Below are 144,179 nucleotides of genomic sequence, written 5' to 3'. Positions count from 1 at the left end.
GTAGGGCAGCCAGAACATGCTCCTCAAACAATGTTTGATGTGTGGAGTGAAATAAGTGTTATATTTATTTCTCAGCTGCTCATATTAAGCACATGCTCTGCTATAAAACCCAAGTAGTCTTCAAAACAGACCTGCGGGAAAGCATGCAGCCTCCATTCACTATTGGAGTGCATACAGATTAGAGGTCGACCGATTATGATTTTAAAGTTCTCAAATAACTCAAAATCTAGAATATAGGACTCGTTTCAAATGATCACTATTATGCTCAACATAGCTACTTCATACGCGAACACACTCTAATGGGATTTCCCCCCCCAGCTAAGTTCAATTATACTGGTCTTACTATAAAATCATATAAAATAAAAAGGCATATATTGTCAGCTGAAAGCTAAATTAACAAGCCTATGGCATGGAGCTTAGCCAGATAACATAGGCCTACAGTAGCCCAACTCAAATTCTATTCTTCTGAAATACATTTTCTTCAAATCAAAATGTTTTAGACCTGACTAAAATACCCAATTTATTGTGATGGTGTACTTATTATATATTGACGTTCCAAAGGTGCACATGTTTACGTTAATTAACGGTCTAATTCCTTGAGACCGGCAGACTTCTGCAAAATTTCATGACTGCTACAGCCCAAATTGGTGGTAAAGTAATCTGATCCTAGATTAGTGTCTACGGGAGTAACTAGGTTTGCTTCAACCACAGAGGGAGTGAGGGGTGAAAGGTCACCGGTATCCGATGCGTCGTGTGAAATGGAGACAGGCCTCCTCCAAATGGGAATGAAAGGCTGGCTGCTTGGCCACACCCCCACACTCTGGGCAGACGTAGGGGGGGCGGGGGTTGTGGATGCGAGCGTGAGCAGAGGCACTGCAGCCGTTAGGAAGGAGCATGGGAGGAGAACACTCCGTACAGGACTGGAGGGAGAGAGAGATGGGAAAAGGAGGGTGCACAGGTCAGTAAGGCAGGTACTCCTAAAACCATGAAACAAGCTATTGCATACAATGTCTAGACTGAAAAAGTCCTGTGTATTTTTGAACACACACTGCTCTACTCACAGTGTTAAGGGCTGGTTTGACCTCTTGGAAGTGGGCAGCCACCTCAGCCTTGCTGCAGAACTGCACCTTACACTCAGGACACTTGTTATTGGTGTACAGCACCGGCTCTGTCGCCTTCTTACTGATGATTGGCTGCTGCAGCTGGGGGGCGGGGCTCAGGGTTGCCGGGGTCACTGCTGAAGTCACAGCCGGAGCAGAGGACGCTGGGATAGAGGAAGTGGAGAGGGAGGGAGAGAGCATGCCTGAAGGAGGCATAGAGAGAGACGGGGAGATAGATAGGGGATTATAGGGGAAGGGGAGTGAAAGGTAAAGAGGAAAAAAGGAGTGAGAGGTAAAGAGAGAGGTGGGGTAGATAGGTGCTGATAAACAGCGCTGCACTAGTATTCATAAAGCGTCTCAGAGTAGGAGTACTGATCTACGATCAGGTTCCCCCGTTTATATTCATTATGATCTCAAAGTCAAGTCTGATCCTAGATCAGCACTACTACTCTGAGATGCTTTACAGTGCATTTGGAAAGTATCCAGACCCCTTGACTATCTCCACATTTTGTTACGTTACAGCCTTATTCTAAAATGTATTACATTATCTTTTTCCACTCATCAATCTACACACAATACCCCATAATGATGAGGTGTAAAAAGGTTTTTAGAAATAATTGCAAATGTATAAAAAAATGTAAAACCTAAATACCTTATTTACATAAGTATTCAGACCCTTTGCTATCAGACTCCAAATTGAACTCAGGTGCATCCAGTTTCCAATGATCATCCTTGAGATGTTTCTACAACTTGATAGGAGTCCACCTGTGGTATATTAAAATGATTGAACATGATTTGGAAAGGCACACACCTGTCTATATAAAGGTCCCACAGTTGACAGTGCATGTCAGAGCAAAAACCAAGACATGAGATAGAAGGAATGGTCCGTAAAGCTCAGAGAGAGTATTGTGTCGAGGCATAGACCTGGGGAAGGGTACCAAAAAATGAACAGTGGCCTCTATCATTCTTAAATGGAAGAAGTTTGGAACCACCAAGACTCTTCCTAGAGCTGGCCGCTCGGCCAAACTGAACAATCGGGGGAGAAGGGTCTTGGTTAGGGAAGTGATGGAGAACCAGATGGTCACTCTGACAGAGCTCTAGAGTTCCTCTGTGGAGATGGGAGAACCTTCCAGAAGGACAACCATCTCTGCAGCAATCCACCAATCAGGCCTTTATTGTAGAGTGGCCAGACAGAAGCCTCTCCTCAGTAAAAGGCACATGACAGCCCACTTGGAGTTTGCCAAAAGGCACCTGAAGGACTTTCAGACCATGAATGCCAAGCGTCATGTCTGACGGAAACCTGGCACCATCCCTATGGTGAAGCACGGTGGTGGCAGCCTCATGCTGTGGGGATGTTTTCCAGCGGCAGGGACTGGGAGACTAGTCAGGATCGAGGGAAAGTTGAACAGAGCAAGTACATTGATCTCCTTGACGAAAACCTGCTCCAGAGCACACAGGACCTCAGACTGGGGCGAAGGTTCACCTTCCAACAGGACAACAACCCTAAGCACACAGCCATGACAACACAAGAGTGGCTTCGGGACAAGTCTCTGAATGTCCTTGAGTGACCCTACCAGAACCCAGACTTGAAGCCGATTGAACAGCTCTGGAGGGAACTGAAAAAAGCTGTGCAGCGACACTCCCCACTCAACCTAACAGAGCTCGAGAGGATCTGCAGAGAAGAATGGGAGAAACTCCTCAAATACAGGTGTGCCAAGCTTGTAGTGTCATACCCAAGACTCAAGGCTGTAATCACTGCCAAAGGTGCTTCGGCAAAGTAAAGGGTCTGAAAACTAATGTAAATTTGATTTTTTAGACATTTGCAAACATTTCTAAAAACCTGATTTTACTTTGTCATTATGGGGTATTGTGTGTAGATTGAGGGGGAAAAACAACTTAATCCATTTTAGAACAAGGCTGTAAACTAAAAAAAAATGTGAAAAAAAGTCAAGGGGTCTGAATACTTCCCGAATGCACTGTATGTATACAGTCCTAGGTGAGATATGAAGGTAGTAGCACACAGTCTCTCTCACCGATGGGAGTGGTGTCCTGTTGGCCTATCATCTGCTCTACACTGACAGGTCTCATGACCAGGTGGGAACACTGCATGACCAGTCCCCTCTCCTTGTGTTCCCTGGCGTGGAGCAGCAGGCTGCACTTGTTAAAGAATGCCAGCCGCTTGGCACAGTGATTACAAGTCACCTCAATCCTCAGGGACCGCCGGTCGTAGTGGCGGGCCAGGCTGCGCTCCAGGGCAAACGCATCGCCACACTCCAGACAGCGGTAGCCCTGCGACGCAAAGGAAGAACAACATGAATACAATACCTATGTCGATGACATGTCTCTAGATAAAATGCATATTCATTGGTCTTGTATGTATTGGCTGGCGCAATCAAATGTCCCCTTTGGGGATTAATATGTGCCCTTGAGCGAGGCACTTAACCCTAATTTGCTCCAGGGGTGCTGTAGTACTATGGCTGACCCTGTAAAACAACACATTTCACTGCACCTATCTGGTGTGTGATCATAAAAAAAAAACACAACATCAACAAGAGCGATTTATTGATATACAGAACACAAGGTCTAACAGAAATTGGACATGCGCTTTTATCCCAACCACTACTAGTGCAATATTGAATCCAAGCTGATATAGACCCATTAACCTTAACTCTGGACCTCAAAGCCAGTTCCACTGTGTTTTTTCATTGTTCCCATCTAATCAAGGACCGATTTAGACCTGGGACACCAGGTGGGTGCAATTCATTATCAGGTAGAACAGAAAAGCAGCAGGCTCCGGACCTCATGGTGTAAGAGTTGAATACCCCTGTTTGATCGTAGCTAGCCAGCTACATAGCCGTCTTTGTATCTAAGACAATTGTGTAGTCTAGAGCGATTTTCTAGGTTAGCTGGCCAGCTATTGTCGTTCTTTTAACGTAGCTAGCCAGCTAGCCCCCGAATAGCAGCACTGTAGTAACTATTACAGTACAACGGTTTGTTTTGTTTGATCGTAGCTAGCTAGCTACATAGCCGTCTTTGTATCTAAGACAATTGTGTAGCCTAGAGCGATTTTCTAGGTTAGCTAGCCAGCTATTGTCGTTCTTTTAACGTAACGTAACGCAATCAACCTGCTAGCTAGCCAGCTAGCCCCCGAATAGCAGCACTGTAGAAACTATTACACTCGACGGAACGACTTGATTAGTGTAGTGTCAACATCGCAGCCACTACCAGCTAGCCTACTCCAGCAGTACTGTATCATTTCAATCATTTTAGTCAATAAGATTCTTGCTACGTAAGCTTAACTTTCTGAACATTCGAGACGTGTAGTCCACTTGTCATTCCAATCTCCTTTGCATTAGCGTAGCCTCTTCTGTAGCCTGTCAACTATGTGTCTATCTATCCCTGTTCTCTCCTCTCTGCACAGACCATACAAACGCTCCACACCGCGTGGCCGCGGCCACCCTAATCTGGTGGTCCCAGCGCGCACGACCCACGTGGAGTTCCTGGTCTCCGGTAGCCTCTGGAACTGCCGATCTGTGGCCAACAAGGCAGAGTTCATCTCAGCCTATGCCTCCCTCCAGTCCCTCGACTTCCTGGCACTGACGGAAACATGGATCACCACAGATAACACTGCTAATCCTACTGCTCTCTCTTCGTCCGCCCACGTGTTCTCGCACACCCCGAGAGCTTCTGGTCAGTGGGGTGGTGGCACCGGGATCCTCATCTCTCCCAAGTGGTCATTCTCTCTCTCTCCCCTTACCCATCTGTCTATCGCCTCCTTTGAATTCCATGCTGTCACAGTTACCAGCCCTTTCAAGCTTAACATCCTTATCATTTATCGCCCTCCAGGTTCCCTCGGAGAGTTCATCAATGAGCTTGATGCCTTGATAAGCTCCTTTCCTGAGGACGGCTCACCTCTCACAGTCCTGGGCGACTTTAACCTCCCCACGTCTACCTTTGACTCATTCCTCTCTGCCGCCTCCTTTCCACTCCTCTCCTCTTTGACCTCACCCTCTCACCTTCCCCCTACTCACAAGGCAGGCAATACGCTCGACCTCATCTTTACTAGATGCTGTTCTTCCACTAACCTCATTGCAACTCCCCTCCAAGTCTCCGACCACTACCTTGTATCCTTTTCCCTCTCGCTCTCATCCAACACTTCCCACACTGCCCCTACTCGGATGGTATCGCGCCGTCCCAACCTTCGCTCTCTCTCCCCCGCTACTCTCTCCTCTTCCATCCTATCATCTCTTCCCTCTGCTCATACCTTCTCCAACCTTTCTCCTGATTCTGCCTCCTCAACCCTCCTCTCTTCCCTTTCTGCATCCTTTGACTCTCTATGTCCCCTATCCTCCAGGCCGGCTCGGTCCTCCCCTCCCGCTCCGTGGCTCGATGACTCATTGCGAGCTCACAGAACAGAGCTCCGGGCAGCCGAGCGGAAATGGAGGAAAACTCGCCTCCCTGCGGACCTGGCATCCTTTCACTCCCTCCTCTCTACATTTTCCTCCTCTGTCTCTGCTGCTAAAGCCACTTTCTACCACTCTAAATTCCAAGCATCTGCCTCTAACCCTAGGAAGCTCTTTGCCACCTTCTCCTCCCTCCTGAATCCTCCTCCCCCTCCCCCCTCCTCCCTCTCTGCAGATGACTTCGTCAACCATTTTGAAAAGAAGGTCGACGACATCCGATCCTCGTTTGCTAAGTCAAACGACACCGCTGGTTCTGCTCACACTGCCCTACCCTGTGCTCTGACCTCTTTCTCCCCTCTCTCTCCAGATGAAATCTCGCTTCTTGTGACGGCCGGCCGCCCAACAACCTGCCCGCTTGACCCTATCCCCTCCTCTCTTCTCCAGACCATTTCCGGAGACCTTCTCCCTTACCTCACCTCGCTCATCAACTCATCCCTGACCGCTGGCTACGTCCCTTCCGTCTTCAAGAGAGCGAGAGTTGCACCCCTTCTGAAAAAACCTACACTCGATCCCTCCGATGTCAACAACTACAGACCAGTATCCCTTCTTTCTTTTCTCTCCAAAACTCTTGAACGTGCCGTCCTTGGCCAGCTCTCCCGCTATCTCTCTCAGAATGACCTTCTTGATCCAAATCAGTCAGGTTTCAAGACTAGTCATTCAACTGAGACTGCTCTTCTCTGTATCACGGAGGCGCTCCGCACTGCTAAAGCTAACTCTCTCTCCTCTGCTCTCATCCTTCTAGACCTATCGGCTGCCTTCGATACTGTGAACCATCAGATCCTCCTCTCCACCCTCTCCGAGTTGGGCATCTCCGGCGCGGCCCACGCTTGGATTGCGTCCTACCTGACAGGTCGCTCCTACCAGGTGGCGTGGCGAGAATCTGTCTCCTCGCCACGCGCTCTCACCACTGGTGTCCCCCAGGGCTCTGTTCTAGGCCCTCTCCTATTCTCGCTATACACCAAGTCACTTGGCTCTGTCATAACCTCACATGGTCTCTCCTATCATTACTATGCAGACGACACACAATTAATCTTCTCCTTTCCCCTTCTGATGACCAGGTGGCGAATCGCATCTCTGCATGTCTGGCAGACATATCAGTGTGGATGACGGATCACCACCTCAAGCTGAACCTCGGCAAGACGGAGCTGCTCTTCCTCCCGGGGAAGGACTGCCCGTTCCATGATCTCGCCATCACGGTTGACAACTCCATTGTGTCCTCCTCCCAGAGCGCTAAGAACCTTGGCGTGATCCTGGACAACACCCTGTCGTTCTCAACCAACATCATGGCGGTGGCCCGTTCCTGTAGGTTCATGCTCTACAACATCCGCAGAGTACGACCCTGCCTCACACAGGAAGCGGCGCAGGTCCTAATCCAGGCACTTGTCATCTCCCGTCTGGATTACTGCAACTCGCTGTTGGCTGGGCTCCCTGCCTGTGCCATTAAACCCCTACAACTCATCCAGAACGCCGCAGCCCGTCTGGTGTTCAACCTTCCCAAGTTCTCTCACGTCACCCCGCTCCTCCGCTCTCTCCACTGGCTTCCAGTTGAAGCTCGCATCCGCTACAAGACCATGGTGCTTGCCTACGGAGCTGTGAGGGGAACGGCACCGCAGTACCTCCAGGCTCTGATCAGGCCCTACACCCAAGCAAGGGCACTGCGTTCATCCACCTCTGGCCTGCTCGCCTCCCTACCATTGAGGAAGTACAGTTCCCGCTCAGCCCAGTCAAAACTGTTCGCTGCTCTGGCCCCCCAATGGTGGAACAAACTCCCTCACGACGCCAGGACAGCGGAGTCAATCACCACCTTCCGGAGACACCTGAAACCCCACCTCTTCAAGGAATACCTAGGATAGGATAAGTAATCCTTCTCACCACCCCCCTTAATGATTTAGATGCACTATTGTAAAGTGGCTGTTCCACTGGATGTCAGAAGGTGAATTCACCAATTTGTAAGTCGCTCTGGATAAGAGCGTCTGCTAAATGACTTAAATGTAAATGTAAATATAGACCTAGGTCTGTTACCTGTGCAGGCAGAGGCAGGTCCCACTCCGGTGGTAGTGGTGTACAGAGGTCTGGTCTGTAGCTGGGCAGCAGGTTCTTGCTGTTGAGGATCTTGTTGAAGGCCTCCACCAGACTGGACTGGCTCCTGGAGATAATGGCTCCTGTACTGTTTACTATGGAGGCTGGTCTACTGCCCCCCTGAGGGGTGAGGAGGGGGGAGGGGGACACAGACACACCCCCATTCAGGGTCTTCTGTCCTAGGCTGCGCACGCCAGCCCCCCCTGGACTGAATCTGGGGGAGGCGGAAGAGACAGAGGGGAGGGCTGCTGACTTGGTGATGCTAACAGCCGTCGCCGACACTTTGGGCTTGTTGCTGTCGGCAGCCATCTTGTTTTGGGCCTTGCTGGCGGCCATCAACATGGCAGTACTTGCATCCTGGAGTGTAGACACAGGCAGGAGGCTGCCACCCTTTGACTTCTGCTGCGGAGGCTGCTGAGATGCCACCCTCTTGGGCCGGCTGAGGACCTTACGACCCCCCGGGGAGGGTTTGGAACCATCTGCGCCTTTTGAGGGGGTCCCCCCTGCTCCTTTGGATGCTACTCGTGTCACTGTCCTGGTGATGCTGCCTGTAGGGGTCTTGACTGTTTTGATTCGGACTTTGAGTGGGCGAACGGGGGCTGTTGGTGTTGTCGTAGAATTGGCCGGAGCCGTCTCCGTGTCTCCTGTTTGTCTTCCATCCACAACCTCCATCTTCTCACTGTTGTCTGACCTGCACCCCAGGCTAGGCTCACTCTCCATGGGCTCCTCTCCCTCTCTAGCCCCCTGTGGAGTTGATGCTGAGGTTGGTGCAGGGCTGGAGCTCCTCTTGGACACAGTGGACATAGCAGAACCTGTCTGGTCAGGCGGGGGGCTCTCTGGTGAGTCCCTCTCCTCGATCACATGTTCCGGGTTTCTTTCCTCCATCACAGGGCTAGAGATGGGTCTGGGGTTACTGAGGGCGGCAGCCAGCCAGGACTGACGGGCCTGGGGCTGGGCAGGAGGAGGGGAGGGAGACCTGGGGGTGGAGGGTACTTCATCTGGAGCGGGTGGTTTAGAGCTGGAAGATGTCTGAGAGATGGAGGGAGGGGGTTTGGAGGAGAGAGGAGGAGGACAAGAGAGGAGAGGAGGAGAGGGGGGAGTTGGGGAGCTGAACAGCTCTGAAGAGGACACTTGGCGGTGTCTGCGTGGGAATTTGGGAGGGGAGCACATGGGAGAATCTGGGCTCTCTTGGATCACTAGCGGGCTTCCCAAATCCGGTTCAGAGTCGCCCTCATCCGAGTCCATGATGCGCCTCACCCCCACTCTCAGGCTTCCGTTGGAGGGAGGGGGAGGAAAGAGGCCCGGGAGGGCACAGAGTGTCCTCACTCAGGATGGAGGGAGGAGAGAGGTGTGGGTTGACAGAGAGTGAGGATGACAATGATGATGAGGAGGATGTGGAGGTTATAGGACCGGCAGAGGTATACGAGGGGAGAGGTTTCCGTCTGTTGAGAATATTAACTGTATGTTTGGTTGTGCAGGCCGACCCCCCTACACCTCCAATGCTGCCCCCTCCTTCACTCGCAGTGGGAGGGGAGCAGGTTGACCAGAGCTCCCCGTTGGCCTGGCCCAACGCCTGGTCCAGCCCCTGGTCTCTCACACTGGGCTCCAGCATGACTGTGGACCCCTCAAACCCATTCTGGAGGAGAGGTTCTGAGGAGACCAAACCAGGCATCCTAGGAGCCAGTTGTGAATTCAGCAGGCCCCCCTTGACTCCCATCCCAGTCTCCACCTCAGGGTCTGTCCCACTGCCCCCAGGGCTGTCCCCATCCTCTTCACCTGACCCCTCAGTCTCTTCATAGGAGTCAGGCCTCACCCTGTTCTTAACAATCACACTGACCACTGGAGGCTCACTTTGGGAGTTGGGAGGGGAGTCAGTGGGGCTGGAAGGTCTTGGCGAGGGCCCCCCGGCCACCGACACGCTGCCCCCGACCTTCCCTGACCCCTCCCCACCCTCTTCTGGCACAGACTGGATGGCCTCTTTGGCATCGATGTCTGGAATGTCGAAGGCTGCCAACAAGTCGTCGAAATCTGGGGTTTTCATGTCCCCCATTCCCGGATTACAAAACCTGCAGAACGGACACAGTGAGAAATAAACACTGTTGTCCCCAACCCAACCAAAGCCTGAGGCAGGACCGAATACTGTGAATCTTGATAATTCATGATAAACGTAGATGTGACTTCCTGTTTTGAACGTGCATCATCATAATGTTGAATAGTCTATATTTCAGGTAGCTATGTAAGTTAATTACTAGAACCCAATAAACCCCACGCCTGGCAAACTTGTTGAATGAGTTAGCAGTTAGAAGGAACCACTTTATTTGGAAGTCAGAAACTTATTTGAAAGTTCGAGTTCCCCTACTGCCCTCGTGTGAACTGGCTACTGCGCTGATGTTAGCAAGTTAGTACAGCAAAGGCAGCAAGAAAGACCGATAGCTAGGCCTAATTTTCAGACAGCGTTTTTTCCCCTTGTTGCACATGTTTCATGCAGTGCAGCTGTACTAGCTAGCTATTCTCGCTGAGTTTGCGAGAACACAAAATGTGGATATTTTATCCAGAATGTGTATTTAGCTATGTAACTAGCTACCACACTGAGCTGTCAACCACCTCAGCACACATACACTAACTAGTTACGTTCCCTTCTAGCATTCCTCCGACCAGCTAGCGTAGCTAATATTACTTAGCTAGCTAGAATTTTCTACGTCGTCGTCAAAGCAATGAAGCCTTTTAACGCCTGCTTTTCAGGTATTTAAACCTTACAATTGGAAATTATTTAAGAACATTCATTTGAATACGTGGTTTATACGGGTATATGTGACAAGCAGAAATGTATATCTAGTTTTAAATGTGAAGGAAATGGTTTGTTTACCTGGCTCTTCGGTTCCCGACTTTCCTTTTTGACGCATGAGTTGTTCGTCACCAGAAACGACGGGGGAGATAGGTCCTGCCAGGTTCATAACGTGCCAACTTTGGAAGCTGTATATGCAATTTGACACACTCCTGACGTACATACGTGTTTTATTGTAATGCATTGTTCTTGATCTGGCGAGTGTTGGCTATCATTTCCTGAAAATGGCAGTGGTATAATCAAATAACCTTTATGGCACAATGTCCTCCAAAGCCAAGGGCATGCTTTTGTTGCAGGGACAACATTTAGACAATGTATCTTATGTGTTTCACAAAGCATGGCTTTTCAGAAAGACCTAGTTACACAGGGATAGTTTGCAATATAACCAATGTTTATCTGACATTTTTATACTAAAAGTCATGTTCATATTCCACCACATTTGTTGTGTCATCATCAATCCCCTCTTTGGAAGGAGTGTGTACAGCATGTCAACTTTGGAACAAAACTCCACAACAACCAGCCGAGGTGTTCCCTTGAATTATGTAAATGTATTTATTATTATCAGCACATAAAATGTACACTTACCGAATGTGCTTGGGTTGATATAAGGTCCCACTTTAGTACAAACTTTTATTTTTTAAAGGCAACATGCATCATTAACCTTGACACAACAAAGATAAAGAAAGCCCTATTCAACTGTTTGAGTATGGCGATACAAAAAAAAACCTAGAGGTCATCTGAGGTTACAGTTTGCACAACTATTATATTAAAGGAGCCATTGTCAACAGGTCAACGCCAGGGTATCTATTATGTTTACTGTGTAAATGTTCATTTCTTCTTCTCATCGTCTTTGTCTTTCTTGCTGTCAGGTTTGGATCCTGTCTGTGAGGCCAGCGAGCCCATGGCATTCCGGATGGCCTCGTTGTTGGGGTCGACACCCGGTAGGTTCTCCAGGACGCTCTGGAGGAACTCTGGGTCCTGCATCACATCATAGTCCTCCTCATCCTGCAGAGAGAGATTAACATACGCTAGAAAAACAAGAGCATTTGAGCATGTGTAACAGGCGGGATATGTCCGCTACACATGTACACTTTCATCTCAGTGGTGTGAGAGACTTGGCCATACCTTAACACCCTCTGAGTCTACAGGGGCTCCTGTGTCCATGTCCATTGACTCTGCACCAAACTCTGCTGGGTAGGATAGGACAGATGTTACAGACTGACTGTGCCATGTTATAACTGGTTATAACAGGTGTATGTCACTGACCTCCACCCTGCATGGACATCTGTAGAGCGTAGGCAATCTGCTCGTCCTCCGTCATGCGGCTGAAGTCGGGCATAGCGGGCGTGGCCGTGTCAGCCTGGGGGACTGACATCTTCAGCAGAGCTTCGTCTGACTCTAGAACAGGAGGTGGTTAACAGTTTAGCCCCCCATATGCAGTGCCTCCCTCCAGGGAAGATCCAAGTACAGAGAGGGGAGAGACATAATGGGCATTGGTTGGTTGCCAGTTATAGATGAGTGATTAGTTTGTAGGTAGAGGTTTATAGTTATGTGTAGATGGAGAGTTGTGCATTTGTCTCACCGTCAGCGGTAGGCGAGGGAACCCCGGCCTCAGTAGCAGACACCACTGCTGCCCTGCGAGTCTCATCCTCCTGCCTCTGTCTCTGCTCCTCCATAGACACCCTCAGAGCCTGGAGAAGGCACCGAGTGCAGAAAAAGTTCAAAGGGGGAAGATTGTAGCATAAGATAATAACCATCCAAAAAAGAGGCAATGAGAGCGAGAAAGAACTAGAAAGTGTAAAAACAAGAGTGAGAGAGGATGATCAACCCATCTAGTCCTCCCCTCTCACCAGTGCCAGCTCTGGGTCTGCACTGGGGTCCACTCCAAACTCAAAGTCACTGGACCCCAGGCCCAGCATGGCTCCTCCCTCCCCAGCAAGGATAGGAGAGGACAGCAGGGCATCAGCCAGACTGGGGCCTGGAGGCACTGTCACAAGATGGGACCCTGCTCCTTCCTTCCCATTCAGAGTGTTGATGAAGGCCGTCAGCTTTTCTGTGTTCACCTCCTGGAGACCAAAAGAAGGTTATATAAGGGAGACAGTGATGGCTATAAAGAAATAATGAGACCAGATAAATATTAGGTAAGATATTTGGTACCTCCTCTCCAAAGTTAATGATGTCCACACTGACTTTCTCTTTCTTTAGACGCTTTGCCATTTTCACCAGCTAGAGAGAATGTGACAGGAAATTATGTCAGAGGGGACATGCATGCAGCTATCAACACACTGCATTGATAGAGCACTCACATCCTTCTCGTTGTCCTCCACTGGGCTACCCACAAAGGCAATTATACGCATCTTGTGGTTCTTCCCCTGTCTGTGCTTCAGAGCCAACTGGGAGAAGAGAGGACACAGGGTTCAGTGTCGTTACGAACAATAAGATGAAGTTGTATTGTATTATTGTGTAGTATACATACATGTGCCACTCTGATGCCTGTGCAGAAGCTGATGTTTCCACGGGGCTGGACAGCGTGCAGTTTAGACAGTATCCTCCCTGCGTCTGCAGTCAAGGTGGTCAGCACCTCACAGTTACTGCGCAGAGAACAATAGTTACTACACATTTCTTACACTCAATCACTAAAAATAATCACAAGTATCCAGGCATCCTGTAATATCTAAATGATGAATGTTTAAAATTTTTGTTGCGACCATAGGACAAGCACAAAGTCATCTCACACACACAGCTCCTTACTTGGCCATGGTGATGAGTCCCACATTGTTCTCAGGGTTGCTGCGCGTCTTGGAATGGCACACAATGTTGACAGCATCTTGCTGGGCCTGAAGTCTGGTGGGGAGGAAGTCTCCATTCCTCATATACTCACTGTTGTCCACACTGAGGCGCACGGACAACACAGTACATACATACGTTACACAGTGTAGCATGTCGGCCAGGGAGGGGCAAATCCAGTCCTCAGGGGCCAGAGTTGTGTCACACCTTTCCCCCCATCCCTACAGCTTATTTAGAGCTCATGATTAGTTGATTATTGGAGTCAGACGTGTTAGCTGGAGCAAAAGTGTGACACCAACTAGGCTCCCGAGGACTGGACTTGCCCATCCCCGATAAAGGCCCACGAGAGCAGGGTTTCCCAAACTCGGTCCTGGGGCCCCTCCTTGGGTGCACATTTAGTTTTTTGCCCTAACACTACACAGCTGATTCAAACCACCAAAGCTTGATGAGTTAATTTGAATCAGCTGTGTAGTGCTAGGACAAAAAAAAACAACGTGCACCAGGGCTGAGTTTGGGAAACCCTGTATTAGAGCACAGTGACAAGGTGGCTGGTATTATATCTATATTTAGAATAGGGTTGCATAAATTAGTTAATGCTGCCATTTGTACGTTTTTGGGCCCACCGACCAAATTCAGATAGAAATGCGAGTTATGTAATTATCATTGAAATAAAGTATTTTACGTTTGGTTTTGTACACCAGCTTCAAAACAGCTGAAAATACAATGTGTGGTTATGGAAAATATATTTCGCAGTGGTTTAGATGGTACAGTGATACTCTACACTATACTTACTTTTGTCAAACTAATTATAACTATTAGAATTTTAGCAACCAGGAAATGTAACGTGCATCTTAGTGTCACCTTTAACTGGCAACAGTAACATTCTGCCAACCGTTTTCCCCAACCAGGACTCGCCATTTTACCCCCTTCTCCCGGACTACTGCTAATCCCTAGACAGACTGATGGTAAGGGATATATTCAAGTGCCTAGCTAGCGAATGTTGTCGATGTTGACATAGGAAGCTTTTATCCAGAACAACTTACAGTAGGCAGAAACAAAGACTGAGGTAATCGTTTACCGAACCTTATGTTTAAACTACTGCCTTGTTCACCAAATAACAAAGAATACTAGCTAGCTAATGATAAGTTTCGGGATGAAATGCTTGCTACATTGGCAAAATCCATCACGACCTTACTGGAAACAACTTCTCGGAGTACATCTTGCTAACTAAACTGCTCTAAATTCTCAAAATTATTTTATTGTAATCATAACCGTTGCATGTCATAGCGAAGTTAGCATTAGCAAGCCAAAAATGACTCAGGAAAATGGCTAGGATTGCTGGCCTGACGTGTTTACATAACTAATGTTAACGGAAATTTCATGATAAAAAAAAGACGCACGTTCACATTAAACTAAACAAACTCTTCCTCTTACTTAGTTTAAAGAATAAAACATATGACAATTTTTTTTTCTTTCCCTTACCAGACCATAGTACTTTCGAGCCCCATCTTGGAATATTTTTGTTGCTACGTCACCAGAACTGATGGTCGATGGGAAATGCAGCTCGGCCCAAAAATACCTGCGCATATATTTGTTGACAACGACTTACACGTACACCACAGGGGGTTGGTGGCACCTTACTTGGGGAGGACGGGCTGATGGGAATGGCTCGAGCATAATTAGTGGAATGGTATCAAATACATCAAACCATGTAGTAATTCAGTAATTAGTGTAAATAACTCATTGTGGAACCAATACCACACTCTGTGCCCTTCCTTCCCAGCCATTATGAGCAGCCTCCACTAACATGCATTATGGACCAAGAGAGACTGTATTCCATATTTTGGTTTGGTTTACTGAGCAGGGAAGCTGGGCAGGGTTATCAGGGTCAAAACATTCAAAAGAGCACAACTTTTGAGGGCCATGGTTGGAAATAGCATTAACAAGGAATATATTGAGCTTTTTACAAAGAAGGTGGGTTAGGGAGGAAAAGTAGTGAACGCAAGAACACCTAATATTACATTTTTGGGGCCCTGCTTAAGGCCTTCTTTGCCTCTCCTGCAAACAAAAACCTAAGTCAACATACTGTAAAATGCCATGTCAATGACAGACTCCCCCACTCACAAATAAAGTGATGTGAGTTTGTGGATCTACTGTAGTGTAGACCTACCCTTCCATTCCCTAAACAGTTGTATCATGTTCAGGAATAAGGACAAGAACCAACATTTAGAAAATAAGTTTATTCTAAAATCAGAGCCAATATGAAAAACATTACATCAATGAAAGATGGTAGAAGGAACAGGCAGCATGAGAAGGCATTTCCGTGACTACTATATACATATACAAATTTTATACAGGCAGAGTAAAAATAGAGTAATTGAAGCATAGACGGTAACCAGCAACATTGGCTCGGAGGCTGTGTGAAACATTCAACGTAAAAAAGCATGGGACATCCTTGCCCCAGAACAATGGAGAATATATCACTATCAAAATCAAACATGAAATATAAAAATTGTCAAATAATCCCCTCCCATATGCAATACACTACTTAAGTCGCTGACATTTCCTGTCAGAAGAATACATTATTATATGTACAATCATCTAAGATACATGTACAACTTATGAATCATTTCAGGCTACAAGGTCATAATACAAATACAATAAATACGATTTTTGAAACTTTAAGATGGCAGACTTGTTCATGTTGCATTAGTTCATATGTTCTGTAGTGTCTGTGTTGCAAGTGTACCGCCCTTTGGGCACCAAAGGGTGAGGTGTCTGTTGTGCTATGGTCCAGACAAGTCACCAGACACTGCAACGGGTTTAATCCAGCATCTACACAGAAGCACACAGGCTTTAAAACAACATTGTTCTGACTGTCAGATGTTAGTGTATGCTTAACTTTACAAACTAAAAGTCATGATCGGTGTTCATGGAGTCAAATCCAGACCCTGTTGTCACACTAAGGCCCTTGTTATAATAAGACACAATACCATCTATTGAAAATGTGATTCAAAACTTGGGAACATGGGGCTTGGAGAGTTCTTTGGTGGACAACTGTTCTCAAACAAAAAGCACAAGACTGAACTGAGCTCTTTGAAATGATGGGGAAGCGGAGCAGGGTTATCAGGGTCAAAGGTCAAAACATTCAAAAGAGCACAACTTTTAATTGAGGGCCATGTTTGGAAATTATTTAACCAGGAATACCATATGAGCTTTTTACAAAGAGGGTGGGTTCGCCAGGAAAAGTAGACGCAAGAACTTGAAATCAAACCCTGTAGTAGGTTATTTGTGTAAATCACTAATTTGGAACCAATTCCACCCTCTCTGGTGCCCTTCCTTCCCGTGTGCTTTAAAATACGTATAGTTATCATGCAGGACAGCTCCTCTCAAACGGTGAGTGCTGAAACGGTTTGAAGGCTCATTCAACTCAGATCTGTTAGGAAAACATCAAGTTAATCAAAACTCAAGTTCTGAAGCATAAGTTTCCATATGCAGTGAGTTCATCCATGTTCAAGCCTTCCCAATTTGTCATGACAGTTGATCAGAAAGAGCTCCACTTCCAGCCTCTAGTTTCTTCAGGGCATTGCTGTGTTATTGTACTCACCCATTCCCTTTAAACATCCCTATTGTCTCACGGTGCATCAATGAACATTAATCATTTCCACCAAAGGCTGATATCCCCCAGTTTGTCAGTCTGTCCATCTCTCCCTCTCTGCTTTCAACCACATGTGCACTCCCATCTACTTAGAAATGTGTCCTCACAATCAGGCCATTGTGGCCCTTTAAAATCACACTGTGTTGGTGTGAAATACAAGATCTAGCATAACCAGTAGGTAGTGATATGTATCCCTGTGTCTGAAATATCCTACTACAGGATAAATAGTATGAGCTACCACCCAGAGCTTGTGTTAGTATTCTACACAGTGACTGAGCAAATGGGGAAAAAAACAACAAACCCATGTTTATATAAACGTTAATGTACAAGAGGTGTACTACAGAGACGCAAACAAAGTCATTCACACAATGTGGTGAGTCTCAAACTCAGTGGGGTGAAGCAGCCATTTCTGTAGCCAGCAGAAATCCCTTGTTGCTTATTAATGAAAGTCAGGTCAGTTAACAGTATCAAAGTGCTTGAATGACGGTGGTAGAATTACCATTGCTTGAAGAACACGTATAATCTTTGTGCACAAAACAGTCTAAATGGCTGGGTGTGAATGAATGTGATGAAACTGAACTGCCATACGAAGACAGAAAAAGGCATGTGTAGAGTGTGTGTTAAACGCTCGCTCTGAATTTTGATTGACTCATTCCTTTCAACCCTGCCGGTTGATTGGTCAATTTTCTTTCAAAGATACTTTTGATTGGTAGTGAGAATATAAAAACAACAGACAAACAAGAGTTTGAATGTATGTGTAACGGGACATTAAAGAAACAAAAATATGAGAGAGAGAGACAGCTCAGCAAGACTAGCACCAGACAGACACACAGGCACAGCTATAAAAAGGAAGCCCGTAAGTGACAGGAAGCTAGCGATAGTGTGGTCAGGTCACTGTCCTGTCCTTCTGTTACTGCTCCTCTTTGTCTCTTCTCTGGTGTGGTGAACCTCCATTCGAAGGATCACCAACTAGATTCAGCCGTGGGGTGATTTATTTTTCTTGAGCGGATGGTCAGGGGGCCGGAACATAATTACAAATCATTTGTAGACTGCAATTTGACCGCAAAAAAGCCCAAACAGATCATATTTGACAAACAATTTCAAACCTTGCTTACAAATCATTTTGCATAGGAATACTTTAGAACAGATTTCTTAAATTGAAATCATTTAGAGCGGATTTGCTGGCGTTTACCTTTTTTGTCCACCAATAAAAATTTTTGCATCCGCACGTCTCCAGTTGGGGAACCCCGCTCAAATCTAAAGGTATGGAGGTGGCGGCCATTACTATGTTCTTGCTCTGGTCTCTCACTCCTAGATCAATATAGCACATGTGGTCTCATCAGAGAGGAAGATTCCAGGATAACCATGGAGACAGACAGAGCCTTCCCATCAGCCGGTAACACTGTGTATAGCAGTGGAGGCTGTTGAGGGGAGGACGGCTCATAATAATGACTGGAACAGTGCAAATGGAATGACATTAAACCATGTGTTTGATGTATTTTATACCATTCCACTTAAGACATTACCACGAGCCCGTCCTCCCCAATTAAGGTGCCACCAACCTCCTGTGGTGTATAGCCTACCCATACTGCCCTACCAAGAAAAAAGGCAGTAACTGCTCATTTGGTCAAAAATGAGTTAGCATGTATTTAATGTAGCAAAAATGACTTAATCATGAGGGCAAGTCTCCTGCCTCGTATTGTGTTTGAGAAAATGGGGTTGATATTAGCAGTAACTCCACTAGGTAACTGTGAAACTAAGGTAAATAAAAGCCATTTTTCTCAGTTCCACACTATGAGCAGTTACTGCCTTTTTGCTTGGTAGGGCAGAATAGCTCTGGTCTGTACATTCCTGCTCCCAACTCCTGTCAGTCAGCTACTGTATACATCCATAATCTAAAAGAATAGAAGGTCTGTGTGATGAAGTCATATGATCTGTCCACAGCAGTAAAAGTGTGGTCATAATAAAAAAGACACTACATATAGAGATGATTCTCCTGTCCGTCCCATCTCCTGGCTGTGTGGAGGGAGAAAGGTGTGGACAGATGTAGAATGATAACATTTGAGATATTATGATTGGAGTAACTGAAAACGGAACCCAAATACTGTCCACAAGAAGGAATGCACAAAGTAACAGAACCGAGAGTGATATAGAGCATGGGGTTCCACCTCCACACTGTTGATGCAGGGGTGTCTAAGCCCACATCGCTCTCCCCTTCAGGCTTTGTGATAGGTGGGACAGTGTATGTGGGTTTCATGACACAGAGACTCCTGTAACTTAGTTGGAGAAAGGTTTCTAGCAGCATACCCATGTGTCTGTCTGGCTGACCAAGCCTTCAGACAGCCCCCACCTCCTCACACATATATACACCTCTCTCCCTCTTTGTTCCTCTCTCTGGCACCCAGTCACACTCTCCCTCTCTTTCACTTCACCACCCCCCCATGCCGTTCAGTCAGCCTGAAGTATGTTCCAAACCTCCCCCGCAGAAAAGGAGTAATGGATCGACAGAGTGAGAATGGAGGATGCAAGACTACTCTCCCCCTCTCACTCTTCCACCCACCTCCTTGGTTCCAGAATCACCTTTTCCTCAGATGACTCCAGATCAGTTGTTACTGTGGGGGACACACAGGGAGGGAGGCCAGTGAGCCATGGGAAACACCATAGTGAAGATCTTAAGAAGAGGAGGAAAAGGATTGGGCCAGACTTACAAAGCAGATGTTAGTCTCTGGGATGATGTCTGATAGTGAGATGGCATCTTCATTACCCGACTGATCTCCCGACGCTTCCACTTCCGCACCCATACTGAGAGACACAGAGAGAAGACTGATAAGGGTGTGTGTGTGTTCACGTAAGTGGGAATACATGAATCAGTGGTGTAATTCATTTGTGTACCTGTGGGAGACACCGTGGCCTTGGTCTGTGCTTGTTACTGCTCTATGTACCTCAACCCCTACTGACCTAGAGAGAGAGCGAGAGAGAGAGGGCGAGAAACACATGAGAAATGGATGACTTGAAGAGGAGGACTGACTTTGTGGATGAGAGGGGATGGAGGGTTGTGTTACTGTAGCGGAGGAGAGGAGGAGGTGAGTCCTGTGCTTCCTAATGAGGACGTGGAAAAGTTGGCCTCTGCATCCCCTGACCCTCCCGCCAGGGGAGGGGTCCTTGGCACCAGGTCTGGCCTGCCCGACTGCATGCCTGAACAGAAAGAGGGAGTAAAGAGGGGAACTAATGGCACAATTCCAAGTCCACCCCTAATCCCTTGTCCATACGCACTTCATGTAGCTCTGGTCCACCTTAACCTCTGATCAAACATACAATCAATGTTTGTGTTAACTGTTCACTCACCACTGTCTCCATCTGCGTCAGCCTTGTTGAAGTGTGATTGGTAGACGAGTCGGGAGTCCACCACAGACTGTCCAGCAGCGTGGGAGAGGGGGGTGGGGCCTCCCAGAGTAGGAGCTCTCCTCAGACCCCCCGGACCCCCACCACGAGACTTCTTGGATGGGGAGAGCTTCACTGAGGGGTGGGGAAAACAAAATAACGACAGCACGTTATATCATAAAAGTAGATATTGAAACAGAAGACACACACACACACAGCAGTCTTACATGGGATCTTCTTAAACACTGTGTTACACATGAATTGTTGGAAGCGCTCAGCGTAGAAGCCTGGTCTGTGCACCGACACTGTATCCTACAGAGGAAAAGGAATAAACCAGTTACAACCTGACATAGGCCTGACATAAGCAGTGGCAGATCTGACACATGCATCTGTGGCATCGTTCATAATGTACTACAGGTAATGTGTCTGTGTGTAGGATCTTACCCCATCATGGACGAGGGCCTTCCACGAGTGTTCCAACTTCTTGATGAACCTGAAAAACAGTCTTAGTGAACGTAGCTCAGTTGGTAAAGCATGGCGCCAGGATAGTGAGTTTGACTCCCGGGACCATCCATATGTAAAATATAAGCACGCATGACGAAGTCGCTTTGGATAAAAGCATCTGCTAAATGGTATATACAGTGAGCTCCAAAAGTATTGGGACAGTGACACATTTGTTGTTGTTTTGGCTCTGTACCCCAGCACTTCTTGGATTTAAAATGATACAATGACTATGAGGTTAAAGTGCAGACTGTCAAGCTTTGATTTGAGTGTATCCATACCAGGTCAGTGTATCATTTCAAATCCAAAATGCTGGGGTAAAACAAAAAATGTGTCACTTTCCCAATACTTTGAGTACTGTGTCATTATATTACCATGTGAAATTGTATGAAGTCTGTACACAAGAACGCACACACACAAAGAAACACAAGCACCTACCTGTAGGACTGCAGAATGTCGATGATGCCGATAAAGACCAGCAACCTCTCTCCTTTAGAGTTCCTGGCTGGGATCCCGCCCATACTGAAATGACATATGCCACACCAACCAATCACCATCAACAAATCCTGATTTACGTGACAGTTTGCATATTTTCCCAAGGTAATATTGTGTGATGTATTGATTGACTCACTGGTCCTCAGACTCCAGGGCTCCCTTCCCGCGGGCCTCTCCCTGTATAGACTCCATGGCTGTGCAGTACAGACTTTTCTGGGCCTGGGGTCGGCGCTGGTCTGGGGTTACTGCCCCCTCTGACACCCCACTGTCCCCCATCTGCCCCCCACCTCGCTCCCTCTCTCTACTAGCCTGCTCCAGGTTATGGATCCCCACCAGTAGACTGTAGTCCATGATTTTAAAACTCTGCAGGAGCTGGAGCACACACACAAACACATAAGAGTTACTATACAGTAGACCCAAACAGCACACACAGAACACACACACCCTCCCTCCCTCACCAGGCAGTCTCTCTGGATGGTCTTGCTTAGGGCGTTGTAGTTGTCCGTCTCCAGCAGTAGTCCATCAGGCAGGTCCTGGATGAAGTCCAGGTCTTTAAAGGTGGGAAAAGTCTTGTCCCTCTCCTTGGCTGAGGCCCGTCTCTTATAGGTGGAACCCTTCATGTCGTACTTATGGTGCATGTGGACCACGCGGGGCAGCAGGTTGTTCATCACCACCAGGCGGATGTTCTTCCCTCCCGCCTGGATGCAGTACAGACCGTAGAACTTAGGGAGCAGGGTCCGTTTGTTCTGATTCAGGTTCTATAGAGAGGGAAGGGACGGGTAGAAAGGAGAGAAGGAGAGTGAAAAAGACGAGGCCACCGCAGACAGCTAGGTATTATATAAACACTAAAACACAGGCCACCACAGACAGCTAGGTATTATATAAACACTAAAACACAGGCCACCGCAGACAGCTTGGTATTATATAAACACTAAAACACAGGCCACCGCAGACAGCTAGGTATTATATAAACACTAAAACACAGGCCATCGCAGACAGCTAGGTATTATATAAACACTAAAACACAGGCCATCGCAGACAGCTTGGTATTATATAAACACTAAAACACACAGGCCACCGCAGACAGCTAGGTATTATATAAACACTAAAACACAGGCCATCGCAGACAGCTAGGTATTATATAAACACTAAAACACAGGCCACCGCAGACAGCTAGGTATTACATAAACACTAAAACACAGGCCACCGCAGACAGCTAGGTATTATATAAACACTAAAACACAGGCCATCGCAGACAGCTAGGTATTATATAAACACTAAAACACAGGCCACCGCAGACAGCTAGGTATTACATAAACACTAAAACACAGGCCACCGCAGACAGCTAGGTATTATATAAGCACTAAAACACAGGCCACCACAGACAGCTAGGTATTACATAAACACTAAAACACAGGCCACCACAGACAGCTAGATATTATATAAGCACTAAAACACACAGGCCACCACAGACAGCTAGGTATTATATAAGCACTAAAACACACAGGCCACTGCAGACAGCTAGGTATTATATAAGCACTAAAACACAGGCCACCGCAGACAGCTAGGTATTATATAAACACTAAAACACACAGGCCACCACAGACAGCTAGGTATTATATAAACACTAAAACACACAGGCCACCACAGACAGCTAGGTATTATATAAACACAGGCCACCACAGACAGCTAGGTATTATATAAACACTAAAACACAGGCCACCACAGACAGCTTGGTATTATATAAACACTAAAACACAGGCCACCACAGACAGCTAGGTATTATATAAACACTAAAACACACAGGCCACCGAAGAATATCCCCCCACCACCTCCTTCAATATCTCGCTATGAAATCCCCCCCCCCTCCTCCTCCTTCAACATCTCACCATGAAGGATCTCCTCCTTCAACATCTCTCCATTAAGTACCTCCTTCAACATCTCACCATGAAGGATCTCCTCCTCCAACATCTCACCATGAAGGATCTCACCTTCCAACTCAGTGCCTCTTTGCTTGACATCATGTGAAAATCAAAAGAAATCAGCCAAGACCTCAGAAAAATATTGTAGACATCCGCAAGTCTGTTTCATCCTTGGGAGCAATTTCCAAACACCTGAAGGTACCACGTTCATCTGTACAAACAATAGTATGCAAGTATAAACACCACGGGACCATGCAGCCATCACACCGCTCAGGAAGGAGACGTGTCCTGTCTCCGAGAGATGAACGTACTTTGGTGCGAAAAGTGAAAATCAATCCCAGAACAGCAGCAAAAGACCTTGTGAAGATACTGGAGGAAACAGCTACAAAAGTATCTATATCCACAGTAAAACGAGTCCTATATCGACTTAACCTGAAAGGCCACTCAGCAAGGAAGAAGCCACTGCTCCAAAACCACCATAAAAAAGCCAGACTACGGTTTGCAACAGCACATGGGGACAAAGATCGTACTTTTTGGAGAAATGGAGAAATAAACCTCCCATGCCACTCTGTCAACATCACGGCAAATCTCATGTGAGTGCATCCCATCTATTGGCACAATGGACAGTTTTTAACATCTCGTCCCGTGTTTTATGATTCTCTGGTCTGATTAAACAAAAATAAAACTGTTTGGCTGTAATGACCATCGTTATGTTTGGAGGAAAAAGGCGGAGGCTTGCAAACCGAAGACACCATCCCAACCGTGAAGCACGGGGGTGGCAGCATCATGTTGTGGGGGTGCTTTGCTGCAGGAGGGACTGGTGCACTTCACAAAATAGATGGCATTATGAGGAAGGAAAATTACGTGGATATATTGAAGCAACATCTAAAGACATCAGTCAGGTGATGTTAAAGCTTGGTCACAAATGGGTCTTCCAAATGGACAAAGACCCCAAGCATACTTCCAAAGTTGTGACAAAATGGCTTAAGGACAACAAAGTCAAGTTATTGGAGTGGCCATCACAAAGCCCTGACCTCAATCCTATAGAACATTTGGGGGCAGAACTGAAAAAGCGTGTGCGAGCAAGGAGGCCAACAAACCTGACTCAGTTACACCAGCTCTGTCAGGAGGAATAGGCCAAAATTCACCCAACTTATTGTGGGATGCTTGTGGATGGCTACCCAAAATATTTGACCCAATTAAACAATATAAAGGCAATGCTACCAAATACTAATTGAGTGTATGTAAACTTCTGACCCACTGGGAATGTGATGAAATAAATAAAAGCTGAAATAATTCTCTCTACTATTATTCTCTCTACTATTATTCTGACATTTCACATTCTTAAAATAAAAGTGGTGATCCTAACTGACCTTAAACAGGGAATTTTTACTAGGATTAAATGTCAGGAATTGTGAAAAACTAAGTTTAAATGTTTTTGGCTGAGGTGTATGTAAACTTACGACTTCAACTGTATCTCTCCATGAAGTCTCCCCCCTCCTCCTTCAATATCTCTCCATGAAGTCTCCTCCCTCCTCCTCCAATGTATCTCCATGAAGTACCCCCCCTTCAATATCTCACCATGAAGTATCCTGGCAGTAGCTTCTGGAGAAACTCAGCCTCTTTGTGCTGCACCGTCTTGATAATGAACTCATCATCACTGGACACGTAGAAGAGAGAGCCGCTGGCGCCGGAGTTAGACAGCTCTATCAGGCCATCGTTACACAGAGAGTACTGTAGGAGAGGAGTTAGGTAGCATCCTGACCACAGAACTACAACCAGACACAACCAATCAACCATAGAGAACTACAGCCAATCAACCAGATTCAATTAAGTGAATTTTTGTAGTCTACTGACCAGGTAGTCATCTGGCCGGATGCCAAAGAGTTCTCTGAAGTAGCGGAAGGCGATGGGGGCGTAGGTCTTAAACCTGAAATCACTGTAGTGGTGGGCAGGGGTCAGGTTACTGCCCTCACTGAGACAGAGAGAAGGGTGTTAATGAGTGCTGAATACAGGAAGACTTCTCTCAAGCATAAATGCAAGATGGGCACAGACCAGTGGTGTAGCACAGTTCAGGAAAAAATGGTTTCCTAGCTAATCTCATGCTATTTTACACATTTGCCATGAGGCTGAAAGAACGTGTTTCAGTTTTAAAGCCAATTTCCTGTAATTATAAACAATTCCTTCATAGTTTATGACATGTTCATATAGTATCTGGGGGGCCCAACTTATATTTTAGGGGGAGTCGGGGGGCCCCCATACCTCATGCAGGTGCTCCGGGGTAGTGTGCTACGTGTGACACAAACACGTCTAACACACACACAGTGACACACACACACACGTCTAACCTGGGGAAGAAGATGCTCTCGACCACCACAAAGTCCTGCATGAGAACATCTCTCTCAGCCTTCTGACTCAGGCTGCCCACAGTGTGAGTGATGCCCAGCTGAATTGCTCCTTTCAGGGCTGACGACGTGGTCTGGAGGGGGAAGTGGAAGAGAGAAATGGAGAAATGGAGGCTTGTCAAGAGAAATTGATAAATTCATTGGTTCCGAGGAATTCACATGTTATAATTAATCTATGATTCTCAAATGCTTGTGTACATTACATTCTGCGAGTCATCATTGGCTGTGGACGAGGAAGGGTTTCAGGCTACGGTAATTTTAGCACACGTGTGTGTGTGTGTGTGTTGACCCCATGCTGACCTTCTTATAGGTGGTCTCTCCAGTGTTCGTCTCAACTCCTCTGTGTCCAATGGTCTTCTTCATACTCTGACTGGATCCAGGAATCTGAGACACAGAGAGAGAGAAAGACAGGATGAAAGAGAAAGAGGGAGAGAGAGATGGAAGAGAAAGAGGGAGAGAGAGATGGAAGAGAGAGCATGGGAAGAAATAAAAGGTATTAAGAAACTAAAGAAATGCACTGTAGAGTTGTGTGTTTGACTCCATTAAAACAAGTTTCAGCGTCACCCTGTTCTCTCCATTGTTTGGTTTTATGACACACGGCTTAAAGGTAAACATCAGCCATTGACACACAGAAACCATCAAAACCAGTTCCCCCTCCCTTTCCACATATCCTGTGTCTTCTCCCTAGACAGAGAGGTGATACACAACACATCTTCACCAGGGTCTATAAATGTTGCGTAAATACACACACTGTTCCCTAAACCTAAAGGTAGTGGAAAACACAGTTTCATCAACAGTGCTCCAGCATCATCAGCAGAGTGCTGTAATTAGTGGATTTATGAGTCAGGGGTGGTGTCTGTCTTACCTCTGGAGATGCCACTTTCCGAGATGCACTGGACCCTTGAGAGAGAGAGAGAGGGGGAGAAAAAAGGAAAACATATTAGAGAGTATAGTGATGGGACTATTTTTGTTATTTTTGTTAGGCTCCTCCATGTTCCATGCTCAACTCAGTCCTCTTAGAATCTAATATTTACCAACAGAACCTAGCTAATAATCACAGAGCCAATTGTGCAAGTTCTCCCACATAAAAAGATGAGAGGCCTGTAATTTTCATCATATGTACACTTCAACTATGACAGACAAAATGAGAAGAAGGAAAATCCAGAAAATCACATTGTAGGATTTTTTATGAATTTATTTGCAAATTATGGTGGAAAATAAGTATTTGGTCACATACAAACAAGCAAGATTTCTGGCTCTCACAGACCTGTAACTTCTTCTTTAAGAGGCTCCTCTGTCCTCCACTCGTTACCTGTATTAATGGCACCTGTTTGAAGTCGTTATCAGTGTAAAAGACACCTGTCCACAACCTCAAACAGTCACACTCCAAACTCCACTATGGCCAAGACCAAAGAGCTGTCAAAGGACACCAGAAACAAAATTGTAGACCTGCACCAGGCTGGGAAGACTGAATCTGCAATAGGTAAGCAGCTTGGTTTGAAGAAATCAACTGTGGGAGCAATTATTAGGGAATGGAAGACATACAAGACCACTGATAATCTCCCTCGATATGGGGCTCCACGCAAGATCTCACCCCGTGAGGTCAAAATGATCACAAGAACGGTGAGCAAAAATCCCAGAACCACACAGGGGTACCTAGTGAATGACCTGCAGAGAGCTGGGACCAGTACATGTCCAGGCCCGTCTGAAGTTTTCTAGAGAGCATTTGGATGATCCAGAAGAAGATTGGGAGAATGTCATATGGTCAGATGAAACCAAAATAGAACTTTTTGGTAAAAACTCAACTCGTCGTGTTTGGAGGACAAAGAATGCTGAGTTGCATCCAAAGAACACCATACCTACTGTGAAGCATGGGGGTGGAAACAACATGCTTTGGGGCTGTTTTTCTGCAAAGGGACCAGGACGACTGATCTGTGTAAAGGAAAGAATGAATGGGGCCATGTATCGTGAGATTGAGTGAAAACCTCCTTCCATCAGCAAGGGCATTGAAGATGAAACGTGGCTGGGTCTTTCAGCATGACAATGATCCTAAAGACACCGCCCGGGCAACGAAGGAGTGGCTTCGCAAGAAGCATTTCAAGGTCCTGGAGTGGCCTAGCCAGTCTCCAGATCTCAACCCTATAGAAAATGTTTGGAGGGAGTTGAAAGTCTGTGTTGCCCAGCAACAGCCCCAAAACATCACTGCTCTAGAGGAGATCTGCATGGGGGAATGGGCCAAAATACCAGCAACAGTGTGTGAAAACCTTGTGAAGACTTACAGAAAACATTTGACCTCTGTCATTGCCAACAAAGGGTATATAACAGTATTGAGATAAACTTTTGTTATTGACCAAATACTTATTTTCCACCATAATTTGCATAATTTGCAATACATTAAAAATCCTACAATGTGATTTTCTGGATTTTTTTCTCATTTTGTCTGTCATAGTTGAAGTGTACCTATGATGAAAATTACAGGCCTCATCTTTTTAAGTGGGAGAACTTGCACAATTGGTGGCTGATTAAATGCTTTTTTGCCCCACTGTATGTTAAACTATCGTTTGACATCGAGATGTCATCATCAATGATGCGATCGTACAATCGCCCAACCCTAGTGTCCGAATTGCGTCATTGCATTCTTTCCACTCCATGCACAAAACCTAAAACTTCAACGTAATTTTGACTTGAGAAGAAATTTGTCACAGTAAATGCTTGACAACCACTCTAGTTAATTACAAAAACAGCCAGCAAATGTGTAATTTTCCACAGATGCCGAGCCATGGTTAGACCTACACAGCCACGGGAATGGATAGGCCTAGGCTAACTGCTGCTCCCATTCACATTGTGCTCTAGATTTACACCACTTTTCCCTCTAATGTTGCTTCCATGTCAGCCTGCCCTGGATGCTGTTGTGGTTGGGCCTTTGCCTCAAGCCTAAAACAATCCAGGAACCCTTGTACTTCAGTCACTGCTCAGGATGCATTGCATTTGTATGACGCTTTTCGCTAAATTCTAAAAAACCAAATGTTGTAGCTTGTAGTTACTACCCTTACTGACTGCCTATCTGTTACTTAGTGCCTCTCCATCTCCAGACAGTATAGTATTACAGCAGAAATCCCCTCTCATACGGTCTACCACAGAGCAGACACTGTGAGAGAGAGCATAGAGCAGCGGAAGGGCAACAAGTTAACTGTCCACTCGCTGCATAACACACCACGCACACACACAGAAATAGAGAGCGATGAGTGGACATAGCCTGGTATAAGGTTTAAAGGGGAACACCGGATACAGGCAAAGATCAGGATTAGAGGTTGGCCGATTAATCGGAATGGCCGCCTTCAAGTTTTCATAACAATCGGAAATCTGTATTTTTGGGCACTTATTTTTTTTCTTTTCATTTTTCATTTTTTTATACCTTTATTTAACTAGGCAAGTCAGTTAAGAACACATTCTTATTTTCAATGACGGCCTAGGAACGGTGGGGTGGGTTAACTGCCTCGTTCAGGGGCAGAACAGATTTTCACCCTGTCAGCTTCTGGGGTCTAATCTTGCAACTTTACAGTTAACTAGTCCAACACTAACCACCTGCCTCTCATTGCACTCTACGAGGAGCCTGCCTGTTATGCGAATGCAGTAGAAGCCAAGGTAAGTTGCTAGCTAGCATTAAACTTATCTTATAAAAAACAATTAATCATAATCACTAGTTATAACTACACATGGTTGATGATATTATTTGTTTATCTAGCGTGTCCTGCGTTGCATATAATCGATGCAATGCTGGGGGATGATTTAACAAAAGCGCATTTGCGAAAAAAGCACAATCGTTGGACGACTGTACCTAACCATAAACACCAATGCCTTTCTTAAAATCAATACACAGAAGTATAAATGTTTAAACCTGCATATTTAGCTAAAAGAAATCCAGGTTAGCAGGCAATATTAACCAGGTGAAATTGTGTCATTTCTCTTGCGTTCACTGCACGCAGAGTCAGTGTATATGCAACAATTTGGGCAGCCTGGCTCATTGCAAACTAAATTGCCAGAATTTTACGTAATTATGACATAAAATTGAAGGTTGTGCAATGCAACAACAATATTTAGACTTAGAGATGCCACCCGTTAGATAAAATACAGAACGGTTCCGTATTTCACTGAAAAAATAAATGATTTGTTTTCGAAATGATAGTTTCCGGATTCGACCATATTAATGACCAAAGGCTCGTATTTCTGTGTGTTATTATGTTATAATTAAGTCTATGATTTGATTGAGCAGTCTGACTGAGCGATGGTAGACATCAGCAGGCTCTTAAGCATTCATTAAAACAGCACTTACGTGCGTTTTGCCAGCAGCTTTTCGTAAGCACAGCTGGTGTAACCGATGTGAAATGGCTAGCTAGTTAGCTGGGTGTGCGCTAATAGCGTTTCAAGCGTCACTCGCTCTGAGACTTTTTATTTTATTTTTTACCTTTATTTAACTAGGCAAGACAGTTAAGAACAAATTCTTATTTTCAATGACGGCCTAGGAACAGTGGGTTAACTGCCTGTTCATGGGCAGAACGACAGATTTGTACCTTGTCAGCTCGGGGGTTTGAACTTGTAACCTTCCAGTTACTAGTCCGCCGCTCTAACCACTAGGCTACCCTGCCGCTTGCTCTGCAAGGGCCGCGGCCTTTGTGGAGCGATGGGTAACGCTGCTTTGAGTGTGGCTGTGGTCGATGTGTTCCTGGTTCGAGCCCAGATAGGGGCGAGGAGAGAGACGGAAGCTATACTCTTACACTGGCAATACTATAGTGCCTATAAGAACATCCAATAGTAGAGAAATAGTCCTATAAATCCTATATTAAGTACAACCTAAAACCTCTTACCTTGGAATATTGAAGTCTCATGTTAAAAGGAACCACCAACTTTCATATGTTCTGAGCAAGGAACTCAAACGTTAGCTTTTTTACATGGCATATATTGCACTTTTACTTCTCCAACACTTTGTTTTTGCATTATTTAAACCAAATTGAACATGTTTCATTATTTATTTGAAGCTAAATAGATTTTTATTGATGTATTATATTAAGTTAAAATAAGTGTTCATTCAGAATTGTTGTAATTGTCATTATTACAAATAAATACATTTTTTTTTTTAAATCAGCCGATTAAATCGGTATCTGCTTTTTTGGTCCGTCAATAATCAGTATCGGCGTTGAAAAATCATAAACGGTCGACCTCTAATCAGGATGGTGGGAGGAAATTACGAGAACTCTTGGCATCGACAGAGGGACATACGCCAGTCTCTGCAAAACATAACCCCAGTCTGATACTGTCCCTAGACCACTGGGTCCTCTACCACAGGTCTCTGGCAGACATAACCCCAGTCTGATACTGTCCCTAGACCCCTGGGTCCTCTACCACAGGTCTCTGGCAGATATAACCCCAGTCTGATACTGTGTCTAGACCCCTGGGTCCTCTATCACAGGTCTCTGGCAGATATAACCCCAGTCTGATACTGTGTCTAGACCACTGGGTCCTCTACCACTGTGTCTAGACCACTGGGTCCTCTACCACAGGTCTCTGGCAGACATAACCCCAGTCTGATACTGTCCCTAGACCCCTGGGTCCTCTATCACAGGTCTCTGGCAGATATAACTCCAGTCTGATACTGTGTCTAGACCACTGGGTCCTCTACCACAGGTCTCTGGCAGATATAACCCCAGTCTGATACTGTCCCTAGACCCCTGGGTCCTCTACCACAGGTCTCTGGCAGACATAACCCCAGTCTGATACTGTCCCTAGACCCCTGGGTCCTCTACCACAGGTCTCTGGCAGATATAACCCCAGTCTGATACTGTGTCTAGACCCCTGGGTCCTCTATCACAGGTCTCTGGCAGATATAACCCCAGTCTGATACTGTGTCTAGACCACTGGGTCCTCTACCACTGTGTCTAGACCACTGGGTCCTCTACCACAGGTCTCTGGCAGACATAACCCCAGTCTGATACTGTCCCTAGACCCCTGGGTCCTCTATCACAGGTCTCTGGCAGATATAACTCCAGTCTGATACTGTCCCTAGACCACTGGGTCCTCTACCACAGGTCTCTGGCAGATATAACCCCAGTCTGATACTGTGTCTAGACCACTGGGTCCTCTACCACTGTGTCTAGACCACTGGGTCCTCTACCACAGGTCTCTGGCAGACATAACCCCAGTCTGATACTGTCCCTAGACCCCTGGGTCCTCTATCACAGGTCTCTGGCAGATATAACTCCAGTCTGATACTGTCCCTAGACCACTGGGTCCTCTACCACAGGTCTCTGGCAGATATAACCCCAGTCTGATACTGTCCCTAGACCACTGGGTCCTCTACCACAGGTCTCTGGCAGACATAACCCCAGTCTGATACTGTCCCTAGACCACTGGGTCCTCTACCACAGGTCTCTGGCAGATATAACCCCAGTCTGATACTGTCCCTAGACCACTGGGTCCTCTATCACAGGTCTCTGGCAGATATAACTCCAGTCTGATACTGTCCCTAGACCACTGGGTCCTCTACCACAGGTCTCTGGCAGACATAACCCCAGTCTGATACTGTCCCTAGACCCCTGGGTCCTCTACCACAGGTCTCTGGCAGATATAACCCCAGTCTGATACTGTGTCTAGACCACTGGGTCCTCTACCACAGGTCTCTGGCAGACATAACCCCAGTCTGATACTGTCCCTAGACCCCTGGGTCCTCTACCACAGGTCTCTGGCAGACATAACTCCAGTCTGATACTGTCCCTAGACCACTGGGTCCTCTACCACAGGTCTCTGGCAGATATAACCCCAGTCTGATACTGTCCCTAGACCACTGGGTCCTCTACCACAGGTCTCTGGCAGATATAACCCCAGTCTGATACTGTCCCTAGACCACTGGGTCCTCTACCACAGGTCTCTGGCAGACATAACTCCAGTCTGATACTGTGTCGAGACCACTGGGTCCTCTACCACAGGTCTCTGGCAGACATAACCCCAGTCTGATACTGTCCCTAGACCACTGGGTCCTCTACCACAGGTCTCTGGCAGATATAACCCCAGTCTGATACTGTGTCTAGACCACTGGGTCCTCTACCACAGGTCTCTGGCAGATATAACCCCAGTCTGATACTGTGTCGAGACCACTGGGTCCTCTACCACAGGTCTCTGGCAGACATAACTCCAGTCTGATACTGTGTCTAGACCACTGGGTCCTCTACCACAGGTCTCTGGCAGACATAACCCCAGTCTGATACTGTGTCTAGGACCCCTGGGTCCTCTACCACAGGTCTCTGGCAGACATAACCCCAGTCTGATACTGTGTCTAGGACCCCTGGGTCCTCTACCACAGGTCTCTGGCAGACATAACCCCAGTCTGATACTGTGTCGAGACCACTGGGCCCTCTACCACAGGTCTCTGGCAGACATAACTCCAGTCTGATACTGTGTCGAGACCACTGGGTCCTCTACCACAGGTCTCTGGCAGATATAACTCCAGTCTGATACTGTCCCTAGACCCCTGGGTCCTCTATCACAGGTCTCTGGCAGATATAACTCCAGTCTGATACTGTCCCTAGACCACTGGGTCCTCTACCACAGGTCTCTGGCAGATATAACCCCAGTCTGATACTGTCCCTAGACCACTGGGTCCTCTACCACAGGTCTCTGGCAGATATAACCCCAGTCTGATACTGTCCCTAGACCACTGGGTCCTCTACCACAGGTCTCTGGCAGACATAACTCCAGTCTGATACTGTGTCGAGACCACTGGGTCCTCTACCACAGGTCTCTGGCAGACATAACCCCAGTCTGATACTGTCCCTAGACCACTGGGTCCTCTACCACAGGTCTCTGGCAGATATAACCCCAGTCTGATACTGTGTCTAGACCACTGGGTCCTCTACCACAGGTCTCTGGCAGATATAACCCCAGTCTGATACTGTGTCGAGACCACTGGGTCCTCTACCACAGGTCTCTGGCAGACATAACTCCAGTCTGATACTGTGTCTAGACCACTGGGTCCTCTACCACAGGTCTCTGGCAGATATAACCCCAGTCTGATACTGTCCCTAGACCACTGGGTCCTCTACCACAGGTCTCTGGCAGATATAACCCCAGTCTGATACTGTGTCTAGACCACTGGGTCCTCTACCACAGGTCTCTGGCAGATATAACCCCAGTCTGATACTGTGTCGAGACCACTGGGTCCTCTACCACAGGTCTCTGGCAGACATAACTCCAGTCTGATACTGTGTCTAGGACCCCTGGGTCCTCTACCACAGGTCTCTGGCAGACATAACCCCAGTCTGATACTGTGTCTAGGACCCCTGGGTCCTCTACCACAGGTCTCTGGCAGACATAACCCCAGTCTGATACTGTGTCGAGACCACTGGGCCCTCTACCACAGGTCTCTGGCAGACATAACTCCAGTCTGATACTGTGTCGAGACCAATGGGTCCTCTACCACAGGTCTCTGGCAGATATAACCCCAGTCTGATACTGTCCCTAGACCCCTGGGTCCTCTACCACAGGTCTCTGGCAGACATAACCCCAGTCTGATACTGTCCCTAGACCCCTGGGTCCTCTACCACAGGTCTCTGGCAGATATAACCCCAGTCTGATACTGTGTCTAGACCCCTGGGTCCTCTATCACAGGTCTCTGGCAGATATAACCCCAGTCTGATACTGTGTCTAGACCACTGGGTCCTCTACCACTGTGTCTAGACCACTGGGTCCTCTACCACAGGTCTCTGGCAGACATAACCCCAGTCTGATACTGTCCCTAGACCCCTGGGTCCTCTATCACAGGTCTCTGGCAGATATAACTCCAGTCTGATACTGTCCCTAGACCACTGGGTCCTCTACCACAGGTCTCTGGCAGATATAACCCCAGTCTGATACTGTGTCTAGACCACTGGGTCCTCTACCACTGTGTCTAGACCACTGGGTCCTCTACCACAGGTCTCTGGCAGACATAACCCCAGTCTGATACTGTCCCTAGACCCCTGGGTCCTCTATCACAGGTCTCTGGCAGATATAACTCCAGTCTGATACTGTCCCTAGACCACTGGGTCCTCTACCACAGGTCTCTGGCAGATATAACCCCAGTCTGATACTGTCCCTAGACCACTGGGTCCTCTACCACAGGTCTCTGGCAGACATAACCCCAGTCTGATACTGTCCCTAGACCACTGGGTCCTCTACCACAGGTCTCTGGCAGATATAACCCCAGTCTGATACTGTCCCTAGACCACTGGGTCCTCTATCACAGGTCTCTGGCAGATATAACTCCAGTCTGATACTGTCCCTAGACCACTGGGTCCTCTACCACAGGTCTCTGGCAGACATAACCCCAGTCTGATACTGTCCCTAGACCCCTGGGTCCTCTACCACAGGTCTCTGGCAGATATAACCCCAGTCTGATACTGTGTCTAGACCACTGGGTCCTCTACCACAGGTCTCTGGCAGACATAACCCCAGTCTGATACTGTCCCTAGACCCCTGGGTCCTCTACCACAGGTCTCTGGCAGACATAACTCCAGTCTGATACTGTCCCTAGACCACTGGGTCCTCTACCACAGGTCTCTGGCAGATATAACCCCAGTCTGATACTGTCCCTAGACCACTGGGTCCTCTACCACAGGTCTCTGGCAGATATAACCCCAGTCTGATACTGTCCCTAGACCACTGGGTCCTCTACCACAGGTCTCTGGCAGACATAACTCCAGTCTGATACTGTGTCGAGACCACTGGGTCCTCTACCACAGGTCTCTGGCAGACATAACCCCAGTCTGATACTGTCCCTAGACCACTGGGTCCTCTACCACAGGTCTCTGGCAGATATAACCCCAGTCTGATACTGTGTCTAGACCACTGGGTCCTCTACCACAGGTCTCTGGCAGATATAACCCCAGTCTGATACTGTGTCGAGACCACTGGGTCCTCTACCACAGGTCTCTGGCAGACATAACTCCAGTCTGATACTGTGTCTAGACCACTGGGTCCTCTACCACAGGTCTCTGGCAGATATAACCCCAGTCTGATACTGTCCCTAGACCACTGGGTCCTCTACCACAGGTCTCTGGCAGATATAACCCCAGTCTGATACTGTGTCTAGACCACTGGGTCCTCTACCACAGGTCTCTGGCAGATATAACCCCAGTCTGATACTGTGTCGAGACCACTGGGTCCTCTACCACAGGTCTCTGGCAGACATAACTCCAGTCTGATACTGTGTCTAGGACCCCTGGGTCCTCTACCACAGGTCTCTGGCAGACATAACCCCAGTCTGATACTGTGTCTAGGACCCCTGGGTCCTCTACCACAGGTCTCTGGCAGACATAACCCCAGTCTGATACTGTGTCGAGACCACTGGGCCCTCTACCACAGGTCTCTGGCAGACATAACTCCAGTCTGATACTGTGTCGAGACCACTGGGTCCTCTACCACAGGTCTCTGGCAGATATAACTCCAGTCTGATACTGTCCCTAGACCCCTGGGTCCTCTATCACAGGTCTCTGGCAGATATAACTCCAGTCTGATACTGTCCCTAGACCACTGGGTCCTCTACCACAGGTCTCTGGCAGATATAACCCCAGTCTGATACTGTCCCTAGACCACTGGGTCCTCTACCACAGGTCTCTGGCAGATATAACCCCAGTCTGATACTGTCCCTAGACCACTGGGTCCTCTACCACAGGTCTCTGGCAGACATAACTCCAGTCTGATACTGTGTCGAGACCACTGGGTCCTCTACCACAGGTCTCTGGCAGACATAACCCCAGTCTGATACTGTCCCTAGACCACTGGGTCCTCTACCACAGGTCTCTGGCAGATATAACCCCAGTCTGATACTGTGTCTAGACCACTGGGTCCTCTACCACAGGTCTCTGGCAGATATAACCCCAGTCTGATACTGTGTCGAGACCACTGGGTCCTCTACCACAGGTCTCTGGCAGACATAACTCCAGTCTGATACTGTGTCTAGACCACTGGGTCCTCTACCACAGGTCTCTGGCAGATATAACCCCAGTCTGATACTGTCCCTAGACCACTGGGTCCTCTACCACAGGTCTCTGGCAGATATAACCCCAGTCTGATACTGTGTCTAGACCACTGGGTCCTCTACCACAGGTCTCTGGCAGATATAACCCCAGTCTGATACTGTGTCGAGACCACTGGGTCCTCTACCACAGGTCTCTGGCAGACATAACTCCAGTCTGATACTGTGTCTAGGACCCCTGGGTCCTCTACCACAGGTCTCTGGCAGACATAACCCCAGTCTGATACTGTGTCTAGGACCCCTGGGTCCTCTACCACAGGTCTCTGGCAGACATAACCCCAGTCTGATACTGTGTCGAGACCACTGGGCCCTCTACCACAGGTCTCTGGCAGACATAACTCCAGTCTGATACTGTGTCGAGACCAATGGGTCCTCTACCACAGGTCTCTGGCAGATATAACTCCAGTCTGATACTGTGTCTAGAACACGGGGTCCTCTACCACAGGTCTCTGGCAGACATAACCCCAGTCTGATACTGTGTCTAGACCACTGGGTCCGCTTCCACAGGTCTCTGGCAGACATAACCCCAGTCTGATACTGTGTCTAGACCACTGGGTCCTCTACCACAGGTCTCTGGCAGATATAACCCCAGTCTGATACTGTGTCTAGACCACTGGGTACTCTACCACAGGTCTCTGGCAGACATAACTCCAGTCTGATACTGTGTCTAGACCCCTGGGTCCTCTACCACAGGTCTCTGGCAGATATAACCCCAGTCTGATACTGTGTCGAGACCACTGGGTCCTCTACCACAGGTCTCTGGCAGACATAACTCCAGTCTGATACTGTGTCTAGACCACTGGGTCCTCTACCACAGGTCTCTGGCAGACATAACCCCAGTCTGATACTGTGTCTAGGACCCCTGGGTCCTCTACCACAGGTCTCTGGCAGACATAACCCCAGTCTGATACTGTGTCTAGGACCCCTGGGTCCTCTACCACAGGTCTCTGGCAGACATAACCCCAGTCTGATACTGTGTCGAGACCACTGGGCCCTCTACCACAGGTCTCTGGCAGATATAACCCCAGTCTGATACTGTGTCGAGACCACTGGGTCCTCTACCACAGGTCTCTGGCAGATATAACCCCAGTCTGATACTGTCCCTAGACCACTGGGTCCTCTACCACAGGTCTCTGGCAGACATAACCCCAGTCTGATACTGTGTCGAGACCACTGGGTCCTCTACCACAGGTCTCTGGCAGACATAACTCCAGTCTGATACTGTGTCGAGACCACTGGGTCCTCTACCACAGGTCTCTGGCAGATATAACCCCAGTCTGATACTGTGTCGAGACCACTGGGTCCTCTACCACAGGTCTCTGGCAGATATAACCCCAGTCTGATACTGTGTCTAGACCCCTGGGTCCTCTACCACAGGTCTCTGGCAGATATAACCCCAGTCTGATACTGTGTCGAGACCACTGGGTCCTCTACCACAGGTCTCTGGCAGACATAACTCCAGTCTGATACTGTGTCTAGACCACTGGGTCCTCTACCACAGGTCTCTGGCAGACATAGCTCCAGTCTGATACTGTGTCTAGACCACTGGGTCCTCTACCACAGGTCTCTGGCAGACATAACCCCAGTCTGATACTGTGTCTAGGACCCCTGGGTCCTCTACCACAGGTCTCTGGCAGACATAACCCCAGTCTGATACTGTGTCGAGACCACTGGGCCCTCTACCACAGGTCTCTGGCAGACATAACTCCAGTCTGATACTGTGTCGAGACCACTGGGTCCTCTACCACAGGTCTCTGGCAGATATAACTCCAGTCTGATACTGTGTCTAGACCACTGGGTCCTCTACCACAGGTCTCTGGCAGACATAACCCCAGTCTGATACTGTGTCTAGACCACTGGGTCCGCTTCCACAGGTCTCTGGCAGACATAACCCCAGTCTGATACTGTGTCTAGACCCCTGGGTCCGCTTCCACAGGTCTCTGGCAGACATAACCCCAGTCTGATACTGTGTCTAGACCCCTGGGTCCTCTACCACAGGTCTCTGGCAGACATAACCCCAGTCTGATACTGTGTCGAGACCACTGGGTCCTCTACCACAGGTCTCTGGCAGATATAACCCCAGTCTGATACTGTGTCGAGACCCCTGGGTCCTCTACCACAGGTCTCTGGCAGACATAACCCCAGTCTGATACTGTGTCGAGACCACTGGGTCCTCTACCACAGGTCTCTGGCAGATATAACCCCAGTCTGATACTGTGTCTAGACCACTGGGTCCTCTACCACAGGTCTCTGGCAGATATAACCCCAGTCTGATACTGTGTCTAGACCACTGGGTCCTCTACCACAGGTCTCTGGCAGACATAACCCCAGTCTGATACTGTGTCTAGACCACTGGGTCCTCTACCACAGGTCTCTGGCAGACATAACCCCAGTCTGATACTGTCCCTAGACCACTGGGTCCTCTACCACAGGTCTCTGGCAGATATAACCCCAGTCTGATACTGTGTCTAGACCACTGGGTCCTCTACCACAGGTCTCTGGCAGATATAACCCCAGTCTGATACTGTCCCTAGACCACTGGGTCCTCTATCACAGGTCTCTGGCAGATATAACCCCAGTCTGATACTGTCCCTAGACCCCTGGGTCCTCTACCACAGGTCTCTGGCAGATATAACCCCAGTCTGATACTGTCCCTAGACCACTGGGTCCTCTACCACAGGTCTCTGGCAGATATAACCCCAGTCTGATACTGTCCCTAGACCACTGGGTCCTCTACCACAGGTCTCTGGCAGACATAACCCCAGTCTGATACTGTGTCTAGACCACTGGGTCCTCTACCACAGGTCTCTGGCAGACATAACCCCAGTCTGATACTGTCCCTAGACCACTGGGTCCTCTACCACAGGTCTCTGGCAGACATAACCCCAGTCTGATACTGTGTCTAGACCACTGGGTCCTCTACCACAGGTCTCTGGCAGACATAACCCCAGTCTGATACTGTCCCTAGACCACTGGGTCCTCTACAATAGGCAATGACTAAACTTTTTCCATCACCCAAACTAAGCTTGGGACTTTCCCTGTGACTCACCGAGTTGCCATCTTCCTTTTTGGTAGGGATGTGCTCATTACCAATCCTCTCTAAGAATAAATTCAACCCTGCAGACCCCAGGCACAGCCCCAACTTTATTCAGCCCAAAAGATAACATCCAATAGCCTATTGTAAAACATTGCCAATTTGTGCGACAAACATGCCAACATAGAGAAACACAGCAAACACGTGTGTGAAAAATCTAGAAGCAAAATATATCTGATATTTTCTCAATATTTTCACATCGTCATGACAATGCTTGAAATATGTGCTCCTCACAAAAGGATTCACCATTTAAAATTGTGTGCGTGTGTGAGATTTGCCTTCTCACCCACTCCATGAGAACTTCAGGCCTGTAACCAATAGCAACGGCTATTTCTGAGTTTCAACATAGTGATATTACAACCAGTTGGCAAAAAAACGTGTCTGCTGTTATTGTAATAGTGTGGGCAGGTCAGAGTTATGTTGAGGACAGTGAGAGGCAAGAGGAGGGAGACCTACTGAAAATATATCATGGAAAGGTGGGGTACTGATAGCGAAACAGGAAACAGCCTAACGGCTACTTGTCTGTGATATTAGGCTAGGCCTATTCAAATTGTGAGATGGATGAAATCAATCAATTAAACCAATCCACATTACTTGAGCAAACACCACAAGTATTAGTTATTTCAGGGAGTGGAGAGGCACTGTGTCTTGCTAAACCATGTTGTAGCCATTTTACTGCAAAATGCATTGCACACACAATAGAAAGCAAGCACGAGCAATAGAAAACAACCGTTAACAGCCTGTATTTGATCTACTCGTCCTTTGCTTGCTCTCATCTTGCTCAAATGCCACAAAGCCCTGTAATGCCTGTAAGAGGCACTCACAGGAACGAAGCACACACTCAGCTGCTCCCTCACACACAAACACACACTGCAACACCATGCAGGTACCTCTCTGCAAGGCTCTCCTCCAGAACTGAGTCCTAATGTCTATGGAAGAAGATACAGAACAACCACAACCAGTTACACATGAACAAGGCATGCATGCAACCGAATTAGGCTTCAATCACATTGCTCTCCTCTAAATTAGCCTAAATGGACCACATGCTACAGAGATCTAGAAACAAGCAGCGCTCCATTTAAGAAAAGCTTGTTTTTACAATTGGATTTAAATAACATCCTAGTGCGACATTGTGTCCAAACATTTCCACAGTTACAATGAGTGTGCGTGCACACTAAACATATCTCCCAGTGCCAGCGCAGTTCAGTTCAAAACACATGTTGGCTGTTTGCCTGCTAGCAGCCTGTACTGTAGCCTGCATGTAGAGCAATAATATGGGACACTCCCCTATTTTTGTCTGACAGAGTAGAGTAAATGTGCTGGTTATTGGCCTAATTTATGAACTTATACAGTACCAGTCAAAAGTATGGACACCTACTCATTCCAGGGTTTTTATTTGTACTTTTTTCGACATTGTAGAATAATAGTGAAGACATCAAAACTATGATATAACACATATGGAATCATGTAGTGACCAAAAAAGCTAAACAAATCAAAATATTTCATATTTTGAGATTCTTCAAAGTAGCCACCTTAACCTTGATGACAGCTTTGGCACTATTGGCATTCTTTCAACCAGCTTCATGAGGTAGTCACCTGGAATGCAATTTAATTAGCAGGTGTGCCTTGTTAAAAGTTAATTTGTGGAATTTCTTTCCTTCTTAATGCATTTGAGCCAATCAGTTTCTTCAAGTGCAGTCACAAAAAAGCACTGTGATGAAACTGGCTCTCATGAGGACCACCACAGGAAAGGAAGACCCAGAGTTACCTCTGCTGCAGAGGTTAAGAACAAATTCTTATTTACAATGACGGCCTAAGAACAGTGGGTTCAGGGGCAGGACAACAAATTTTTACCTTGTCAGCTTGGGGATTCAAACTAGCAACCTTCCAGTTACTGGCCCAGCACTCTAAGCTACCTGCCGCCTCAGAAATTGCAGCCCAAATAAATGCTTCACAGAGTTCAAGCAACAGACATCTCAACATCAACTGTTCAGCGTGAATCAGGCCTTCATGGTCAAATTGCTGCAAACAAATCACTAAAAGGACACCAATAAGAAGAAGAGACTTGCTTGAGCCAAGAAAAACAAACATTGGACATTAGACCGGTAGAAATCTGTCCTTTGGTCTGATGAGTCCAAATGTGAAATGTTTGGTTCCAACCGGCATGTCTTTGTGAGACGCAGAGCAGGTGAATGGATGATCTCTGCATATGTGGTTCCCACCACGATGCATGGGAGAGATGTGATGGTGCTTTGCTGGTGACATTGTCAGTGATTTATTTAGAATACAAGGCACACCTAACCAGATTGGCTACCACAGCATTCTGCAGCAATACGCCATCACATCTGGTTTGGCTTAGTGGGGCTATCATTTGTTTATCAACAGAACAATGACCCAAAACACACCTCCAGGCCGTGTAAGGGATATTTGACCAAGGAGAGTGATGAGTGCTGCATCTGATGACCTGGCCTCCAAAATCAGCCGACCTCAACCCAATTGAGATGGATTGGGATGAGTTGGACCATAGAGTGAAGGAAAAGCAGCCATCAAGTATTATTATTATTATCAAGTGCTCAGCATATGTGGGAACTCCTTCAAAAAGTATTCCTCATGAAGCTGGTTGAGAGGAGGCCAAGAGGGTGCAAAGCTGTCATCAATACAAAGGGTGGCTACTTTGAAGAATCTCAAATATAAAATATATTTTTATTTGTTGAACACTTTTTTGGTTACTACATGATTCCATATGTATTATTTCATAGTTTTGATGTATTCACTATTATTCTACAATGTAGAAATAAAGAAAAACTGTGCAATGAATGTGTCCACACTTTTGACTGGTACTGTATATAGTGAGAACACCCTGTATCATTTGTATGTGTGTGTGTGTTCACTGGCCTAGTTCGCAGTCCTGTAGTCAGACTTAGATCCCCATAAAGCAATCAGGCTTGTTATTGCGGGACCAAAACAGACATGTCTATTCTCATGACCTGACTCAAACTGGCTAGCTACTACAGTACCAAGGGAAGATCAACTGTAACAAACACCGTAGTCAAGCTGATAAGAGCCTGTAAGATAACAGGCTTAGAAAGGTGGAGAACTCTCTTCTGTCCTGACCCAGCGTCACTGTTCACATCATAACCTCTGATATCAACTGATTCTGAACAAGTGAATAATGTGACCACAACCAAAAACCAAATAAGTCAGGACTAGACCTGGGGAAATAAACCAAAAATGATCAACACTGATCACTTATCGCAGGCATTTTGCTGATATCGTTAATTTTGATCCATAGCCTATACTAGAAAAATGTGAAGTTTGAAATTAAATAAGTTAGCTAATTTGGGCAATTGTTAATGGGACAATTGATAACTACAACCATCAAACCAGTAGTAGTATAAAGGTTGCTTTAAAAAAAACTGTGGCGAATATTAATGGGGCGGCAGGGTAGCCTAGTGGTTAGTGTGTTGGGCTAGTTTTTTTTATTTTACCTTTATTTAACCAGGCAAGTCAGTTAAGAACAAATTCTTATTTTCAATGACGGCCTGGGAACAGTGGGTTAACTGCCTGTTCAGGGGCAGAACGACAGATTTGTACCTTGTCAGCTCGGGGGTTTGAACTCGCAACCTTCCGGTTGCTAGTCCAACGCTCTAACCACTAGGCTACCCCGGAAGGTTGCAAGTTCAAATCCCCGAGCTGACAAGGTACAAATCTGTCGTTCTGCCCCTGAACAGGCAGTTAACCCACTGCTCCTAGGCCGTCATTGAAAATAAGAATTTGTTATTAAATAAAGGTTAAATAAATTAATGTTATAAACGTATCATTCTCGCACTAATTCAGGCGATATGGATATGTACCGATCCCAGCTCTAGTCAGGACTCCCCGTGAATTCCTCTTCCTCTCTGTGACTTCCAGTGAAGTTCTCTGTAAATGTGCTGGAATGATGACAGAGCACCACATAGGTCTACATCACTCAGACTATTGCTTATTATCAGGTGGCAGGTAGGTTAGAGCGTTGGGCCAGTAACTAAGGTAGAAAGATCGAATCCCCGAGCTGACAAGGTAAAACTCTGTCGTAATTCTTCTGGACAAGACAGTTAAATTTAACTAGGCAACTGTCCAGATTTTAAAAATATCTCCCGTGGAAGCGAAATCTATATCCATTCCACCCTAAACTAACGTTACTTAACCTGTTTTTTTTCATGAGTCCAGAAGCTGCAGAACAACATTACTGTGTCAACAACATAGACATGACCACCACTTTCTATCCACGAAAACAATTGTGCTGGCATTACAAGTAAATATTCAACACACACCTAGTTAGCATTGCCGGCTGGCCTCAGTTTGTTGGGTTGGCTAGTTAGCCAGCTAACATCAATTAACAGGCGTTTTGTCCTACTACGAGATGCGGCAAAATATGACAAAAGATCAACAAAGGCCCACTGGTTTCGAGCATGGAAAATAGTTAGAGGCAGTAAATTAGCCAACTACTGTAGTTAGTTAACACTGCTGGAGTTGGAGAATTTGCCCCATTCAGGGTGACCTAACATTAACTAGCTACATATTATTGAAAATAACCAAATGTTCGGGTGCGACTATCCCATCCCAAGCCCTAATTACAAACACCATAAAGTACATGACCCAATTTCAAGCGTAACGTTAGATGCCTAGCTAGCTATAACGCAATCCATCCGATCCGATTGTTGACGTTAGCAAACTGGCTAACAGCAACGGTGATAACGTTAGCTAGCTCAGACAGGAGAAATTAAGTCAGTTGAATTGAGACAAAATGACCATATTCAGCTACAGGCTGTGCTGAATCTGTAGCTACGTTAATTAATTGCATTTTCGTGCAAACTACTTCACGGAGACCTTAATTAGTTATTATAGATACCTGTCGGAGCAGTCAATCCCGAATCAACTGGAACGGCGGTCGCCATTTTGGATTGGCCGGTATCGGAACAGATAGAACAAATCTTTGGTATGGGTATCCACCTAGCTAGTAGATGGCCAGCGGCAAAGTCAAAATAGGCTATATCGTAAAAATATATGAAAACCAAAATGTGCTATTTGGTCTAAATTTGGGGATATGGTTAGACATACGGTTAGCAGTGTGGTTCTGGTTAGATTTAAAATAAAAATGTAAGAAGATAAATTGTAGAAATAGGCTGGTTTATGACTTTGTGTATTTCCCTTAGACCGGTTCGTACATAAAACATACTAATTCAGGCAGCAAAGGCATCGATTTAATGGCGGGGGGGGGGGGACAGAGATAATATGCATACTTTCTTTATGAAACACCATTTTCCACCATCATAATAGATAAGAGTTGGTAATGCAATTTGCGCTCTTCTTCTTCTTCTTCTTCATCATCATCTTCTTCTTCGATGACGTTTAACGGCGGTTGGCATCCAATAAACTTGCATTACCGCCACCTACCAGACTGGAGTACAACTCCCTTATACTTTCCTTGAAAAAATAAATAAACAAATATCCTATCATCTAATACTACAACAAATGAATAAAATGAACACCACCCTATTCCACTATTTAAATCTATTTAGTCCTACCTCAGGCCAACAACCTTAACACATCCTGTAATTCTTCTGATGTCAAGCCTGCACACCCAAATACCTCTCTGCAGTTGCCACCACAACCTCATTTTTTTGCGACTTAGGTTCCATCCCTGCAGTACAGTTGATAACCATTGCTATAAATGTCCATAATCCAATCTTCCTGAAACTTATATCACTTGTTGGCATATCCCTCTGTACTGGTACAGATCTACAACTCACATCACCCCTCTCATGATCCCTCCCCTTGACCCATCTTACTATACATTTACATTTAAGTCATTTGGCAGACGCACTATACTTTCTTCACTGCCTCAGCATATGGCAACTTCTGCACTACTCTAACCCTGGAAACCTCAACCTGCCTCTCTTGCACTGGACATTTTTTATCCTCAGCCCCATAGGCATCCCTACAACTAACACATATCACTACCTTCCCCAATGCTACACATTCCTTTGTCTCATGCCCTTCTGCACACTTCTCACAACTAGGAACTTCCCTCCAACACACTGCTGCCACATGCCCAAAAGCTTGACACCTGTAACAACGTAATGTATTTGGGACAAAATCTCATACAAGATAACTTAAATATCCTCACATCACATTGTTGGGCAAAGACTCAACATCAAAACTCAAAAGAACAGACAATGACTCTTCTGTTTCACCACTTGCCATGTTGTCTGCGTCGCACCAAATGACAAGCATCACAAACACCGGGAATCTTCCCCTTCAGTTGGTCAACTTTTACATTTACTGTTAACCCAGTAATCATTCTTTCAATGGTGCCATTATCTTGAGAGCAAAACAATTCACATTTTTTGCCCCCATTCGTTTAATGTGGAGTGCCTTCTCCCTCTGACCAGCAGAAACACAAACAATTATCACAAGACCACTTCTGGTTCCCCTCACCGATTCCACAGCACCCAACTCTGTTTTAACCCAGCCTGAAATCACAAATGGATCAGCCAAAAGGCAGGGGTCCAGTTTTTCCCAAAACTTCACTCCTAATGTCACACAGCTCAATCTGCTTACACTTTCTACAATTCTTCTTTAGCAAATGATCTCCCTTTTTTCCGCCATTTGTAACCAACTCAAGCTCAGCCTCTTCCTTCCTCTCTCTCTCTTAGACCTCCTCTGCCTCTCTTTTCCCTCCATTCCTCCTCTGTATTCCAAATATACACCTCCTTATGATAATACTGCACATCACCTGATATACATCTTGTTCTTGCATTCTCAAGGGATGCCATTTAGCCAGCTGTCACAATCTCCACAATCTTCGTCTTGATGTTCTTTATCAAAAGCTACTGCAACACTTTTCCATTTCAAACAAGCGCGCTCTTCCCTGATGTTGCCCTCCCAGTTCAGCCAGGGGTAAACTAATATAGCAGGCATAGAAAGAGGCCCGAGCCGAGTCCCCACTTCTGTTTTTCAGGGGGAACAAAAGTTAGTTAAAAAAATACTGTGTCCCTGAAAACCAGAAACATCCTCCATCGCTGCTATGGGCGGGGTGTACAGACTTCTGCAACCTGATTGGCTGAACGCAATATACAACATCTGGGACTAACATTCTTAGCAACTTTGGCATGGTGGTGGAAAATAGTGTCATAAAGAAAGCACATATTTTCCCCATATTTTTCTGCCTTCTCGCTACTAAATCAAATTGAGGAAATCGATGCCTTTGCAGCCTGAATGGAGAATGTTTCATGTAAGAACCGGTCGGGGATACAAGTGTATATAACCGGCTTCATACAATGCCTTTGGACAGTGAGATAAAACCACTCAATATTGCCATCTGCCAGGCTTTGGGCTAAACTCTGTGGCTGTGACAGCTAGTGAGGACCCTGTCTGTCTCTATTAATGCAAGTTCTACTACACTAACTTAGTGAATAAATGTCAGTCACTATAACATAAAGTCCACTTCCCTCAACATTTCAGTTTATTTAAATAATCATTTCAATGTTGTTCATGTGTCAGATAATGACACATTACAATAACTGGCAGTGCTTCACTCCAAAATGACTACGACATGGCACAGGAAACATTTTGAAAATATACAGATTTATTTCAAATGTTAGAACAGGAGAATTGGACTAGCAATTCTGTAGCTATAAGAAAATACAACTAACAAATCTGAAACATGAGTATAAAAATAAGTGGTCATACAAATGTTGATTTCATTCGTAAAGCAGATATATCAGCTCTCCAGGTGTTCTATCATTATAACACCCTCTTAATGACAGACACTGACAGTAATACTGAAATATTATGTGCACTCGGATACCATACATTAATTAGTTGTCATCTGGCCATGCTAGAAAATATAGAATAAATGTAACTTTCTAACTATAAATTCTTACTCTTACCCACACCCTAACTCCTGTTTGACTAAATCATGCAATTGCTCAACAGTTCTTCTGTATTAGCCAATTCTATCATGGTCATGTAGTGACTACTGCACAAATCCCCTGACTGCCAATTCAGATTGGCCCACTGCCATCAGAGTGAAACGTGAAAAGTTATCAACATAAACAAAAATCAGGCGAGGGGGCATTTCCTCTTTCTAAGGCGTGGGGACTTGGTTGCCTTGGTGATGGCATTCATGAGCAGGTCGGAGAGGCACTTATGGGCGTCCTGAGAGGAGGGAGAGCAGCATTTCTGGAAGACAGCAGGGGAGGAGGGCTTCTCTGCAGAACAGCGGCTCTCTGCCAGCTTCACTAGCTGGGTTCACAGTCAAAGAGAGAAGTTATGAAAACAACAATATCAAAACGCCTGCTATATGCTTAGACCTACAATATAACTTTAAGTCTAAGATCCTGTAGACACTTGATGGCCAATCATGTTCATTTTATCCCAATGGGACAACCTGGTTAATATGAGATATGGGGTTGTCTGTGTGAACCTGTATTATTAAGTGTCAAACTCACCTGTATCTGAACACATGCAGTTCTCTGGTCTGCTGGCAGGGGGCAGCATTGGTCCACTAAGTTCTGGACAGGGAGAGCCACAGGGAACCTGAGAAAGTAGATTGCAAGATCATCTCAGTCAGTATACTACATCTTTGTTTTACTCGATAATCAAACCAGTCAAAGGGCTTTGTTAGACATGTATGTACAAATGTCCCTGGATTAAACTAGCTGCTGTAATAAGATACTTGTGAAAGTTATTGTATACTACTGTTTTTAAACTTTGGGTAATGGTCTTTGATACAATGCAAATCTGGAATTATAATGTCATTAACCACGTTTCCATCCACAGTTTTACTGCGAGTAAGGTCATACCGTATAAAACAAAACCACAACAACTGTAATGGAAACAGGAGGTTTCAGTGAAATGTTATAAATGCCAACAGATAACTGTTCGTTTGACATGGTGGGATCGTTTTGTGTAGGTAAAATGTATTATGTGAGAAATGGCGGTGGAAACAGCTTTATGTGCAAATATTGATATAATAACCATCATAGCAAAGTAATCTTGTAGTCACGTGATATGGTGTGGTCCTTCCACTACGACTCAGGAAACTATACAGTTTATTAGGCTACAGATTAAATAAATGATCAACTTCACAGGGTAGTGAAAGTGCACAGTGATGAGCTTGATGTTCCTTTTCAATAAATATTAAGGGTCTTATTCTGGTGACATGATGATTGATGATTGACTGCCATTTGAAAAAATGTAAATATTGGTCGCTGTTATCCATAATAAATCTCATCATGTAGACTAGCTAACCCACACTGTATCTGCTAGTTTTTGGCTCGAGCGATTGTGCCAAGACCAGAGTTGGCACATTTACTATTTATAACAACCGTTTCTGGGACATCGGTAGAGTTGGAAATATGATGGAAACACACTGATCTTTAGATTTTTATTCAGGAAAATGGAGAGAAAAAAAAACATTTTGTGTGCACTACAAAAATCAGCAACAAGTCAGTTTAGTGGAAACACACCACTGGTGGAAAAATGGCAATGTTTAAAATCTGTCACCGACTGGATGGAAACGTAGCTACAGTCACCATCTACTACAGTGAAATGTACCCTTTCTGAAAGGTCTGGTTCTGTCACCCAGAAAGATAAACAATCAGGCTGGGCAGCATAAAAATGTGACTGAGGAGGAAAAAGGTACAATTAAAACACACACACACACACACACACACACACACTTACTTCTTCTTGATGACCTTGTATGTTTCACAGATGTGTCCGAGGGTGTGAGTCTGTGGTGCGGCAGAGGCAGAGTCAAGCTTTCGATCATAGTCTGGATGAGGGGCGAGGGAGGAGAAACAGGTGTACCTGTCCTCACCTTCTCCCACATCACAACAGGAGGAGTTGTGAGGCCTCCCCTTCTGCTCTTCCTCACAGAACCTGTCAAGCACCTCACGCCACTGTGAAGAGAGAGATGTATAGAGGATCATTTAAACAGATGTTTCAGTTTAGTAGCCTTCTTCAGCATAGGTATGAATTGGATCCTTACTTTTCCCATGTTGACAAGTGCAGGTAGGCAGGCCATAGCACATAGCCCACACACACTGCTCCTTACCTTTCCCTCAGCACAGGGTAGCACGTCCTCCTGACCCTTACAGCAGTGTTTGAACCCTCTCTCCAGGCGGTTCACGGCCTTTGATTGGCGGGCCAGCCAGCCAAAGCCTGTACGTGGCAGGCACTTGGGGGTGTAGAGAGGGCGGTGCTTGCGTAGATGGCAGACCAATCCGATGTTGTCGAAAGTGGGGCGTCCAGGGGGGAAGCTGATGTCAGAGTCTCTGGGAGTAGCTTGGGGGCTCTTCTTGGGCTTCTCCCCTCTGAGAGTACGTGGACCGGGCTGGGACCTGGGAGGAAAGGACACAATACATGTAGTCATTAGTTGCCATAGAAAAAGGACAATTTGAACTTTACAGTTACCCCTAAATGAGGGCTGTGGAGGTCATGAAATGTTGTCTGCCGGTGATTGTCATGCAAATAACTTGACAGTAATTGAAAGTTGATTCGGCCTACATAATCACATTTAGCATCTCCTGACTTCCACACACAGCATAGCCTACAAGCCACTGATGCCACGGTCAGTCTCACGGTAATTGACAGTTGATTAGTCCTACATAATCACATTTAGCATCTCCTGACTTCCACACACAGCATAGCCTACAAGCCACTGATGCCACGGTCAGTCTCACGGTAATTGACAGTTGATTAGTCCTACATAAACAGGTTGAGTATCTCCTGACTTCCACACACAGCATAGCCTACAAGCCACTGATGCCACGGTCAGTCTCACGGTAATTGACAGTTGATTAGTCCTACATAAACAGGTTGAGTATCTCCTGACTTCCACACACAGCATAGCCTACAAGCCACTGATGCCACGGTCAGTCTCACGGTAATTGACAGTTGATTAGTCCTACATAAACAGGTTGAGTATCTCCTGACTTCCACACACAGCATAGCCTACAAGCCACTGATGCCACGGTCAGTCTCACGGTAATTGACAGTTGATTAGTCCTACATAAACAGGTTGAGTATCTCCTGACTTCCACACACAGCATAGCCTACAAGCCACTGATGCCACGGTCAGTCTCACGGTAATTGACAGTTGATTAGTCCTACATAAACAGGTTGAGTATCTCCTGACTTCCACACACAGCATAGCCTACAAGCCACTGATGCCACGGTCAGTCTCACGGTAATTGACAGTTGATTAGTCCTACATAAACAGGTTGAGTATCTCCTGACTTCCACACACAGCATAGCCTACAAGCCACTGATGCCACGGTCAGTCTCACGGTAATTGACAGTTGATTAGTCCTACATAAACAGGTTGAGTATCTCCTGACTTCCACACACAGCATAGCCTACAAGCCACTGATGCCACGGTCAGTCTCACGGTAATTGACAGTTGATTAGTCCTACATAAACAGGTTGAGTATCTCCTGACTTCCACACACAGCATAGCCTACAAGCCACTGATGCCACGGTCAGTCTCACGGTAATTGACAGTTGATTAGTCCTACATAAACAGGTTGAGTATCTCCTGACTTCCACACACAGCATAGCCTACAAGCCACTGATGCCACGGTCAGTCTCACGGTAATTGACAGTTGATTAGTCCTACATAAACAGGTTGAGTATCTCCTGACTTCCACACACAGCATAGCCTACAAGCCACTGATGCCACGGTCAGTCTCACGGTAATTGACAGTTGATTAGTCCTACATAATCACATTTAGCATCTCCTGACTTCCATAGCCTAAAAGCCACTGATGCAGACCTTAGGACATCTACATTTGAAAAAGTATAATAAATCCATTTAATATAGCATACACCAGCAGTTCCCAAACGTTTTATAGTCCCGTACCCCTTCAGACATTCAACCTCCAGCTGTACCCCCTCTAGCACCAGGGTCAGCTCACACTCAAATGTTTTTGTTGTTGCCATCATTGTAAGCCTGCCACACACACTATACGATACATTTATTAAACATAAGAATTAGTGTCACAACCCGGGTCGTGGGAAGTGACAAAGAGCTCTTATAGGACCAGGGCACAAATAATAATATATTAATAATCAATCATTTTGCTCTTTATTTAACCATCTAACATATAAAACCTCATTTGTTAAATCGAAAATTGTGAATAACTCACCACAGGTTAATGAAAAAGGTGTGCTTGAAAGGATGCACTTAACTCTGCAATGTTGGGTTTGTTTGGATCGAGTCTCCGTCTTAAATCATATTCCATACACAGTCTGTGCCTGTATTTACTTTTCATGCTAATGAGCGCAGAGAATCCTCTCACACATAGGTACATAGTTGCAAAGGGCATCAGTGTCTTAACAGCGCAAATTGCCAAGGCAAGAAACTCTGAGTGCAGCCCTATCTAGAAATCTGGCAGTGGCTTCTGATTAAATAACATTTTCACAGAACCGTTTGTTGCCATTTCGATGAGGCTCTCTTGTTCAGATATCAGTAAGTGGACTGGAGGCAGGGTATGAAAGGGTTAACGAATCCAGTTGTTTGTGTCATTTGTTTCAGGAAAGTACCTGCACAATTGCACACCCAACTCACTCAGGTGCTTTGCTATATCACATTTGACATTCTCCATAAGCTTGAGTTAATTTGCACACAAAAAAATCATACAATGATGGAATGACCTGTGTGTTGTCCTTGTTAATGCAGACAGAGAAGAGCTCCAACTTCTTAATCATAGCCTCTATTTTGTCCCGCATATTGAATATAGTTGCGGATTCCCTTGAATCCCAGATTCAGATCATTCAGGCAAGAAAAAACATCCCCCAGATAGGCCAGTCATGTGAGAAACTCATCATCATGCAACCAGTCAGACAAGTGAAAATGATGGTCAGTGAAGTAAACTTTAAGCTCATCTCTCAATTAAAAAAAACGTGTCAATACTTTGCCTCTTGATAACCAAGAAGAATTCAAGGGCCTTTCTTTAACAAAGTTAACCATTTTCACTGTGGTGTCCAAAACATCTTTCAAGCTGTCAGGCATTCCCTTGGCAGCAAGAGCCTCTTGGTGGATGCTGCAGTGAACCCAAGTGGCGTCAGGAGCAACTGCTTGCACGCGCGTTACCACTCCATTGTGTCCCCTTGTCATGGCTTTTGCTCCATCAGTACAGATACCAACACATCTTGACCACCAAAGTCCATTTGAGTTCAGAAATCTGTCCAGTACTTTAAAAATATCCTCTCCTGTTGTCCTGATTTCCAGTGGTTTGCAGAAGAGGATGTCTTCCTTAATTGACGCCCCATAAACGTAATGGACATATACCAGGAGCTGTGCCAGGCCCATCATGTCTGTTGACTCATCCAGCTGTAATGCATAGAATTCACTGGCTTGTATGTGAAGCAGTAAATTGTTTCAAAACATCACTGCATTGTCACTGATGCGTCATTAAACTGTTGTTTGATGAAGGCACAGTCTGTATAATTTTGGCCTTTTCCGCCAGCATTGTCCCACCCATATCCGTGGCTGCAGAATTAAGTCCTCCACAATAGTATGGGGTTTGCCTGTCCTGGCCACTCGGTAGCTCACCATATAAGACGCTTCTAGACCCTTGTTATTAATGGTATCTGTTGCTTTTATACATGTCTTACTACTCGAAAGTCATCTTAATGAAACCTTACCTCTTGCACAGACATTTAGAAACAAAATAAGAGAATTGAGTACTTTTGCACATATAACACACTGTGGCTGAGGAAATGCACTACTCCCAATATAAGTGAACCTCAAATCAATGTAGTTTCATCATATTTGCGCCTCTTCGATGGTCCAATGTCCCTGTCTGTTGTTCGGTGCTTTCCCGGGTAAGGAGGCAGTAGCTCTTAGGCTAAATCAGATTCACAACTGTCAGTGTCCATGCTAGCTGGGCTAACAACAAATGTAGAATTAATGATGCTAGCATTGGATGTGCTCGTGGAAGCAGAACAACTTGTGTTGTGGACAGTTGCAGGTGTAGTACTGCTGGTAGTAGTAGTACTACCAGTAGAGCTGGTATGTGGCTCTATGTATATATATATATATATTTTTTTTTAAATCAATTTTCCAGCAAACGGAATAAGCAGCAGCTACGTTTGGCTACATACGGACCGTTAGTGGAATTCCCACAAGAGAGTAACGGTTAACGTGATTGGATGTTAAATATTTGACTAGGCGACCTGTATTTGACATTGTGTTGTTATTTCACTGAACACTAGATGGTTTCATTTTATTTTTGGCAGTGAAATGAGGCTACTAAGGCAAGAAAAATATAGTTGGACTGTTTGAAAATGTGAAGAGAAAAAAAAGTATTATTATTAAAAAAATTAAAATGTGAATCACACTTATTTGGCGTACCCCCGACGGCAATGCGTACCCCAGTTTGGGAATACCTGGCCTACACGGTCACAATAAATCCCCAAAAATGATTTTAGACAGGTCTAAAGAAACATGATATGAAGAAAATGTAGTCTAAGATGAACAGAGTAGCATACTCAGTTGTTCTTATGTCAGTCACTGATCAGACTATGCCATATGGCTGTGTGCTACACTAGTTCATTTAGCAGGCAAGATTGTCTTAGAATATCGTGGCATTATTTTATAGTATAATGAACATAGCTGAAATAAAATAGAAAGGATATTTTCTCTAAAGGATTTCCAAGAAAGTGCGCACATGCAGCTATTTTTTCATTAACAAAGAAGCAGGTCCTCCTGCAGTGCATTTGGAAAGTATTCAACACAGGTAACTTGTTCCACAGTTTGTTACAGCCTTATTCTAAAACGGATTAAAGAAAACTAATTCTCAATCTACAAACAATACCCCATATTCAGAAAGCAAAAAAATGTTTTTGTAAATTGAGCTCTGGTGCTTCCTGTTTCCATTGATCATCCTTGAGATGTTTCTACAACTTGGAATCCCACCTATGGTAAATTAATTTGATTAGATATGATTTGGAAAGGCACACACCTGTTTATATAAGGTCCCACAGTTGGGAAGTGCACGTCAGAGCAAAAACCAAGCCATGGGGTCGAAGGAATTGTCCATAGAGCTCTGAGACAGGGTTGTGTCGAGGGACAGATCTGAGGAAGGGTACCAAAACATTTCTGCAGCATTGAAGGTCCCCAAGAACACAGTGGGCTCCATCATTCTTAAATGGAAGAAGTTTGGAACCACCAAGACTCCTAGAGCTGGCCATCCGGGCAAACTGAGCAATCAGGGGAGAACGGCCTTGGTCAGGGAGGTGCCCAAAAACCCGATGGTTACTCTGACAGAACTCCAGAGTTCCTCTGTGGGGATGGTTGTCTTTCTGGAAGGTTCTCCCGTCTCTGCAGTACTCCACCAAACAGGCCTTTACGGTAGAGAGGCCAGGCAGAAGTCACTCCTCAGTAAAAGGCACATGACATTCCGCTTGGAGTTTGCCAAAAGGCACCTAAAGGAATCTCAGATCATGAGAAACAAGATTCTCTGGTCTGATGAAACCAAAACTGAACTTTTGGCCTGAATGCAAAGTGTCACGTCTGGAACAAACCTGCCACCATCCCTATGGTGAAGCATGGTGGTGGCAGCATCATGCTGTGGGGAGGGTTTTCAGCGGCAGGGACTGGAAGACGAGTCAGGATCTAGGGAAAGATGAATGGTGCAAAGTACAGAGATCCTTGATGAGAACCTGCTCCAGAGCACTCAGGACCTCAGACTGGGACAAAGGTTCACCTTCCTACAGCACAATGACCCTAAGCACACAGCCAAGACTTGGCTTCGGGACAAGTCTCTGAATGTCCTTGAGTGGCTGAGCCAGAGCCTGGACTTGAACCCGATCGAACATCTCTGTTGAGACCTGAAAATAGCTGTGCGGTCAACACTCCCCATTCAACCTGACAGAGCTTGAGAGGATCTGCAGAGAAGACTGGGAGAAACTCCCCAAATACAAGTGTGCCAAGCTTGTAGTGTCATACCCAAGAAGAATCCAGGCTGTAATCGGTGCTTCAACAAAATACTGAGTAATGGGTCTGAATACTTATGTAAATGTCACATTTCTGTATAAAAATAAATACGTTTTTGCATTATGGGGTATTATGTGTAGATTGAGGGGGTAAAAACGATTTAATCCAGTTTAGAACAAGGCTGTAACATAACAAAATATGGAAAAAGTCAAGGGGTCTGAATACTTTCCGAATGTACTTTATATGCTTAATTTTGAGTTATTTATGCAGCTTTAGTTGTCATACAAATGTAGGTTCTAAGGCTGCATGGTGCGACTGATGATGCTTTAGAAAAAAGAAGGAAAGGCATGTGCTCTGCTCTGTTTCTTGCGCAGGCTGCACACACTTCATCATTCACAATTTGACAAGCACTTGATAATATTCTCACCCATCAGACTCTTCTTAATTTTATCTGATCTTTACATATAGCCTACTAATATGTGTGGAATTACTTTTGATTAGAATGGCCCATCTCTTCCAGATGGACGTCATATTCTATTTGTGCCCTTCTCGTAGGCCTATTATATAGACAGTGTCGTTTTTTTAAATTTAAATTGTTGCCACTGTCCGCAGAATAGGCTACCCTTTAACTTGTCCTATTAAAACATATTCTGCTAATGTCTCCAGTCATATATAGTGTAGTAGAATTGCATTTTGGTGCATTTTTATTGTGAAGCATATCTTCCCTAAATATGAAACTCCCACACTGCCTATGTATGCAGTTAGGCTACACCGACAAATATATCAGCACAAGAAAGCTGGGATCCTCTTTTATAGAATGGCCAGTCAAAACTCTGTTTTCACACACAACTGCGCAATGACGGAGTTTATAAGAACACATGTTTCACTAGGCTCTGTATGTGCTCTCTTACAGTGTCCCAGGGGTTCTAGGTCTGTAGGCTATGTGCTCTCTTACAGTGTCCCAGGGGTTCTAGGTCTGTAGGCTATGTACTCTCTTACAGTGTCCCAGGGGTTCTAGGTCTGTAGGCTATGTGCTCTCTTACCGTGTCCCAGGTGTTCTAGGTCTGTAGGCTATGTGCTCTCTTACCGTTTCCCAGGGGTTCTAGGTCTGTAGGCTAGGTGCTCTCTTAGTGTCCCAGGGGTTCTAGGTCTGTAGGCTATGTACTCTCTTACAGTGTCCCAGGGGTTCTAGGTCTGTAGGCTATGTGCTCTCTTACCGTTTCCCAGGGGTTCTAGGTCTGTAGGCTATGTGCTCTCTTACAGTGTCCCAGGGGTTCTAGGTCTGTAGGCCATGTGCTCTCTTAGTGTCCCAGGGGTTCTAGGTCTGTAGGCCATGTGCTCTCTGACCGTGTCCCAGGGGTTCTAGGTCTGTAGGCTATGTGCTCTCTTACAGTGTCCCAGGGGTTCTAGGTCTGTAGACTATGTGCTCTCTTACCGTGTCCCAGGGTTTCTAGGTCTGTAGGCTATGTGCTCTCTTACCGTGTCCCAGGGGTTCTAGGTCTGTAGGCTATGTGCTCTCTTACCGTGTCCCAGGGGTTCTAGGTCTGTAGGCTATGTGCTCTCTTACCGTGTCCCAGGGGTTCTAGGTCTGTAGGCTATGTGCTCTCTTACCGTGTCCCAGGGGTTCTAGGTCTGTAGGCTATGTGCTCCCTTACCGTGTCCCCTAAGGTCTGCAGGCTATGTGCTCTCTTACAGTGTCCCAGGGGTTCTAGGTCTGTAGGCTATGTGCTCTCTTACCGTGTCCCAGGGGTTCTAGGTCTGTAGGCTATGTGCTCTCTTACCGTGTCCCAGGGGTTCTAGGTCTGTAGGCTATGTGCTCCCTTACCGTGTCCCCTAAGGTCTGCAGGCTATGTGCTCTCTTACAGTGTCCCAGGGGTTCTAGGTCTGTAGGCTATGTGCTCTCTTACCGTGTCCCAGGGGTTCTAGGTCTGTAGGCTATGTGCTCTCTTACCGTGTCCCAGGGGTTCTAGGTCTGTAGGCTATGTGCTCCCTTACCGTGTCCCCTAAGGTCTGCAGGCTATGTGCTCTCTTACAGTGTCCCAGGGGTTCTAGGTCTGTAGGCTATGTGCTCTCTTACCGTGTCCCAGGGGTTCTAGGTCTGTAGGCTATGTGCTCTCTTACCGTGTCCCAGGGGTTCTAGGTCTGTAGGCTATGTGCTCTCTTACCGTGTCCCCTAAGGTCTGCAGGCTGTGTTTGGAGTTATTTGGCCACGTTAGTTATGATACAAACCTTATCAAAACATATAGGCCTATGGGCTAGGCTACATGACATGCGCTTTGAAAAAGTAGGACTAAAAAAAGGCATGTGCTGTTTCTTGCCTTACTGCACATGCAGGGAATCATTAAGTGATAATACATCATTCACAAGTGATAATATTGTCACTAATCAGACTATTTTAATCGTCTTTACACATACTAAATAATGTGTGTGAAATGTGTTATGATTTAGAATGGACCATTATCATGCACCCATTGGAATAGAGGAGCTTCCCCATAGTTCATTTTCATCCCAGCCAGGTAGGCTATACTCCTGTTGTAAATCAAAGTAATGGGCTTAATATTTGGACAGTTGAGAAATAAATATAGTAGGCCTGGCCAATCGAAAGCTGATGGGATCCTCTTTTTAAAAGAGCCCATAAAAATTGTTTTGTTGATTGCATAGCCTATAGAAATGTGGCGCAACATGAGCTCATGAGCATTCATGAAGTGTTTGATTAGATTTTCAATTACATTTCTATTGATGTCAGAGTGATCAGAGAGACAGTAAGGTGCTGAGTACCAGCACCTTAGCAACTGACTGTTAGCAAGTTTGGTACTCTACTAATGATCATCAGCACCATCAGAGCGCAGTTTTGGAGAAGCCTAGTTACTGTGACTAAACAGTCACGTAATACCGTCACCAAAACAGCCCTACCCTAAAACTAAAGTAAACTGGTCTCTCTCTCCTTACTTGTGACAAGTGTTAGGGTTAAAGGTGAAGCCAGGTTCAGGTATGGGGGAGGAGCCTGCCCCCTGGGTGGTCGGCAGGTAGGTGGGGTTTGGGTTTTCCCTATGGAAACAGCTCAGTCTGTCCCCGCCCTCCTTCTTGCAGCAGTGGTGGTGGCGAGTCTTCACGGAGAACTCATCACTACAGAATGTGGACAGGGCCTGTTCCCACTGTAAGTGACATATACAAACATCAATTCACACATGAAAAATAGAGATAAAAGAAGTCCTAAAATGGTGAAGGTAAAGCTTTAGCCCTCAAGGGCCTGACTCATGAACACCTTCCCCTCTATACAGCTATACAGATAGACGCCCCTAGACATCTGTCTGTTCTTATCAATACTACATCTGTGCACATAGAATGCGGTTCTGTTGGTACAATAGGAGTGAACGGACCAGAACTGAACACGACGGGACAGAATGGAACAGGACAGAATCAAATGTTGCCACAGAAACACTCACCGCCTGTGTAACGCAGCACAGCGTCACTTCCTGGACCTGCTGTGTCCCGTTCCTATGGCAACATGCGCTGTACCAGGACTCTATCCGGTTGACGGCGTCACCTTGACGACGAAGGTAGCCAAAGCCTGTCTGGGGTAAGGAGTAGGCAGGGTACCGGGGACGACGGCTGCTATGGAGACAGATGGCCTGGAGGTTGTCAGGGGATGGCTGACCGGGGGGGAACAGGACACTGGGGTGGGAATCCCCAAACGAGCGAGGCCCAGCCATCGGCCGACCTCCAGGTGTAAAGTCTGTGTCCAGGTGCAGGGTGATCTCCCTCTGGGTGATGTCTACGTCAGCTGCCCTGGAGCCCGCTGAGAACACACACACTTCTGTTACTGTACCTCCCTCACACGGGATACAACACACACGTCATACTCCATTGGCTGTGTGATATGAAGTATACCAGCATGGAAGGCATCGCCACCCACCTCTCTCCTTGAGGACTTTGAGCAGGTAAGGCTTCATATGTTCATGGGTGACCTCTCTTTGCTCCATGCCAGGAAACTCTACACAGTGACAGACAGGAGTTATTACTGACAGCCATTCACTAATAACATGTCATGTGCCTACACTGTATTAATTACATGGCAGAATGGCATGGGCATAGGAGAGGAGGTGTCCCAAACACTTTGGAATACTTTCCTTCTCTCGTCTCCTTTCTTTCATTAACACTGACAAATCACCTTTCTGGTAAGAAGAGTGGTGGGGGCGTATGCCTTATGGCTAACGAGACGTGGTGTGATCACAGAAACATACAGGAACTCAAATCCTTCTGTTCACCTGATTTAGAATTCCTCACAATCAAATGTAGACCGCATTATCTACCAAGAGAATTCTCTTCGATTATAATCACAGCCGTATATATTCCCCCCCAAGCAGACACATCGATGGCTCTGAACGAACTTTATTTGACTCTTTGCAAACTGGAATCCATACATCCTGAGGCTGCATTCATTGTTGCTGGGGATTTTAACAAGGCTAATCTGAAAACAAGACTCCCTAAAATGTATCAGCATATCGATTGCGCCACCAGGGCTGGCAAAACCTTGGATCACTGTTATTCTAACTTCCGCGACGCATATAAGGCCCTGCCCCGCCCCCTTTCGGAAAAGCTGACCACGACTCCATTTTGCTGATCCCTGCCTACAGACAGAAACTAAAACAAGAAGCTCCCACGCTGAGGTCTGTCCAACGCTGGTCCGACCAAGCTGATTCCACACTCCAAGACTGCTTCCATCACGTGGACTGGGACATGTTTCGTATTGCGTCAGGCAACAACATTGACGAATACGCTGATTCGGTGTGCGAGTTCATTAGAACGTGCGTTGAAGATGTCGTTCCCATAGCAATGATTAAAACATTCCCTAACCAGAAACCGTGGATTGATGGCAGCATTCGCGTGAAACTGAAAGCGCGAACCACTGCTTTTAATCAGAGCAAGGTGACTGGTAACATGACCGAATACAAACAGTGCAGCTATTCCCCCCGTAAGGCTATCAAACAAGCTAAGCGTCAGTATAGAGACAAAGTAGAATCTCAATTCAACGGCTCAGACACAAGAGGCATGTGGCAGGGTCTACAGTCAATCACGGACTACAAGATGAAATCCAGCTCAGTCACGGACCAGGATGTCTTGCTCCCAGGCAGACTAAATAACTTTTTTGCCCAGCTTTGAGGACAATACAGTGCCACTGACACGGCCTGCAATGGAAACATGCGGTCTCTCCTTCACTGCAGCCGAGGTGAGTAAAACATTTAAACGTGTTAACCCTCGCAAGGCTGCAGGCCCAGACGGCATCCCCAGCCGCGCCCTCAGAGCATGCGCAGACCAGCTGGCTGGTGTGTTTACGGACATATTCAATCAATCCCTATACCAGTCTGCTGTTCCCACATGCTTCAAGAGGGCCACCATTGTTCCTGTTCCCAAGAAAGCTAAGGTAACTGAGCTAAACGACTACCGCCCCGTAGCACTCACTTCCGTCATCATGAAGTGCTTTGAGAGACTAGTCAAGGACCATATCACCTCCACCCTACCTGACACCCTAGACCCACTCCAATTTGCTTACCGCCCAAATAGGTCCACAGACAACGCAATCTCAACCACACTGCACACTGCCCTAACCCATCTGGACAAGAGGAATACCTATGTGAGAATGCTGTTCATCGACAACAGCTCGGCATTTAACACCATAGTACCTTCCAAGCTCGTCATCAAGCTCGAGACCCTGGGTCTCGACCCCGCCCTGTGCAACTGGGTACTGGACTTCCTGACGGGCCGCCCCCAGGTGGTGAGTGTAGGCAACAACATCTCCACCCCGCTGATCCTCAACACTGGGGCCTCACAAGGGTGCGTTCTGAGCCCTCTCCTGTACTCCCTGTTCACCCACGACTGCGCGGCAATGCACGCCTCCAACTCAATCATCAAGTTTGCGGACGACACAACAGTGGTAGGCTTGATTACCAACAACGACGATACGGCCTACAGGGAGGAGGTGAGGGCCCTCGGAGTGTGGTGTCAGGACAATAACCTCACACTCAACGTCAACAAAACTAAGGAGATGATTGTGGACTTCAGGAAACAGCAGAGGGAACACCCCCCTATCCACATCGATGGAACAGTAGTGGAGAGGATAGTAAGTTTTAAGTTCCTCGGCATACACATCACAGACAAACTAAATTGGTCCACTCACACAGACAGCATCGTGAAGAAGGCGCAGCAGCGCCTCTTCAACCTCAGGAGGCTGAAGAAATTCGGCTTGTCACCAAAAACACTCACAAACTTCTACAGATGCACAATCAAGAGCATCCTGGCGGGCTGTATCACCGCCTGGTACGGCAACTGCTCCACCCACAACCGTAAGGCTCTCCAGATGGTAGTGAGGTCTGCACAACGTATTACCGGGGGCAAACTACCTGCCCTCCAGGACACCTACACCACCCGATGTTACAGGAAGGCCATAAAGATCATCAAGGACAACACCCACCCGAGCCACTGCCTGTTCACCCCGCTATCATCCAGAAGGCGAGGTCAGTACAGGTGCATCAAAGCTGGGACCGAGAGACTGAAAAACAGCTTCTATCTCAAGGCCATCAGACTGTTAAACAGCAACCACTAATATTGAGTGGCTGCTGCCAACACGCTGACTCAACTCCAGCCACTTCAATAATGGGAATTGATGGGAAAGGATGTAAAATATATCACTAGCCACTTTAAACAATGCTACCTAATATAATGTTTACATACCCTACATTATTCATCTCATATGTATACGTATATACTGTACTCTATATCATCCACTGCATCTTTATGTAATACATGCATCACTAGCCACGTCAACTATGCCACTTTGTTTACATACTCATCTCATATGTACAGTGCCTTGCGAAAGTATTCGGCCCCCTTGAACTTTGCGACCTGAATAATTTTGCATGCCCAATTTTTCAGTTTTTGATTTGTTAAAAAAGTTTGAAATATCCAATAAATGTCGTTCCACTTCATGATTGTGTCCCACTTGTTGTTGATTCTTCACAAAAAAATACAGTTTTATATCTTTATGTTTGAAGCCTGAAATGTGGAAAAAGGTCGCAAAGTTCAAGGGGGCCGAATACTTTCGCAAGGCACTGTATATACTGTACTCGATACCATCTACTGTATCTTGCCTATGCTGCTCTGCACCATCACTCATTCATATCTTTATGTACATATTCTTTATCCCCTTACACTGTGTATAATATATTAGTTTTGGAATTGTTAGTTAGATTACTTGTTGGTTATTACTGCATTGTCGGAACTGGAAGCACAAGCATTTCGCTACACTCGCATTAACATCTGCTAACCATGTGTATGTGACAAATAAAATTTGATTTGATTTGATCAGTGAATAGGCTGGATAGAACAAACCCACCTCTCCTATGGGTTACAGTGAGAACACACTCACCTATGGGTTACAGTGAGAACACACTCACCTATGGGTTACAGTTAGAACACACTCACCTATGGGTTACAGTTAGAACACACTCACCTATGGGTTCCCAGAGTCCCCCAAAGTCCACCTCCCTCTGGGTCATATCAGGCTCTAGCTGACTCGCCCCTGGAAGACATATACACACAGCACTGTGAAGGCATTGAAACACACACACACACACACACTATATTTCACACTAACCTTGCAGGAGCTCCTCTAGGTCAAAGGAGGCCTCTCGCTGTAACATGCCAGGCCTATCTATGGAAGGGATGAGAGAATGTAAATACAGACATAAAAACACAGAGACCAGCACACACGCCCACTGGTTACATAAGCCATCACACTCTGACCATGTAATGTCAGTACTGTTGTCCACCACCGAGATTTCACATAGAAATATGACTTATAGATATGTTATTTTCATTGAAAGCAAGTCTAAGAAGCGGATGATCTGTTCTATGTGCGCTATTTCTATCATTCCAATTTCTTAAGTTACATTTTTGCTTCTGGTTTTGTATACCAGCTTCAAACAGCTTAAAATATAAATATGTTGGTTATTGAAAAGGAATTTCATGGCGGTTTAGATGGTAAAATGATTCTCTACACTATACATTGCTTGTTTTGTCACAAACTGAAATTAGGCTAACTATTAGAATTTTAGCAACCAGGAAATTGAGGGGCCAATTCAGCAGATTGCACCTTTAATTAACATGGTGTGAATTCTTTAGTCTAGATGTTTGTTACACCTAAAATAATAGTTATACTGTTAGTAGTCCTGGACAAAGTTGTTCCACACTAAACTGGTGGAATGGAATGTATCACGTCCAACAAATAATGTTTTTCTTCATGATCTCGATAGTGTATAAAAATGGCCTCTTCTGCGCACTTCTAACAGATCATTGGACGAACAGAAGGTTAGCCATAAACATACCAGTACATAAAACAAGGACGGAAAGAACTGATGATTACATGCAAAAAAACTCGTATGCTACAAACCTTCAGATGCCGCGGACACCAGCACTAATGCACACCAGCAAGCTAGAGCCCAAGACCAACCCATTTCGAGTACTGACACGAGAGGTGTCTGATATTCTTGTCCTCTTTCACAGGACTGTTTCCACTCTCTCTGTTTCGCCCCTTTTCACCACCCCACTCTCTTTCCCTGTGCTTCGCAAAGTCGTTCCAAAGCCACGTCAAGTTCAGGAAACGACACTTGAGCGTCAAATCAAGGTCCTTCCTTTTCAAACCGTTAAGTATTTTTGGAGCGGTATGAAATAGAGAATGAGAGTTGTGAGAGGGCATAGATACATGTATATTTGTTTTGTGATTGGAGGGAAAAGAAGGAGTGATAGTTTCCACCATGAGTCAGCAGTGGCGTGTTTTCATGGAAGGAAGCCAGGCTTCTCCCAAAAATGGGCAAATAAAATAAATAAATTATTGTCCTGCATTTCGCAAGAGGTGGAAATTATCACACTGGAGAAAGCATCGAAACAGCGCCTCCCTGTATGTGTAGCGTCGAATGCAAGGGTAGCCAGCAAGCATTTACCCTCCCTTGATAAAACAAGTATAAAGTTATAGCCAATCAGTGTTGAGCTAATCCGAGCGAGCTCAACTGTGAATGGTCCTGGCACACCCAAAAATGTGTCAAGGAAGCCAGTTTGGACTTGGCTGCACTCCAATCACATCATATCACATCCAGAGCCAAATGTCATTGACAGAAACAATTTGAATCTTGTTGTGTTGTTATCCTCCAGTGACTAGCTAGCTAAGATTGTCCCTTTCCTAAATTAGCCATGGATGAAGATAAGGATTTGGACGTGTGGTTTAACTTAATTCTCCATACTGGCAAATGATTATAACAGCGACTCTGATCCAACCATAAATGCATACATTGTGCCCCTGGCCTGAGAGGATGGAAGTTCAATATGTAGCTAGATGTAGAAGGCTAATGTTAACTAGCTGACTCATCGTTTCCCATGAAAACAAGTCAGGCTAGGGAACAAGCATTTTAGCCAGGTCGCCTAGGACAACGAAAAATAAAGGCGTGTACTGTATGACAGTCATAGACCATTTTATCAACATTATTTCCGGTTCCGGTTGGAGCGAGCGGTCGCATCTACACTTCGGTCCGCAGGTAGTATAACTTTTCATTACATTTCGTTATAGTACAACGGTTTGATTTGTCTTATCTTAGCAATTTCTTCTTAGCTAGCTACATAGCCGTCTTTGTATCAACGACAATTGCATATTATCGTATTTCGTCGTCCTAACGTATCTGCCCAGCAGCTAGCTAAGCAGCTAGCTAACATCCACTGTCCACTAGCACTGTAGAAACTATTACACTCAACTGAACGACTCGATTAGCGTAGTGTCAGCTAGCTACATAGTTGTCTTCGCTGTCTTCGTATCCAAGATAATTGTGCAGTCTAGAGTGTGTAGACTTAGAGTGACTATCTTAATTTACCGAGGTTAGCTAGCCAGCTATTTGTCGTCCTTAACGTAGGAAATGCTGCTAGCTAGCTAGCCAACAGCTAGCCAACCTCTACCGAACTGAACTCCAACTACCCGGTCAACATTCCGCGTCGCTCCACAGGTAGTATCACATTTTTCATTTCACTTCATTACAGTACAACGGTTTGATTTGTTTGATCGTAGCTAGCTAGCTACATAGCCGTCTTTGTATCTAAGACAATTGTGTAGCCTAGAGCGATTTTCTAGGTTAGCTGGCCAGCTATTGTCGTTCTTCTAACGTAGCTAGCCAGCTAGCCCCCGAATAGCAGCACTGTAGTAACTATTACAGTACAACGGTTTGTTTTGTTTGATCGTAGCTAGCTAGCTACATAGCCGTCTTTGTATCTAAGACAATTGTTTAGCCTAGAGCGATTTTCTAGGTTAGCTACATCGCAGCCACTACCAGCTAGCCTACTCCAGCAGTACTGTATCATTTCAATCATTTTAGTCAATAAGATTCTTGCTACATAAGCTTAACTTTCTGAACATTCGAGACGTGTAGTCCACTTGTCATTCCAATCTCCTTTGCATTAGCGTAGCCTCTTCTGTACCCTGTCAACTATGTGTCTATCTATCCCTGTTCTCTCCTCTCTGCACAGACCATACAAACGCTCCACACCGCGTGGCCGCGGCCACCCTAATCTGGTGGTCCCAGCGCGCACGACCCACGTGGAGTTCCTGGTCTCCGGTAGCCTCTGGAACTGCCGATCTGCGGCCAACAAGGCAGAGTTCATCTCAGCCTATGCCTCCCTCCAGTCCCTCGACTTCCTGGCACTGACGGAAACATGGATCACCACAGATAACACTGCTACTCCTACTGCTCTCTCTTCGTCCGCCCACGTGTTCTCGCACACCCGAGAGCTTCTGGTCAGCGGGGTGGTGGCACCGGGATCCTCATCTCTCCCAAGTGGTCATTCTCTCTCTCTCCCCTTACCCATCTATCTATCGCCTCCTTTGAATTCCATGCTGTCACAGTTACCAGCCCTTTCAAGCTTAACATCCTTATCATTTATCGCCCTCCAGGTTCCCTCGGAGAGTTCATCAATGAGCTTGATGCCTTGATAAGCTCCTTTCCTGAGGACGGCTCACCTCTCACAGTCCTGGGCGACTTTAACCTCCCCACGTCTACCTTTGACTCATTCCTCTCTGCCTCCTTCTTTCCACTCCTCTCCTCTTTTGACCTCACCCTCTCACCTTCCCCCTACTCACAAGGCAGGCAATACGCTCGACCTCATCTTTACTAGATGCTGTTCTTCCACTAACCTCATTGCAACTCCCCTCCAAGTCTCCGACCACTACCTTGTATCCTTTTCCCTCTCGCTCTCATCCAACACTTCCCACACTGCCCCTACTCGGATGGTATCGCGCCGTCCCAACCTTCGCTCTCTCTCCCCCGCTACTCTCTCCTCTTCCATCCTATCATCTCTTCCCTCTGCTCATACCTTCTCCAACCTTTCTCCTGATTCTGCCTCCTCAACCCTCCTCTCTTCCCTTTCTGCATCCTTTGACTCTCTATGTCCCCTATCCTCCAGGCCGGCTCGGTCCTCCCCTCCCGCTCGGTGGCTCGATGACTCATTGCGAGCTCACAGAACAGAGCTCCGGGCAGCCGAGCGGAAATGGAGGAAAACTCGCCTCCCTGCGGACCTGGCATCCTTTCACTCCCTCCTCTCTACATTTTCCTCCTCTGTCTCTGCTGCTAAAGCCACTTTCTACCACTCTAAATTCCAAGCATCTGCCTCTAACCCTAGGAAGCTCTTTGCCACCTTCTCCTCCCTCCTGAATCCTCCTCCCCCTCCCCCCCCCCTCCCTCTCTGCAGATGACTTCGTCAACCATTTTGAAAAGAAGGTCGACGACATCCGATCCTCGTTTGCTAAGTCAAACGACACCGCTGGTTCTGCTCACACTGCCCTACCCTGTGCTCTGACCTCTTTCTCCCCTCTCTCTCCAGATGAAATCTCGCTTCTTGTGACGGCCGGCCGCCCAACAACCTGCCCGCTTGACCCTATCCCCTCCTCTCTTCTCCAGACCATTTCCGGGGACCTTCTCCCTTACCTCACCTCGCTCATCAACTCATCCCTGACCGCTGGCTACGTCCCTTCCGTCTTCAAGAGAGCGAGAGTTGCACCCCTTCTGAAAAAACCTACACTCGATCCCTCCGATGTCAACAACTACAGACCAGTATCCCTTCTTTCTTTTCTCTCCAAAACTCTTGAACGTGCCGTCCTTGGCCAGCTCTCCCGCTATCTCTCTCAGAATGACCTTCTTGATCCAAATCAGTCAGGTTTCAAGACTAGTCATTCAACTGAGACTGCTCTTCTCTGTATCACGGAGGCGCTCCGCACTGCTAAAGCTAACTCTCTCTCCTCTGCTCTCATCCTTCTAGACCTATCGGCTGCCTTCGATACTGTGAACCATCAGATCCTCCTCTCCACCCTCTCCGAGTTGGGCATCTCCGGCGCGGCCCACGCTTGGTTTGCGTCCTACCTGACAGGTCGCTCCTACCAGGTGGCGTGGCGAGAATCTGTCTCCTCGCCACGCGCTCTCACCACTGGTGTCCCCCAGGGCTCTGTTCTAGGCCCTCTCCTATTCTCGCTATACACCAAGTCACTTGGCTCTGTCATAACCTCACATGGTCTCTCCTATCATTGCTACGCAGACGACACACAATTAATCTTCTCCTTTCCCCCTTCTGATGACCAGGTGGCGAATCGCATCTCTGCATGTCTGGCAGACATATCAGTGTGGATGACGGATCACCACCTCAAGCTGAACCTCGGCAAGACGGAGCTGCTCTTCCTCCCGGGGAAGGACTGCCCGTTCCATGATCTCGCCATCACGGTTGACAACTCCATTGTGTCCTCCTCCCAGAGCGCTAAGAACCTTGGCGTGATCCTGGACAACACCCTGTCGTTCTCAACCAACATCATGGCGGTGGCCCGTTCCTGTAGGTTCATGCTCTACAACATCCGCAGAGTACGACCCTGCCTCACACAGGAAGCGGCGCAGGTCCTAATCCAGGCACTTGTCATCTCCCGTCTGGATTACTGCAACTCGCTGTTGGCTGGGCTCCCTGCCTGTGCCATTAAACCCCTACAACTCATCCAGAACGCCGCAGCCCGTCTGGTGTTCAACCTTCCCAAGTTCTCTCACGTCACCCCGCTCCTCCGCTCTCTCCACTGGCTTCCAGTTGAAGATCGCATCCGCTACAAGACCATGGTGCTTGCCTACGGAGCTGTGAGGGGTACGGCACCGCAGTACCTCCAGGCTCTGATCAGGCCCTACACCCAAGCAAGGGCACTGCGTTCATCCACCTCTGGCCTGCTCGCCTCCCTACCATTGAGGAAGTACAGTTCCCGCTCAGCCCAGTCAAAACTGTTCGCTGCTCTGGCCCCCCAATGGTGGAACAAACTCCCTCACGACGCCAGGACAGCGGAGTCAATCACCACCTTCCGGAGACACCTGAAACCCCACCTCTTCAAGGAATACCTAGGATAGGATAAGTAATCCTTCTCACCACCCCCCCTTAATGATTTAGATGCACTATTGTAAAGTGGCTGTTCCACTGGATGTCAGAAGGTGAATTCACCAATTTGTAAGTCGCTCTGGATAAGAGCGTCTGCTAAATGACTTAAATGTAAATGTAAAATGTAAAGAGAGGAGGATGGCATTGGCATTTCTCTACAAGTAGGGTGAGTCAACATGTGCGTGTATCACACAGGGACTCACACACACTCACAAATCAGAACCATGGACAGTCACATCATATTTAGCTTATGTCGATTGGACAAAATTATTTTTGATATCTTTTAGTTGTCACTGTATTAGACTAAGCATGATTTGATGATGTTGAAATGGTGCTGGAATTAGAGGAGGCAGCTACTGTTTTCTTTGTGACTTGAGTAACTCTGTGGTTATAAATCAATAGTTGTTTCGTAGCCTGAAAATAACATGTTTTTAACCTTAACATTAAATATTCTTCATTCAGAATGATATAGACATTAAAATACTCAGGACTCAGGTCTCAGGACTCAGGACTCAGGACTCAGGTCTCAGGACTCAGGTCTCAGGACTCAGGTCTCAGGACTCAGGACTCAGGTCTCAGGTCTCAGGACTCAGGTCTCAGGACTCAGGACTCAGGACTCAGGTCTCAGGACTCAGGTCTCAGGACTCAGGTCTCAGGACTCAGGACTCAGGTCTCAGGACTCAGGTCTCAGGTCTCAGGTCTCAGGACTCAGGACTCAGGTCTCAGGACTCAGGACTCAGGACTCAGGTCTCAGGACTCAGGACTCAGGACTCAGGTCTCAGGACTCAGGACTCAGGACTCAGGTCTCAGGACTCAGGTCTCAGGACTCAGGTCTCAGGTCTCAGGACTCAGGACTCAGGACTCAGGACTCAGGTCTCAGGACTCAGGTCTCAGGTCTCAGGACTCAGGTCTCAGGACTCAGGTCTCAGGACTCAGGACTCAGGTCTCAGGACTCAGGTCTCAGGACTCAGGACTCAGGTCTCAGGACTCAGGTCTCAGGTCTCAGGTCTCAGGACTCAGGACTCAGGACTCAGGTCTCAGGTCTCAGGTCTCAGGACTCAGGTCTCATGACTCAGGTCTCAGGTCTCAGGACTCAGGTCTCAGGACTCAGGACTCAGGTCTCAGGACTCAGGTCTCAGGACTCAGGTCTCAGGTCTCAGGACTCAGGTCTCAGGACTCAGGTCTCAGGACTCAGGACTCAGGTCTCAGGTCTCAGGACTCAGGTCTCAGGTCTCAGGACTCAGGACTCAGGTCTCAGGACTCAGGTCTCAGGTCTCAGGTAGAAGTGGTGAAGGACCAAACTGAACACCATTGTCATGTCTTTCGCATCATTAAACTGAAGACTGTTTAGTTTATCAAATCAATTCTCTGTAATTATTATTACGTGATTAACTAATCAGGTAGATGTAATTAACTAGGAAGTCGGGGCACCAAGGAAAATATTCAGATTACAAAGTTATAATTTTCCTAATATAACTTTCAGATATTTTAATATCTGATCAATTAGTCTTCTAATTAATGAATTATTCTGTACCTCACGTCAGTCTCATTCCAAACGTCGTAGATGGTTGGTTATCTGCATGAACCCAGTTTTCACTATGAGTCATCCATACATTAATTGTCTCAATCATTTATTTATTTATTAACTAACTAAATAATCACAGAAATGCACACACAAACAAACAAGTAGATATGGTTACAAGGAAATGATAGGGAAATGTGCCCTAGTGGGCTAAACCGGCATAGTGGTTTGTTAGACAAAGGGACTGAGAAGGGCGCGAAAGATAAAAGACACTACAAAGTTGATAATTATAACAATTGAAATGCTAATCCTTTGCACATGAACACTCACTCATTTGAGAATAATTGCAATCAATATATATACACTGCTCAAAAAAATAAAGGGAACTCTTAAACAACACAATGTAACTCCAAGTCATTCACACTTCTGTGAAATCAAACTGTCCACTTAGGAAGCAACACTGATTGACAATAAATTTCACATGCTGTTGTGCAAATGGAATAGACAACAGGTGGAAATTATAGGCAATTAGCAAGACACACCCAATAAAGGAGTGGTTCTGCAGATGGTGACCACAGACCACTTCTCAGTTCCTATGCTTCCTGGCTGATGTTTTGGTCACTTTGGAAAGCTGGCGGTGCTTTCACTCTAGTGGTAGCATGAGACGGAGTCTACAACCCACACAAGTGGCTCAGGTAGTGCAGCTCATCCAGGATGACACATCAAAGCGAGCTGTGGCAAGAAGGTTTGCTGTGTCTGTCAGCGTAGTGTCCAGAGCATGGAGGCGCTACCAGGAGACAGGCCAGTACACCTTGCCTTTGTGCAAGGAGGAGCAGGAGGAGCACTGCCAGAGCCATGAAAAATGACCTCCAGCAGGCCACAAATGTGCATGTGTCTGCTCAAACAGTCAGAAACAGACTCCATGAGGGTGGTAATGAGGGCCCGACGTCCACAGATGGGGGTTGTGCTTACAGCCCAACACCGTGCAGGACGTTTGGCATTTGTCAGAGAACACCAAGATTGGCAAATTCGCCACTGGCGCCCTGTGCTCTTCACAGATGAAAGCAGGTTCACACTGAGCACATGTGACAGGCGTGACAGTCTGACAGCCATGGAGAACGTTCTGTTGCCTGCAACATCCTCCAGCATGACCGATTTGGCGGTGGGTCAGTCATGGTGTGGGGTGGCATTTCTTTGGGGGGCCGCACAGCCCTCCATGTGCTCACCAGAGGTAGCCTGACTGCTATTAGGTACCGAGATGAGATCCTCAGACTCCTTGTGAGACCATATGCTGGTGCGGTTGACCCTGGGTTCCTCCTAATGCAAGACAATGCTCGACCTTATGTGGCTGGAGTGTGTCAGCAGTTCCTGCAAGAGGAAGGCATTGATGCTATGGACTGGCCCGCCCGTTCCCCAGACCTGAATCCAATTGAGCACATCTGGGACATCATGTCTCGCTCCGTCCACCAATGCCACATTTACATTACATTTAAGTCATTTGGCAGACACTCTTATCCAGAGCAACTTACAAATTGGTGAATTCACCTAATGACATCCAGTGGAACAGCCACTTTACAATAGTGCATCTAAATCATTTAAGGGGGGGTGAGAAGGATAACTTTATCCTATCCTAGGTATTCCTTAAAGAGGTGGGGTTTCAGGTGTCTCCGGAAGGTGGTGATTGACTCCGCTGTCCTGGCGTCGTGAGGGAGTTTGTTCCACCATTGGGGGCCAGAGCAGCGAACAGTTTTGACTGGGCTGAGCGGGAACTGTGCTTCCTCAGTGGTAGGGAGGCGAGCAGGCCAGAGGTGGATGAACGCAGTGCCCTTGTTTGGGTGTAGGGCCTGATCAGAGCCTGGAGGTACTGCGGTGCCGTTCCCCTCACAGCTCCGTAGGCAAGCACCATGGTCTTGTAGCGGATGCGATCTTCAACTGGAAGCCAGTGGAGAGAGCGGAGGAGCGGGGTGACGTGAGAGAACTTGGGAAGGTTGAACACCAGACGGGCTGCGGCGTTCTGGATGAGTTGTAGGGGTTTAATGGCACAGGCAGGGAGCCCAGCCAACAGCGAGTTGCAGTAATCCAGACGGGAGATGACAAGTGCCTGGATTAGGACCTGCGCCGCTTCCTGTGGGAGGCAGGGTCGTACTCTGCGGATATTGTAGAGCATGAACCTACAGGAACGGGCCACCGCCTTGATGTTAGTTGAGAACGACAGGGTGTTGTCCAGGATCACGCCAAGGTTCTTAGCGCTCTGGGAGGAGGACACAATGGAGTTGTCAACCGTGATGGCGAGATCATGGAACGGGCAGTCCTTCCCCAGGAGGAAGAGCAGCTCCGTCTTGCCGAGGTTCAGCTTGAGGTGGTGATCCGTCATCCACACTGATATGTCTGCCAGACATGCAGAGATGCGATTCGCCACCTGGTCATCAGAAGGGGGAAAGGAGAAGATTAATTGTGTGTCATCTGCATAGCAATGATAGGAGAGACCATGTGAGGTTATGACAGAGCCAAGTGACTTGGTGTAAGCGAGAATAGGAGAGGGCCTAGAACAGAGCCCTGGGGGACACCAGTGGTGAGAGCGCGTGGCGAGGAGACAGATTCTCGCCACGCCACCTGGTAGGAGCGACCTGTCAGGTAGGACGCAATCCAAGCGTGGGCCGCGCCGGAGATGCCCAACTCGGAGAGGGTGGAGAGGAGGATCTGATGGTTCACAGTATCGAAGGCAGCCGATAGGTCTAGAAGGATGAGAGCAGAGGAGAGAGAGTTAGCTTTAGCAGTGCGGAGCGCCTCCGTGATACAGAGAAGAGCAGTCTCAGTTGAATGACTAGTCTTGAAACCTGACTGATTTGGATCAAGAAGGTCATTCTGAGAGAGATAGCGGGAGAGCTGGCCAAGGACGGCACGTTCAAGAGTTTTGGAGAGAAAAGAAAGAAGGGATACTGGTCTGTAGTTGTTGACATCGGAGGGATCGAGTGTAGGTTTTTTCAGAAGGGGTGCAACTCTCGCTCTCTTGAAGACGGCAGGGACGTAGCCAGAGGTCAGGGATGAGTTGATGAGCGAGGTGAGGTAAGGGAGAAGGTCTCCGGAAATGGTCTGGAGAAGAGAGGAGGGGATAGGGTCAAGCGGGCAGGTTGTTGGGCGGCCGGCCGTCACAAGAAGCGAGATTTCATCTGGAGAGAGAGGGGAGAAAGAGGTCAGAGCACAGGGTAGGGCAGTGTGAGCAGAACCAGCGGTGTCGTTTGACTTAGCAAACGAGGATCGGATGTCGTCGACCTTTTCAAAATGGTTGACGAAGTCATCTGCAGAGAGGGAGGAGGGGGGGGGGGGGAGGAGGATTCAGGAGGGAGGAGAAGGTGGCAAAGAGCTTCCTAGGGTTAGAGGCAGATGCTTGGAATTTAGAGTGGTAGAAAGTGGCTTTAGCAGCAGAGACAGAGGAGGAAAATGTAGAGAGGAGGGAGTGAAAGGATGCCAGGTCCGCAGGGAGGCGAGTTTTCCTCCATTTCCGCTCGGCTGCCCGGAGCCCTGTTCTGTGAGCTCGCAATGAGTCGTCGAGCCACGGAGCGGGAGGGGAGGACCGAGCCGGCCTGGAGGATAGGGGACATAGAGAGTCAAAGGATGCAGAAAGGGAAGAGAGGAGGGTTGAGGAGGCAGAATCAGGAGATAGGTTGGAGAAGGTTTGAGCAGAGGGAAGAGATGATAGGATGGAAGAGGAGAGAGTAGCGGGGGAGAGAGAGCGAAGGTTGGGACGGCGCGATACCATCCGAGTAGGGGCAGTGTGGGAAGTGTTGGATGAGAGCGAGAGGGAAAAGGATACAAGGTAGTGGTCGGAGACTTGGAGGGGAGTTGCAATGAGGTTAGTGGAAGAACAGCATCTAGTAAAGATGAGGTCGAGCGTATTGCCTGCCTTGTGAGTAGGGGGAAGGTGAGAGGGTGAGGTCAAAAGAGGAGAGGAGTGGAAAGAAGGAGGCAGAGAGGAATGAGTCAAAGGTAGACGTGGGGAGGTTAAAGTCGCCCAGGACTGTGAGAGGTGAGCCGTCCTCAGGAAAGGAGCTTATCAAGGCATCAAGCTCATTGATGAACTCTCCGAGGGAACCTGGAGGGCGATAAATGATAAGGATGTTAAGCTTGAAAGGGCTGGTAACTCTGACAGCATGGAATTCAAAGGAGGCGATAGACAGATGGGTAAGGGGAGAAAGAGAGAATGACCACTTGGGAGAGATGAGGATCCCGGTGCCACCACCCCGCTGACCAGAAGCTCTCGGGGTGTGCGAGAACACGTGGGCGGACGAAGAGAGAGCAGTAGGAGTAGCAGTGTTATCTGTGGTGATCCATGTTTCCGTCAGTGCCAAGAAGTCGAGGGACTGGAGGGAGGCATAGGCTGAGATGAACTCTGCCTTGTTGGCCGCAGATCGGCAGTTCCAGAGGCTACCGGAGACCTGGAACTCCACGTGGGTCGTGCGCGCTGGGACCACCAGATTAGGGTGGCCGCGGCCACGCGGTGTGGAGCGTTTGTATGGTCTGTGCAGAGAGGAGAGAACAGGGATAGATAGACACATAGTTGACAGGCTACAGAAGAGGCTACGCTAATGCAAAGGAGATTGGAATGACAAGTGGACTACACGTCTCGAATGTTCAGAAAGTTAAGCTTACGTAGCAAGAATCTTATTGACTAAAATGATTGAAATGATACAGTACTGCTGGAGTAGGCTAGCTGGCAGTGGCTGCGTTGTTGACTTTGTAGGCTAGCTGGCAGTGGCTGCGTTGTTGACACTACACTAATCAAGTCGTTCCGTCGAGTGTAATAGTTTCTACAGTGCTGCTATTCGGGGGCTAGCTGGCTAGCTAGCAGTGTTGATTACGTTACGTTACGTTAAAAGAACGACAATAGCTGGCTAGCTAACCTAGAAAATCGCTCTAGACTACACAAATTGTCTTAGATACAAAGACGGCTATGTAGCTAGCTAGCTACGATCAAACAAATCAAACCGTTGTACTGTAATGAAGTGAAATGAAAATGTGATACTACCTGTGGAGCGAAGCGGAATGTTGACCGGGTTGTTGAAGTTCTGTTCGGTAGACGTTGGCTAGCTGTTGGCTAGCTAGCTAGCAGTATCTCCTACGTTAAGGACGACAAATAGCTGGCTAGCTAACCTCGGTAAATTAAGATAATCACTCTAAGTCTACACACTCTAAACTACACAATTATCTTGGATACGAAGACAGCAAAGACAGCTATGTAGCTAGCTAACACTACACTAATCAAGTCGTTCAGTTGAGTGTAATAGTTTCTACAGTGCTGGAATTCGGTGGACGTTAGCTAGCTGCTGGGCAGATAGCAGTGTAGACTACGATAGGACGACGAAATACGATAATTACGCAATTATCTTTGATACAAAGACGGCTATGTAGCTAGCTAAGAAGAAATTGCAAAGATTAGACAAATCAAACCGTTGTACTATAATGAAATGTAATGAAAAGTTATACTACCTGCGGACCGAAGTGTAGATGCGACCGCTCGCTCCAACCCGGCACCACAGACTGTCCAGGAGTTGGCGGATGCTTTAGTCCAGGTCTGGGAGGAGATCCCTCAGGAGGCCATCTGCCACCTCATCAGGAGCATGCCCAGGCATTGTAGGGAGGTCATACAGGCACATGGAGGCCACACACATTTACTGAGCCTCATTTTGACTTATTTTAAGGACATTACATCAAAGTTGGATCAGCCTGTAGTGTGGTTTTCCACTTTAAGTTTGAGTGTGACTCCAAATCCAGACCTCCATGGGTTGATAAATTTGATTTCCATTGATAATTTTTGTGTGATTTTGTTGTCAGCACATTCAACTATGTAAATAAATAAATAAATATTTCATTCATTCAGATCTAGGATGTGTTATTTTAGTGCTCCCTTAATTTTTTTGAGCAGTGTATTTACGCTCAGTGTGTTGTCGTGATCTCTGTTGGAAAGTTTGTTTCTGTTGGTGATAAAATAATTTATATGTTTAAAGAAAATGATTAAATAATTCCACTCTGAAACCATATAATTGTATGAAATGTATTACAATCATAAAACTATAATCTGATGATGTGTGTAGTTTTAGTCAGAATTAGAACAATGACCTTTTGTTCCTTTTTAGTACGTATGTCACGTTCTGACCATAGTTCTTTTGTGTTTTCTTTGTTTTCGTGTTGGTCAGGACGTGAGCTGATTGGGCATTCTATGTTGTGTATCTATTTTTCCCGTTTCTATGTTTGGCCTGATATGGTTCTCAATCAGAGGCAGGTGTTAGTCATTGTCTCTGATTGGGAACCATATTTAGGTAGCATGTTTTGTGTTGGGTTTTGTGGGTGGTTGTCTTCTGTCTTCGTGTGTCTGCACCAGACAGAACTGTTTTGGTTTTTTCTTTCACATTTATCATCTTTATTAAACATGATGCACACTAACCACGCTGCGCTTTGGTCCTCTCCTTCGTCCACAGAAGAAAGCCGTTACAGAACCACCCACCAACCAAGGACCAAGCAGCGTGGTAACAGGCAGCAGCAGCAGGAGAGGCAGCGATATCAGGACTCCTGGACATGGGAGGATGTTTTGAACGGCAAGGGTTGCTACACATGGGAGGAGATCCTGGCTGGAAGGGATCGCCTGCCATGGGAACAGGTGGAGGAAGCTAGGAGAGCAGAGGCAGCTGGAGAGAGGAGCCAGCGATATGAGGGAACACTGCTGGCAAGGAAGCCTGAGGCAGCCCCTCCGTCCTTTGTCTACAGGTGCTCCCGCCTGTCCAGCGCCGCCAGAGTCTCCCGTCTCTCCCCCAGGAGCTGCCAGGGTCTCTCCCCCAGGAGCTGCCAGGGTCTCTCCCCCAGGAGCTGCCAGGGTCTCTCCCCCAGGAGCTGCCAGGGTCTCTCCGCCAGGAGCTGCCAGGGTCTCTCCGCCAGGAGCTGCCAGGGTCTCTCCGCCAGGAGCTGCCAGGGTCTCTCCGCCAGGAGCTGCCAGGGCCTCTCCGCCAGGAGCTGCCAGGGCCTCTCCGCCAGGGCCTCTCCGCCTCTCCGCCAGGAGCTGCCAGAGCTCAGAAGTTTACATGCACTAAGTTGACTGTGCCTTTTAAATAGCTTTGAAAATTCCATGAAGTTGAAATGTAGTAACACTCTTGGTTACTACATGATTCCATTTGTGTTACTTCGTACTTTTGATGTTTTCACTATTATTCTACAATGTAGAAAATAGTAAGAATAAAGAAAAACCCTTCAATGAGTAGGTGTGTCCAAACTTTTGACTGTTACTGTAGGTATAACAGACTCAGTCAGGGACAAGATGAAAATGTCAGCGCATGCCCTAAGTGCGTCCTGGTAATCCGTCTGGCCCTGCAGCCTTGTGAATGTTGACCTCAATGTTTAAAGTTCTTACTCACATTGGCTATGGAGAGCGGGATCACTCAGTCATCCAGAACAGCTGGTGCTCTCATGCATGTTTCAGTGTTGCTTGTCTCGAAGCGCGCCTAGAAGTAATTTAGCTTGTCTGGTAGGCTCGTGTCACTGGGCAGCTTGCGACTGGGCTTCCCTTTGTAGTCTGTAATAGTTTGCAAGCCCTGCCACATCCGATGAGCATCAGAGCTGGTGTAGTAGGATTTAATCTTAGTCCTGTACTTCGTCTGGATGTTCTTATGTGTCCGCCTCTTTAAAACGCCCTTTAGCTCAATACAGATGTTGCCTGTCATCCATGGCTTCTGGCAGATGCAGAAATGCCCACAAGCAGGAACACCTCAAATTGCTATACAAACAGGATTGTATGTGTTTTGTCATAGATGTGTCTTTAAAACATGTCAATTCTACCAGTGTGCAGCTGCATGCACTGAGCTCTCCCCTGCTATGTTAATTCAAGATTTTTCCCATCCTGGTATGCAATTATTACAGATTACATTATTACAATTATTACATCCTATTTTGTACATTGGGAAAACAGACAATACAGGAACACCAGTCATTTTTTAAATCATGTCAGCAGTTTATTGGAATCACCATGGTAACAGAGAGAATGTTAAAGCAACAAATCTGACACGTTTACAATAACAGTCATGCTCAAAGTTAGTCATTCAAATGCCTACATACTGTAGTCCTACAGCAATATTACCCAGCATCTACGTTCTATATGTTCTAGATTATTCATATTTACATTTCTGCCTGTCTAGGATTTCTGACTCTGTTTTAATGCAACACACAGCCTCTTTTAAAACTCAATAGAGACAGATAGGATTGTTGGTCAAATTCGATCCACACACAGTTCTTTGAGAAGACTAGCTATATACTTGTCTGTGTGTTTGGATCCTGAACCGTGGGGCCCATGGGCTATAGCTCAGGTACTCAGTCTGATGGGTTAGCCAACTCTGTAAAGTCACACATTTAAAAACAACTCAGAAAACACCCATTAGATTTCATAGTGATCATCTAAATATGGTCATTTATACCAGTTAGCAACTGGTCTGGATAAAGTCACAACAGCCGCCCCAACAGTCACAACAGCCGCCCAAAATAACATACATCATCTCAAGGACGAAATACACTCAGATAACACTCTCAAAAAGGAAAAACAACAATCTCTAAAAAAAAAAGTGCATGAAAATAGCCTCAATGTCCAATCACTAATAGGCTACTGAGATCATTTCCTTGCTCTCTGAAATTAAAAATATATATTTATTCAAAAAGTTAATAATCTTATGTATCAATGTATACACGTGTGTGTGTTTGTGTGTCTGTTGTGTCTGTGCCTCTGTGTGTGTGTGTTTGTGTCTCTGAGTGTCTGTGTCTCTGTGTGTGTCTGTGTCTCTGAGTGTCTGTGTGTGTCTGTCTACTGTATGCATGTTTCTTTGTCTAATTATCTGTCAACATGTACGGTACAGTTCAGAGGGAGTTCACAGGGAGTCCACAGAAGGCAGGTCAGAGGTGAACAGCTCCTTGTATAGAGGAGGGAAGACAGAGTGTACTGGCTGAACCAGTGCAGCTTCTCCACATGAAGACTGCACAGAGACCGCAACACTAACACCTTCTGATAGAGCTGGGGACATCACACACACACAAGCTAGTCAATGACAGCATTTATTTTTTATTTAACCTTTATTTATCTCGGCAATTCAGTTAAGAACAAATTATTATTTACAATGACAGCCTACCAAAAGGCAAAAGGCCTCCTGCGGAGACAGGGGCCTGGGATTAAAATAAAAAATAAATACAACATGAATATAAGACAAAACACAACACAACAAGAGACAACACAACACTACATAATGAGAGACCTAAGACAACAACATAGCAAGGCAGCAACACATGACAACACAGTATGGTAGCAACACAACATAACAACAACTAGGTAGCAACACAACGTGGTAGCAGCACAAACATGGTACAAACATTATTGGGCACAGACAACAGCACAAAGGTCAAGAAGGTAGAGACAACAATACATCATGCAAAGCAGCCACAACTGTCAGTAAGAGTGTCCATGACTGAGTCTTTGAATGAAGAGATTGAGATAAAACTGTCTAGTTTGAGTGTTTGTTGCAGCTCATTGCAGTCGCTAGCTACAGCAAACTGAAAAGAGGAGCAACCCAGGGATGTGTTTGCTTTGGGGAACTTTAACAGAATATGACTGGCAGAACGGGTGTTGTATGTGGAGGATGAGGGCTGCAGTAGATATCTCCGATAGGGGGGGAGTGAGACCTAAAAGGGGTTTTACAAATAAGCATCAACCAGTGGGTCTTGTGACGGATATACAGAGATGACCAGTTTACAGACGAGTATAGAGTGCAGTGATGTGTTATATGAGGAGCACTGGTGACATATTTGATGGCCGAATGATACAGAATATCTATCCACGCGAGAACACCCTTACCTGCCGATCTATAAATAATGTCTCTGTAATCTAGCATGGGTAGGATCATCATCAATCCAGGTTAGTTTGGCAGCTGGGGTGAAAGGAGAGCGATTACGATAGAGGAAACCAAGTCTAGATTTAACTTTAGCCTGCAGCTTTGATATGTGCTGAGAGAAGGACAGTGCACCGTCTAGACATACTCCCAAGTACTTGTATGAGGTGACTACCTCACAGAGGTAGTAATAACACCTGTGGGAGGAGGGGAATTCTTCTTACCAAACCACATGACCTTTAACCTGGTTCTGAACACCTCCAAAATAATGTTGGAGAAAGCTTGTTGGACACTAAGAAAGCTTTGTTGTAGACAATTTAATACAAAATCCGGGAAGGGGCCAGCTGAGTATAAGACTATCATCTGCATATAAATGGATGAGAGAGCTTCCTACTGCCTGAGCTATGTTGTTGATGCAAATTGAGAAGAGTGTGGGGCCTAGGATCGAGCCCTGGTGTACTCCCTTGGTGACAGGCAGTGGCTGAGACAGCAGATTTTCTGACTTTATACACTGCACTCTTTGAGAGAGGTAGTTAGCAAACCAGCCCAAAGACCCCTCCGAGACACCAATACTCCTTAGTCGGCCCACAAGAATGGAATGGGCTACCATATCAAAAACTTTGGCCAAGTCAATAAAAATAGCAGCACAATATTTCTTAAAATCAAGGGCAATGGTGACATCATTGAAGAGCTTTAAGGTTGCAGTGACACATCCATAACCTGAGCAGAAACCAGATTCAATACCCGAGAGAATACTATAGACATCAAGAAAGTCAGTCAGTTGATTATTGACACGTTTTTCCAACACTTTTGATAAACAGGGCAAAATTGAAATAGGCCTAATTTTATTTTTTTATTTCACCTTTATTAGACTAGGCAAGTCAGTTAAGAATCACAGGACAAGTACTTTCCAGTAAGGACAAGTTATTAGAAACATAGCTACTGTGCACACGCAGAATAATAATAATTTGCTTTAACTAGGCAAGTCAGTTAAGAACAAATCCTTACTTACAATGACAGCCTACCGGGGAATAGCCTTGTTCAGGGGCAGAACGACAGATTTTTAACAGCTTGGGGATTTGATCCAGCAACCTTTCAGTCACTGGCCCAACACTCTAACCACTAGGCTACCTGCCGCCCCAGTTAATCCAGTGCAGAGTTAACACTGAAGGATTCCATTGTAAATCCACAGACTGTGGCTCCCCCTTGACTCACACTTTTACCCCTTTCCTTTCCCTCTGTCCCTTCATCCCTCCTCCCCTTTATGTTTGTGTGTCACCCATGATGTCCCTGAGCAGTGTTTCTCAGCTTTAGAACTTCCCATGAAAAGCAGAATTAAGAGGAGGAGGAGGAAGAGTAAGATAGCTTATATGACTAAAACTAAAGGGACAATCTACCGATAGTACTTTAATCTCACAGAATTAGTACTTTTGATGGTTCAGAGATTGTATGCCAGATTTGACTGAGACTTTTTGTTCTGAGATGTGTCTAGAAGAACCGATAAGTCAGAAATGTGTGTTTGTGCTGGAACAGAACACACATTCCCCAGGAAAGACCAGAGAGCACAACAAAAAACAACTCAGAGAGACCACATGTAACTCTCCCTCTCACTGTTACTGTGTGGGACTGATCCTCGTCCCTGAACGCTGGGCAACCTCTCTAACCGGATTTGAAGCGTTTGTGGTTATAGGGCGGAGAGACAGTGGTTGTCTTAATCATGTCCTAACTCACCCCGGTCTTAGTCACTTCTCCTTGGGAGCTCAGTCAACAACATTCTTCAGTTCTCCCAAACAAACTCTTAGACGGAACAAAAGTCTTCCCATACACACAACGAAGCTGAATGTCAGCCACTGCCACTCTCACACACAGTTAAGAAGTGGTGTTCTATACCCACATCCAGTTAGGATACTTTCAGCTACAAGGTACCGAAGGTGAAGTCATGAAAGAAAGACCGACATCTGCACACTGCTGAATGCCTCTGCAGTACATCAAGGGGTGAATCTTAAGTGGGAGTTAAGTTGAATTTTGACTCTCAATGACATCAATGCGTGACTAAGTTACATTTGAAACTCAAGTGGAAATTATGATTCAAGCCTGGACATTGCAGTCGATGAACAGCCGCAGCATTCAGCAGTGTGCTGGGGTCTACTTTGCTTTCACCAAGATCTCTCACACACAAATACACACAGATGTCGATAGAACACACTCAGCTCATTGGGTAGTCTATGAATCAAACACACACACACTGTTGAGGACGGCTCAAAGCAGGAATGTCTGTGTGTGTTTTGTCATAGATGTGTCGTTAAAACATGTCCATTCTACCAGTGTGCAGCTGCATGCACTGAGCTCTCTCCAGCTATGTTTCTTCAAGCTCTTTCCCTTCCTGGTATGCAATTAAACATCCTATTTTGTACAATGGGAAAACAGACAATACAGGAACACCAGTCCTTTTTTAAATCATGTCAGCAGTTTATTGGAAGTCATGGGAATCACCATGGTAACACTTAGGAGACAGATAGAGAATGTTAAAGAAACACACCGGTAAGGTTTGTGAAATCTGTTTACAATAACAGTCATGCTCAAAGTTAGTCATTCAAATGCCTACATACTGTAGTCCTACAGCAATATTACCCAGCATCTACATTCTATATGTTCTAGATTATTCATATTTACATTTCTGCCTGTCTAGGATTTCTGACTCTGTTTTAATGCAACACACAGCCTCTTTTAAAACTCGGTAGAGACAGATAGGATTGTTGGTCAAATTCGATCCACACACAGTTCTTTGAGAAGACTAGCTATATACTTGTCTGTGTGTTTGGGTCCTGAACCGTGGGGTATATAGTTCAGGTACTCAGTCTGATGGGTTAGCCAACTCTGTAAAGTCACACATTTAAAAACAACTCAGAAAACACCTATTAGATTTCATAGTGATCATCTAAATATGGTCATTTATACCAGTTAGCAACTGGTCTGGATACAGTCACAACAGCCGCCCTGAGTCAAAATAGCATACATCATCTCAAGGACGAAATAACACCCTCAAAAAGGAAAAACAAAACAACAACGTATAAAACATTGTTTTGCATGAAAATCGCTTCAATGTCCAATCACTAATAGGCTACTGAAATAATCATCAAATCAAATCATTGCTCTCTGAAATGACAAAAACATATTTATTCAACAAGTGAAGCATTCAAAGTAATTTCATCTCATGTTATCAATGCATTCTCATGTGTCTGTGTGTCTGTGTCTCTGTGTGTCTGTGTGTGTCTGTGTCTTTGTGAGTGTCTGTGTCTCTGTGTGTGTCTGTGTTTCTGTGTGTGTTTGTGTGTGTCTGTCTACTGTATGCATGTTTCTTTGTCTAATTATCTGTCAACATGTACGGTGCAGTTCAGAGGGAGTTCACAGGGAGTCCACACAAGGCAGGTCAGAGGTGAACAGCTCCTTGTATAGAGGAGGGAAGACAGAGTGTACGGTGAGCGGGTAGCGCTGGCTGAACCAGTGCAGCTTCTCCACATGAAGACTGCACAGAGACCGCAACACTGACACCTTCTGGTAGAGCTGGGGACATCACACACACAGCTTGTCAATGACAGTTCTCCACACTGTCCAGTGATGTCATAGAGGGTAAACACCAATGGTGGAAAAAGTACTCAATTGTCATACTTCAGTAAAAGTAAAGATACCTTAACAGAAAATGACTCAAGTAAAAGTTAAAGTCACCCAGTAAAATACTACTTGAGTAAAAGTCCAAAAGTATTAAGTATACTTTTAACCTAAGTATCAAAAGTAAATGGAATTGCTCAAATGTTCTTAAGTATCAAAATGAAAAGAATAAACCATTTCAATGTCCTTATATTAAGCAAACCAGATGGCAACATAAAAAAAACATTTACAGCTAGCCAGGGGCACACTCCAACACTCAGACATAATTTACAAATGTAGAATTTGTGTTTAGGGAGTCCGCCAGATCAAAGGCAATAGGGATGACCAGGGATGTTCTCTTGATAAGTGTGTGAATTGGAACATTTTCCTGTCAAAATGTAACGAGTACTTTTGGGTATCAGGGAAAATGTATGGAGTAAAAAGTGCATTAACATTATTTTCTAGGAATGTAGTGAAGAAAAAGTAAAAGTTGACAAAAATACAATATAGTAAAGTAAAGTACAGATACCCCAAAAACTACTTAAGTAAAAATACTTTAAAGTACAACTTATGTACTTTACACCACTGGTAACGCTCTCCACTCACTACTCCGTCAAACTTGAATGTGTGAGTGTGTGTCTGTGAGTGTGTATGTGCAAGTGCCTGTGTGTGTGTGTGCCTGTGTATGTGCATGTATGTGTAAGTGACTGTGTGTGTTACCTTGTGCAGAAGGCTCTCCTGGTTGTCTCTGCATAGCATGTGGCTGAGGCATGCCTCCAAGTCTCTTCTCATTCTATGTACTCTGCCTCTATCCTCAAGACAGGGGCGATCTACACTCACACAAACAGAAATACACAAAAAAAAGATTAAAAGAAATAAAATAGATAATTTTACACCATTAATCTGCTTATTATGTTCTATGACTTTACAGATCTATGACTTTATGGATCTATGACTATGACTTTACGGATCTATGACTTTACGGATCTGTGACTTTACGGATCTATGACTTTGCTGTTCTATAACTTTATTGTACTAAGATTATCTGCAGTATCATTTTACAGAATGTGTGTACATTTGTGTGTCTTACCTGGGTTAATGAGCACCAGTGAGCTGAAGAGAGCCATCTGCTGCTCAGTCAGTCTCAGGGCACACATTCTGTGAGCGAAGTCAAACACCGCCACCATCAGATCACCACAGCCTGGAACAACACATTTAGCAGAGTCAGCATCACTAAGACTAGGAACCAATTGGCAAAGTTAATATGAGATTGTGTCCTCCGTAATTATTGGGACAGTGAAGGATTTTTTTATATTTTGGCTTTACTCCAAAAGTTTGTATTTGAAGTTAAAGTTCAGAAGGTTAGACACACAAATATCATACAGCCTCCACATCAACGTAGAAGTGTTAGCAAACATATTCTATTCTTTACAATAAAAGTGACTCCAAAATGACACAAAGCATCATTTACCATTAATTTCTATTGGGCACAAAATAATCTGAAACACAACCAAAACAAACAGCAAATGCATCCAATAAATGTTTTGAGTCACAAGCTTGATGTAGTCATTGTGTGCTATGAATATGGGACCAAATACTTAACTTTTTACTATTTTAATACACATATAAGTGAATTCGTCCCAATCATTTTGGTCCCCTAAAATGGGCATGCTATGTACCCTCAAATTAAAGAGGGCAGTCTGCACTTTAACCTCAGTCATTGTTTGATTTCAAATCCAAACTTTTGGAGCATAGAGCCATAAGAATAAAAAATACTTTACTTTCCCAATAATTATGGAGGGCAGTGTAGCATTCATTTAACAGCTAAGACTAGGAACCAATGGACTAACCCAGAGACTTGAAAAGTTCACTGTAGCATCTATTTAACAGCTAAGACTAGGAACCAATGGACTAACCCAGAGACTTGAAAAGTTCACTGTAGCATCCATTTAACAGCTAAGACTAGGAACCAATGGACTAACCCAGAGACTTGAAAAGTTCACTGTAGCATCCATTTAACAGCTAAGACTAGGAACCAATGGACTAACCCAGAGACTTGAAAAGTTCACTGTAGCATCCATTTAACAGCTAAGACTAGGAACCAATGGACTAACCCAGAGACTTGAAAAGTTCACTGTAGCATCCATTTAACAGCTAAGACTAGGAACCAATGGACTAACCCAGAGACTTGAAAAGTTCACTGTAGCATCCATTCAACAGCTAAGACTAGGAACCAATGGACTAACCCAGAGACTTGAAAAGTTCACTGTAGCATCCATTCAACAGCTAAGACTAGGAACCAATGGACTAACCCAGAGACTTGAAAAGTTCAGTGCTGCCAAACTTCCCATCAAAGAAGACGGTGCTGTTCTCTGTGTTAAAACACCTGCTCATTCTAACCAGAACCACCTCCATCGATCCTGAGAGAGAGAGATGGAGAGATGGAGAGAGAGGGGAGGGAATATTTAATAATGGCAATGTGCACTTCTTACAGGAAAACTTTTCTTGAGAGAGGACAGTGTAGTAAGTGGTGATTGACAGGTGGATTCGGCTCACCAGTCTTGAGCAGGGTGATCTGGTCGTTCTGTCCAAGCCCACGGAACCCTGGGATGCGTTTGGCAAACTCCACCACGAACTGTACCGCTTCAGTCAGCCTCACGGCACAGTGCTGCCACATCTCATCTACTGACTGGAGACAGGGAGGGAGGGAGGGAGGGAGAAGGCAGGGAGAAGGCAGGGAGGGAGGGAGGGAGGGAGGGAGGGAGGGAGGGAGGGAGGGAGGGAGGGAGGGAGGGAGAAGGCAGGGAGAAGGCAGGGAGGGAGGGAGGGAGGGAGGGAGGGAGGGAGGGAGGGAGGGAGGGAGGGAGGGAGGGAGGGAGGGAGGGAGAAGGCAGGAGGGAGGGAGGGAGGGAGAAGGCAGGAGGGAGGGAGGGAGGGAGAAGGCAGGAGGGAGGGAGGGAGACAAGAGAAAAAGAGAGGTGTGAGGGGAGAGAGAATTCCAAAAAGAGGTGAAAAGGAGAAGAGAGAAACAAGATGTCTTCACATCTGGGGCGGCAGATAGCCTAGTGGTTAGAGCGTTGTACTAGTAACTGAAAGGATGCAAGATCAAGTCCCCGAGCTGACTAGGTAAAAATCTGTTCCTAGGCCGTCATTGAAAATGAGAATTTGTTCTTTATTTAACTAGTCAGTTAAGGTCAAATAAAAAAATAAAATGAAAAACTTTATTTCAGGGGTCAGACTTCTTTTAACTTATTAATGAAACTGTTATTTATTACTGATGACTGACTGATGATTTATAAGAGACCAGTGATGTGTTGGTACAGTACCTTGCTCTGGTAGGCATGGATCTCCTCTCTGCTGAACAACTTCCATCTCAGAGCCTGTAGTTCCTCTAGTCTGAACTGACTGGTGTCCCTATGGGACTGCACGATACTGTCACACAGCCCCTCTATGTGTAGCAGGGAGGGGGGGGGGTAAGGGCAGTAGGGGTCTTCTGGGTCATACGATCTAATTCCCATCCCTATCGTCTGGTCAGGAGACGGCTGACGGGAGTCGAACCCTGAAGAAGACGGAGTGAAAAGGAGGAAGGGGTAATAGATATTAAACAGTGCTGGTCTGATTGTGTGTTTCGAGTGTGTGTACAGTATGTATCCACTGCTTTACCTCTTTCGTCTGAGTGCCCACTACCAGGAGACACACAGCAGCCCTGGTAGGCCAGACCTGGAGCCTGGGACTCGCCTGGGGAGCACACCAGGTAGGGGGGCACATCGGTCGGGCAGGGTGGCAGCTCTGGCTCTCCAGGGAAGGAGTAGGCCGGAGCCGGGGCCTGGAGCAGGTGGGGTGTCCGGAAACGGCATGCCTTGCTGGAGTAGGGCAGGGCGGGCTGGGCCTCTGCCTGGAGATGCTGCTGCTGCTGACGGTGTCTCTCCACCTCGGCACGCAGAGACTCCTGCTGACGTTTCGACATCCGACCAAACTTCACCGCTGGGGAAACAAAAACAGTTTGTGGTGGAGATGAGTTGAATTACCCTCATATAAAGTTAAATAAAATATAGATTTTTTAAGTAAAGTTATTTAAAAATGTGTATTTATTCAACCTTTACTTTACCAGGAAACATCTTTTTTTATGTGTGTGCGTGTCTCACCATCCCGGCTCATGCCCTGGGTCACACACTTCTGCAGTCGGCAGCTCTGGCAGCGGTTGCGGCTGGCTCTGTCTATAGGACAGTTACTCTGTCTGGAACAGGAGTAGGACACGGACGGCAGCTGGCTACGCCGGAAAAAACCCTGAGGGGGAGAGAGGACCATTGACATAACCAATGAAACCCCTGGAAATAAGTCATCTGACCACACGGTTAGTTATGTCTGCTTGGTCAGAAAGAAATCAGGTGTGTAGTGCTGCAGTCTCACCTTGCAGCCCTCGCAGGTGATGACTCCATAGTGAACTCCTGATGATTTATCACCACAGATCTTACAGGGAATCACCTCAATCTGAGCTACACACACAATAACACACACATTACAGTTCACACACATTACAGTTAACAGTAACACAATACAGTTAACACACACATTACAGTTAATACACACACATTACAGTTAACACACACATTACAGTTAACAGTAACACAATACAGTTAACACACACATTACAGTTTACAGTAACACAAACACCTGTGGATTACGTTGGCCAGAAGAGCCAATGTAGCCAATGTCCAAACCCAGATCTTTCAGAACTACAGTGTGAGCCCATTCAGAACTGTCTATCAAGGATACTTAGGGAGACTTAGGGAGACTTAGGGGGACTTATGGAGACTTAGGGAGACTTAGGGGGACTTAGGGGGACTTGGGGAGACTTGGGGAGACTTAGGGGAGACTTAGGGAGACTTAAGGAGACTTAAGGAGACTTAGGGGGACTTAGGGAGACTTAGGGGGACTTATGGAGACTTAGGGGGACTTAGGGAGGCTTAGGGAGACTTAGGGAAGACTTAGGGGGACTTAGGAAGACTTAGGGAGACTTAGGGGGACTTATGGAGACTTAGGGAGACTTAGGGGAGAAGAGAAAGTGAAATATAGATGATGGTAAAGAGAATTGAGGGCAGGAAGGGGAAAGAGAAACCTAGACTGCAGAGAGGTAACATTAACACAAAATCAGACTGAGAAAGTTGGTTGACCACACAAATATGGAGTGGAAAACGGGTTTTTGGTCTGTGTACGTGACACCTGATTACGTGACACCTGCGTTGTGTGTGTTCAGGTATGTCAGTATATCTATCCCACTGAGGTTTGACCATTCCCCTAACAAATCAACAACACTTCACATGAACACACACACACAAACACACACACGCAGCTTTGCTACAATAATACGGGCTTGTTAAAAAGAGACAGTTTGCTTGGTTCTCATCAAACGTTGCAATCAGAGTGAAAGAATGAACACTGTTTTCCTCTCATTAGCATTTCTTACATTGTTAAAAATGAACCGAATGACATCAAATACACAGCGACAGACAGAAGAGACAACAGTAGATGGGGAATATTTGCGAATGGAGAGAGGAGGAGGAGGTGAAGGTGTCAACCTCAGTCTTTTCAAGTGGTTAAACTGGCTTCTCTTTTGCTCTGACTATCCTTCTTTCATCTCTCCATCCCTCTCTCTCTGTCTGTCTCATAAAGGATAGTGCTGCCAGTAATAGAGTCTTTCATCTAGGTTGACACTGCCAGGAATGTCCACCAATCCCCCCTCTTCCTCCCCCATCCCCCTCCGCATCAGTCAACAAATCATACATTATTACATTCAGAACATATGAAAATAAATACGCTATTCTGTCATGATGAGTTCAGGAAGAGCGTTTGTCTTTCTTTGTGTTGTGTGTAAGTTAGTTTGTCAATCGGTGAGACAATCCCTTGTGTTTACAGTACAGCAATTAATTGTGTGAAATGTGTGTGTGTCAGTGTGTCAAGTGTTTGTGCCCTCTTTTCAGGTGCGACAGGAATCTCCCAGAGGCCGTAAGAGAGGGCAGTCAGGGGTGAAACTGAGAAACCCCCTGTACATCTGATATAATACACACTATACTGCACATATGATATAATACACACTATACTGTACATCTGATATAATACACACTATACTGCACATCTGATATAATACACACTATACTGCACATCTGATATAATACACACTATACTGTACATCTGATATAATACACACTATACTGCACATCTGATATAATACACACTATACTGCACATCTGATATAATACACACTATACTGCACATCTGATATAATACACACTATACTGCACATCTGATATAATACACACTATACTGCACATCTGATATAATACACACTATACTGCACATCTGATATAATACACACTATACTGCACATCTGATATAATACACACTATACTGCACATCTGATATAATACACACTATACTGCACATCTGATATAATACACACTATACTGCACATCTGATATAATACACACTATACTGCACATCTGATATAATACACACTATACTGCACATCTGATATAATACACACTATACTGCACATCTGATATAATACACACTATACTGCACATCTGATATAATACACACTATACTGCACATCTGATATAATACACACTAAACTGCACATCTGATAGAATACACACTATACTGTACATATGATAGAATACACACTAAACTGCACATCTGATATAATACACACTAAACTGCACATCTGATATAATACACACTAAACTGCACATCTGATATAATACACACTATACTGCACATCTGATATAATACACACTATACTGCACATCTGATATAATACACACTATACTGCACATCTGATATAATACACACTATACTGCACATCTGATAGAATACACACTAAACTGCACATCTGATATAATACACACTAAACTGCACATCTGATATAATACACACTAAACTGCACATATGATATAATACACACTAAACTGTACATCTGATATAATACACACTATACTGCACATCTGATATAATACACACTATACTGCACATCTGATATAATACACACTATACTGCACATCTGATAGAATACACACTATACTGCACATCTGATATAATACACACTATACTGCACATCTGATATAATACACACTATACTGCACATATGATATAATACACACTATACTGCACATCTGATATAATACACACTATACTGCACATCTGATATAATACACACTAAACTGCACATCTGATATAATACACACTATACTGCGCATCTGATAGAATACACACTATACTGCACATCTGATATAATTGTCACGTTCTGACCTTTATTTCCTTTGTTTTGTCATTATTTAGTATGGTCAGGGCGTGAGTTGGGGTGGGCAGTCTATGTTTGTTTTTCTATGATTTGGGTATTTCTATGTTTCGGCCTAGTATGGTTCTCAATCAGAGGCAGGTGTCATTAGTTGTCTCTGATTGAGAATCATACTTAGGTAGCCTGGGTTTCACTGTGTGTTTGTGGGTGATTGTTTCTGTCTCTGTGTTTGCACCAGATAGGGCTGTTTAGGTTTTCGCACGTTTATTGTTTTTGTTAGTCTATTCATGTATAGTTTTTTCTTTATTAAAGAACCATGAATAGAAACCACGCTGCATTTTGGTCCGCCTCTCCTTCACCTCAAGAAAACCGTTACAATAATACACACTATACTGCACATATGATAGAATACACACTAAACTGCACATATGATATAATACACACTATACTGCACATCTGATAGAATACACACTATACTGCACATCTGATATAATACACACTATACTGTACATATGATATAATACACACTATACTGCACATCTGATATAATACACACTAAACTGCACATATGATAGAATACACACTATACTGCACATCTGATATAATACACACTATACTGCACATCTGATATAATACACACTATACTGTACATATGATATAATACACACTATACTGCACATCTGATATAATACACACTATACTGCACATATGATAGAATACACACTATACTGCACATCTGATAGAATACACACTATACTGTACATATGATATAATACACACTATACTGCACATCTGATATAATACACACTAAACTGCACATATGATAGAATACACACTATACTGCATATCTGATATAATACACACTATACTGCACATCTGATATAATACACACTATACTGCACATCAGATATAATACACACTATACTGCACATCTGATATAATACACACTATACTGCACATCTGATAGAATACACACTATACTGCACATCTGATAGAATACACACTAAACTGCACATCTGATATAATACACACTATACTGCACATATGATAGAATACACACTATACTGCACATCTGATAGAATACACACTATACTGCACATCTGATATAATACACACTATACTGCACATATGATAGAATACACACTATACTGCACATGTGATAGAATACACACTAAACTGCACATCTGATAGAATACACACTATACTGCACATCTGATAGAATACACACTATACTGCACATCTGGTATAATACACATTATACTGCACATCTGATATAATACACACTATACTGCACATCTGATATAATACACACTATTCTGCACATCTGATAGAATACACACTATACTGCACATCTGATAGAATACACACTATACTGCACATCTGATATAATACACACTATACTGCACATCTGATATAATACACACTATTCTGCACATCTGATAGAATACACACTATACTGCACATCTGATAGAATACACACTATACTGCACATCTGGTATAATACACATTATACTGCAATCTGATATAATACACACTATACTGCACATCTGAAAAGAGTAACCAACTATAACCCTAAAGACTGCATGCAGTAAAACAACTGAACAACACTTCATGAAGACTGACTAATTGTGTGAGAATGTTAATGGGAAAGTGGATAGACAGAATGGATGGGTGGGTAGATGAAACAAGTAGAGTGACTGCCTGCAAAACGGTATAGAGAGAGAGCTAAAGAGAGAGAGAGCAAAAGAGAGAGAGAGCAAGAGAGAGAGAGAGCAAGAGAGAGAGAGAGTTAAAGATAGAGAGAGCAAGAGAGAGAGAGTGTCAGTGGTCTCTGTTTTTTTCTCTCTCAGTTCTGATTCTCAACCTCAAACAACAGGAAACCAACCTGACCCACAACCTTTCACTGTTGACGCACATACACACATGTATGTTTCTATCTTTTCCATTCATTTGGGATTGAGGACCAGTATGTACTGCAAGGCTGTATGAGGATCAGCAATACCATAGACAACATATGGTGTGGGATGTGGACTCATCTCCACATTAGATCATTGATGATTGAAAACAGGAATAATTTGCAACTGCCACAGCAAACTGTGTTTCCATCTCGGTCCCTATCTCTCAAACTCTCTCTATTCTCTTTCTTCATCTTATTTTGAAGCCACATTGCTGATATTGGTCAATTTCCTCTATGTGTCCTCATATCTCTCCACATACACAGACCACAGGCCTCTAGATAAATCTCTCTCTCAAATATATCTATAGATCTCCATCACCTAGACCAGTCAGTGATCTTCTGTGATGTGCACAGCAGCCCTATCTTTAACTGTTACAGGCATCTCTACCCCAGGCAGCCCTACCCATCTAGTTAAGCTCAACAGCTAACCTGGCTAACAGCTAACCTGGCTAACTGCTAACCTGGCTAACTGCTAACCTGGCTCCAACTTCATCAGAGCCGTCATTTACCCAGCCTCCTTCACATCTGTTGATAGTACCAGTGGTGTTATTGCTGGAGCGGATGAAGAGCGATGGCAGCTAGCTAATATAACATGACCTCTTACACTTCTGTCTCCTCTGACTAGTTACCATGGTAGTGTCTCCTACGGCACTATGGGCCTGGGACATCCTACACACTAACAAACAGCAGCTCGTCAAGGGATGGCAGGTGGATCCATGTTACTGTCCTCAACCTTTACTTGACTTTTCAATCTCCCCTCAGTGTAGTAAATTATGATATGGTCTCGACAGTTACTGAAATGATACTATTGACAATGAGTTCTCAGTCCCCCCTCATCCCATCCCTGATCTCTCTCTCCAGATATAGAAAAGAGAGGGAATTACTGATCTAAATGAAGAAAGAAAAGCGGGAGAGAGAGTTGAGAGAGAGAGATAATAGAAGATGAGAGTAACAGTGAGTGAGAGAGAAGTGACTGGTAAGGAGAGAGGGAGAGTGGGGATAGCAAGAATACTAGAGAGATACATGTTATGCAACACTAGTCCACAGATACACATATAATCTCTATTTCCCTCCCTCATCATCTTCCCTCTCTGTCAATGAGCATCAGAAATCACCTAGGCTACAACTGGATTGCATTAGTCGCCACGACATACAAGTCCTTGGGAGTATGTCTAGACGGTGCACTGTCCTTCTCTCAGCACATATCAAAGCTGCAGGCTAAAGTTAAATCTAGACTTGGTTTCCTCTATCGTAATCGCTCCTCTTTCCCCCAGCTGCCAAACTAACCCTGATTCAGATGATCATCCTACCCATGCTAGATTACAGAGACATCATTTATAGATCTGCAGGTAAGGGTGCTCTCGAACGACTAGATGTTCTTTACCATTTGGCCATCAGATTTCCCACCAATGCTCCTTATAAGACACATCACTGCACTCTAAACTCTTCTGTAAACTGGTCATCTCTGTTTACCCGTCGCAAGACCCACTGGTTGATGCTTATTTATAAAACCTTCTTAGGCCTCACTCCCCCTATCTGAAATATATACTGCAGCCCTCATCCTCCACATACAACCCCCGTTCTGACAGTCATATTCTGTTAAAGGTCCCCAAAGCAAACACATCCCTGGGTTGCTCCTCTTTTCAGTTCGCTGCAGCTAGCGACTGGAACGAGCTGCAACAAATAATCAAACTGAACAGTTTTATCTCAATCTCTTCATTCAAAGACTCAGTCATGGACTCTTACTGACAGTTGTGACTGCTTTGCATGATGTATTGTTGTCTCTAACTTCTTGCCCTTTGTGCTGTTGTCTGGGCCCAATAACGTTTGTAATATGTTTTTTTTTTTTCACCTTTATTTAACCAGGTAAGCTAGTTGAGAACAAGTTCTCATTTACAACTGTGACCTGGCCAAGATAAAGCATAGCAGTGTGAACAGACAACACAGAGTTACACATGGAGTAAACGATAAACAATAAACATGTCAATAACATAGTAGAAAAAAAAATCTATATACATTGTGTGCAAAAGGCATGAGGAGGTAGGCAATAAATAGGCCATAGGAGCGAATAATTACAATTTAGCAGATTAACACTGGAGTGATAAATGATCAGATGGTCATGTACAGGTAGAGATACTGGTGTGCATAAGAGCAGAAAGGTAAATAAATATAAACAGTATGGGGATGAGGTAGGTAAATTGGGTGGGCTATATACCGATGGACTATGTACAGCTGCAGCGATCGGTTAGCTGCTCAGATAGCAGATGTTTAAAGCTGGTGAGGGAGATAAGTCTCCAACTTCTGGTATTTCAAATCAAATGTTATTTGTCACATACACATGGTTAGAAGATGTTATTGCGAGTGTAGCGAAATGCTTGTGCTTCGAGTTCCGACAATGCAGTAATAACCAACGAGTAATCTAACCTAACAATTCCACAACTACTACCTTATACACACAAGTGTAAAGGGATAAAGAATATGTACATAAAGATATATGAATGAGTGATGGTACAGAGCAGCATAGGCAAGATGCAGTAGATGGTATTGAGTACAGTATATACATATGAGATGAGTATGTAAACAAAGTGGCATAGTTTAAAGTGGCTAGTGATACATGTATTACATAAAGATGCAGTAGATGATATAGAGTACAGTATATACGTATACATATGAGATAAATAATGTAGGGTATGTAAACATTATATTAAGTAGCATTGTTTAAAGTGGCTAGTGATATATTTTACATCAGTTCCCATCAATTCCCATTATTAAAGTGGCTGGAGTTGAGTCAGTGTGTTGGCAGCAGCCACTCAATGTTAGTGGTGGCTGTTTAACAGTCTGATGGCCTTGAGATAGAAGCTGTTTTTCAGTCTCTCGGTCCCAGCTTTGATGCACCTGTACTGACCTTGCCTTCTGAATGATAGTGGGGTGAACAGGCAGTGGCTCGGGTGGATGTTGTCCTTGATGATCTTTATGGCCTTCCTGTGACATCGGGTGGTGTAGGTGTCCTGGAGGGCATGTAGTTTGCCCCCGGTGATGCGTTGTGCTAGCTATTTTGTGTTTGTTTTGTGTTTGTTTTGTGCTGCTACCATGTTGTTGTCATGTGTTGCTGCCTTAGGTCTCTCTTTATGTAGTGTTGTGTTGTCTCTTGTTGTGACGTGTGTTTTGTCCTATATTTATTTCTTATTTTTAATCCCAGCCTCCATCCCTGTAGGAGGCCTTTTGTCGTTTGGTAGGCCGTCATTGTAAATAAGAATTTGTTCTAAACTGACTTGCCTTAAATAAAGGTTAAATAAAGGTTAAATAAAAAATAAATAAATTCATGACCCTTGACTTATTCCACATTTGGTTGTGTTACAACCTAAATTCAAAATGGATTAAATATAATTTATTTTCACACAGACACACAATATCCCATGTTGACAACGTGAAAATATGTTTTTAGAAATTCTTGCAATTTTTGGGGAAATGCAATACAGAAATATCTCATTTCTAGTTGAAGTCGGAAGTTTAAATACACATTAGCCAAATAAATTTAAACTCAGTTTTTCAAACTTCATGACATTTAATCCTAGTAAAAATTCCGTCTTAGGTCAGTTAGGATCACCACTTCATTTTAAGAGTGTGAAATATCAGAATAATAGTAGAGAGAATGATTTATTTCATACTTTCATTTCTTTCATCACATTCCCAGTGAGTCAGAAGTTTACATACACTCAATTAGTATTTGGTAGCATTGCCTTTAAATTGTTTAACTTTGGTCAAAGTTTCAGGTAGCCTTCCACAAGCTTCCCACAATAAGTTGGGTGAATTTTGGCCCATTCCTCCTGACAGAGCTGGTGTAACTGAGTCAGGTTTGTAGGCCTCGCTCGCAAACACTTTTTCAGTTCTGCCCACAAATTTTCTATAGGATTGAGGTCAGGGCTTTGTGATGGCCACTCCAATACCTTGACTTTAAGCCATTTTGCCACAACTTTGGAAGTATGCTTGAGGTCATTGTCCATTTGGAAGACCCATCTGTGACCAAGCTTTAACTTCCTGAATGATGTCTTGAGATGTTGCCTCAATATATCCACATAATTTTACTTGCTCATGATGCCATCTATTTTGTGAAGTGGCTGCGTGGTCCCATGGTATTTATACTTGCATACTATTGTTTGTACAGATGAACGTGGTACCTTCAGGCATTTGGAAATTGCTCCCAAGGATGAACCAGACTTGTCTTGGTTGATTTCTTCTGATTTTCCCATGATGTCAAGCAGAGGCACAGAGTTTGGAGGTAGGCCTTGAAATACATCCACAGGTAGACCTCCAATTGACTCCAATGATGTCAATTAGCCGATCAGAAGCTTCTAAAGCCCTGACATCATTTTCTGGACTTTTCCAAGCTGTTTAAAGGCACAGTCAACTTAGCGTATGTAAACTTCTGACCCACAGGAATTATTATTATACAGTGAATTATAAGTGAAATAATCTGTCTGTAAACAATTGTTGGAAAAATTACTTGTGTCATGCACAAAGTAGATGTCCTAACGGACTTGGCAAAACTATAGTTTGTTAACAAGAAATTTGTGGAACGGTTGAAAAACTAGTGTATGTAAACTTCCGACTTCAACTGTAAGTATTCACACCCATGAGTCAATACTTGGAAAACCTTCCTGGTCTTTGTGGTGGAATCTGTATATGAAATTCACTGCTCGGCTGAGGAACCTTACAGATAATAATATGTGAGGGGTACAGAGATGAGGTAGTCATTCAAAAATCATGTTAAACACTATTATTTTACACACAGTGAGTCCATACAACTTATTATGTGACTTGTTAAGCAAATTTGTACTCATGAACTTATTTAGGCTGCCATAACAAATGAGTTGTATACTTGACTTAAGACACTTCAGATTTTCATTTTTTATTAATTTGTAGAAATGTCAAAAAACACAATTACACTTTGACTTTATGGGGTATTGTATGTAGGACAGTGACAAAACATCTTACTTGAATCCATTTTAATGTAACACAACAACATGTGGTGTGAATACTTTCTGAAGGCCCTGTATTATACATAAAGAGAGTCAAATCAAATACAGTGAGGTTGTGATGGTTTCCACGACTATGTTCATTGAGCTAATGCAGAAGGGCAGTAGAAAGCCACTATCAGTGGCTATGCAGCCTAACAAAAAGGGCCTTTTATATAAAATGTCCATTGGCCTTCACAAGGGGTTGAATATCTCTGAGCAGCGAGTGCCATTCAGCACCTTTCCATTGTCTTTGTATAAAGTCCCCTGTCAGCATTCTGCATTTTGCTCTGTAAACGGACGAAAAACCTCAACTTTCCTCCACCGGAAACACCCCGCTAAATTACACCCTCCAACATACAGATGCATGACAAAGAGAACACGGAGCATACGGTTATCCTTAGAGAGTAAGAGATTTACTTGAGATAACATTGGAACATTGTGTGAATACTTTGAAATAAAATCTCAAATCTAATCGATGGCACACTGACATGTTTCAACCTAAAATGTTGGTCTAGATAACAATTACTTGATATGATATAATTTTTATTCATATAAATATGAATAGATTTCTTATTACTGATAAGCAGTATTTGGACAAATATGACTATAAAAATATTCAAAAGGGAATCAGAAATGTTTGTTAAATATGATCAAAGAATAAAATAGCTATAAATGTAAATGTATTTAGGGTGATTATTGATGCTTAATGTTACTTACTTCTTGGTAGATTTCAACAATTTGCTATAAATTAATCAATTCCACATTTGAAAAACCTTAATATGAAACATTACAAAATATAGAAGCAAATATCATAATTAGAATGAAATGACTTTAAATGAAACATCTGAGACTAAGAAATATATATGCTGTAAATATCAAATATGTATCCATCACACTTAACCTTAATATGCTCTTAGTACTTTACAATTAAAAATGTGCTATAACATATTTATAATACTAATATAACTTAATTAGTTAAGGAATCTCTGGAATTTAAGACATTTAATTGAATGTATATTTTGAAGTTTCTGGTGCCGTTTGAGACCTATGTAATGTAAGGTATTTGTATTGGTAGGTTATTGAGCGGTGATAGCTGATGGGGGGACAGTATGCCTCAAAATGGAAGTTGCGCATCACCCAGATGGGTGCTATATTGAAAGTGGATGTGGAAGATATACAATTGAAAGCGCTTTGAGAGATAAATAGTGTAAAACAACATTTTTATGCAAGATAATCCTAGATAAATAACACTGTTTTTTTACAGTATTGCCATGAGAATTCTCTACGTGACAAGCTTGAAGACTACATCTTAAAAGAAATGATACGCATCACACTGAATTTGTTTTGAGTGGAGCCTCTGAATAGTTATTTTGGAAAGTGCCATTTGTGAGTAATACCATGCTGTCTGGTCAGAAGAACTGTGGCTCTCGTAAGTAAAAAAAAAAAACGGAAATCTTCACAATCAATAACAAAGGCAGCTTTACGTATTTCAACAGAAGCATTTTAGAAAGGCTGTTTTGAACCCCAGACTGAGTCCAAGGGGAACAATAATGAGTTGTGAAGTAAACCAAGTAATGGTGATGGGTGTGTGACCGTGTGACTGTGTGACTGCTCTCTTTCATTTGTCATGTTTGGGGGTGAATGTGTTACTTCAGATTTTGGTATCAACTCTTTGAAGTAAAGTGAGGTGCTTGGGAAGTGTGTATGTGTGTGCAGCTGTATGTACGCCCAAAAGGGTAAGGAAAGTGTTTTGAAGTAAGAGAACATCAATCTGAACAGGAATCCCCCAGAAGCATCAGCAGACTGTTTGTGAATGGAGAACGCCGCCTGAACCAAGCCTATATGGCTATGGTGGTGGGCCACTCTCAGAGACAAATGAAAGATTCGAAATGCAGAAATGTTCACTGTTGTATTTAAGTAATGTCATCATTGTAAAACAGTCTACAGTTGTGTTAATTATTCTAACCGGGTTTAGGAGGTAAGGTGAAACCTCTCCTTCCTTGACATTAACATTAGAACCCAGTGTGTGTAATATTACAAATGATATCTGCAGCATGTTATATTCAGTGACAAACACACAGGAGATATATACTGAGTGAACAAACATTCAGAACACCTTCCTAATATTGAGTTGCACCCCCCTTTTGCCCTCAGAACAGCCTCAATTCGTCGGGGCATGGACTCTACAAGGTGTCAAATGCGTTCCACAGGGATGCTGGCCCATATTGACTCTACAAGGTGTCAAATGCGTTCCACAGGGATGCTGGCCCATGTTGACTCTACAAGGTGTCAGATGCGTTCCACAGGGATGCTGGCCCATATTGACTCTACAAGGTGTCAAATGCGTTCCACAGGGATGCTGGCCCATGTTGACTCTACAAGGTGTCAGATGCGTTCCACAGGGATGCTGGCCCATGTTGACTCTACAAGGTGTCAAATGCGTTCCACAGGGATGCTGGCCCATGTTGACTCTACAAGGTGTCAAATGCGTTCCACAGGGATGCTGGCCCATATTGACTCTACAAGGTGTCAAATGCGTTCCACAGGGATGCTGGCCCATGTTGACTCTACAAGGTGTCAAATGCGTTCCACAGGGATGCTGGCCCATATTGACTCTACAAGGTGTCAAATGCGTTCCACAGGGATGCTGGCCCATGTTGACTCTGCAAGGTGTCAGATGCGTTCCACAGGGATGCTGGCCCATATTGACTCTACAAGGTGTCAAATGCATTCCACAGGGATGCTGGCCCATATTGACTCCAATGCTACCCAAAGTTGTGCCAAGGTGTCTGGATGTCCTTCGGGTGGTGGATCATTCTTGATACACACGGGAAACTGTGATGCAGTTCTTGACACAAACCGGTGCGCCAGGCACCTACTACCATACTCCGTTCAAAGGCAATTAAATATTTTTACTTGCCCATTCGCCCTCTGAATGGCACACACACAATCCATGTCTTAGGGCTTAAAACTCCTTCTTTAACCTGTCTCTTCCAAACACTGATAGAACACTGATAGAAGTGGATTTGATAAGTGACATAAGGGTTGGTAGCTTTCACCTGGTAATGTTTTGTACACTCAGTGTATATCACACTACCACATACACACACTGAGGCACCAACCACAGAGGGGCAGCTGTGCTACGGTGGGTGTGTGTGTGTGTGTGTGTGTGTGTGTGTGTCTACACAGTCCCTATGGCGCCATATGGATGCGTAAATAGAAACTGGCGCAGAGGATGCTCTGAGAGGACCATCTCACAACACAGTACGGTCTCATGCCAAACTCAATATCCCTCTCTCCCCGTCTTCCTACACAGTCCCTGTTCCTCTCTCCCCATCTTCCTACACAGTCCCTGTTCCTCTCTCTTGCGTTACATCACAGACTGTGTGAGTGGTAGTTCTCGTGTGTTACATCACAGACTGTGTGAGTGGTAGTTCTCGTGTGTTACATCACAGACTGTGTGAGTGGTAGTTCTCGTGTGTCACATCACAGACTGTGTGAGTGGTAGTTCTCGTGTGTTACATCACAGACTGTGTGAGTGGTAGTTCTCGTGTGTTACATCACAGACTGTGTGAGTGGTAGTTCTCGTGTGTTACATCACAGACTGTGTGAGTGGTAGTTCTCGTGTGTCACATCACAGACTGTGTGAGTGGTAGTTCTCGTGTGTTACATCACAGACTGTGTGAGTGGTAGTTCTCGTGTGTTACATCACAGACTGTGTGAGTGGTAGTTCTCGTGTGTTACATCACAGACTGTGTGAGTGGTAGTTCTCGTGTGTTACATCACAGACTGTGTGAGTGGTAGTGAGAGAACATGGAAATGTGTTGCTGTAATTTAAGTCTTTGAAACATAAGCAGGTAAAATAATTAGTCATATCAGGACAGTATCCATGACCACAGTAATGACACATAAATGTCCTCGTGCCGACTTACTAACCAATGAGAGGCTTCAAAGTTCCCTCATTTGGTTTCAAAACAACCTAAACAAGTAGTCATAGTTAACCATTTACATTTTTAGACAAAAACTATCAAATATTTTGAAGACTGATTAGGCCCAACTTCCACCATGACATTGTATAACTACATCACTTGTGTATTTTTACAATAAGTGATAATGCTGTGCAAGATGTTTTGAAATATATACATTATTTTCAAGAGTATTCTCAAAGTAAATGGTAACATTATATCACTTCTACAGCCCTGTAGAATCAGACGAAACGGTTCTATTCTGACTCCGTTATGCTTCTAGAAGAACTAGAACAAAAATAAGCAGACACTTGGGGGGGCAGGTAGCCTAGCGGTTATGAGTTGGGGGGCAGGTAGCCTAGCGGTTATGAGTTGGGGGGGCAGGTAGCCTAGCGGTTATGAGTTGGGGGGGCTCTGTGGCTCTGGATAAGAGTGTCTGCTAAATGACTCAAATGTAAACTTGAAGAGCAGCTACAGAGTCAAGTTGTTGGAGGTTTTGGAAAGAAACAGGACCAGGGTCTGGTGAGGATGTTGGACATGCCAACAGGCTGAAACACAATGCACTATAATCATTCTGGAAAATCTATTTACATGATCATGTTTTGAGTTTAGAAATGAATATGACTGTGAGCGGATATGTTGCTGTTGCAGGCTACAGTACAGTATACACTCTCTCTCTCTCTCTCTCTCTCACACACACAGAGAAACGGTACTGTACCGAGTAACACACATTAAATCAAGGCCATCACTCCTACCTCGCATCATCTTCACTCCACTTCTCAGTCTTCTTGTCCCACTTTCACAAACTCTATTTCTCTCTCTCTTTCTTGTTGTCACCCTCAATTCACAATCACTGTCAAATTGTCACTGTCTTGATCTCTCTCGCTCTCCTCTCTTCTCTCTCTGTCTGTTCTCTCTCTGTCTGTTCTCTCTCTGTCTGCTCTCTCTCTCTCTCTCTCTCTCTCTCTCTCTCTCTCTCTCTCTCTCTCTCTCTCTCTCTCTCTCTCTCTCTCTCTCTCTCTCTCTCTCTCTCTCTCTCTCTCTCTTCAATGGTTTTGTGGGCATGGGAAACATGTGTTAACATTGCCAAAGCAAGTGAGGTAGATAATATATAAAGTGGAAAACAATAAAAATTAACAGTAAACATTACACATACAGAGGTTTCAAAACAATAAAAACATTACAAATGTCATATTATATATATACAGTGTTTTAACAATGTACAAATGGTTAAAGGACACAAGATAAAATAAATAAGCATAAATATGGGTTGTATTTACAACGGTGTTTGTTCTTCACTGGTTGCCCTTTTCTCGTGGCAACAGGTCACAAATCTTGCTGCTGTGATGGCACACTGTGGAATTTCACCCAGTAGATATGTGAGTTTTTCAAAATTGGATTTGTTTTCGAATTATTTGTGGATCTGTGTAATCTGAGGGAAATATGTCTCTCTAATATGGTCATACATTGGGCAGGAGGTTAGGAAGTGCATCTCAGTTTCCATCTCATTTTGTAGGCAGTGAGCACATAGCCTGTCTTCTCTTGAGAGCCATGTCTGCCTACGGCGGCCTTTCTCAATAGCAAGGCTATGCTCACTGAGTCTGTACATAGTCAAAGCTTTCCTTAATTTTGGGTCAGTCACAGTGGTCAGGTATTCTGCCGCTGTGTACTCTCTGTGTAGGGCCAAATAGCATTCTAGTTTGCTCTGTTTTTTGTTCATTCTTTCCATTGTGTCAAGTAATTATCTTTTTGTTTTCTCATGATTTGGTTGGGTCTAATTGTGCTGTTGTCCTAGGGCTCTGTAGGGTGTGTTTGTGTTTGTGAACAGAGCCCCAGGACCAGCTTGCTTAGGGGACTCTTCTCCAGGTTCATCTCTCTGTAGGTGATGGCTTTGTTATGGAAGGTTTGGGAATCGCTTCCTTTTAGGTGGTTATAGAATTTAACGGCTCTTTTCTGGATTTTGATAATTAGTGGGTATCGGCCTAATTCTGCTCTGCATGCATTATTTGGTGTTCTACGTTGTACACGGAGGATATTTTTGCAGAATTCTGCGTGCAGAGTCTCAATTTGGTGTTTGTCCCATTTTGTGAAGTCTTGGTTGGTGAGCGGACCCCAGACCTCACAACCATAAAGGGCAATGGGCTCTATGACTGATTCAAGTATTTTTACCGAAATCCTAATTGGTATGTTGACATTTATGTTCCTTTTGATGGCATAGAATGCCCTTCTTGCCTTGTCTCTCAGATTGTTCACAGCTTTATGGAAGTTACCTGTGGCACTGATGTTTAGGCCAAGGTATGTATAGTTTTTCGTGTGCGCTAGGGCAACAGTGTCTAGATGGAATTTGTATTTGTGGTCCTGGTGACTGGACCTTTTTTGGAACACCATTATTTTGGTATTACTGAGATTTACTGTCAGGGCCCAGGTCTGACAGAATCTGTGCATAAGATCTAGGTGCTGCTGTAGGCCCTCCTTGGTTGGTGACAGAAGCACCAGATCATCAGCTTAACAGCAGATATTTGACTTCGGATTCTAGCAGGGGGAGGCCGGGTGCTGCAGACTTTTCTAGTGACCGCGCCAATTCTTTGATATATATGTTGAAGAGGGTGGGGCTTAAGCTGCATCCCTGTCTAACCCCACGACCCTGTGTGAAGAAATGTGTCTGTTTTTTGCCAATTTTAACCGCACACTTGTTGTTTGTGTACATGGATTTTATAATGTTGTATGTTTTACCCCCAACACCACTTTCCATCAGTTTGTATAGCAGACCCTCATGCTAAATTGAATCGAAGGCTTTTTTGAAATCAACAAAGCATGAGAAGACTTTGCCTTTGTTTTGGTTTGTTTGGTTGTCAATTAGGGTGTGCAGGGTGAATACATGGTCTGTTGTACGGTAATTTGGTAAAAAGCCAATTTGACATTTGCTCAGTACATTGTTTTCATTGAGGAAATGTACGAGTCTGCTGTTAATGATAATGCAGAGGATTTTCCCAAGGTTACTGTTGACCCATATTCCACGGTAGTTATTGGGGTCAAATTTGTCTCCACTTTTGTGGATTGGGGTGATCAGTCCTTGGTTCCAAATATTGGGGAAGATGCCAGAGCTAAGTATGATGTTAAAGAGTTTAAGTATAGCCAATTGGAATTTGTTGTCTGTATATTTGAGATGTATCTCTCTCTCTCTCTTTCCTCTCTCCATCTGTCCTTTCTCTTGCCGAGTGACTATCTTAGTGCGCCTACAGCATGGTTAGTCCTCAGAGTCTCCACTAGTCACTGTCTTGATCTCTCTCTCCTCTCTCCTCTCTCTGTCTGTCCTTTCTCTTGCCGAGTGACTATCTTAGTGCGCCTACAGCATGGTTAGTCCTCAGAGTCTCCACTAGTCACTGTCTTGATCTCTCTCTCTCCTCTCTCTGTCTGTCCTTTCTCTTGCCGAGTGACTATCTTAGTGCGCCTACAGCATGGTTAGGCCTCAGAGTCTCCACTAGTCACTGCTCAAGTGCTCTGTCACTCACACAGTGCGTGTGAAAGACAGAGGGCCTTTCCCCTTTCGCTCTCTCTCTTTTCATACGGTACTTTTCCCCCATTCTTTGTTGTGCGTAACCCCCTCACCTAGTCACCCTCAAAGCCTTAACCACTCTCTGTACCCACCAGTCTATCTCCCACAAATATACATTGATACACAAAAAAATTATATTGGCAAGAAAGGACATACTGTACTTCTCTAACACGTCAAGAGGATTGGACTGTAGCCACAGCACAGAGTGACAGCCTAACTTGCCAATTGAGTATGGACTGACATCTGAAACAGCCAATAATGAGAGAGCTTTCTGATGATACACATTCCATCATCAGCATGATTATTATTCAAAGTGAAAACTAGTATCATAAAAACCGACCAGACATTTTCAATGTTCTCCCTACACTCAAAACTAACAGGTGTGTTGTAGTCAGGAGCAGAAACAGCCCAGAAACACCACCACATGTGAAGGAGATGCTATCTGATACCATCTGCATCCAGATGCCAGAATACCAATATAGAGTTTCCAAACCTAAATCCAGCAAACAGGAGAATACTGTCTACACAAAGTACCACAGGTGCATAACAGAGCTATAATGTTGATGTTGGCACCACAGAGAAACCTGTGTGTGTGTGTGTGTGTGTGTGTGTGTGTGTGTGTGTGTGTGTGTGTGTGTGTGTGTGTGTGTGTGTGTGTGTGTGTGTGTGTGTGTGTGTGTGTGTGTGTGTGTGTGTGTGTGTGTGTGTGCGTGCGTGCGTGCGTGCGTGCGTGCGTGCGTGCGTGCGTGCGTGCGTGTGTGTGTGTGCGCATGTGTGTGTGTGCGTGTGTGTTTCAGGACAGGTGCAAATGTGTGCAAATACTATCCTGGCATACCCACACTGCATGCTCATATAACTAGCACACACATAACACATGGGCATGAACAGACAGGCATATTGACACATAACCAAGCACACACACAAACACAAACACTTACTCAAATGAGTCGTCTTGGACACAGTGTCTCCTGTAGTAAAGAAAAGACAAGTTAAATTCTGCTTGAACACAAGACACACTTTCTATGTCTTTCTGACACAACAGAGGAGGACTGAATCTATGTCTCTCTGACACAACAGAGGAGGACTGAGTCTATGTCTCTCTGACACAACAGAGGAGGACTGAATCTATGTCTCTCTGACACAACAGAGGAGGACTGAGTCTATGGACTGAGTCTATATCTCTCTGACACAACAGAGGAGGACTGAGTCTATGGACTGAGTCTATGTCTCTCTGACACAACTGAGGAGGACTGAGTCTATGGACTGAGTCTATGTCTCTCTGACACAACAGAGGAGGACTGAGTCTATGTCTCTATGACACAACAGAGATGGACTGAGTCTATGTCTCTCTGACACAACAGAGGACTGAGTCTATGTCTCTCTGACACAACAGAGTCTATGGACTGAGTCTATGTCTCTCTGACACAACAGAGGAGGACTGAGTCTATGTCTCTCTGACACAACAGAGGAGGACTGAGTCTATGTCTCTCTGACACAACTGAGTCTATGGACTGAGTCTATGTCTCTCTGACACAACAGAGGAGGACTGAGTCTATGTCTCTCTGACACAACAGAGGAGGACTGAGTCTATGTCTCTCTGACACAACAGAGGACTGAGTCTATGTCTCTCTGACACAACAGAGGACTGAGTCTATGTCTCTATGACACAACAGAGGACTGAGTCTAATGTAAAAATAACAGAGGAGGACTGAGTCTCTGTCTCTCCGACACAACAGAGGAGGACTGAATCTATGTCTCTGACACAACAGAGGAGGACTGAATCTATGTCTCTATGACACAACAGAGATGGACTGAGTCTATGTCTCTCTGACACAACAGAGGACTGAGTCTATGTCTCTCTGACACAACAGAGGACTGAGTCTATGTCTCTCTGACACAACAGAGGAGGACTGAATCTATGTCTCTGACACAACAGAGGAGGATTGAATCTATGTCTCTCTGACACAACAGAGGAGGACTGAGTCTATGTCTCTCTGACACAACAGAGGAGGACTGAGTCTATGTCTCTCTGACACAACAGAGGAGGACTGAGTCTATGTCTCTCTGACACAACAGAGGACTGAGTCTATGTCTCTCTGACACAACAGAGGAGGACTGAGTCTATGTCTCTCTGACACAACAGAGGACTGAGTCTATGTCTCTATGACACAACAGAGGACTGAGTCTAATGTAAAAATAACAGAGGAGGACTGAGTCTCTGTCTCTCCGACACAACAGAGGAGGACTGAATCTATGTCTCTGACACAACAGAGGAGGACTGAATCTATGTCTCTGACACAACAGAGGAGGATTGAATCTATGTCTCTCTGACACAACAGAGGAGGACTGAGTCTATGTCTCTCTGACACAACAGAGGAGGACTGAGTCTATGTCTCTCTGACACAACAGAGGAGGACTGAGTCTATGTCTCTCTGACACAACAGAGGAGGACTGAATCTATGTCTCTATGACACAACAGAGGAGGACTGAATCTATGCCAGGATGATGCTGGGCCTCTGCACACAGGGCCTGATGTGTTTATAGTGTCTGTTGTATGAAATGAATTGGTGTGGACGAGCCTTGAGAAAGAGACAGTTGGGAGAGTAGGAGCTGACACAAGCAGAGTATGGATGGAGTTTGAACTCTCAGGCACACGCAGACACACTCACACATGTATACACACACACCTTGGTGAGTAAGAGACAGACACAGTTATAGTGGAGGAAGGTGGGAGTCTAGCTTTCTGACCACAATTGTGAGAAAGTTCATATTAGACTGGGTGTGTGTATGTGTGTGTGTGGGTTGTTTCCAAGCTGAGGTGTGTATTTTTAGTGTGTGTGCGTGTGTGTTGAGAGAGGGCAGGGGAGATAACATCACTGGGTGGAGGCAGACAGAGGCAGAGGTAGCCTGGGTCTTTGTGTCTGGGGTAGAGAAGGTCTGCTGTGGCTGTCACTGCTTCCCTCTGTTTCCCCTCCTCATCAAATCACGTTTGCTTCATAAGCAGAACACAGAGGTCTGGTGAGAGCAGAGCACTTGACACACACACAGAAAACATACACACCTAGACTAAGAAAACACATAGACACACACACACACTGCCGTTTGCGATTGTACGCAAAAAGTAAGGATTTGAGTCGCTTTTCAACCTTCAGTGGACTAAGAACGTCAGCCATGCTGTCGGATTCATGAGTCAATTTCATGTGATTCCAAACTAAACTAAATCCTCAACCTAAGTGCTAATGATCTGATTCCAGTGAGAACTGCAGTGACACCTGACCCATGCCACTGAGTATCAGCCCAAACCACAGTGTGGGGACTAAGAGGCCATGTTACACAAGACCAACATGAAGGAAATGGAAACCGCTATCTTCTTCCAACTCCTCAATGTGCTCTACTTTTCAAAAAGACTGGTCTGTCAGCATCAATACCAACCCATCTTATCTCTCTCTATCGCTCTCTTTCTCTCCTTATCTGTCTATCTCCCTTGCTCTCTCAATCGAATCAAACAGCAGCATACTGTCTTTTTCAATCAATGCTTTATCTGACAATGGACGTCTTGCTAAGATTTAGGCGGCGCTATTTAATCAAAAGTGGTTTCCAAGGGTTTCTCTTCTCCCCGTCTCTCTATCCTACTCTGCATGGAGATATAGCAGCTGCAGGCTGGACAGTGACAGAAGAACACACACAGAGATAACCGCTGCATGTTACACACACACCCCACACACACTGTGATGTAATAAGGGAGCGACTGCTGGTGCACTTACGTGTGTGTGACTGTGCGTGTTTGTACACAGTATAGAAGAGAGCAGCTCTGGTGCATAACCGTATAGCTATCATGATGTCCTGTCAAGGAGTAACGGAGAGGTGGTTGGTTAAATGTCTGGCTGAGCATCTCACTCCATGGAGAGCCCAGTGTCTGCTGATTCTTGTTATTGAATTTCAATTTGTGTCCAATTAAGACCTAGAGTAGACAACCAGGTGAGGGGAGCTTCTAACTAATCAGTGACCTTCATTGATTAATCAAGTACAAGGGAGGAGTTAAAACCCACAGACACCCGGCCCACCATAGAATGAGTTTGACACCTGTGGTTTAGGCCTGTTGGATGACGCCATTTAATGAATGACGTATGGAGTACGTGTGATAGAGACTGAAGGAATCTAAGTTGAAAGCCATGGTTTGATTTTAGACTGTGTAGTGCTGGGAAATGCAGCAGGCCCAAAACAGGCCCACACAGCTAAGAGCTAATCCCTGGTTTTATAGAGGATTACTGCCATGTTTACCCTCAAGGAGAGTTACACCATCAGCTGGACAGCAGAAGAGAGGTGAGTTAATGAGAGAGGGGGAGGGAGGGGGAGGAGGTAGGGAGGGAGGGGAGGAGAGTGAATGGGGTAAGAAGAAAAAGAGAGGGATAGGGAAGATGGGAGGAGGGAGAGTGAATGAGGCAGGATGTGAGGGGGAAGGCAGAGAAAGAACTTGGAGGGAGGGAGCCTTGGTGATCTGATAAAGACAGAGTGGGGGGGGGGTAAGAGAGAGAGAATGAGACAACTAATGTGTAAGAGAGAGACATAGTGACGGGGATAGATAAGAGATAAAACGAGAGAAGGAGCTAAAGATGGAGAGAAACGGGAGAAGAAAGGGGAGAGATAAGCATTAGAATGAGGCTCTCTTATAGGAGGGGACAGGGTGATGGGGAGGAGAGGGAGAAGGGGACAGGGTGATGGGGAGGAGAGGGAGAAGGGGACAGGGTGATGGGGAGGAGAGGGAGAAGGGGACAGGGTGATGGGGAGGAGAGGGAGAAGGGGACAGGGTGATGGGGAGGAGAGGGAGAAGGGGACAGGGTGATGGGAGAGGAGAGGGAGAAGTGGACAGGGTGATGGGGGAGGAGAGGGAGAAGGGGACAGGGTGATGGGGGAGGAGAGGGAGAAGGGGACAGGGTGATGGGGGAGGAGAGGGAGAAGGGGACAGGGTGATGGGGAGGAGAGGGAGAAGGGGACAGGGTGATGGGGGAGGAGAGGGAGAAGTGGACAGGGTGATGGGGAGGAGAGGGAGAAGGGGACAGGGTGATGGGGGAGGAGAGGGAGAAGGGGACAGGGTGATGGGGGAGGAGAGGGAGAAGGGGACAGGGTGATGGGGGAGGAGAGGGAGAAGGGGACAGGGTGATGGGGAGGAGAGGGAGAAGGGGACAGGGTGATGGGGAGGAGAGGGAGAAGTGGACAGGGTGATGGGGGATGACAGGGAGAAGTGGACAGGGTGATGGGGGATGACAGGGAGAAGGGGACAGGGTGATGGGGGAGGAGAGGGAGAAGGGGACAGGGTGATGGGGAGGAGAGGGAGAAGTGGACAGGGTGATGGGGGAGGAGAGGGAGAAGGGGACAGGGTGATGGGGAGGAGAGGGAGAAGGGGACAGGGTGATGGGGGAGGAGAGGGAGAAGTGGACAGGGTGATGGGGAGGAGAGGGAGAAGGGGACAGGGTGATGGGGGAGGAGAGGGAGAAGGGGACAGGGTGATGGGGGAGGAGAGGGAGAAGGGGACAGGGTGATGGGGAGGAGAGGGAGAAGGGGACAGGGTGATGGGGAGGAGAGGGAGAAGTGGACAGGGTGATGGGGGATGACAGGGAGAAGTGGACAGGGTGATGGGGGATGACAGGGAGAAGGGGACAGGGTGATGGGGGAGGAGAGGGAGAAGGGGACAGGGTGATGGGGAGGAGAGGGAGAAGTGGACAGGGTGATGGGGGATGAGAGGGAGAAGGGGACAGGGTGATGGGGGAGGAGAGGGAGAAGGGGACAAGGACTGAATACCAACACTCATACAGCACTTCTGTAATCCCTAGGTGTGCTCCCACTACACAATAGTCAATGCTATAGACTGGCAATGTGCATCCACGCACACACACACACACACACACACACACACACACACACACACACACACACACACACACACACACACACACACACACACACACACACACACACACACAGTATATTACACACACAGTATATTTCAATGTGCACACATACACATGCATTCACCTTTAAATGTGCATTAATTTATAATGCAAATCTGTGACCTTTTCATTTCACCCAATCCACAATGTATAGCTAAAACAATAATAGTTCCATCTGCAAATAATTTACATTTGTGAAATGTAAATGGCTGAATAGAACCCTACACATGAATACACTAGGCCTAGCCTATCAGTAATCAAGATAATATATCTCACCTCTTTTGATTGGTTCTTCTGTAGTGATGTGTTCGGGTGATTCGGGCTCCTCATATTCCATAACTCCCCCCGTCAAAACAAACTGCGTGTGCTTGCACCTGGCTCTGACACACACTACGCCACTTCACACTCCTGGGACAAGCGTGTCTACACACCCCTTTTTATTGTATATTCTACCGCGCGTTTTGCTGTGCACTTACTATGCAATGCAACATAAATAACTTCAAAAACTTTGGATCTTTAATTCTAAATATATAGAACTACCTGCTGCTCGAGAGGCAGGGACGGCGCATGCGCTTTAAAACATGCACTACCATCTCTGTTAGAGTCAGTACGCTCATTTACTCTGACAACGTCTTTGCCATTTTCTGTTGTCACTCTCTCTCCATATTCCGTATTGTCTTCACGTGAGGATAATATGAGCGAACTTCATTTTTGCAACGAACTTCCTTGTACAAGCAGTTCAGGCTACTCCGGTTTCAACCCGCTTGCTCTTTGCGCCCTGGCTGTCGGTCCGAGCTCCGCTCAGAGGTTATGTCACCAGGATTTATGTAATAACTCACGGCCGTTTGTTTGTTGCAGCGGGTCCGTCTTTATTCTGTAGTTCCCGGTTTAAACATAGCCCAACCAACGCATTTGCCTAAATAAATATGAGGGCAGGCAAGCAAACCCCAAAACGTTTAGGCCTATAGGCTAGGGATATATGTTTGTCTGGAGGTTTTATTCAGTAGCTTGATATATGATACGGCCAATGGAAATATAAGAACATGTGTCATTATAGACTAATTATCAAACGTTGTGTTTTATTTGATTGCTTTCCTCTTCGGTTTTAATTACGGTCATTAATAGAAGCGCATGTAGTCTCCAGGAGTGTGAATTGTAAAGGGTTACCAAGGTTGGTTTACCCGTTACATAATCTACAACGCACTGAATTATCCGGTGTAAAACAAATTACTGTATTTAACCACTACAGTTACTTAACCTGTTTGTTGTTGATGGTTCTAACTCAGATCATATCAGATTTAAGCACTTTAATATTTTTTTGTGGGCTACAAATAGCTACAATAGTTGGGAGCAAATTGTAATCAACCGTCCTAAACTAAAGCAACAGTGGTGATCTGCGCATGCGCTGTACAACATGCACTATCTTCTCTGTTATAGTTACTCAACTCATTTACTCTGAGACCGTCTTTGTCATTTTGTCATTCTCTGTTGTCACTCTTCCTATTCCGCCTTGTCTTCAGGTAAAGATAACATCAGCCAACTTCATCTTCAGTTCAGGCTACTCAGGTTTCACCCGGGATGAACAGTGTGTTCCCGTTCATTTTGGTGTGGTCTCAATAAAATGACGGTGGAAATCTCGACCTCTGCGTTTGAAGCTCTGCGGGAGAGCGACTGTTGCACGTTTGATTGCGCAAGAAAGGTGCGTCAGTGCTATCCTTTTTAATTACAGCCGCGCGGTTCAGCAACTATCGGTTTCCTTCGGCTGGACCAGAGATATAGGTTTAACTGTCTCAGTGAGGTGATCTGCTTATTATGTAGTCTATATGATATGGCATTTGTGTGAGCAAGGCCATCCATCTGTAAAGAGATACATCAGATCAATATATAACTGACAATATGCCAGGGCCACAGATTATGGCAATCAGATATGAGATAAAATAAGACAAAAATCGAATCTCTCACAGTGAAAGAAAGCTTTACTACTCTCTGGACATACAATGTATGTGTGTTTTTGTGGTTTCAACAAAATGAAATGACTGGAAAGTTGTCAACCTCAGTTCCACTGCGCCCTCACTCCTCACAGCCCATCTGACCACACCTGAGTCTCAGGCTCTCCCTACCGCAGCTCTGGCTGTGTCCTAAGCACACGCACACACACGCACACACACCTGCTCTGCAGCCATCTCCAATATGAGGACAGAAACTCGAGGGGCCTAAGGGAGGAGGGATGGGGGAGTTCACACCTAACCACACACACACACACACACAGCAAAATACTCCAAAACCAAACCAGTACACTGTGCGCATGTATTTCATGAGGAGGGACACTGTAGGGTTCCTATGAAACACTAATTATATCAGAAACTCCAGAGAAATGGGCCACTAGTATCAGACATATTATTTTCAGTTAGCTTTCATGCCTAGTAGTATCAGTTAGTTACCATGCCTAGTATTATCAGTTAGTTACCATGCCTAGTAGTATCAGTTAGTTACCATGCCTAGTATTATCAGTTAGTTACCATGCCTAGTATTATCAGTTAGTTACCATGCCTAGTAGTATCAGTTAGTTACCATGCCTAGTAGTATCAGTTAGTTACCATGCCTAGTATTATCAGTTAGTTACCATGCCTACTAGTATCAGTTAGTTACCATGCCAAGTAGTATCAGTTAGTTACCATGCCTAGTATTATCAGTTAGTTACCATGCCTAGTAGTATCAGTTAGTTACCATGCCTAGTAGTATCAGTTAGTTACCATGCCTAGTATTATCAGTTAGTTACCATGCCTAGTATTATCAGTTAGTTACCATACCTAGTATTATCAGTTAGTTACCATGCCTAGTAGTATCAGTTAGTTACCATGCCTAGTAGTATCAGTTAGTTACCATGCCTAGTATTATCAGTTAGTTACCATGCCTAGTAGTATCAGTTAGTTACCATACCTAGTATTATCAGTTAGTTACCATGCCTAGTATTATCAGTTAGTTACCATGCCTAGTATTATCAGTTAGTTACCATGCCTAGTATTATCAGTTAGTTACCATGCCTAGTATTATCAGTTAGTTACCATGCCTAGTATTATCAGAAGGTGAATTCACCAATTTGTAAGTCGCTCTGGATAAGAGCGTCTGCTAAATGACTTAAATGTAAATGTAATTATCAGTTAGTTACCATGCCTAGTATTATCAGTTAGTTACCATGCCTAGTATTATCAGTTAGCTACCATGCCTAGTATTATCAGTTAGTTACCATGCCTACTAGTAACAGTTATTTACCATGCCTAGTATTATCAGTTAGTTACCATGCCTAGTATTATCAGTTAGTTACCATGCCTAGTATTATCAGTTAGCTACCATGCCTAGTATTATCAGTTAGCTACCATGCCTAGTAGTATCAGTTAGTTACCATGCCTAGTATTATCAGTTAGTTACCATGCCTAGTATTATCAGTTAGCTACCATGCCTAGTATTATCAGTTAGCTACCATGCCTAGTAGTATCAGTTAGTTACCATGCCTAGTATTATCAGTTAGTTACCATGCCTAGTATTATCAGTTAGCTACCATGCCTAGTATTATCAGTTAGTTACCATGCCTAGTATTATCAGTTAGCTACCATGCCTAGTATTATCAGTTAGCTACCATGCCTAGTAGTATCAGTTAGTTACCATGCCTAGTATTATCAGTTAGTTACCATGCCTAGTATTATCAGTTAGTTACCATGCCTAGTAGTATCAGTTAGCTACCATGCCTAGTATTTTCAGTTAGTTACCATGCCTTGTAGTATCAGTTAGCTACCATGCCTAGTATTATCAGTTAGTTACAATGCCTAGTAGTATCAGTTAGCTACCATGCCTAGTATTTTCAGTTAGTTACCATGCCTAGTAGTATCAGTTAGCTACCATGCCTAGTAGTATCAGTTAGTTACCATGCCTAGTATTATCAGTTAGTTACCATGCCTAGTATTATCAGTTAGTTACCATGCCTAGTATTATCAGTTAGTTACCATGCCTAGTATTATCAGTTAGTTACCATGCCTAGTAGTATCAGTTAGTTACCATGCCTAGTAGTATCAGTTAGTTACCATGCCTAGTATTATCAGTTAGTTACCATGCCTAGTAGTATCAGTTAGTTACCATACCTAGTATTATCAGTTAGTTACCATGCCTAGTATTATCAGTTAGTTACCATGCCTAGTATTATCAGTTAGTTACCATGCCTAGTATTATCAGTTAGTTACCATGCCTAGTATTATCAGTTAGTTACCATGCCTAGTATTATCAGAAGGTGAATTCACCAATTTGTAAGTCGCTCTGGATAAGAGCGTCTGCTAAATGACTTAAATGTAAATGTAATTATGAGTTAGTTACCATGCCTAGTATTATCAGTTAGTTACCATGCCTAGTATTATCAGTTAGCTACCATGCCTAGTATTATCAGTTAGTTACCATGCCTACTAGTAACAGTTATTTACCATGCCTAGTATTATCAGTTAGTTACCATGCCTAGTATTATCAGTTAGTTACCATGCCTAGTATTATCAGTTAGCTACCATGCCTAGTATTATCAGTTAGCTACCATGCCTAGTAGTATCAGTTAGTTACCATGCCTAGTATTATCAGTTAGTTACCATGCCTAGTATTATCAGTTAGCTACCATGCCTAGTATTATCAGTTAGTTACCATGCCTAGTATTATCAGTTAGCTACCATGCCTAGTATTATCAGTTAGCTACCATGCCTAGTAGTATCAGTTAGTTACCATGCCTAGTATTATCAGTTAGTTACCATGCCTAGTATTATCAGTTAGTTACCATGCCTAGTAGTATCAGTTAGCTACCATGCCTAGTATTTTCAGTTAGTTACCATGCCTTGTAGTATCAGTTAGCTACCATGCCTAGTATTATCAGTTAGTTACCATGCCTAGTAGTATCAGTTAGCTACCATGCCTAGTATTTTCAGTTAGTTACCATGCCTAGTAGTATCAGTTAGCTACCATGCCTAGTAGTATCAGTTAGTTACCATGCCTAGTATTATCAGTTAGTTACCATGCCTAGTATTATCAGTTAGTTACCATGCCTAGTATTATCAGTTAGTTACCATGCCTAGTAGTATCAGTTAGTTACCATGCCTAGTAGTATCAGTTAGTTACCATGCCTAGTATTATCAGTTAGTTACCATGCCTAGTAGTATCAGTTAGTTACCATGCCTAGTAGTATCAGTTAGTTACCATGCCTAGTATTATCAGTTAGTTACCATGCCTAGTAGTATCAGTTAGTTACCATGCCTAGTATTATCAGATAGTTACCATGCCTAGTAGTATCAGTTAGTTACCATGCCTAGTATTATCAGTTAGTTACCATGGCTATTATTATCAGTTAGTTACCATGCCTACTAGTATCAGTTAGTTACCATGCCTAGTATTATCAGTTAGTTACCATGCCTAGTATTATCAGTTAGTTACCATGCCTAGTAGTATCAGTTAGTTACCATGCCTAGTATTATCAGTTAGTTACCATGCCTAGTAGTATCAGTTAGTTACCATGCCTAGTATTATCAGTTAGTTACCATGCCTAGTATTATCAGTTAGTTACCATGCCTAGTATTATCAGTTAGTTACCATGCCTAGTATTATCAGTTAGTTACCATGCCTAGTAGTATCAGTTAGTTACCATGCCTAGTATTATCAGTTAGTTACCATGCCTAGTATTATCAGTTAGTTACCATGCCTAGTATTATCAGTTAGTTACCATGCCTACTAGTATCAGTTAGTTACCATTCCTAGTATCAGTTAGTTACCATGGCTAGTATTATCAGTTAGTTACCATGCCTAGTAGTATCAGTTAGTTACCATGCCTAGTATTATCAGTTAGTTACCATGCCTACTAGTATCAGTTAGTTACCATACCTAGTATTATCAGTTAGTTACCATGCCTAGTATTATCAGTTAGTTACCATGCCTAGTATTATCAGTTAGTTACCATGCCTAGTATTATCAGTTAGTTACCATGCCTAGTATTATCAGTTACTTACCATGCCTAGTATTATCAGTTAGTTATCATGCCTACTAGTATCAGTTAGTTACCATGCCTAGTATTATCAGTTAGTTACCATGCCTAGTATTATCAGTTAGTTACCATGCCTAGTAGTATCAGTTAGTTACCATGCCTAGTATTATCAGTTAGTTATCATGCCTAGTAGTATCAGTTAGTTACCATGCCCAGTAGTATCAGTTAGTTACCATGCCTAGTAGTATCAGTTAGTTACCATGCCTAGTATTATCAGTTAGTTACCATGCCTAGTAGTATCAGTTAGTTACCATGCCTAGTATTATCAGTTAGTTACCATGCCTAGTATTATCAGTTAGTTACCATGCCTAGTATTATCAGTTAGTTACCATGCCTAGTATTATCAGTTAGTTACCATGCCTAGTAGTATCAGTTAGTTACCATGCCTAGTAGTATCAGTTAGTTACCATGCCTAGTAGTATCAGTTAGTTACCATGCCTAGTATTATCAGTTAGTTACCATGCCTAGTAGTATCAGTTAGTTACCATGCCTAGTATTATCAGTTAGTTACCATGCCTAGTAGTATCAGTTAGTTACCATGCCTAGTAGTATCAGTTAGTTACCATGCCTAGTAGTATCAGTTAGTTACCATGCCTAGTATTATCAGTTAGTTACCATGCCTAGTAGTATCAGTTAGTTACCATGTCTAGTATTATCAGTTAGTTACCATGCCTAGTATTATCAGTTAGTTACCATGCCTAGTATTATCAGTTAGTTACCATGCCTAGTAGTATCAGTTAGTTACCATGCCTAGTAGTATCAGTTAGTTACCATGCCTAGTAGTATCAGTTAGTTACCATGCCTAGTATTATCAGTTAGTTACCATGCCTAGTAGTATCAGTTAGTTACCATGCCTAGTATTATCAGTTAGTTACCATGCCTAGTAGTATCAGTTAGTTACCATGCCTAGTAGTATCAGTTAGTTACCATGCCTAGTAGTATCAGTTAGTTACCATGCCTAGTATTATCAGTTAGTTACCATGCCTAGTAGTATCAGTTAGTTACCATGTCTAGTATTATCAGTTAGTTACCATGCCTAGTAGTATCTGTTAGTTACCATGCCTAGTGGTATCAGTTAGTTACCATGCCTAGTAGTATCAGTTAGTTACCTTGCCTAGTAGTATCAGTTAGTTACCATGCCTAGTAGTATCAGTTAGTTACCATGCCTAGTAGTATCAGTTACTTACCATGCCTAGTAGTATCAGTTAGTTACCATGCCTAGTAGTATCAGTTAGTTACCATGCCTAGTAGTATCAGTTAGTTACCATGCCTAGTAGTATCAGTTAGTTACCATGCTTAGTATTATCAGTTAGTTACCATGCCTAGTAGTATCAGTTAGTTACCATGTCTAGTATTATCAGTTACTTACCATGCCTAGTAGTATCAGTTAGTTACCATGTCTAGTAGTATCAGTTAGTTGCCATGCCTAGTAGTATCAGTTAGTTACCTTGCCTAGTAGTATCAGTTAGTTACCATGCCTAGTATTATCAGTTAGTTACCATGCCTAGTATTATCAGTTAGTTACCATGCCTAGTATTATCAGTTAGTTACCATGCCTAGTAGTATCAGTTAGTTACCATGCCTAGTATTATCAGTTAGTTACCATGCCTAGTAGTATCAGTTAGTTACCATGCCTAGTAGTATCAGTTAGTTACCATGCCTACTAGTATCAGTTAGTTACCATGCCTACTAGTATCAGTTAGTTACCATTCCTAGTATCAGTTAGTTACCATGGCTAGTATTATCAGTTAGTTACCATGCCTAGTATTATCAGTTAGTTACCATGCCTAGTATTATCAGTTAGTTACCATGCCTACTAGTATCAGTTAGTTACCATGCCTAGTATTATCAGTTAGTTACCATGCCTAGTATTATCAGTTAGTTACCATGCCTAGTATTATCAGTTAGTTACCATGCCTAGTATTATCAGTTAGATACCATGCCTAGTAGTATCAGTTAGTTATCATGCCTAGTAGTATCAGTTAGTTACCATGCCTAGTAGTATCAGTTAGTTACCATGCCTAGTATTATCAGTTAGTTACCATGCCTAGTAGTATCAGTTAGTTACCATGCCTAGTACTATCAGATAGTTACCATGCCTAGTAGTATCAGTTAGTTACCATGCCTAGTATTATCAGTTAGTTACCATGGCTATTATTATCAGTTAGTTACCATGCCTACTAGTATCAGTTAGTTACCATGCCTAGTATTATCAGTTAGTTACCATGCCTAGTATTATCAGTTAGTTACCATGCCTAGTAGTATCAGTTAGTTACCATGCCTAGTAGTATCAGTTAGTTACCATGCCTAGTATTATCAGTTAGTTACCATGCCTAGTAGTATCAGTTAGTTACCATGCCTAGTAGTATCAGTTAGTTACCATGCCTAGTATTATCAGTTAGTTACCATGCCTAGTAGTATCAGTTAGTTACCATGCCTAGTAGTATCAGTTAGTTACCATGCTTAGTATTATCAGTTAGTTACCATGCCTAGTAGTATCAGTTAGTTACCATGTCTAGTATTATCAGTTACTTACCATGCCTAGTAGTATCAGTTAGTTACCATGTCTAGTAGTATCAGTTAGTTACCATGCCTAGTAGTATCAGTTAGTTACCATGCTTAGTATTATCAGTTAGTTACCATGCCTAGTAGTATCAGTTAGTTACCATGTCTAGTATTATCAGTTACTTACCATGCCTAGTAGTATCAGTTAGTTACCATGCCTAGTAGTATCAGTTAGTTACCATGCCTAGTAGTATCAGTTAGTTACCATGCCTACTAGTATCAGTTAGTTACCATGCCTACTAGTATCAGTTAGTTACCATTCCTAGTATCAGTTAGTTACCATGGCTAGTATTATCAGTTAGTTACCATGCCTAGTATTATCAGTTAGTTACCATGCCTAGTATTATCAGTTAGTTACCATGCCTACTAGTATCAGTTAGTTACCATACCTAGTATTATCAGTTAGTTACCATGCCTAGTATTATCAGTTAGTTACCATGCCTAGTATTATCAGTTAGTTACCATGCCTAGTATTATCAGTTAGTTACCATGCCTAGTATTATCAGTTAGTTACCATGCCTAGTATTATCAGTTAGTTACCATGCCTACTAGTATCAATTAGTTACCATGCCTAGTATTATCAGTTAGTTACCATGCCTAGTATTATCAGTTAGTTACCATGCCTAGTATTATCAGTTAGTTACCATGCCTAGTATTATCAGTTAGTTATCATGCCTAGTAGTATCAGTTAGTTACCATGCCTAGTAGTATCAGTTAGTTACCATGCCTAGTATTATCAGTTAGTTACCATGCCTAGTATTATCAGTTAGTTACCATGCCTAGTATTATCAGTTAGTTACCATGCCTAGTATTATCAGTTAGTTACCCTGCCTAGTAGTATCAGTTAGTCACCATGCCTAGTAGTATCAGTTAGTTACCGTGCCTAGTATTATCAGTTAGTTACCATGCCTAGTATTATCAGTTAGTTACCATGCCTAGTAGTATCAGTTAGTTACCATGCCTAGTATTATCAGTTAGTTACCATGCCTAGTAGTATCAGTTAGTTACCATGCCTAGTAGTATCAGTTAGTTACCATGCCTAGTATTATCAGTTAGTTACCATGCCTAGTAGTATCAGTTAGTTACCATGCCTAGTATTATCAGTTAGTTACCATGCCTAGTATTATCAGTTAGTTACCATGCCTAGTAGTATCAGTTAGTTACCATGCCTAGTATTATCAGTTAGTTATCATGCCTAGTAGTATCAGTTAGTTACCATGCCTAGTAGTATCAGTTAGTTACCATGCCTAGTAGTATCAGTTAGTTACCATGCCTAGTATTATCAGTTAGTTACCATGCCTAGTATTATCAGTTAGTTACCATGCCTAGTATTATCAGTTAGTCACCATGCCTAGTAGTATCAGTTAGTTACCGTGCCTAGTATTATCAGTTAGTTACCATGCCTAGTATTATCAGTTAGTTACCATGCCTAGTAGTATCAGTTAGTTACCATGCCTAGTATTATCAGTTAGTTACCATGCCTAGTAGTATCAGTTAGTTACCATGCCTAGTAGTATCAGTTAGTTACCATGCCTAGTATTATCAGTTAGTTACCATGCCTAGTAGTATCAGTTAGTTACCATGCCTAGTATTATCAGTTAGTTACCATGCCTAGTATTATCAGTTAGTTACCATGCCTAGTATTATCAGTTAGTTACCATGCCTAGTATTATCAGTTAGTTACCCTGCCTAGTAGTATCAGTTAGTCACCATGCCTAGTAGTATCAGTTAGTTACCGTGCCTAGTATTATCAGTTAGTTACCATGCCTAGTATTATCAGTTAGTTACCATGCCTAGTAGTATCAGTTAGTTACCATGCCTAGTATTATCAGTTAGTTACCATGCCTAGTAGTATCAGTTAGTTACCATGCCTAGTAGTATCAGTTAGTTACCATGCCTAGTATTATCAGTTAGTTACCATGCCTAGTAGTATCAGTTAGTTACCATGCCTAGTATTATCAGTTAGTTACCATGCCTATAGTATCAGTTAGTTACCATGCCTAGTATTATCAGTTAGTTACCATGGCTATAATTATCAGTTAGTTACCATGCCTACTAGTATCAGTTAGTTACCATGCCTAGTATTATCAGTTAGTTACCATGCCTAGTATTATCAGTTAGTTACCATGCCTAGTAGTATCAGTTAGTTACCATGCCTAGTAGTATCAGTTAGTTACCATGCCTAGTATTATCAGTTAGTTACCATGCCTAGTATTATCAGTTAGTTACCATGCCTAGTATTATCAGTTAGTTACCATGCCTAGTATTATCAGTTAGTTACCATGCCTAGTAGTATCAGTTAGTTACCATGCCTAGTAGTATCAGTTAGTTACCATGCCTAGTAGTATCAGTTAGTTACCATGCCTAGTATTATCAGTTAGTTACCATGCCTAGTAGTATCAGTTAGTTACCATGCCTAGTATTATCAGTTAGTTACCATGCCTAGTAGTATCAGTTAGTTACCATGCCTAGTAGTATCAGTTAGTTACCATGCCTAGTAGTATCAGTTAGTTACCATGCCTAGTATTATCAGTTAGTTACCATGCCTAGTAGTATCAGTTAGTTACCATGTCTAGTATTATCAGTTAGTTACCATGCCTAGTATTATCAGTTAGTTACCATGCCTAGTATTATCAGTTAGTTACCATGCCTAGTAGTATCAGTTAGTTACCATGCCTAGTAGTATCAGTTAGTTACCATGCCTAGTAGTATCAGTTAGTTACCATGCCTAGTATTATCAGTTAGTTACCATGCCTAGTAGTATCAGTTAGTTACCATGCCTAGTATTATCAGTTAGTTACCATGCCTAGTAGTATCAGTTAGTTACCATGCCTAGTAGTATCAGTTAGTTACCATGCCTAGTAGTATCAGTTAGTTACCATGCCTAGTATTATCAGTTAGTTACCATGCCTAGTAGTATCAGTTAGTTACCATGTCTAGTATTATCAGTTAGTTACCATGCCTAGTAGTATCTGTTAGTTACCATGCCTAGTAGTATCAGTTAGTTACCATGCCTAGTAGTATCAGTTAGTTACCTTGCCTAGTAGTATCAGTTAGTTACCATGCCTAGTAGTATCAGTTAGTTACCATGCCTAGTAGTATCAGTTACTTACCATGCCTAGTAGTATCAGTTAGTTACCATGCCTAGTAGTATCAGTTAGTTACCATGCCTAGTAGTATCAGTTAGTTACCATGCCTAGTAGTATCAGTTAGTTACCATGCTTAGTATTATCAGTTAGTTACCATGCCTAGTAGTATCAGTTAGTTACCATGTCTAGTATTATCAGTTACTTACCATGCCTAGTAGTATCAGTTAGTTACCATGTCTAGTAGTATCAGTTAGTTGCCATGCCTAGTAGTATCAGTTAGTTACCTTGCCTAGTAGTATCAGTTAGTTACCATGCCTAGTATTATCAGTTAGTTACCATGCCTAGTATTATCAGTTAGTTACCATGCCTAGTATTATCAGTTAGTTACCATGCCTAGTAGTATCAGTTAGTTACCATGCCTAGTATTATCAGTTAGTTACCATGCCTAGTAGTATCAGTTAGTTACCATGCCTAGTAGTATCAGTTAGTTACCATGCCTACTAGTATCAGTTAGTTACCATGCCTACTAGTATCAGTTAGTTACCATTCCTAGTATCAGTTAGTTACCATGGCTAGTATTATCAGTTAGTTACCATGCCTAGTATTATCAGTTAGTTACCATGCCTAGTATTATCAGTTAGTTACCATGCCTACTAGTATCAGTTAGTTACCATGCCTAGTATTATCAGTTAGTTACCATGCCTAGTATTATCAGTTAGTTACCATGCCTAGTATTATCAGTTAGTTACCATGCCTAGTATTATCAGTTAGTTACCATGCCTAGTAGTATCAGTTAGTTATCATGCCTAGTAGTATCAGTTAGTTACCATGCCTAGTAGTATCAGTTAGTTACCATGCCTAGTATTATCAGTTAGTTACCATGCCTAGTAGTATCAGTTAGTTACCATGCCTAGTACTATCAGATAGTTACCATGCCTAGTAGTATCAGTTAGTTACCATGCCTAGTATTATCAGTTAGTTACCATGGCTATTATTATCAGTTAGTTACCATGCCTACTAGTATCAGTTAGTTACCATGCCTAGTATTATCAGTTAGTTACCATGCCTAGTATTATCAGTTAGTTACCATGCCTAGTAGTATCAGTTAGTTACCATGCCTAGTAGTATCAGTTAGTTACCATGCCTAGTATTATCAGTTAGTTACCATGCCTAGTAGTATCAGTTAGTTACCATGCCTAGTAGTATCAGTTAGTTACCATGCCTAGTATTATCAGTTAGTTACCATGCCTAGTAGTATCAGTTAGTTACCATGCCTAGTAGTATCAGTTAGTTACCATGCTTAGTATTATCAGTTAGTTACCATGCCTAGTAGTATCAGTTAGTTACCATGTCTAGTATTATCAGTTACTTACCATGCCTAGTAGTATCAGTTAGTTACCATGTCTAGTAGTATCAGTTAGTTACCATGCCTAGTAGTATCAGTTAGTTACCATGCTTAGTATTATCAGTTAGTTACCATGCCTAGTAGTATCAGTTAGTTACCATGTCTAGTATTATCAGTTACTTACCATGCCTAGTAGTATCAGTTAGTTACCATGCCTAGTAGTATCAGTTAGTTACCATGCCTAGTAGTATCAGTTAGTTACCATGCCTACTAGTATCAGTTAGTTACCATGCCTACTAGTATCAGTTAGTTACCATTCCTAGTATCAGTTAGTTACCATGGCTAGTATTATCAGTTAGTTACCATGCCTAGTATTATCAGTTAGTTACCATGCCTAGTATTATCAGTTAGTTACCATGCCTACTAGTATCAGTTAGTTACCATACCTAGTATTATCAGTTAGTTACCATGCCTAGTATTATCAGTTAGTTACCATGCCTAGTATTATCAGTTAGTTACCATGCCTAGTATTATCAGTTAGTTACCATGCCTAGTATTATCAGTTAGTTACCATGCCTAGTATTATCAGTTAGTTACCATGCCTACTAGTATCAATTAGTTACCATGCCTAGTATTATCAGTTAGTTACCATGCCTAGTATTATCAGTTAGTTACCATGCCTAGTATTATCAGTTAGTTACCATGCCTAGTATTATCAGTTAGTTATCATGCCTAGTAGTATCAGTTAGTTACCATGCCTAGTAGTATCAGTTAGTTACCATGCCTAGTATTATCAGTTAGTTACCATGCCTAGTATTATCAGTTAGTTACCATGCCTAGTATTATCAGTTAGTTACCATGCCTAGTATTATCAGTTAGTTACCCTGCCTAGTAGTATCAGTTAGTCACCATGCCTAGTAGTATCAGTTAGTTACCGTGCCTAGTATTATCAGTTAGTTACCATGCCTAGTATTATCAGTTAGTTACCATGCCTAGTAGTATCAGTTAGTTACCATGCCTAGTATTATCAGTTAGTTACCATGCCTAGTAGTATCAGTTAGTTACCATGCCTAGTAGTATCAGTTAGTTACCATGCCTAGTATTATCAGTTAGTTACCATGCCTAGTAGTATCAGTTAGTTACCATGCCTAGTATTATCAGTTAGTTACCATGCCTAGTATTATCAGTTAGTTACCATGCCTAGTAGTATCAGTTAGTTACCATGCCTAGTATTATCAGTTAGTTATCATGCCTAGTAGTATCAGTTAGTTACCATGCCTAGTAGTATCAGTTAGTTACCATGCCTAGTAGTATCAGTTAGTTACCATGCCTAGTATTATCAGTTAGTTACCATGCCTAGTATTATCAGTTAGTTACCATGCCTAGTATTATCAGTTAGTCACCATGCCTAGTAGTATCAGTTAGTTACCGTGCCTAGTATTATCAGTTAGTTACCATGCCTAGTATTATCAGTTAGTTACCATGCCTAGTAGTATCAGTTAGTTACCATGCCTAGTATTATCAGTTAGTTACCATGCCTAGTAGTATCAGTTAGTTACCATGCCTAGTAGTATCAGTTAGTTACCATGCCTAGTATTATCAGTTAGTTACCATGCCTAGTAGTATCAGTTAGTTACCATGCCTAGTATTATCAGTTAGTTACCATGCCTAGTATTATCAGTTAGTTACCATGCCTAGTATTATCAGTTAGTTACCATGCCTAGTATTATCAGTTAGTTACCCTGCCTAGTAGTATCAGTTAGTCACCATGCCTAGTAGTATCAGTTAGTTACCGTGCCTAGTATTATCAGTTAGTTACCATGCCTAGTATTATCAGTTAGTTACCATGCCTAGTAGTATCAGTTAGTTACCATGCCTAGTATTATCAGTTAGTTACCATGCCTAGTAGTATCAGTTAGTTACCATGCCTAGTAGTATCAGTTAGTTACCATGCCTAGTATTATCAGTTAGTTACCATGCCTAGTAGTATCAGTTAGTTACCATGCCTAGTATTATCAGTTAGTTACCATGCCTATAGTATCAGTTAGTTACCATGCCTAGTATTATCAGTTAGTTACCATGGCTATAATTATCAGTTAGTTACCATGCCTACTAGTATCAGTTAGTTACCATGCCTAGTATTATCAGTTAGTTACCATGCCTAGTATTATCAGTTAGTTACCATGCCTAGTAGTATCAGTTAGTTACCATGCCTAGTAGTATCAGTTAGTTACCATGCCTAGTATTATCAGTTAGTTACCATGCCTAGTATTATCAGTTAGTTACCATGCCTAGTATTATCAGTTAGTTACCATGCCTAGTATTATCAGTTAGTTACCATGCCTAGTAGTATCAGTTAGTTACCATGCCTAGTAGTATCAGTTAGTTACCATGCCTAGTATTATCAGTTAGTTACCATGCCTAGTATTATCAGTTAGTTACCATGCCTAGTATTATCAGTTAGTTACCCTGCCTAGTAGTATCAGTTAGTCACCATGCCTAGTAGTATCAGTTAGTTACCTTGCCTAGTATTATCAGTTAGTTACCATGCCTAGTATTATCAGTTAGTTACCATGCCTACTAGTATCAGTTAGTTACCATGCCTAGTATTATCAGTTAGTTACCATGCCTAGTATTATCAGTTAGTTACCATGCCTAGTATTATCAGTTAGTTACCATGCCTAGTAGTATCAGTTAGTTACCATGCCTAGTATTATCAGTTAGTTACCATGGCTATTATTATCAGTTAGTTACCATGCCTACTAGTATCAGTTAGTTACCATGCCTAGTATTATCAGTTAGTTACCATGCCTAGTATTATCAGTTAGTTACCATGCCTAGTAGTATCAGTTAGTTACCATGCCTAGTAGTATCAGTTAGTTACCATGCCTAGTATTATCAGTTAGTTACCATGCCTAGTAGTATCAGTTAGTTACCATGCCTAGTAGTATCAGTTAGTTACCATGCCTAGTATTATCAGTTAGTTACCATGCCTAGTAGTATCAGTTAGTTACCATGCCTAGTAGTATCAGTTAGTTACCATGCTTAGTATTATCAGTTAGTTACCATGCCTAGTAGTATCAGTTAGTTACCATGTCTAGTATTATCAGTTACTTACCATGCCTAGTAGTATCAGTTAGTTACCATGTCTAGTAGTATCAGTTAGTTACCATGCCTAGTAGTATCAGTTAGTTACCATGCTTAGTATTATCAGTTAGTTACCATGCCTAGTAGTATCAGTTAGTTACCATGTCTAGTATTATCAGTTACTTACCATGCCTAGTAGTATCAGTTAGTTACCATGCCTAGTAGTATCAGTTAGTTACCATGCCTAGTAGTATCAGTTAGTTACCATGCCTACTAGTATCAGTTAGTTACCATGCCTACTAGTATCAGTTAGTTACCATTCCTAGTATCAGTTAGTTACCATGGCTAGTATTATCAGTTAGTTACCATGCCTAGTATTATCAGTTAGTTACCATGCCTAGTATTATCAGTTAGTTACCATGCCTACTAGTATCAGTTAGTTACCATACCTAGTATTATCAGTTAGTTACCATGCCTAGTATTATCAGTTAGTTACCATGCCTAGTATTATCAGTTAGTTACCATGCCTAGTATTATCAGTTAGTTACCATGCCTAGTATTATCAGTTAGTTACCATGCCTAGTATTATCAGTTAGTTACCATGCCTACTAGTATCAATTAGTTACCATGCCTAGTATTATCAGTTAGTTACCATGCCTAGTATTATCAGTTAGTTACCATGCCTAGTATTATCAGTTAGTTACCATGCCTAGTATTATCAGTTAGTTATCATGCCTAGTAGTATCAGTTAGTTACCATGCCTAGTAGTATCAGTTAGTTACCATGCCTAGTATTATCAGTTAGTTACCATGCCTAGTATTATCAGTTAGTTACCATGCCTAGTATTATCAGTTAGTTACCATGCCTAGTATTATCAGTTAGTTACCCTGCCTAGTAGTATCAGTTAGTCACCATGCCTAGTAGTATCAGTTAGTTACCATGCCTAGTATTATCAGTTAGTTACCATGCCTAGTATTATCAGTTAGTTACCATGCCTAGTAGTATCAGTTAGTTACCATGCCTAGTATTATCAGTTAGTTACCATGCCTAGTAGTATCAGTTAGTTACCATGCCTAGTAGTATCAGTTAGTTACCATGCCTAGTATTATCAGTTAGTTACCATGCCTAGTAGTATCAGTTAGTTACCATGCCTAGTATTATCAGTTAGTTACCATGCCTAGTATTATCAGTTAGTTACCATGCCTAGTAGTATCAGTTAGTTACCATGCCTAGTATTATCAGTTAGTTATCATGCCTAGTAGTATCAGTTAGTTACCATGCCTAGTAGTATCAGTTAGTTACCATGCCTAGTAGTATCAGTTAGTTACCATGCCTAGTATTATCAGTTAGTTACCATGCCTAGTATTATCAGTTAGTTACCATGCCTAGTATTATCAGTTAGTCACCATGCCTAGTAGTATCAGTTAGTTACCATGCCTAGTATTATCAGTTAGTTACCATGCCTAGTATTATCAGTTAGTTACCATGCCTAGTAGTATCAGTTAGTTACCATGCCTAGTATTATCAGTTAGTTACCATGCCTAGTAGTATCAGTTAGTTACCATGCCTAGTAGTATCAGTTAGTTACCATGCCTAGTATTATCAGTTAGTTACCATGCCTAGTAGTATCAGTTAGTTACCATGCCTAGTATTATCAGTTAGTTACCATGCCTAGTATTATCAGTTAGTTACCATGCCTAGTATTATCAGTTAGTTACCATGCCTAGTATTATCAGTTAGTTACCCTGCCTAGTAGTATCAGTTAGTCACCATGCCTAGTAGTATCAGTTAGTTACCGTGCCTAGTATTATCAGTTAGTTACCATGCCTAGTATTATCAGTTAGTTACCATGCCTAGTAGTATCAGTTAGTTACCATGCCTAGTATTATCAGTTAGTTACCATGCCTAGTAGTATCAGTTAGTTACCATGCCTAGTAGTATCAGTTAGTTACCATGCCTAGTATTATCAGTTAGTTACCATGCCTAGTAGTATCAGTTAGTTACCATGCCTAGTATTATCAGTTAGTTACCATGCCTATAGTATCAGTTAGTTACCATGCCTAGTATTATCAGTTAGTTACCATGGCTATAATTATCAGTTAGTTACCATGCCTACTAGTATCAGTTAGTTACCATGCCTAGTATTATCAGTTAGTTACCATGCCTAGTATTATCAGTTAGTTACCATGCCTAGTAGTATCAGTTAGTTACCATGCCTAGTAGTATCAGTTAGTTACCATGCCTAGTATTATCAGTTAGTTACCATGCCTAGTATTATCAGTTAGTTACCATGCCTAGTATTATCAGTTAGTTACCATGCCTAGTATTATCAGTTAGTTACCATGCCTAGTAGTATCAGTTAGTTACCATGCCTAGTAGTATCAGTTAGTTACCATGCCTAGTATTATCAGTTAGTTACCATGCCTAGTATTATCAGTTAGTTACCATGCCTAGTATTATCAGTTAGTTACCCTGCCTAGTAGTATCAGTTAGTCACCATGCCTAGTAGTATCAGTTAGTTACCGTGCCTAGTATTATCAGTTAGTTACCATGCCTAGTATTATCAGTTAGTTACCATGCCTACTAGTATCAGTTAGTTACCATGCCTAGTATTATCAGTTAGTTACCATGCCTAGTATTATCAGTTAGTTACCATGCCTAGTATTATCAGTTAGTTACCATGCCTAGTATTATCAGTTAGTTACCATGCCTAGTATTATCAGTTAGTTACCATGCCTAGTATTATCAGTTAGTTACCATGCCTAGTAGTATCAGTTAGTTACCATGCCTAGTATTATCAGTTAGTTACCATGCCTAGTATTATCAGTTAGTTACCATGCCTAGTAGTATCAGTTAGTTACCATGCCTAGTATTATCAGTTAGTTACCATGCCTAGTATTATCAGTTAGTTACCATGCCTAGTATTATCAGTTAGTTACCATGCCTAGTATTATCAGTTAGTTACCATGCCTAGTAGTATCAGTTAGTTACCATGCCTAGTATTATCAGTTAGTTACCATGCCTAGTATTATCAGTTAGTTACCATGCCTAGTATTATCAGTTAGTCACCATGCCTAGTAGTATCAGTTAGTTACCCTGCCTAGTAGTATCAGTTAGTCACCATGCCTAGTAGTATCAGTTAGTTACCATGCCTACTAGTATCAGTTAGTTACCATTCCTAGTATCATAAGTTAGTTACCATGCCTACTAGTATCAGTTAGTTACCATTCCTAGTATCAGTTAGTTACCATGCCTAGTATTATCAGTTAGTTACCATGCCTAGTATTATCAGTTAGTTACCATGTCTAGTATTATCAGTTAGTTACCATGCCTAGTAGTATCAGTTAGTTACCATGCCTAGTAGTATCAGTTAGTTACCATGCCTAGTATTATCAGTTAGTTACCATGCCTAGTATTATCAGTTAGTTACCATGCCTAGTATTATCAGTTAGTTACCATGCCTAGTAGTATCAGTTAGTTACCATGCCTAGTAGTATCAGTTAGTTACCATGCCTAGTAGTATCAGTTAGTTACCATGCCTAGTATTATCAGTTAGTTACCATGCCTAGTATTATCAGTTAGTTACCATGCCTAGTATTATCAGTTAGTTACCATGCCTAGTATTATCAGTTAGTTACCATGCCTAGTATTATCAGTTAGTTACCATGCCTACTATTATCAGTTAGTTACCATGCCTAGTATTATCAGTTAGTTACCATGCCTAGTATTATCAGTTAGTTACCATGCCTAGTATTATCAGTTAGTTACCATGCCTAGTATTATCAGTTAGTTACCATGCCCAGTAGTATCAGTTAGTTACCATGCCTAGTATTATCAGTTAGTTACCATGCCTAGTATTATCAGTTAGTTACCATGCCTAGTATTATCAGTTAGTTACCATGCCTAGTATTATCAGTTAGTTACCATGCCTAGTAGTATCAGTTAGTTACCATGCCTAGTAGTATCAGTTAGTTACCATGCCTAGTAGTATCAGTTAGTTACCATGCCTAGTATTATCAGTTAGTTACCATGCCTACTAGTATCAGTTAGTTACCATTCCTAGAATTATCAGTTAGTTACCATGGCTAGTATTATCAGTTACCATGCCTAGTATTATCAGTTAGTTACCATGCCTACTATTATCAGTTAGTTACCATTCAGTTATCAGTTAGTTACCATGCTAGTATTATCAGTTAGTTACCATGCCTAGTATTATCAGTTAGTTAACATGCCTACTAGTATCAGTTAGTTACCATGCCTAGTATTATCAGTTAGTTACCATGCCTAGTAGTATCAGTTAGTTACCATGCCTAGTATTATCAGTTAGCTACCATGCCTAGTAGTATCAGTTAGTTACCATGCCTAGTATTATCAGTTAGTTACCATGCCTAGTAGTATCAGTTAGTTACCATGCCTAGTAGTATCAGTTAGTTACCATGCCTAGTATTATCAGTTAGTTACCATGCCTACTAGTATCAGTTAGTTACCATTCCTAGAATTATCAGTTAGTTACCATGGCTAGTATTATCAGTTAGTTACCATGCCTAGTATTATCAGTTAGTTACCATGCCTACTAGTATCAGTTAGTTACCATGCCTAGTATTATCAGTTAGTTACCATGCCTAGTAGTATCAGTTAGTTACCATGCCTAGTAGTATCAGTTAGTTACCATGCTAGTATTATCAGTTAGTTACCATGCCTAGTATTATCAGTTAGTTACCATGCCTAGTAGTATCAGTTAGTTACCATGCCTAGTATTATCAGTTAGTTACCATGCCTAGTAGTATCAGTTAGTTACCATGCCTAGTATTATCAGTTAGTTACCATGCCTAGTATTATCAGTTAGTTACCATGCCTAGTATTATCAGTTAGTTACCATGCCTAGTATTATCAGTTAGTTACCATGCCTAGTATTATCAGTTAGTTACCATGCCTAGTAGTATCAGTTAGTTACCATGCCTAGTAGTATCAGTTAGTTACCATGCCTAGTATTATCAGTTAGTTACCATGCCTAGTATTATCAGTTAGTTACCATGCCTAGTATTATCAGTTAGTTACCATGCCTAGTATTATCAGTTAGTTACCCTGCCTAGTAGTATCAGTTAGTCACCATGCCTAGTAGTATCAGTTAGTTACCATGCCTAGAAGTATCAGTTAGTTACCATGCCTAGTATTATAAGTTAGTTACCATGCCTACTAGTATCAGTTATCCATTCCTAGTATCAGTTAGTTACCATGCCTAGTATTATCAGTTAGTTACCATGCCTAGTATTATCAGTTAGTTACCATGCCTAGAAGTATCAGTTATTACCATGCCTTATTATAAGTTACCATGCCTACTAGTATCAGTTAGTTACCATTCCTAGTATCAGTTAGTTACCATGCCTAGTATTATCAGTTAGTTACCATGCCTAGTATTATCAGTTAGTTACCATGTCTAGTATTATCAGTTAGTTACCATGCCTAGTATTATCAGTTAGTTACCATGCCTAGTATTATCAGTTAGTTACCATGCCTAGTATTATCAGTTAGTTACCATGCCTAGTATTATCAGTTAGTTACCATGCCTAGTATTATCAGTTAGTTACCATGCCTAGTAGTATCAGTTAGTTACCATGCCTAGTATTATCAGTTAGTTATCATGCCTAGTAGTATCAGTTAGTTACCATGCCTAGTAGTATCAGTTAGTTACCATGCCTAGTAGTATCAGTTAGTTACCATGCCTAGTATTATCAGTTAGTTACCATGCCTAGTATTATCAGTTAGTTACCATGCCTAGTATTATCAGTTATCCATGTTAGTAGTATCAGTTATTACCGTGCCTAGTATTATCAGTTAGTTACCATGCCTAGTATTATCAGTTAGTTACCATGCCTAGTAGTATCAGTTAGTTACCATGCCTAGTATTATCAGTTAGTTACCATGCCTAGTAGTATCAGTTAGTTACCATGCCTAGTAGTATCAGTTAGTTACCATGCCTAGTATTATCAGTTAGTTACCATGCCTAGTAGTATCAGTTAGTTACCATGCCTAGTATTATCAGTTAGTTACCATGCCTAGTATTATCAGTTAGTTACCATGCCTAGTATTATCAGTTAGTTACCATGCCTAGTATTATCAGTTAGTTACCATGCCTAGTAGTATCAGTTAGTTACCATGCCTAGTAGTATCAGTTAGTTACCATGCCTAGTATTATCAGTTAGTTACCATGCCTAGTATTATCAGTTAGTTACCATGCCTAGTAGTATCAGTTAGTTACCATGCCTAGTATTATCAGTTAGTTACCATGCCTAGTAGTATCAGTTAGTTACCATGCCTAGTAGTATCAGTTAGTTACCATGCCTAGTATTATCAGTTAGTTACCATGCCTAGTAGTATCAGTTAGTTACCATGCCTAGTATTATCAGTTAGTTACCATGCCTATAGTATCAGTTAGTTACCATGCCTAGTATTATCAGTTAGTTACCATGGCTATTATTATCAGTTAGTTACCATGCCTACTAGTATCAGTTAGTTACCATGCCTAGTATTATCAGTTAGTTACCATGCCTAGTATTATCAGTTAGTTACCATGCCTAGTAGTATCAGTTAGTTACCATGCCTAGTAGTATCAGTTAGTTACCATGCCTAGTATTATCAGTTAGTTACCATGCCTAGTATTATCAGTTAGTTACCATGCCTAGTATTATCAGTTAGTTACCATGCCTAGTATTATCAGTTAGTTACCATGCCTAGTAGTATCAGTTAGTTACCATGCCTAGTATTATCAGTTAGTTACCATGCCTAGTATTATCAGTTAGTTACCATGCCTAGTATTATCAGTTAGTTACCATGCCTAGTATTATCAGTTAGTTACCCTGCCTAGTAGTATCAGTTAGTCACCATGCCTAGTAGTATCAGTTAGTTACCGTGCCTAGTATTATCAGTTAGTTACCATGCCTAGTATTATCAGTTAGTTACCATGCCTACTAGTATCAGTTAGTTACCATGCCTAGTATTATCAGTTAGTTACCATGCCTAGTATTATCAGTTAGTTACCATGCCTAGTATTATCAGTTAGTTACCATGCCTAGTATTATCAGTTAGTTACCATGCCTAGTATTATCAGTTAGTTACCATGCCTAGTATTATCAGTTAGTTACCATGCCTAGTAGTATCAGTTAGTTACCATGCCTAGTATTATCAGTTAGTTACCATGCCTAGTAGTATCAGTTAGTTACCATGCCTAGTATTATCAGTTAGTTACCATGCCTAGTATTATCAGTTTACCATGCCTAGTATTATCAGTTAGTTACCATGCCTAGTATTATCAGTTAGTTACCATGCCTAGTAGTATCAGTTAGTTACCATGCCTAGTATTATCAGTTAGTTACCATGCCTAGTATTATCAGTTAGTTACCATGCCTAGTATTATCAGTTAGTTACCATGCCTAGTATTATCAGTTAGTTACCCTGCCTAGTAGTATCAGTTAGTCACCATGCCTAGTAGTATCAGTTAGTCACCATGCCTAGTAGTATCAGTTAGTTACCATGCCTAGAAGTATCAGTTAGTTACCATGCCTAGTATTATAAGTTAGTTACCATGCCTACTAGTATCAGTTAGTTACCATTCCTAGTTAGTTACCATGCCTAGTATTATCAGTTAGTTACCATGCCTAGTATTATCAGTTAGTTACCATGTCTAGTATTATCAGTTAGTTACCATGCCTAGTATTATCAGTTAGTTACCATGCCTAGTATTATCAGTTAGTTACCATGCCTAGTATTATCAGTTAGTTACCATGCCTAGTAGTATCAGTTAGTTACCATGCCTAGTAGTATCAGTTAGTTACCATGCCTAGTAGTATCAGTTAGTTACCATGCCTAGTAGTATCAGTTAGTTACCATGCCTAGTAGTATCAGTTAGTTACCATGCCTAGTATTATCAGTTAGTTACCATGCCTAGTATTATCAGTTAGTTACCATGCCTAGTATTATCAGTTAGTTACCATGCCTAGTATTATCAGTTAGTTACCATGCCTAGTATTATCAGTTAGTTACCATGCCTAGTATTATCAGTTAGTTACCATGCCTAGTAGTATCAGTTAGTTACCATGCCTAGTATTATCAGTTAGTTACCATGCCTAGTAGTATCAGTTAGTTACCATGCCTAGTAGTATCAGTTAGTTACCATGCCTAGTAGTATCAGTTAGTTACCATGCCTAGTATTATCAGTTAGTTACCATGCCTAGTATTATCAGTTAGTTACCATGCCTAGTATTATCAGTTAGTTACCATGCCTAGTAGTATCAGTTAGTTACCATGCCTAGTAGTATCAGTTAGTTACCATGCCTAGTATTATCAGTTAGTTACCATGCCTAGTATTATCAGTTAGTTACCATGCCTAGTATTATCAGTTAGTTACCATGCCTAGTATTATCAGTTAGTTACCATGCCTAGTAGTATCAGTTAGTTACCATGCCTAGTAGTATCAGTTAGTTACCATGCCTAGTATTATCAGTTAGTTACCATGCCTAGTATTATCAGTTAGTTACCATGCCTAGTAGTATCAGTTAGTTACCATGCCTAGTAGTATCAGTTAGTCACCATGCCTAGTAGTATCAGTTAGTTACCGTGCCTAGTATTATCAGTTAGTTACCATGCCTAGTATTATCAGTTAGTTACCATGCCTAGTAGTATCAGTTAGTTACCATGCCTAGTATTATCAGTTAGTTACCATGCCTAGTATTATCAGTTAGTTACCATGCCTAGTATTATCAGTTAGTTACCATGCCTAGTATTATCAGTTAGTTACCATGCCTAGTTATCAGTTAGTTACCATGCCTAGTATTATCAGTTAGTTACCATGCCTAGTAGTATCAGTTAGTTACCATGCCTAGTATTATCAGTTAGTTACCATGCCTAGTATTATCAGTTAGTTACCATGCCTAGTAGTATCAGTTAGTTACCATGCCTATATTATCAGTTAGTTACCATGCCTAGTATTATCAGTTAGTTACCATGCCTAGTATTATCAGTTAGTTACCATGCCTAGTATTATCAGTTAGTTACCATGCCTAGTAGTATCAGTTAGTTACCATGCCTAGTATTATCAGTTAGTTACCATGCCTAGTATTATCAGTTAGTTACCATGCCTAGTATTATCAGTTAGTCACCATGCCTAGTAGTATCAGTTAGTTACCCTGCCTAGTAGTATCAGTTAGTCACCATGCCTAGTAGTATCAGTTAGTTACCATGCCTACTAGTATCAGTTAGTTACCATTCCTAGTATCATAAGTTAGTTACCATGCCTACTAGTATCAGTTAGTTACCATTCCTAGTATCAGTTAGTTACCATGCCTAGTATTATCAGTTAGTTACCATGCCTAGTATTATCAGTTAGTTACCATGTCTAGTATTATCAGTTAGTTACCATGCCTAGTAGTATCAGTTAGTTACCATGCCTAGTAGTATCAGTTAGTTACCATGCCTAGTATTATCAGTTAGTTACCATGCCTAGTATTATCAGTTAGTTACCATGCCTAGTATTATCAGTTAGTTACCATGCCTAGTAGTATCAGTTAGTTACCATGCCTAGTAGTATCAGTTAGTTACCATGCCTAGTAGTATCAGTTAGTTACCATGCCTAGTATTATCAGTTAGTTACCATGCCTAGTATTATCAGTTAGTTACCATGCCTAGTATTATCAGTTAGTTACCATGCCTAGTATTATCAGTTAGTTACCATGCCTAGTATTATCAGTTAGTTACCATGCCTACTATTATCAGTTAGTTACCATGCCTAGTATTATCAGTTAGTTACCATGCCTAGTATTATCAGTTAGTTACCATGCCTAGTATTATCAGTTAGTTACCATGCCTAGTATTATCAGTTAGTTACCATGCCCAGTAGTATCAGTTAGTTACCATGCCTAGTATTATCAGTTAGTTACCATGCCTAGTATTATCAGTTAGTTACCATGCCTAGTATTATCAGTTAGTTACCATGCCTAGTATTATCAGTTAGTTACCATGCCTAGTAGTATCAGTTAGTTACCATGCCTAGTAGTATCAGTTAGTTACCATGCCTAGTAGTATCAGTTAGTTACCATGCCTAGTATTATCAGTTAGTTACCATGCCTACTAGTATCAGTTAGTTACCATTCCTAGAATTATCAGTTAGTTACCATGGCTAGTATTATCAGTTAGTTACCATGCCTAGTATTATCAGTTAGTTACCATGCCTACTATTATCAGTTAGTTACCATTCCTAGAATTATCAGTTAGTTACCATGGCTAGTATTATCAGTTAGTTACCATGCCTAGTATTATCAGTTAGTTAACATGCCTACTAGTATCAGTTAGTTACCATGCCTAGTATTATCAGTTAGTTACCATGCCTAGTAGTATCAGTTAGTTACCATGCCTAGTATTATCAGTTAGCTACCATGCCTAGTAGTATCAGTTAGTTACCATGCCTAGTATTATCAGTTAGTTACCATGCCTAGTAGTATCAGTTAGTTACCATGCCTAGTAGTATCATTTAGTTACCATGCCTAGTATTATCAGTTAGTTACCATGCCTACTAGTATCAGTTAGTTACCATTCCTAGAATTATCAGTTAGTTACCATGGCTAGTATTATCAGTTAGTTACCATGCCTAGTATTATCAGTTAGTTACCATGCCTACTAGTATCAGTTAGTTACCATGCCTAGTATTATCAGTTAGTTACCATGCCTAGTAGTATCAGTTAGTTACCATGCCTAGTAGTATCAGTTAGTTACCATAGCTAGTATTATCAGTTAGTTACCATGCCTAGTATTATCAGTTAGTTACCATGCCTAGTAGTATCAGTTAGTTACCATGCCTAGTATTATCAGTTAGCTACCATGCCTAGTAGTATCAGTTAGTTACCATGCCTAGTATTATCAGTTAGTTACCATGCCTAGTATTATCAGTTAGTTACCATGCCTAGTATTATCAGTTAGTTACCATGCCTAGTATTATCAGTTAGTTACCATGTCTAGTATTATCAGTTAGTTACCATGCCTAGTAGTATCAGTTAGTTACCATGCCTAGTAGTATCAGTTAGTTACCATGCCTAGTATTATCAGTTAGTTACCATGCCTAGTATTATCAGTTAGTTACCATGCCTAGTATTATCAGTTAGTTACCATGCCTAGTATTATCAGTTAGTTACCCTGCCTAGTAGTATCAGTTAGTCACCATGCCTAGTAGTATCAGTTAGTTACCATGCCTAGAAGTATCAGTTAGTTACCATGCCTAGTATTATAAGTTAGTTACCATGCCTACTAGTATCAGTTAGTTACCATTCCTAGTATCAGTTAGTTACCATGCCTAGTATTATCAGTTAGTTACCATGCCTAGTATTATCAGTTAGTTACCATGCCTAGAAGTATCAGTTAGTTACCATGCCTAGTATTATAAGTTAGTTACCATGCCTACTAGTATCAGTTAGTTACCATTCCTAGTATCAGTTAGTTACCATGCCTAGTATTATCAGTTAGTTACCATGCCTAGTATTATCAGTTAGTTACCATGTCTAGTATTATCAGTTAGTTACCATGCCTAGTATTATCAGTTAGTTACCATGCCTAGTATTATCAGTTAGTTACCATGCCTAGTATTATCAGTTAGTTACCATGCCTAGTATTATCAGTTAGTTACCATGCCTAGTATTATCAGTTAGTTACCATGCCTAGTAGTATCAGTTAGTTACCATGCCTAGTATTATCAGTTAGTTATCATGCCTAGTAGTATCAGTTAGTTACCATGCCTAGTAGTATCAGTTAGTTACCATGCCTAGTAGTATCAGTTAGTTACCATGCCTAGTATTATCAGTTAGTTACCATGCCTAGTATTATCAGTTAGTTACCATGCCTAGTATTATCAGTTAGTCACCATGCCTAGTAGTATCAGTTAGTTACCGTGCCTAGTATTATCAGTTAGTTACCATGCCTAGTATTATCAGTTAGTTACCATGCCTAGTAGTATCAGTTAGTTACCATGCCTAGTATTATCAGTTAGTTACCATGCCTAGTAGTATCAGTTAGTTACCATGCCTAGTAGTATCAGTTAGTTACCATGCCTAGTATTATCAGTTAGTTACCATGCCTAGTAGTATCAGTTAGTTACCATGCCTAGTATTATCAGTTAGTTACCATGCCTAGTATTATCAGTTAGTTACCATGCCTAGTATTATCAGTTAGTTACCATGCCTAGTATTATCAGTTAGTTACCCTGCCTAGTAGTATCAGTTAGTCACCATGCCTAGTAGTATCAGTTAGTTACCATGCCTAGTATTATCAGTTAGTTACCATGCCTAGTATTATCAGTTAGTTACCATGCCTAGTAGTATCAGTTAGTTACCATGCCTAGTATTATCAGTTAGTTACCATGCCTAGTAGTATCAGTTAGTTACCATGCCTAGTAGTATCAGTTAGTTACCATGCCTAGTATTATCAGTTAGTTACCATGCCTAGTAGTATCAGTTAGTTACCATGCCTAGTATTATCAGTTAGTTACCATGCCTATAGTATCAGTTAGTTACCATGCCTAGTATTATCAGTTAGTTACCATGGCTATTATTATCAGTTAGTTACCATGCCTACTAGTATCAGTTAGTTACCATGCCTTATTATCAGTTACCATGCCTAGTATTATCAGTTAGTTACCATGCCTAGTATATCAGTTAGTTACCATGCCTAGTAGTATCAGTTAGTTACCATGCCTAGTATTATCAGTTAGTTACCATGCCTAGTATTATCAGTTAGTTACCATGCCTAGTATTATCAGTTAGTTACCATGCCTAGTATTATCAGTTAGTTACCATGCCTAGTAGTATCAGTTAGTTACCATGCCTAGTATTATCAGTTAGTTACCATGCCTAGTATTATCAGTTAGTTACCATGCCTAGTATTATCAGTTAGTTACCATGCCTAGTATTATCAGTTAGTTACCATGCCTAGTAGTATCAGTTAGTCACCATGCCTAGTAGTATCAGTTAGTTACCATTCCTAGAATTATCAGTTAGTTACCATGGCTAGTATTATCAGTTAGTTACCATGCCTACTAGTATCAGTTAGTTACCATGCCTAGTATTATCAGTTAGTTACCATGCCTAGTAGTATCAGTTAGTTACCATGCCTAGTATTATCAGTTAGTTACCATGCCTAGTATTATCAGTTAGTTACCATGCCTAGTATTATCAGTTAGTTACCATGCCTAGTATTATCAGTTAGTTACCATGCCTAGTAGTATCAGTTAGTTACCATGCCTAGTATTATCAGTTAGTTACCATGCCTAGTATTATCAGTTAGTTACCATGCCTAGTAGTATCAGTTAGTTACCATGCCTAGTATTATCAGTTAGTTACCATGCCTAGTATTATCAGGTAGTTACCATGCCTAGTATTATCAGTTAGTTACCATGCCTAGTATTATCAGTTAGTTACCATGCCTAGTAGTATCAGTTAGTTACCATGCCTAGTATTATCAGTTAGTTACCATGCCTAGTATTATCAGTTAGTTACCATGCCTAGTATTATCAGTTAGTTACCATGCCTAGTATTATCAGTTAGTTACCCTGCCTAGTAGTATCAGTTAGTCACCATGCCTAGTAGTATCAGTTAGTCACCATGCCTAGTAGTATCAGTTAGTTACCATGCCTAGAAGTATCAGTTAGTTACCATGCCTAGTATTATAAGTTAGTTACCATGCCTACTAGTATCAGTTAGTTACCATTCCTAGTATCAGTTAGTTACCATGCCTAGTATTATCAGTTAGTTACCATGCCTAGTATTATCAGTTAGTTACCATGCCAGTTAGTTACCATGTCTAGTATTATCAGTTAGTTACCATGCCTAGTATTATCAGTTAGTTACCATGTTACCATGCCTACTAGTATCAGTTAGTTACCATGCCTAGTAGTATCAGTTAGTTACCATGCCTAGTATTATCAGTTAGTTACCATGCCTAGTATTATCAGTTAGTTACCATGCCTAGTAGTATCAGTTAGTTACCATGCCTAGTATTATCAGTTAGTTACCATGCCTAGTATTATCAGTTAGTTACCATGCCTAGTATTATCAGTTAGTTACCATGCCTAGTATTATCAGTTAGTTACCATGCCTAGTATTATCAGTTAGTTACCATGCCTAGTATTATCAGTTAGTTACCATGCCTAGTATTATCAGTTAGTTACCATGCCTAGTATTATCAGTTAGTTACCATGCCTAGTATTATCAGTTAGTTACCATGCCTAGTATTATCAGTTAGTTACCATGCCTAGTATTATCAGTTAGTTACCATGCCTAGTAGTATCAGTTAGTTACCATGCCTTAGTTATCAGTTAGTTACCATGCCTAGTATTATCAGTTAGTTACCATGCCTAGTATTATCAGTAGTTATCCTAGTTAGTTACCATGCCTAGTATTATCAGTTAGTTACCATGCCTAGTAGTATCAGTTAGTTACCATGCCTAGTAGTATCAGTTAGTTACCATGCCTAGTAGTATCAGTTAGTTACCATGCCTAGTAGTATCAGTTAGTTACCATGCCTAGTATTATCAGTTAGTTACCATGCCTAGTAGTATCAGTTAGTTACCATGCCTAGTATCAGTTAGTTACCATGCCTAGTATTATCAGTTAGTTACCATGCCTAGTATTATCAGTTAGTTACCATGCCAGTTAGTTACCATGCCTAGTATTATCAGTTAGTTACCATGCCTAGTATTATCAGTTAGTTAGTATATCAGTTAGTTACCATGCCTAGTAGTATCAGTTAGTTACCATGCCTAGTAGTATCAGTTAGTTACCATGCCTAGTAGTATCAGTTAGTTACCATGCAGTATCAGTTAGTTACCATGCCTAGTAGTATCAGTTAGTTACCATGCCTAGTATTATCAGTTAGTTACCATGCCTAGTATTATCAGTTAGTTACCATGCCTAGTATTATCAGTTAGTTACCATGCCTAGTATTATCAGTTAGTTACCATGCCTAGTATTATCAGTTAGTTACCATGCCTAGTATTATCAGTTAGTTACCATGCCTAGTAGTATCAGTTAGTTACCATGCCTAGTATTATCAGTTAGTTACCATGCCTAGTAGTATCAGTTAGTTACCATGCCTAGTAGTATCAGTTAGTTACCATGCCTAGTATTATCAGTTAGTTACCATGCCTAGTAGTATCAGTTAGTTACCATGCCTAGTATTATCAGTTAGTTACCATGCCTAGTATTATCAGTTAGTTACCATGCCTAGTAGTATCAGTTAGTTACCATGCCTAGTAGTATCAGTTAGTTACCATGCCTAGTATTATCAGTTAGTTACCATGCCTAGTATTATCAGTTAGTTACCATGCCTAGTATTATCAGTTAGTTACCATGCCTAGTATTATCAGTTAGTTACCATGCCTAGTAGTATCAGTTAGTTACCATGCCTAGTATTATCAGTTAGTTACCATGCCTAGTATTATCAGTTAGTTACCATGCCTAGTATTATCAGTTAGTTACCATGCCTAGTATTATCAGTTAGTTACCATGCCTAGTAGTATCAGTTAGTTACCATGCCTAGTAGTATCAGTTAGTTACCATGCCTAGTATTATCAGTTAGTTACCATGCCTAGTATTATCAGTTAGTTACCATGCCTAGTAGTATCAGTTAGTTACCATGCCTAGTATTATCAGTTAGTTACCATGCCTAGTATTATCAGTTAGTTACCATGCCTAGTATTATCAGTTAGTTACCATGCCTAGTATTATCAGTTAGTTACCATGCCTAGTATTATCAGTTAGTTACCATGCCTAGTATTATCAGTTAGTTACCATGCCTAGTAGTATCAGTTAGTTACCATGCCTAGTATTATCAGTTAGTTACCATGCCTAGTATTATCAGTTAGTTACCATGCCTAGTAGTATCAGTTAGTTACCATGCCTA

The 144,179-nt window shown here is 43.4% G+C and overlaps 5 protein-coding genes across 10 annotated transcripts in view; all 5 read right to left on the bottom strand.

The window, feature by feature from the left end:
• The window catches only part of LOC135521755 (zinc finger protein 687a-like), a 16,551-nt gene extending 6,846 nt beyond the window's left edge, over positions 1 to 9,705 (bottom strand). Inside the window, 5 exon segments of the mRNA XM_064947459.1 lie at positions 736 to 920; positions 1,062 to 1,303; positions 3,134 to 3,389; positions 7,586 to 8,924; positions 8,926 to 9,705. Coding sequence (XP_064803531.1) covers positions 736 to 920; positions 1,062 to 1,303; positions 3,134 to 3,389; positions 7,586 to 8,924; positions 8,926 to 9,692 — 2,789 coding nt within the window. The 5' untranslated portion in view covers positions 9,693 to 9,705.
• A 1,310-nt stretch (positions 9,706 to 11,015) lies between these two features.
• Positions 11,016 to 14,845, bottom strand: LOC135521758 (26S proteasome non-ATPase regulatory subunit 4-like). 2 transcript variants are annotated; one of them, XM_064947461.1, is made up of 10 exons: positions 14,757 to 14,845; positions 13,239 to 13,379; positions 12,964 to 13,078; positions 12,794 to 12,880; positions 12,645 to 12,713; positions 12,338 to 12,553; positions 12,070 to 12,178; positions 11,754 to 11,885; positions 11,613 to 11,677; positions 11,016 to 11,492 (listed from the first exon to the last, which is right to left on the bottom strand). In XM_064947461.1, the coding sequence occupies exons 1-10, from the start codon at positions 14,780 to 14,782 to the stop codon at positions 11,316 to 11,318; spliced, it is 1,137 nt and encodes a 378-aa protein (XP_064803533.1). In that variant the 5' UTR covers positions 14,783 to 14,845; the 3' UTR covers positions 11,016 to 11,315. The 2 variants fall into 2 exon arrangements, with proteins under 2 accessions (XP_064803533.1, XP_064803534.1); XM_064947462.1 differs by having other exon boundaries at positions 11,613 to 11,674.
• Positions 14,846 to 15,495: 650 nt separating this feature from the next.
• LOC135521756 (phosphatidylinositol 4-phosphate 5-kinase type-1 alpha-like) lies at positions 15,496 to 44,756 on the bottom strand. The gene is made up of 16 exons (XM_064947460.1): positions 44,687 to 44,756; positions 26,502 to 26,536; positions 25,937 to 26,020; positions 25,580 to 25,710; positions 25,089 to 25,206; positions 24,813 to 24,965; positions 21,768 to 22,067; positions 21,446 to 21,681; positions 21,253 to 21,336; positions 20,758 to 20,806; positions 20,541 to 20,625; positions 20,278 to 20,448; positions 19,995 to 20,127; positions 19,825 to 19,890; positions 19,641 to 19,734; positions 15,496 to 19,544 (listed from the first exon to the last, which is right to left on the bottom strand). The coding sequence occupies exons 1-16, from the start codon at positions 44,730 to 44,732 to the stop codon at positions 19,542 to 19,544; spliced, it is 1,788 nt and encodes a 595-aa protein (XP_064803532.1). The 5' UTR covers positions 44,733 to 44,756; the 3' UTR covers positions 15,496 to 19,541.
• Positions 44,757 to 47,405: 2,649 nt separating this feature from the next.
• Positions 47,406 to 64,577, bottom strand: ecm1b (extracellular matrix protein 1b). 2 transcript variants are annotated; one of them, XM_064947457.1, is made up of 10 exons: positions 64,236 to 64,576; positions 63,441 to 63,497; positions 63,297 to 63,365; positions 59,703 to 59,780; positions 59,233 to 59,585; positions 58,736 to 58,941; positions 49,901 to 50,186; positions 49,528 to 49,745; positions 48,291 to 48,378; positions 47,406 to 48,084 (listed from the first exon to the last, which is right to left on the bottom strand). In XM_064947457.1, exons 1-10 carry the CDS (start codon positions 64,297 to 64,299, stop codon positions 47,902 to 47,904), a joined length of 1,602 nt encoding a protein of 533 aa, XP_064803529.1. In that variant the 5' UTR covers positions 64,300 to 64,576; the 3' UTR covers positions 47,406 to 47,901. The 2 variants fall into 2 exon arrangements, with proteins under 2 accessions (XP_064803529.1, XP_064803530.1); XM_064947458.1 differs by lacking the exon at positions 59,703 to 59,780 and having other exon boundaries at positions 64,236 to 64,577.
• Positions 64,578 to 83,152: 18,575 nt separating this feature from the next.
• On the bottom strand, positions 83,153 to 113,962 carry LOC135521748 (nuclear receptor ROR-gamma-like). 4 transcript variants are annotated; one of them, XM_064947445.1, is made up of 12 exons: positions 112,373 to 113,962; positions 109,913 to 109,991; positions 107,087 to 107,116; positions 88,766 to 88,851; positions 88,501 to 88,642; positions 88,019 to 88,339; positions 87,682 to 87,914; positions 86,912 to 87,044; positions 86,668 to 86,775; positions 85,446 to 85,556; positions 85,076 to 85,185; positions 83,153 to 84,271 (listed from the first exon to the last, which is right to left on the bottom strand). In XM_064947445.1, exons 1-12 carry the CDS (start codon positions 112,424 to 112,426, stop codon positions 84,113 to 84,115), a joined length of 1,566 nt encoding a protein of 521 aa, XP_064803517.1. In that variant the 5' UTR covers positions 112,427 to 113,962; the 3' UTR covers positions 83,153 to 84,112. The 4 variants fall into 4 exon arrangements, with proteins under 4 accessions (XP_064803517.1, XP_064803518.1, XP_064803519.1 ...); XM_064947446.1 differs by lacking the exon at positions 109,913 to 109,991 and having other exon boundaries at positions 112,373 to 113,917; XM_064947447.1 differs by lacking the exons at positions 107,087 to 107,116; positions 109,913 to 109,991 and having other exon boundaries at positions 112,373 to 113,917.
• Between the last annotated feature and the right edge of the window lie 30,217 nt (positions 113,963 to 144,179).

The sequence above is a fragment of the Oncorhynchus masou genome, chromosome 30 (assembly GCF_036934945.1).
Source record: "Oncorhynchus masou masou isolate Uvic2021 chromosome 30, UVic_Omas_1.1, whole genome shotgun sequence".
Taxonomy (NCBI): Eukaryota; Metazoa; Chordata; class Actinopteri; order Salmoniformes; family Salmonidae; genus Oncorhynchus; species Oncorhynchus masou.
Note: the sequence above shows the minus strand (reverse complement) of the source record. Positions and strands in the feature narration are given on the sequence as shown.

Excerpts from the sequence above, each read along its gene's own strand:
- LOC135521758 (XM_064947461.1), bottom strand. The coding sequence starts at position 14,782 with ATGGGGCTCGAAAGTACTATGGTCTG. Across the intron at positions 13,380-14,756 it reads CTCGAAAGTACTATGGTCTG|TGTGGACAACAGTGAGTATA; the intron begins GTAAGGGAAAGA and ends CGTGCGCCTCAG. Across the intron at positions 12,179-12,337 it reads CAGACCCAGAGCTGGCACTG|GCTCTGAGGGTGTCTATGGA; the intron begins GTGAGAGGGGAG and ends TGCCTTCTCCAG.
- LOC135521756 (XM_064947460.1), bottom strand. The coding sequence starts at position 44,732 with ATGGCGACCGCCGTTCCAGTTGATTCGGGATTGACTGCTCCGACAG. Across the intron at positions 20,626-20,757 it reads AGGCCCTCGTCCATGATGGG|GATACAGTGTCGGTGCACAG; the intron begins GTAAGATCCTAC and ends TTTCCTCTGTAG. Across the intron at positions 20,449-20,540 it reads AGTGTTTAAGAAGATCCCAT|TGAAGCTCTCCCCATCCAAG; the intron begins GTAAGACTGCTG and ends CCCACCCCTCAG.
- ecm1b (XM_064947457.1), bottom strand. The coding sequence starts at position 64,299 with ATGGGTTGGTCTTGGGCTCTAGCTTGCTGGTGTGCATTAGTGCTGGTG. Across the intron at positions 50,187-58,735 it reads AACCCTAACACTTGTCACAA|GTCCCAGCCCGGTCCACGTA; the intron begins GTAAGGAGAGAG and ends CTTTCCTCCCAG. Across the intron at positions 48,085-48,290 it reads CTGCATGTGTTCAGATACAG|CTAGTGAAGCTGGCAGAGAG; the intron begins GTGAGTTTGACA and ends CTGTGAACCCAG.
- LOC135521748 (XM_064947445.1), bottom strand. The coding sequence starts at position 112,426 with ATGAGGAGCCCGAATCACCCGAACACATCACTACAGAAGAACCAATCA. Across the intron at positions 88,852-107,086 it reads GTCCAAGACGACTCATTTGA|CTCAGATTGAGGTGATTCCC; the intron begins GTAAGTGTTTGT and ends TTGTGTGTGTAG. Across the intron at positions 88,340-88,500 it reads CCAGGGCATGAGCCGGGATG|CGGTGAAGTTTGGTCGGATG; the intron begins GTGAGACACGCA and ends TTGTTTCCCCAG.